Raw genomic sequence first — 144,179 nt, 5'->3', positions numbered from 1 at the left:
GGACACCGGCAGTGTGTTAAAGCTGCTGACATAACTAGTCTGCTAAGGGTGAATTTCAGGCAGTCGGTACATTTGTGAGTAAATCCACAGTCCAGGCAAAGCAGTGATTAGAGCTTTGAGAACCTCTGTTGTGACCAAGCAAAATAATTAAATTATGGGAAGTGAAAACAATTTTTCCGGGTTTATTGAAATACTGATCAAAGTACCGTGAGGCAGGGTGCTGGATCAACAAGTAACACACAGTTTAATAAATACATAAATGCAAAGGATGAGCTATGAAAGTAGAAATGTAACCGATGTATTGAAAAGGAATATGTCATATTCTGTAAATTCTGTCTAAACGTTTTAGTTATAGTAGTTACACACAAAGCAGTTGCACCTATTCAAACCCTCTGTGTTAAACCAAATGGCAATCATTCAAAAATGTCATTCATACTACTGTAGGTATAGTTTATAAATGTTAATATTCTCATTTGGCTGAAAAACTGTACATTACAGAAGGTGTCAACAATAATTTTGACATTTAAAAAAATATTATGAAAATTTAAACAAACTATAAATAGTTTAAAACTTGTGTTAGCCAAAGGGGATTCTGTAAAAGGTAGTTAGTAACTCTTGCAGATTATTTTACCCCCCCCCCCCCTTCAGTGGGTTGGCTTAATTAAGTAGAGGATTGGCCCATTGGGGAAGGTGCTGTACCACAATGCAGCTTTGATCAATACTGTATACAGGTCATTTGCATTTAATGTGTCTTGCATGCTTAGGATTAAATGTAACGGTGGTAGCCTAACCAAACAGAAAGACATATTTCTGTGGGGGCACATTCTCTTCCGTAATTTTCATTATTATTTTTAATGTATTTATTTTAAATACCTAAAACTTACAACACTTCTCCTCACGTCAATTTGCAGAAACCTCTCATAGATGGCAAAGTTGGCACTGCCACTGGCTTTCTCAAGCCTGCCAATGTCTGGCCTTGGTTAGCTGTAGCTGTAAGTGCACTGGTATCCATTCCATGAAAAAGAAAAAATGTAGGACATTTAAGCCCATACTTTTTCCACAAGTGTCCCATACAACTGTGGTTTAAAACAGAGGAACACAGTTTAATGGTAGAAACAGTTTCTCAGACTGAAACAAGAAAACAACTAAAACCTCACACAATTGGCACCGGTAAACTAGCACTTAAACAAAAAAATTAAAGAAATAGGTCTGCGGTTCCACGTAAATGGAGTACAGAGTCAATCACAGTGCTCTATATTGGCCTCCCATTCTCAAATGCGTGTCGACCCAAAGCTTGGCACTTCCAGTAAGAAGCCCTATTGCCTCTCTGCAGTCGCCCCTAGTGATACCAGGAGAGGTACATTACAGCACAGGGACTATCACCCCCTGCTTACAGTCTTCTACTTAGCTGTGCAGTAGGCTATTTGAGCATTTGTCTCCAAGCAGTTTGTCAATGTCCCCTTGCTCAGTATGCTGTCAGTGTGCAGGTCAGTCTAGGAGGCTGGCCCTCCTATCGCTGCTCCTGTTCGTTTTGGTGCGGTTGGTCTTGAGGGCGCTCCTGCCCCCCAGCATTGTCTGCCCTCTGCTCCCCCTCTTCCCCTGCACCCTCTGTGGGGCCTCCGAGCTGCTCTTCTGGGAGAGGGTTGTAGTTGGGATCCTCCTCCGGGGCATCAAAAATAGCTTTCCTAAAATACCAAGAGCAAGTGCTACATTATACAGTTGCTTATTTCATTCATTAAACTGAAACTTGAAATTACAAGGGGGGCAGGATTACAGCAGAACTTTGCAGAGAACAAAAAGGTATACAGTAATTTATACATTTAAAATTCTACCTTCAATTGAAAACAGGTGTATGCGATAGTAAAGCAAGACATTACCCAATTACATTTTATAACTATAATATTTATAGCTTATATTCCTTATGTTTTGGGGATCTCTACAGGCAAATGTTTGATTTGTGTATAAATATTTTTATTTAAAAAGTTGAGCAAAACTAAAAGTGGTATTTTTGCTTTTGTTCTCAACATCATCACTGTCATTCCTTCAGAAGAGAGCTAATAGCCTGCTAGTCAACATCCAAGAGGAATTAGGCTAGAACTCCAGTCCACCTTGTAATGAATCTGTTTGGTTAATGCAGCCATAATAATTCTTCTTTAAACTGAAGCTGACTGACTCAGTTTTCAAAAACTCACAGGATGCCTGGGGTGACCAGCAGTTTCTTCCCTCCAGGCTGGTTTGGGAACACATCTTCTAAAAAGAAGTAAATGTGGCCAACTCCAATTCCTATAAAAACAGACACATTAAACCAACTGCAGTACAATATACTTCACTGCTTCCTGGCTTTCACAGCGAGGTCTATTTGAATGATCTTAACAGTAGGATCTAAATACTGCTGCCCTTTAACTCTATAATATTAGCACTCAATTGTGAATCTATTTAAAAATAAATGAATTTGGGTCAAATCAAGGAAGATGGCTATGACACCAATGGAGATTACTGGAGCAGTGTGGAGTAGTGGTTAGGGCTCTGGACTCTTGACCAGAGGGTTATGGGTTCAATCCCAGGTGGGGTACACTGCTGCTGTACCCTTGTGCAAGGTACTTTACCTAGATTGCTACAGTAAAAACCCAACTATATAAATGGGTAATTGTATGTAAAAATAATGTGTAAAAAATAATGTAATTGCATGTAAAATTAATGTGATATCTTGTAACAATTGTAAGTCGCCCTGGATAAGGGTGTCTGCTAAGAAATAAATAAATAATAATAATAATAATAATATTTATTTATATACATTACAATAATCATAAAGAAAGACTGACATACCCAGGAGGTCAATGACGATGGAGTTACCCAGCAGCAGGGAGAAGCCCATGAGCACCCAGGGCAGGAAGGGGGCCTGGAAGTTGAGCAGCCCAAAGAAGTTCATGCGCACGTAGGGGTTCCTGCGGCTCCACACGTACACCAGCATGATGGTGAAGGCCTGGCCCAGGAAGAACAGGCTTGCAAAGAGGCCGAACAGCTGAGGGAACAGAGTCAAGGACGGGCTAACCAGCAAGCACAGTTGCTTTGTATCATCTGAATTGCAACTTTTTTGTCTGCTTCTAAAAAGATAAAGAAATGAGGAAAATATATGTCTTGAACAGCTCGAGACCAATGTTAGCCCAGCCACTTAATTACTTATGCCTTCCGATGCCCTTCTTTATTCTCTAAAAGAAAATAACCAACACATTTACAGTTGTTGTTTTTTGGTTGCACAGTCCATGTAAACACCAAAACCTTGCCAAGGAATACTAAAGTGTGAGTATTTCACAACACATCACTCCCTCTGCTTCCCTTAACAAGAAGTTTCGAAACCTAAGGGTACAGATAACAATGTTTGTAAGATAGGACACTTTTTTAAATTAAAAGATTACGGGGAATTGAAAAACATTACTTTTCTATAATTATTCAAGACAAATGCAAGCATAAAAACGACAAGTGCAAGCATAAAAAAGTATTAGTAAAGTGAGGGGCAGATTTATTCTGGATTATGCTGTGCTCACTAAAATGTGTTGGTAAGCTCTCATTGGAGCTTGCTAGCACAGTGTCAGCACAAGAAATAAATAACACACAACACTGTGCACAATGATTGGTCCCAGAATGTAGAAACGCGTTCACTCAGAATGCCCAAAAACCAAGTTGAAGTGTACAACGTCTTTAAAGGATACTGTCATGAGGACTCCACCAAACAGGAACATGAAGACGAAGTCTGCTGTTCTGCCCCTGAACGAGCCTTCCTCCAGCATTCGGCAATATCGGTATCTACACAGGGTCGGTAATAAAGAAAAAATACAGCTACAAGTGCTGAGCTGCCAGCTGGAACAGCAAGCTACTGTATGCAAATCACTCTCATAATCAAATATAGACATGAAAATGCGATGTGCACAAGCTCGATCTAGAGCTACTGCTAAATAAAATGAAACATTATCCTCATAAATTATGCTTTTTTAGTGTTTAAGGAAAGGACAAACAGATAGATCGTGAACTACATTAAATTATAAACAAAACTACTTTGTTATGCCTTAAAGGACTAAACGATAATTAATAATTGAGCACAAGTAAAACGAATCTGTCTGGCAAAAGTCCAACATATTAATGTTTGTTTCATGCAAAAGTGTTTTAAAACTTGAATTAAGGACTGATCAAATAGCAATTGATTGAACAGTATGCAAGACAGCCTACCAGCTGTGTATGAGGAGGTTGGATAGGGCACAAAACTTAAAGGGGATCTTTTTGCTCTTTGCTTGATCAATCAGTCACTAATTAGATGGAAAATAATCTTTAAAAACACTTGCATGAAATAAAACATGAATGTATTGGACTTCATGCAAGGCAGAATAGATGACAGGTAATCATCTCAATTTCTTTCAATGTATGATTGAGGCCAAATAGATCAATAAAAACACTGTTGAAGAAATCGATTAACTGCCAAGAAAAAGGATACAGAAATATCATGTTGAACAGGAAGCTGAATCCCAGGGGACCAAAAAAAAGAAAGTTGGTGATCAGCCGCCATAGCTGTAAAAAGAACAGAGGGGAAGAAGTGTGTGGTCTGGACATAGAAGCCAAGAAGACACATGACACCATTTACAAGAAGAAAACTGAGCAGCGGCCTCTGCAACCTGCACCCTTTTCAGACTTACCTGGTATCTTTTAAAAATCAGATCAGGGTTGAAGTACAGCTGAAATGGAGTGATGAATTCTAGTTGCTAAAATTTGAAAAGACAAAAGTGATAATCAGATCACAAGCATGACATGCGGAGAACGCCACGTTTACATCAGCCAATAGGACTGAGCGGATAGCGATTTGAACTCAGTCCTGTTTGTTTAAATATTTAAATATGGAAAGCATTTGGCAGCTGCACGGGGCAGCCATTCGGTACAAGTATAAAACACAGTACAAATAATAGTGTTCGAATGCTTTAGAACCCTTGGCTACGCTGGTACAATGCAATGTGAAGCCAGATTTCGGATGGCATGAATTGACAATGTTTCTTTTTGTGCGAGCAAGCCCCCCTGTCAAACGATACAGTAGCTATTGTGTAGATTTACAATAACAAACTATTTATAATTCACGCAGAAGACTCGGTCACGTAAAGACACATTTAGTCATTAATTCGTCACTTTCAGGTACAAAGAAGTCACTGTACAAGCTGTGTTTAAAGAAAACTATTTTACAGGTAAGCATTACATCGCATGAATTATGTGTTTCTATTTTTTTTTTTCATTTAGGCCTATTACCTACAACAAAGTCTGCGGCTTTTAATTATGAATACCAAATAAAGTACTTAAATTAAAGCAGCCGCCGGGGTACAGAAATCCTAATACATTGTTAACATGCAGAACACGATATTTAGCAGATATGCGCAACGCTTTATTATTTTTTATTAGTCATATTTTCCCAATATCAAAATGTCACTGCCCCGTCCCCTCACTTTCTTACCACGGCGGCTGTGGTCAGCACGCAGGCCGTTGTGTACGCCCTGGTGACCGCGGGGATTTGAAGGTATTCCTGGGTGAAGCTCTGGGCCATGGTGTTTTCTTGATAATAATATTATTTTGGTCAGTTGCCTGCTGCGGTCCCTTTAAACGGGACAGACCCCAGTACAGTGCCATTCACAACCCGACAACTTTCAGTACTTCAACCAATCAGATAACAAACTAGAAACCAAAGGGCGGGTATTATAATGAACTGCAGTCAAGCGAGCCAATTGAAAAATAAACTCGGCTCTCAGATAGCCAATCGCGTGGACAAGAAAGACAAAATATTGTGGGCGTACAATTCTTTCTCTCTAAACCAATCATGTTAGGACCTAAGTGGTGAGTGCATTGATTGATAAAAGCTTTGACCATTCAGAGTAAAGAAAAAGGGTAGGGCCTGACCAGAGATGCAGGACCAAGCTGTAAAGAGCCTCCACGTGAAGGAAATGTCAGCCATACAAAAAGCGCCGTCGTGTTCAGCGGACCGATGGGAGTAGACCACATGAGAGCTGTGGTGTTTGGCCGGGTGAATCGTCAGTTATGCAAATAAATCATGAGGGATATTTACGTTTTGAATGTGGGGAGACCAGAAGTTTTATTTGAAATGTTTTTACCTTTATTAAAATACCAGCGTTATGAGTGAGGCGCCGTTTGTGTTGTTGTGGCCCTCCATGTCTGAGATACCATCAACATCACTATACTTTGTAACCGCCTTCCGATAAGTTGTTACTTCCACAGCTGTTTATCATCAACTCGCAAGATACTGTGTGGCATTTTTTTCAGAGTTTACGCTACTCTTCATTAAATTCATGTAATAATAATAATAATAATAATACTTATAATAATAATAAAATTAATAATAATAATAATAATAATAATAATAATGTAAAAACAAGCATAATGCACCTGTCAGTTTTATTAAGCTACCACCAAAAAACGAAGTAATGTAACATTACCAAACTGAGAAACATACAACTTGTGAGCGTTTAATGTGCCTTGTATTATAGTACTTCGTTTTTTGGTTGCAGATCATTGAAGACTGAAGTAAACACTTTTTAGAGTGTTTGTTGATTTCCGTACCAGTTGCTGTATCACCTTCCAAAGTCAACTCAACCCTGTGGGTTTTTGTTCCTTTCATAAAGTTATTTGACGATGTTCTTACTTTTCTTCTTGTAGTCCTAATAAACTGTCCTCCCCCTGTGCATCTTCAGTGTAGCTTGAATTGGACAATCGTTCTATATCACAACCCCCGTAGTACTGTGACTTCAGACCTCATAAAGGTAGCCTATATGTTGTCAGTAAATGAATTATAACCCAGGGCAATACTTTACTGAACATTTAGCAAACAAAACAAGCCAATAATAATAATACAAAATCACTGAAAATCCAAATTTGTACTGGGAAAAAAGGTTTTATTGTAACAAAAATATTGTACAAAATGTATACAGAAGTATCTATTTACATAGTAAATATGATGTTCTGGTTATAAAAGAAAATCAAGGGAAAACATACCGATGATTCAGTTACAACAAAGATACATTTCTATGGAGTATCTTTGGCCACAATACCAGTGAATGAATACTACTAATGCACAGTTACTGTGTTACTATGTGCTATGGGTCTATAGGAAACTACCAGTGCTGAAAAACAAAACAAAAACAAGCGACTGTACCCCAAATATATAAGTAATGATGATATCACACCATGGACCCTTTCACAAAGTGTTAACTCAGGAGTTACTCAAATAATGGTTTAAGTCTGTTTTGACAAATCTTTTAATTATCGAAACACGTTTTTTTTTTTAAAAAAAAAGATTAGTCTTTAAATAACACACGAGATAAATGAATTGTGAATAGGGGCCCATGCCTTATGTTACAAAAACAAAAACATTTTAGAAAATAACAGACCAGTGTCCAGCACTGATATACTGTACCACTAATAATAACCTCTAGAGGTCTGAGGACAGGGGATGGTTCCATGCTGCTCTCCCCTGCACCTGGACCTCAGAGAGCTCACCTGAGTAACAATGGGTTCTGCCATGCTTGCACATGTACTGGATCAGTCACAGGAACAAGAGAAACAGACAGTCACTCTGGAGAACCTTATTAAGGAGTTCAATCACAGCAAGAGCTGCACTTACTAAACAAGAAGAATTAGACCAATGTATAATACCATTGCTACACATATTATTTGTATGATTGTAGTATCATAGCAACTTCCTCGCCTCATGATGTTGAGTTGTACTGCGTAACTATACAAGCACTACATACAGTAGGCTTGTTTAAACCCTTTCCATTTCCCTGCAGTGACAGTGTTTACATAATTCAGATGCCATTCCAGACTCTAATAACAGTGAGGGATGCTTACAAGTAAACAACCACAGTGGACTGACCAAAAGCATTGCATTGCATTGCATTTAGGCCACACGATCCAGTTCATGTTTTAAAATGTTTGCTACATTTGAAGTCCTTTGACGCCATTTAAAGACATTTGAAGTACGGCTACATGCTTGGCTATTTGAATGCAGATCACTCCTGCGCCTGATGTTGTACAGATTAAATGTGAACCCTGTTTTATTTGCGTGCCATTAAACAATTCCATTTATTTTCAAGATCATTAACTTTAATGGTTGATAACAATGTACTGTATACTGCAATACAACAGCAGCTGTCTGTCCTTCATTGCTCAACTGTATGCTGTTTAATTTAGAGTTTCTTTAAAAGAGACCCTGCATACAAAGGAGGCAATGTTTTTAAGCATTTGCCTTGGTCACAGCCTTTCTTTTCTCCATCACTGCTAATAAGGTATGTTACCGTAAAGAAAGGAACACAGAAGCACTGTGTTTGCAGTTGCCATAAAAAAGTACAGTACTGTATTATAAAATAGATATGCCATTACTAAATCACATCTGATTGCTAGAAAATATCTGTAATAACTGCATGATTTTTTCCAAATGGGTTGGCAGTTGTACTGTAGAGTAGAATAGGCCCCTAGTTAATGGCAGCAAGCCTAAAGGTAATACTGCTGTATTATACAACACTCCAGGGGTTGAGGTCTGCCATGTTATATCTAGGACCTTCCAGTCTAATTGTGGGGTCAGAGTCCTGTTTTCAGGACTATGGTACCCAGACAGTTTGTAGCCCTCTGAGTTCAATGCAGTTTTGGTTCCTGAGAGATGAAGATGAGGACAGCAGAAATCTGAGGGCTACAATCAGGTATGACTGAAAGAGAACTTGTCCCTGAGTGAACAAAGAGGCTGGAAGAGTTAATGTCCAAGCTTCAAATGAAGTTTGGGGATATGTTTTAGATGTATGTCTGTGCCTTTCTTTCTTTTTTTTCTTTCCACAAAAATGTTGTGTTTATTTTTGCCTCAAAGATTTTAAGCAGTTTTACAGATTTAAAAAAAAAAGGATGAATGTTTTTTTTCCAAATGAATTAAGCACCTTGAGTTATAGGGTATTGTTATATCAGCTTCACCCTTTTTAGAAGTACCAGTAAGGGTAACTTATTGCCAGATGTAGCAGATGAAAAGCAGTCCTTGGGTGCTGGCCTGTCACAAATAAGATGGGTCTCAATCCAGTATTGACAATGCCCCCCCCCCCCCCCCCCCCCCCCCCCCAATGAAACAGGTCACTTTAGGTCATTTAGGGAAAGATTCAAAGACTAATACCAGTACCCATTTGTTATAAAATGTCAGTCTCTCAGGACATCTCTTGAGATGTTCTTATCAGTAGTTGTTAGGTGAGCCACGGCAACTGAAGAAATCCTGTCCAATCAGGCGAGGGTATCCCTCTAGTGCCTTCACAGCCACTGGGTCAAACTTCCAGTACTGGCTGCCCTGAAGAAAGTGGGCATACCCTGTAGAGAAACAAAGGGTAATACTTTGAAACCAGTTGATAAGAACTTATCAGTGTGAAGGCACTAGCCAAAACATCTGTCTTCTGGACTTAGTTGACTCTTAACCAACATAAATGTGGTTTCTTGCTACTGAAAGCAAGCTTTTCACCATTCAGAAGCAAAATTCAAACTGGCAATGTTACAGAACTAGCAAGAAACAATTGAAGCTCTTAAATGAACCTGTGACCCTTAGAGATTTATTTGACGCTTTTAACACCAGTGGTTTGTTTTCTTTTCAGAACAACAGGTGTTAATTTAGCATGGTGGTAAATGTTTTGTGAATATGGGCCATGGTATTAACTGTGAAGCTAGATAAATGGAGGAGGGTGAAACTGAAGCTGGGAGAGAGATGTTTACCATAGCTGTCCTGGAAGGCTGCGTCGATATCCATGGGGATTCCCCTCCAGTCCAGGATGCTGCGTGGGTACACCTCGTCCACACGCTCTACGGCAGGATTGAAGCGCCAGTAGCTGCCGCTCTTGAATAAGTAAATCTTCTTGTTCTTCTCGGGGCCCCACATCAGAGCTGCCTGGATATCGGAGACCGGCAGCCCCAGGCTTTGCAACGAGTTAGGCCCTGAAACCTGCCTTTCCCCATCGTAGATCCAGTAGCTATGACCTGAGGGCAAACAAGCAACAAGAGTTAACACATGAGAACCACCCCCTTCTAAGTCTCCACTTCATTTCCAACTGTGTCCTCTGGTCCTCGTTTCTGTGCTGCCCTAAAGTATTAGCTAGGGTTGTCAAAGATTTCAAGACTACAATCAAGACTACCCCAATTCTGTGCTCCAGGCCAAATCAATTCAGTTCCCTTGACCTAATTACATATTTAAAAACTTGCTTCTAAATCTTTTTATTTTTATAAATCACACTCTTTTTGATGACCTTGGCCTCTATGCGGATGTAACAGCAAATGCTAATTTGAAAATCTGAACCTGCTGGAGGGTCCCAGACAGACTTAGAGGCTGGGAATGACAGTGTCAGGTCCAGGCATGCCTATCACTAATGAAGTGCAGCTGGCTGTCAGGGTCAGGGGAGCCCCACAGCCATTCACTGTACCTGCCCAGACAGCAGACACTTATCAGCGTGCACTGGAGAATTCAGAAAGCCACACACAGGTACAGTTTATTCCAGCTGAACAAAGCATGCACATCTCAATGGTGTGAATGCTACCAAGTTAAAAATTGGATTTTTTTTTATTTTTAACAATATGAGTTCCTACGCACTTTTAAATCTATATGCAGTTCCAATATGAGTCATGTGATATTCCATTTGAATGCATTACTTTCAAGTGTTACCTTCAAATAAAATGGTATATTTAAATATAAGGCATTTGTCTTTGAACCGTATGCTTGGTGGTTCACGTCCAGCCCTTGCCTTTTCATTCAGTTCAATGGGTGAGATGCCAAATTGCCAAACTCATTTCAAAGTATAACAGTAAACATTAAAATAGAATAGAACTGTCATACAGTATTGTACATACATGAATGACAAAATATTTCTGTAGGTTTGCATTGTAAGTTTAATTGGCCAAATTACCAAAGGCTATGTAATAGATTGTGCTCTAAAACTGAAGGAAAGTCATACTGGAAGTGTATTGAAAGAAGAAGTTCTATCTGCTAGTTACTAATTTAAAACTGCTCAACCCTGCCCTGGTATCACTTTACCTTGATCTGTTTTCCCCAGTGTACATGGCATACTTCACTTGTCCAGAAGAGGGCGACAAGCTCAGTTATTAAGCAGCACTGTGTTACTGAGGAGAATGTGTTTCAGTGCAGTTGTTGATGCCCGTGTTATTCTTTGGTTAAAGGTCAAGTGCAGTGTCAATGTTAGATCTGTCAACCCTGTATTCTTATATAAGTGATGAGAAACAAATGCTACCATTTAACCCCTTAACCCCCAATCAGTTCTGCCATGGTTGTCTGTCCTGATTTAAACAATAACATTGCCATGTCATCAATCTGCAAGGCTTCCTGCACCCAATGCAACTTTCAGATTAAAGAGGTTATGCATTAGTTACAGTGGCCAGTGTAGAGTTCTGTATTGGAACCAGATGACAGTGATCCTGGTGCAGAGGGGCACACTGAATGTATCAGATATAGAACTTCAACTCGAACAGCGTGAAGGAAGCTCCATACACTGCATGGATTTCACTTAGCATGCTTCCCCTCTAGCAGGAGAAGCTGGTACCAGAACCGATCCACAGTCTGCAAGCGAGTCAAACAGAGGCACATGTTTTATCCCCCAAATAATAATAATAATAATAATAATAATAATAATAATAATAATAATAATAATAATAATAATAATAATAATAATAATCGCAGACCATTTTAAAATGAAATGGCCTTCTCCACAGCTATGGCCAAACGTTTTGCATAGACCCTATAGAATTAACTAATTTTGCTTCATGTTGAAAGACAGGCAACACGTATGACAATAAACCATGGGAAACTGTGGAACAGTACTGTACACTCAATGCATAGCACAAGAATGGGAACATTAGTATGTCAATTTACAATGTTAAAAGTTTAACAGGTGAAGTGTTCTGATCCGATCCTGCTGGACTCTTTCTCAAAGTTACTGCATATGGAAAAACAGGAACTGAGTTTTCAGGTTGTAAAGTTCTCAAATCCCTTGTAGCAAATAAACTGACTAAAAGGGCTCAGTCTAGCTGAAAAATGGGTTCTTAATAAGGCCACCCTGGGTGAGAAGGCCTGGCACAGAGCGCAAACAGTAGGGGTTTAGAAGTGTAAAGCCTGGTTAAAAGCTGTACAATTCCCCTCCCTGTTTTTCTAATGAAAGTAAATAAGCACATATGCCACTTTAACACCCTAAACCAACCTACTATGCGTACAATTTCAAAGAAAATCACTGGCAAGGAAATTACAGTGAATCGCTGGAAGATCGACAGGTGATGTTTTGACAAAGAAGTAGAAAAACTAAATGTTTAAGAAAGTAACAAAGCCTTGGCACGCCTCCGGTTTCTTTAAGAAATAAACCAATAAGTCCTATTGTCCTGTGTGGTTTGCAGTGTTCATATAAACATAAGCAAGGTTTGTTGAAAGCTTCCCTCACTCAACAGTACCACATTTCTTAAGTGAAACAACCAGCCTGATCTTGTTCTCCTAAGACAACCTTAAACCCACTGCAAGCTCACTCCTCCTCCTCCTCCTCGCCCACCTTGAAAGAACCAGATATTCCCAGACCCGTCTTCAAAGGCAGCGTCGATGTGCTCTGGAATGCCCCTCCAGTGACGCGATGCCAGCGCAGGGTAGCCCTCCTGCAGCCGCCCGTTCCTGATGCGCCACACGTAGCGCGACCTGAAGAAGAAGAGCTCGCCCCGGATCATCGACACTGCGTCAAAGTTAGTCTCACAGGCGTCCGGCTGCAGAGAGGGCAAAAGAGCACTCTCCATATTAATGAGTTGGGTGGCAGTTTCATTAGTATTTTTATATATATATATATATATATATATATATATATATATATATATATATATATATATATATATACTGTATATATATTTTTGGAATGCAAAATTATGCCCAATCTCCAATATTAGGGGCATGCTTTCAAAGCCTTTACTCCTGTCTTTAATTAACAGCTAAGAAAGGTAAGTTACCTTTCTTATCTTAGTCACTTTCTTATCTTAGTCACTTTCCAAAAGAATGTGAGTTAATTAAATGCTTACAAACCATGCCCCTTGGGGCCAGATTTAATTAACTTTTAGCTGAGAAAAAAACATTTTAGGAAAATTGATAACAAACAAAAACATGCCTGACATCCTAATTGAATTAAGATAATAATAAGTGTAGGAACTAAAGTGTATTTTATAGAGATTATATAATGAAATACAGTCAAGGAAATAGCCACACAGCTATTTTTTCTCAGCTACAGTAAATCTCATTGGGCTTGTACAATTGACTGTGCTGATCTCCTCATTAGCTGAAGTAATAGGACTAAGCTGCTATCTCTGCTATCAACTGTTTCAAATCCTATATAGATTATATCTGAATTGTTTGTAAACTGCGTAAGAACTCATTGCCAGAAGCTGAAAGGGGACTCAATTTAATTGTACTGATCTACTGATTACCTGGTTGAAGTGTCGAGTGGGAGTGTCAGTACTCACTGCTAGGATTATCTCATTGGTCTCAGTGGTGGTTTGGGGCGGGGCCGGGTGGGGAGGCAGGCCGTATAGGTATTGGATCCCACGCTTGTCGTCCTCGCTCAGCATCAGCGGGTATGAGAAGCTGTAGAAGGGTGACATCACTGCGCCCGGCTCCAGGGAATGCTGCAGCCCCAGAACGTGGCCAAACTCGTGAGCCGCCACCTGAAGGAGGTCTGTACCTGGCACAGGAGAGAAGAAGAAGAGGTCAGTTTCACAGATCCAAAGCATTGCTCAGCAGCCCCAGACCAGGAGCTCCAGGGGCACTGTGTATTCCTGACAGGAACGGTACCAGTCACACCACATACCACATATATCTTTATAATATGTAGTAAGTTTCAAAATTAAAATATAGTTGGTGATCAAGGAATATTGTTTTGTTCAAAACCACCTACCTGGGCCCTAAGTGCCTTCCATTCTTTTACCATTAAAAGTCGGTCAGATTTCATCCAGTTCAAGATGAAAGTTAGCATTGGATTGCTTCTGGACACACTTGGGGTTTCTCTGCCACTTTCCCATGCTGTGTCATCATCTGTAATGGATTAGCCACGATTTCTGGTAACCTCCCTTTCTAGGCACCATAATGACCTGTCCTATTACAGAAGGCTCCCCCGCCCTGCACTTACCCATGTTGTTCCCAACTGTCCAGGTCTCGTCATAGTCGAAGTGGACGTCTCCTTCCCTATGCGTCCTGGGGAAGAAGGCGTGGGCCAGAATCCCACCAGGGCCATCAAAGGGGAGGTTGTCTCCATGCCAGTACCTGACAAGACAGAAGGGTTGACTCAAAGGAACGTCCCAACAGTTCTGTATTATTCTAAACTCTTTTGGGTCTATTTAACAGTGACAGATCCATATTAATCCTATACATTTTGTATGTGTTTATTGACCACCTTCTGAAAGAACTTTACATTATGGTGGATTTAGATCCACTGTTGTTAAATACAACTTGCAACGCTGGTGTTGAGGTATTCATGCTGAATCGTGGCATCTGTCATACATTTTTAAACCTGGTATATTCTTAGTGCTGCTACAGTAATTTGTTCAAAGGCTTTAGTAATTAGAGGGAGTTGTGATGTGAGTTTCGCCACAGTCGTTACAGAAACGAGTTATAAACCACAGTGCATGAGGCACGTATGATCAGATGCTGTTCCCAGTTGTTTTTAAGCTGTTTCAGTCAATGATGCATTACACGGCTTCACAAATTACAGTTTCTCTGAAAGCGTTTGGCTGCTTTTATCACAGAAAGCTCTCCAGGTGAAATTGACCATGCAGTCTCACCAAGAGCAGGCACAGGTCCAGGGGATCAGCTGAAAAACAGTGGTGGTCGTGTAAGTGACCTGCTATGAAACAGCAGTGCTGGGCAATGCATACTTTGCAGCAGTGAGTTTCTCCTTATCCACTTCTGACTCTGTTATCAACATCCTGCAGGCATGCAAGAACACGTGCGGCAGTCTTTGTCCATTTGCTGACAAAGGCAAAGGCAGCCAAACTATGTTAACGTGGAGCGGGTGGAAAGGTATTTCAGAGAAAAAAAAAACTAATAAGAAAAACACTGCTGTTTGTCGGTTTTCAGCTTGCCAGTAGTCTAGAGACATCTTCATAAAACCACACAGAAAGCTGGGCACTCTTCAGGGAGTAGGTACCAAGTGACTGAGGGATCGTAATTTGTGCATTAACTATGCATACCAATGTTTTTTGTTCCTCCCATATAAAAAATGAATTCACAAAGGATTTAGGAAAATAAGTCACACTGTAGTGGAAAATACTGAAGTCCATCATACTGCATTCAGATATGACTGTTTGGTGATTGAAAGTTGCTGCAGCCTTTTCATATACTGTACAGGGGTGAGGGCGACTGTAAGGATCTAAATAGTATTAAACCTGTTACCTCTAACGATAGAGGCGGGTTTGGATATTGAGAATGCTGACCACTGGGGAGTGCTAAGGGGGACAGAATGCCAATTATTTCCAGTTGGCAAATGAGAAATGTACAGCAAACTAGTACAGCAAGCATTGGATGACAAGAGGGTTTTTTTCAGGCTAAAGTGACAACAAGAAAATCGTAGTAGGTAATTGTGACAGGGTAGCATCACAGCCCAGGCTGGTTACCAGCAGGAATTAGACCCTGAGACAGAAAGCTGCAGTTTTAAAGTGCTGTTAAAGAAACAAAAAATTAAAATAAAAATGGAACAAACAAACAGGGCCAAAATAAAGATTGAAACAAAACAATACTAACCACAAACACTAATGCCAGGCTGGGCATTCGCCTTCACTGACCAACACACAATACAGCGCGCACGGTATGCTCGCACGCACGCACACATGCACATAAGCCAGCTCCAGGAGGTGGGTTATATTGTTTTTTTGCAATTTTATATGGTAATTTAGTGCAGAATTTGGGCTGAACTACTAGAAGGCAACAGATACAGTACAGTCCTTAATGCACATCTGTTTAAGGATTTTTTAATTTTCCAGTTTGCTGGGTGCTGGGTTTGCTTCCCATTTACAGAACCTTGTTCACTTCCAGACCTGGAGTAACAAGGAGTGGTTCTCCTCTTGAAACCGGCTTGCCACTATCTCTAGCACTGCATTTTATTCATGCCGATCCTTATCTTTTTTATCAAATAGCACAGAAAACAACTTCTATAATAAAAATCGTTGATTGTTTGGAACATTTTATGCAGTTTTAGCATTAAATATTTTCTCGCAGTTATCACATTTTATTTCTGTGTTATCATATGTTACTTGGTACTTTCTGTAAAAGGCGCTATAAAGACAGCGGCACCATAATTCAAATTGAACTGAATTGTGAAACTGAATGTGAGCCAACAAAGCAGGCTCCTTTACTACTTGCAGCTGTTAGAGGTTATAGACACCTCCAAGCTCTGTAAAGGGATCACATTCCTTAGATATTTATTTTAAGAAAGTTGTTACTTTTTTATACTATATTGGGTACTTAAACTTTAATTTAACAACATGGTTTATTGCATTGGGTGAATGTTTATGACTCAAGTCAACCGTGTCTTGACCAAAACCATTAAACCCTTGAACTCCTCAGGTGTAGCTTTATTTGCGTCTAAAACCGCCAACCACAAGCTGGAAATACCTCCGCTAGGAACCCCTGGGATCTGTTCATGTGTGCTGGCTGGACCAGGACCAGGGTGTGTCTTTATTGATGGCTGGCAATCACCGTTTCATAAAGGGAAACCAAGCCCCTCTGGACTGGTGATAACGTTCACAGCTGATTGTTAAGGGTGCATTTTTATTTGCTAGATTGCATACACACTATATTTAAACAGCTTTGAAAGCTCTGCACTTACTGTATAATAAGCAGATAAGACGGTTTTTGCAGGTTTTTTTTTTTAAAGTCAAGGAACTATATTTGGCTTAGAGTTATCTTATGAAGTTAAAACTTCAAAGCATTACATTTCTGATCCAGGACAGATTATACAGCAGCACTCCTGTAAAAATATCTGTACCATGGAACTACAATGGATGGATGTATTGTTTCTACCTTTGGGATTCCATTGCTACTGCATGTCAAAATATACAAATGTAACCAGTGTCTACCAATGGCTAATATCATAAGTTCTCTTGTGTTACCATCACCTCTTACCAAAGAACCATTGCCACTGTTCTGTATGGACACGGACGGTCATGTCAGATGGTTCAGCTCCTGTTTCATTTACAGTATTCTCCCTGCTAAGTAAAATCTAATTCCCACATGGCATCCTTCTAACCCTGCTTGGTTTTATTTTTATTTACCTTGTGAAATCGATGATAATGTCCGCCCTTCCTTCGCTAATTTCTGTGAAAGTCAGAGGCGTGACATCACTCCAAACCTTCAGGGCCTCCGTGAGAATCTGCTGCACCTTCGCTTTGCTCATCTGCCATGGAAAACGCATGATCCTAAAAAACAGAACACAGTGTGCATCTAGTGCCTGCCGAATAGGAGGTGAGAGGTAATGGGAGGTAAGAACTTTGTCCACAGCAGCACATAAAGTACATTGACACTCGGCAGGACATCCCATGCAAATACAATAGAATCGAGAAACAGACATTTCATTTTAATATGTTAGCATGGATATTGTAGGTGTAACTGATTACCAGTATCATACCAAATATATTACCACTGCTGTACCATTCTATCAATGGCAGCCTTGTATCGTTGTAGCTGTCTCTGTGTTACCATTGCCCAGCAGCGCAACGTACGCTGCCATTGTCAAGATCATTGGTTTTAACGTGTTATCCATTTCCTATTACAGACTGACAGGTGTCAAAACCCTTCAGACAAGAACAGTGTTTTGCCATTATGATACAGAGATGGGGAAGCAACACATCAAGCAAGTGTCTCTATACAGAATGGCAAGACATGGCTTCGTTTTCAGGTTATCACTGGTCCTAATACAGACATCCTGTCTTGGTTTGATTTGAGTCATTTACACACTTTTCGTACCATGAAAACAGAGAAGAATACCATTGCATAGCAGTGAAGGATTCTTCAGGCTTTACTATGAGCTTAGAGTACACAGGACCTGTATGATTTGACAGATAAGATCATGGTAGCCTGAAATGACTTAAACAGTTATCCACTGGGATTCACTCAAGAACTTGTTCTAAGGAATGCCATACCAAAATATTGCTGAAAATGTAAATGTGATATATTTGATTTGCACATGTATGTGCAGGAGTCATATATGGTACTAACTTATGGGGTCTTGTTTAATGTATAAATTATTCAATACTATAGTAATGGTGCTATTCGAAAACCTGTTTTGCCGGAGGGCAGGCTCCAAAACACGTCTGTTGAATTGCTTCACGAGGTCAAGGCTTTTTCAACTACAGTGGCAATAATAATCCGCTGTTGTGAAACCCAGGTGTACCCGCTGTTTAGTTGAGGAGCTGTTGCTTTTTCAGCAGGAACTAATCCCTCTGCCACCCAGTTAGACAGGCAGGTTACAGCAGAGAAACACTGAGACTCTCCGGGATTAAATTCAATAAGGATCAAGCACACTGAATTGAACAGCTTTAACTGATATAATACTATAATAGAACCTTTACAGAAAACAGAAGGAAACACAACCTTGCACAGTAGTGGTATTGTATTAGCAGACACAATTTAACCCAATCGGAGCCCCCAAGACTGGAAAGAAAGGTTACATTCTATGGTTTTGTTTCCTCTATGAATCTGAGCCCTTCTAGGTCCATATTCATAAAGCATTGGATAGCACTATAAGTAACATCTCAAGGTGGCAAACGTTTATACAAAACACAGTGTTTAAAGACAAGCCTATCATTTTCAAAAAGTTAAAAGCTCAAGGCTCATTAGATCCCTTGTATAATGCATGTTTGTTTAGTAAATACGAGGCAGCACTGGGTTAGTGCCGGCTATTACTCAACGAGGGTGACCATAATGATAATGATGAAAGGATTCCTGACAGATCAGCAGATACTCTGGTCTAGAGTAATGACCCTTTAGGAAGTATGTCTGTACGAATGCATTCAAGCTAAAAACACCGGGGCTAATTATTGAGGGTTAATGGTATACATTTGTAAAGAGAGTTTTTCAGCCAAGTTTGTGGGAGTATCTGGAATCGGATTGTGGGGATATGAAGATGCCTGTCTGAAAGCATGTCATTCATACTTACATGTGCACACTGCGGATTCAGATGTCATCCATACTTACATGTGCACACTGTGGATTTAGATGTAATCCATACTTACATGGACACACTGTGGATTCAGATGTATTCCATACTTACATGTACACACTGCGGATTCAGATGTCATCCATACTTACATGTACACACTGCGGATTCAGATCTCGTGATTTCTCAGATTTTCTAATTAAGACTGTGTCAGGGGATTTGTGAGTTACTGACATACTAGTTTTATAGACAGCTTTATAATTACCAAGGGGAAAAACAACAGGGACAGCTTTCCCTTCTCAAATCGCACACTGCTGTGAATCCCAGCAAGTCCAGACAAGGATGCCAGGTTGCTGAATCTGGGAGACCGCAGTGCTTTAGAGAGATACATGTAGGGACACAGTTACCACCACAATTATTAATCTCGAGAGCCTGTGGTTTAGTCGGAATTGTTTTCCACAGCCTATCTGGCACAAAGAAAGGAGCTTTCATTGACAACAGCAGAACAAAACTCACATGAAACTACTCTCCCACACAATGGTCTATTCAGAGTCGGCAGTGCCTGGCCCACACTGGTGAACTGGGCTGTTTTTACAGAGCAGACTACTTGCTAAGAAAAAGTGCAAATGCCGAAACACATATTTTAACAAAACAAATATATTTAAGAAAAGCCATTTAAGAGCACATATAAACACGAGGAAGTGTTAAGTTAAAGGATATTTTCCGGAGAAGAATAACATTGATTAAACGGTACAATAACTGCTTCTACCTGCAACTGAACTGGTTCTTTCTAGTTTTATAACATTACAAATGTTTTATTCTTTATTCAAAAAATGTGCCTGCATCTACTTCAAAATATAGTATGAAAGTAACGTGCAGGCTTTAACATTACACTCAATTTGTCACACCCAAGCCTATGGCTTCCACGATATGTCTAATTAGGCTCAGGTATGAATTATTTAAGCTTAAAGTGAAACCCGGAACAGCACAATGCTATGCAAGCAATATGAGCACAGTAGATGTTACTTTGTATTAACTGAGGGCTTCAATTGAAAATGGTTGAGGATGGAGACACAGGTAAAACAAGGATGTGTAAGTAAAATACAGGTGTCAGTACTGTAGTAAAGCAGATTACCAAGACTCTTTATGATATAGACAATTGCAACATTCCATCTCTGTATCTCCTTGCTTTTCACTCAGTTCTGACCGGAATGAGATCCTATATAAAATGCTTCTCTGAACCTTTTATCCCAAAAGCAGCCCACAAGCTCCTCAATCCACTTACCAGCCTAGACACGGCAGGAGTATGTGTTCTTATAAGTAACCATTGCAGTGTTATAACTTTTCCATGAAATAAAAGTTTCCCAGTTTTCAAATTCTGGAAACCAGGGCTAAGTTGTGAACTTTACCAGACTGATAATGTGCCAGAAGTGATAAAGCTGGACGTGAATGACTGAGTGCAATAAAAGGTATTTCCAAGCAGATGTGTCTACAGGACGAGTGGGAGGTGTGGTTGCATGTTTTGTTTTGTATACAAAAAACTCCAAGGTTAAAGCATTTGGATTTGCTTCAATTTTGTGTAAGCTTCCACCTTTATAAATATATGAAACTTAGATAATTGCATACATTAAGAATGGTATTTGTTTTTTAAAAGTTAGGTCACAGTAGAGATGCCTTTTTTGCACTGGGTTTTTGTGGAAAGGGGAAACACATAGAAACTGGGGGCGAGCTCCATTCTAGGGTTCACATCTTTATGACTCTCTGGCAGAAGAATAAAGAAAATGTCCTCTCTGTAACCAACAGTAGCCTAGGTGGTCTAAACTGTGGAATAATTAATTACATTGGCTATAAAAAGGGCTCAGCATGATGGAGCCATAATGTTTCTTTCATTTCTCTGCTTTCCTTTTTTTCTGTCTATAATCATTAGAGAGCAACCTATGTCGGCTCCTTTTGATGCCTGCATAGTGTGCAGCCCCTCTTTATATTGTCAGCAGCAGCCAAAAACATTATTATAACTTGAAGAAATGGTCTCTTTCAAGAAACTGTGCTCTCCATATTGAGTAGTTTCTTAAAGAATGAATGAAAAGCTCTATAGTGTGGTACTTACAATCTGTGATCATCTATTTCAATCTTCAGCGATGGATTGAGGTGTCCAATGACCCTATAAACTAGAACCCCACAGTTCCACTCTCTCCAGGACAGTGCGCTGTGTGTTTTAGTGTGATCTCTCCAGGGTGGGCTTTATGGTGGTAATAAACCCATACTGCTGGCTTTCCATATGCCTGGCTGGATATCCAGCACACCACAGGACAGGCAGGTAAATGTAAAGTACGCTGTGAATGAGGGCTGGGTTCCCTCCACACCAGAGGTGGCTTCACTTCAGTGGCTGCGCAATGAGTGTTTGTTAAGTGCTTTTGATATCCTTTGTGGATGAAAGGCGCTATATAAATGCTAGTTCCAGTTCCACTGATCTGGGGCAGGTGATTAATAGCATGGGAGCAGACTCAAGGACCGTGTGACCTTGTCCTTTCGCTGCAGTCCAGCTGCGCATTGTGGAAATGTTCTGCTATTGCTGCTGCTGCCCATTTCCAGACTATCCCCACATTAAAGCTGACTTGTCACCGTCATACTGATTAGCAAAAGCACAGGCTGGGAATAGCACATATGGAACGCGGACCATGAGAAGGACCAGTTGTTTTGAGAATAAACTCTCTTTGAACAGTCAAAACAGTTTTCAAGGATACCAGCCGTGTTATTATCTGTATCCTGAACAAGCAGATCAACATACGGACGGAGAGACAGGTTCCTCCATTTACCCCAGACTCTCAAAAGCTTGTGCTAAAAAAAATGACATAACCAAATCTCTAGACAATTTGATAAGAAAAAAATGTAAGTGTGACATACAGTGTAGTTAGACAGACAGGCAGACATATCATACAGCAGTTCTTTTAAACAAAAAGACTGAATGGTGTTAGATAGGGTTTTACGAATATGGCGTAACAGCGTTTCTGTAAAAGGCTGACATGTTTACTTGTAAGTCAGGTCAGTCTTCTCCCAGCGTCCTCCGAACAGCACGAATCTCTTCTGCCGGTGCAGCTTGCCATGCATGCCCTTCTGTTGGGGGTAGTCAGGAACGCCACAGCGCGGCCGCTTCCACAAGTCAGAGGCGTTCCCATGCTGGAGTAGACCAGCAAGGCTGCTGTTCCCCGTCAACACCTCCTTCACAGTGTCCTGAGTGTGGAACTGCCTGCTTCCTTTCTTCACATTGTAGAAATCAAACTTCTGCAGCCATCCCTGAGTTAAACCAAGAGAATCAAACAGAATATTCAACGCAACAATAGTCTCCTCTTATAAAAGCCCAACTCTACAGGAGCCATGGATAACTATCCTATTAGCTTCAGTATTTCAAATGCACCTGTAGGTCACATGGTCTGGTTGCATGCAGCTAGATCACTGGAGTGAGTCTGAACTACAACGTGTGATTTTTGCTATAGACTTGACTCTATAATGGATTTTAAAACATTGCTTGGCACTCCTTAAAGCTGAAAGGGAGCGGAGGACCTGGATTTTCCTTCACAAACACACAAAGAGTGCTTATACAGTTTTACTGAAAGACAATACTTTTGGCTCGCTTTCCTCTGGAATTCCTCAACAATGCTGAGCTTGCAAGGCCCTGATAACCCAGCGTTAATTATCACAGTCAATTTCCTTTGCAGAATTTTAAGGAAATACTTTTGCAAATTGACTAGGAAAGAAAACAAACCGAATAAAATCCACTTTAGCGTCCCGAGCGGGTGAAGTCAGTGTTGATTTATTGTTGTTTACTGTACAGCAGCTGTAAAGCTTCGGAAACTTTGTTGGACTTTCAAAACATATCCGCTCCCCAGTGGAAAATGTAACAGCTGTAATTTAGTATCCTCTCAGAAAAGAATGCAATTCCAGTAGCTGCGGATGAGGTTTTAAAAGCACCGGTTTAATACAGACTAGCATCGTTTCACAAAGGGAATCACTTACACAGTGGATGTAAGAGAAACAACATTACTTATCATGAAAACCTTGGCATCTTCACAAGGTTTAAAATGTCCCATTTCTTTTAGCAATAGTTAAGCCCCCCCCCCAATACATTTACCCCACTGTGAGGACCAGCCCTTCAAGTTAAACCCTAAGGTTATAAATAAATAATAAATCATTCAATCAGGGGCAGGACAAATCAAGTAGCATAAACTCTAAACAGTAATGCCCAAGCATACAGATCTATCCAATACACACATTCAATCATGCATAAAGGAGGGTAGACCTTGATGTAGAGCCCGCTCTACTGTACCTCACTCACTTGGGAGTGGGAGGTTTGGTACAGTCTTTGGGCCTCAACAGCGGTACGCACAGTAGCATAGCCAGCCGCTGAGACTGAGCGAAAGGAGAAGAGATGGGGAGGAGGAGGAGGAGCACACTAGAAAGAGCCACAGCAACAGGTACTATATGCAGCTTTAAGAAGAGAAAGAAAGAGGGGGTCAGCAAGCTTTCTTCTTTGGTTGTGACAACTCTACTGGGACAGTCCAGAGTACAGACTCTGTGGACAGTTAGCCTCTCTAAGATTTGACTTTTTATGTCAACTGGAAAGTTTCAGAGGGTCGATACATTATGGAACTGCAGACAACAGGGTTGTTCCTCGTCTGGCAGTAGACGCTATAGTCTTTACTAGTAGAGTATGAGGATTGCCACTGTATAGATCAATCAGACAGACCCCATGCCTGGCATCTACAAAACTGTCTTCCAGTAGGTCCCACGGCTCTGTGTATGGCACAGAGCCCAGGCTTGGAAAGAATTGTACAAACATGTGCTGGATCTGCCCCCTTTGTTAAGTGTTTTGACTTGCCTCACAGTTTTAATCCATGAACCTACACCCCCTGGAAGGTGTCTCAGCAATTCATCTGTACATAAAAGCTCTTTTCTTTGTTTTTTTGTAACAATCAAGTAAATATGTATCATGTGAGACACAGTAATTAGGACTGGATTTTAAAGAGGGAGGGAGTGTACTTAGGAAAAAAACCAGGAATTTTTAATTTTTATTTCGCAACAGTTTTTACATTACAGGGTCAAGGGAAAACACTATTTCTGTGAGTCATCCACAGTAATGAAAAATAAAGAGGTACAGTAGCTAATAGATAGCACGTTACACAGGTTTAAACTACAGCATGTTCCATTGCCTTCCCAAACTATCTTCAATGGCACTACAATAGTGTACTAAAGGTACACCACTGTGCAGTGATAACAGTATAACACATGTTGATATACACATGGTGTCACAATGCTATTCCAATACACACTGCAGAACTGTGCAGAAGTTCCATACAGTATGTGACAGTGTGGTCCTGATACGCTCTTTGTTTCAATTCATTGTGATGTCACAGCTGGTAATGCTGTGGTCTACACACTAAATCTACTGCATTTCAAGACTGTTCAGAACAAGGATATGCCTATTTGTGCAAACAATTACACCCGCATTTACACACTTTCTCCAAGAACAAAAAAAAGTATTTCATCGGTAGTTCTTGAAAAAAAAAGGGGATTGCTGAATTCTAAAAGAACAAAGTTGAAAAGTGCAGAAGAGAATGTGTTCTTTTTAAAACCAATCAGCTTGAGATGGTGTCTCACAAAATGTGAGTATGGAAAGTGAGTGAAACGTATAGTTCAATGAAACCACTGCTCTCAAATGGGTTTCGCCTTCAATATACCGTACTCTATTTATTTATTTGAGCTGTTTAGCAGTGACTTTAATGATCTCTAGTCGTCCCAGAGGGCACTGGCAAATTACAAACACACCATGTACATACAGGCATGACAGTCATTCCTATTGACATCATCTCAGCTCATCTACAGTGCTTAACATGCATTGCAAGTACAATGTTGTTGTAATGGAGATTTATCACTGGATTTGAGCGCAGAGCCATATTCAGCGTGCACATCTGTAAGACAGATTTTTCAGAACGTACCAGCTACTGTACAGAGCTCTTTATTTTTTTTATACCTTTCTGCATTACTCTAAACTTAACTGGACTTGATCTTTAATGATATTTGATCTTCTTACTATATTACACACCATAGAAAGTACATTGTGTTACCTGCATACTGTGATGCATATGACATTTTGATATTAGTGTCAGTGAGAAAATAGAAGGCCAAAAGAAACAAAGAAACATTTTAAACCCATAGTTCTACATCTATTTAGTAAGCAGCACCAGTACAGGCATTTCTCAGCATCTCCTATATGTTACCTGGCTTCAATGGTTGACACTACTGAACTGAACTTGAAGCTGACCCCCTGGGATCCTTCAAGAAGCTGCTTGATGAGATCCTGGGATGGCCGAATGGCCTCCTCTCGTTTGTAAACTTTCTTGTTCTTATGTTTCTTACTTGACTGAGATTCAGCAACTGTCTGTAGGTAAGCTGTGGATTCCCAGCAGTGCTGCTGATATTTCTAGCTTCTTCTTTCAGCTCTGACAGTCAGTGTCAGGTCTGCACAGCACAAATAAAGACACTGTGGCAGAACGCAAATGGTTCAAGTCTCGAGCAATAACCTGACCTTGGCATTACCCTGGAGCTAAATACTTAATTTCCCTGCAAGCTTTCAACTTCATGCAAGCAAACATTCCTGTATTACAAAAAGATAAGAAAATCAAATGCAGCTTTTCCAGAAGCAGTATAGTACGGAGATTTAAAACAATTTCTTCAAAACAGACACTCGATGAAATTGTGACCTTTAATACTAGTAACCAAGAAGTAAGTGTGAGCTTGGTTAGCTTCGACAGCTCACTCCTTCTTGTAGATTATCCTTGAAGAAGACTTTACATACAGTAACTGTGTGCATTGATTATTATTATTATTATTATTATTATTATTATTATTATTATTATTATTATTATTATTAGTCTTACTCCATCAATGTCAGATTTACACCATTAGTGAAGGGGTGAATTAGTGAATGCCACTGTATCCCTCTCTCCTACCTTCAACATGGAATATCTGAAGTCTAATTTATGACTGGATTTCTCAGCAGACACAAAAGTGCTTCAGGTCAAGGTGTCTTGGAGAGCTGCCGGAGGAGCAGCTTTTGTTCTTGCAGTAGAATTTATTACCTGACAGATGCCCCACCCCACCTGCCTCCAGGTGATAAACTCCAGGGTTTTGTAGCTTTGAGGATGCATGTTGTTACGTGAACTTTAATACACTGTGCACAGCATGCCCCTTAAGAGTTACAGACAGAATCTCATTATATTATGAGTGATACATGGACACAAAACTGGTTTCATATATCACACACAAATTGTCAGTCCCTCGAATGGCTGAATAATTTGCGATGCACCTCTATCATGTACTCTGTAACATATAAAAGATGCATGTTGCAAAACAGGTTCGGGCACAAGCAGCAAGACAGAAGATATCACAAGCTTTGATGGCTAATGGTGCGTGGTCAGGGCAATGATGTGACAACTTAAGTGTTTGATTGTTCCGGAGTGACCGTGATCTTTCCTCAATGATTAAAGACTCCAGTTCCTTTGGGGAGGTTAGGGGTGGACCTGCAGCAAAGTCTGTTCTTTTGAGACTACAGTATTCATTCATGGAACATCAATACATTATGCAGTCTTGCAGCTGGAAGCACCTGCCAACTGAGCACCCACAAACAGTCCTATAAATCAAAGTTTGTTAGGTTAGCTGTCTAGCCCATCAGGAAACCTGGATATTGTGGTTATAAAAGTATGAAAAAGCAATGTTGTGCATGTGTGAATTCAACATGCCTACACAAGGGCCCTGTATAAATACCTCTCTATTGGCAGTCCCTCACAATTCTCTCTTTGATAGATGAACAGTGGAACTTATCCTACTTTGCGTGGGTTCAGCATCCAGCCCCAACCTTTCCAAATCATTTCTTATATGAGTAGATTAAAACAATGCTCCCCTGCACTCAATTTGATTTCAATATCAGTCTGAAGTATGCTTGGCGTCTTTGAAAGAACCGAGCAGTTTGAAGATCACAGCATTTACTCAAAATGTTGGCTTAGCAAGAATGCCATACATGCATAAGGAAATGAATGCTTGACTCTTGCACCTCATTATAATATAATGGTGTAGTTTATAGTTGTGTTTTTGATTTCCAGAAATCAAACAGATGTGCAGTATTAAGTATAGTTTTTTTTTTTTTTTTAACTTTGAAAGCAAAACCTTGCATGATGAAAACTACAGCTGCAAGTCTGGGAAACTTAAAGTGGTCTCATTAAATATTTCCCAATTTATAATAATAATAATAATAATAATAATAATAATAATAACAACAGAAGATATAGTGCTTTATCTTAGGAAATAAACTCAGTTTCGCCTGTGACTGTCTTCTCTTTGTATCATCCCAAAACACCCCAAACAAAGATGTAAATCAAGGCATTTCCTCAAATCTTTCAGTCCTCTTTGTCCAGAGATGCAGCACCCCTTCCTAATGCATGAGCTCCCCTGCCAGCGCTGCCTGTTAACCTGTTAATCCTCACACAGCAAGATATCACTTCCAATGCCACTCCTCTCACCTGATCCAATCTCTCTTGAAACAGACCCCGGTGGAGAGCTGGAAAAAGGAAGATACTGGAGGCTTTGTTTACAGTTAAAACAGCATCCACAATCTGTGAATCAGCCAGATCTTAATCAGCAAAACGCTAAATTCTCCTCATTCCTGCAGAGATTGTGTTATATGCCGCTTGCATATCAGGTAAATGTAATCGAGAACACGCCCACCCCACACAGGCTATCTGCTTTGTGGCACACATTTCATGACAAGAATGCAGGATGCTGAGCAAATAATCGTGGCAAAGTGGTCCTTATTCAGTACACTGGCACATTGGTGCTACATCTATGGCCAAATGTTTTGCATCACCCTATAGAATTAACTAATTTTGCTTCATAAAGTCAAATGAAACCTGCTGAATAATGTTACATTAACATATTGAATAACATACCGCTTTGCAGTTTTCCATGAAAAAACACACAATTTAAAAAATGTGATATTTAGAAATGTAACATAAAATACTGTACTACTATTATGGCTTCCAGTAGACTTATACAATGATGTTAAATAAAATATCTAATTTATGTTCATATAATTTTTTTTTTTTTTTTTTTAAATGATGTCTCAATCCTAAAATTCTAGGTGATGCTAAACTTTTGGCCAAAGCTGTAGATATGGTACAATGGTACTGAAATGGATTACCACTTCACACAATAGCAAGGTATGAAACCAACACCATTGTGATATCACTAACCCTTGGTACAGAACCACTGCATTCCCATTGTACCTTTTACCATGCTACACTTATCTGTGCTCTAAAGTGTAATAGTTTGGCTTTTATGCACTTTAATATACTTCTGATAAGGTAATCTCAATAACATGTTCATATATTGAAAATACTGGCATTACTTAACCACTACATCATTCAATGACTGTAAATCAATTTATGACACCTGTTTTACATAACATCTTGTGGCAGGAGACATACCCTTCATGCCTTGTCAGGGTACAATTAGAATTTCTAATTACTGATGCAGTCCCTGTGTGGTTGACACGTGGTTCTCATATTACATGTGAATTACATGTGGTTTACAGACTCTTGAAAAAAGCAGGCCACAGTTTATGCGCTGGTCATGGATCAAACCCACAGTGTGGTAATACAGTTTTGTTTATCTGTTGGCCAAAACCTAAGTTAGGGGGCCATTTGTGCCCCATTTTTGAGAAAAATGCTGGTTGAGGATTATTTCCTTTCTGGATTGAATTTCATGAGAATGCAAACAAAGCTCAACAACACAAAATATCTGCTTCCCATCTTTGGTTACTTAATAACCCGAGGCACATGCGCAGGTAATAAGCAGAGAGTATCCGATGTTGCTGGAATGACAAGCTTTAACTGCAGGTATTATCCCTGGCCTGATGAGGGGCAGCAATCCCTCTGGTTCTGTTCTATATCTTTATTTCAACAGTCTTTCAATGCATCTTCCAGAAAATACCTCAGCAAACATGCCCCTGCCTGCATCCTACAGCTCCCAGGTCAGCATTCACAAACAAATCACTTGCACCACAGAATGAGGATTTAATAGCAGACTCAGCTCCAAGTAAAAAGAAAACGCTGAAGTTGCACGATTTAGTTTTGTGTTTGTTTTATTTGAAGAGAATGAACTGACATAACCCCTATTCTGCACGCTAACCTAATTACAGTACCCACTTGCCTCTATTAACGTGTACACATCAGAAGGAAATCCGTTTTAAAACACTCAAACACAAGCGTTTCAGTCTTTGTCAGAGTCTTTGTGGCAAGGTGTTAACTTTGACATCTCAGCCAGTTAGAGAACAGCAGTTACACTCTACTATAATACTGTGCTTATGTTTGTCCCGCTGTCACCCCCAACCCATTTCCAACACAGGATGAAGAAAATCACAAGATTATACACGTTAACCTGAGTGCGCACAAAATAGCAAGCTTTGTTGTAGGCATAGGCGACTTGTTGCTAGGGTTGAGGTCTGTTTGTTTTAAGAAAGCAAGTAAACATATGAATGCTTAGTACCTTTGTATTGCACAGCACTTTACTCTTTGTACAGTATAATAAGCCATTTAATCAGCGGTATAACACGTCATTAGCATTGTGCTGCACCTTTAGCTGATACCACCAGTCTTTCATACCGGTTATTTCCTCATCATTTTTACTTGTTCTGTCAGAATGTGGTATGTGTGAAATGTTTGGCATAACGATAATAATACCAATGAAAGTGGTCCATTCTTGCAAGTGGCCAATTACAGCAACTTAAATATTTTGCTTCAGTTCCCCGTTGTTGCTGCTGCGTGTGCGTGAATGAAAGCTATATATATATATATATATATATATATATATATATATATATATATAAAATAATAATAATAAAACTTTTTTTTTCACAACACCAAGTTCAATTACAGCAGGTATGTATCTGTTTAGACTGATGAATAAGTAAAACAACAAATATATTGCCCTGAAGCAACACCTGCTAGAAATATTAATACAAACGACATCAGTGCACAAAACAGTTATTCTTTTTTCCCGTAATGCTACAAAATAGATTTAAAAGGTAGAAGTAAAACACAACGCCAGTTCAAATAAGCATATTCCTATCTGAATAACTTTTTACAATGCACTTAGTGCAAAGCTATAACACTCTAGTTAGCGGCGGCATCTGGAATTGTTGGGACTGGAAAAGACTTCTGAAATACTGTCTTTCACTCACCGGCAGTGCTTTCTGCCTGCTGTTCTTCCACTCTGGGATTGGCACGGAATGAATGCAAATGAAATGCAACGCGAAAACACTTGACAGAAGCCGAGCAGAGACCTTCATCCTTTCACTCGAGTGAGCAGCGCTGCTGTGGCTGCGATCTGACTATGCGGGTGAGAAGCCTGCTTAAGAGCCACTGAGCTGAAGAGGGATGTCCTGAAGAGCCTTTTATAGCGTCTGCGATTCCTTTGTTCTCTTTCTTCAAATGACACTTTTTATGGGCTGAGTGACAACTTCGGCTGCCACGTGACTTTTTTTAAACACTTTGCTGCTCCACTAAACGGCTTATTTTTTAAAAATATTTATTATACTTTGGACATAGGTGGTTATTATTATTATTATTATTATTATTATTATTATTATTATTATTATTATTATTATTATTATTATTATGCACAAGTTCTTCGGACATTTTGGAATGATCTTTTTTCATTCTGCCTTTGTTTAATTTCAGTCTGTCTAGTCGTGGCTGTGAGTGTGAAAGTGTGAATGTGAATTAGCTTGGTTTATTTGTGACATTATTTTGCGCGTTCTTCCAACGTGTACTGTGGCATCTAACAACAATTAGAAATTGTACAACAGATCTGCTTGGTACAGTAACTTTTAATAGTTCATTGACCAGGCGATAAAAAACATGCTGGTTTTACAGAAGTATTGTAAATTAATTGTTCAATCAAAGTTATCTCTTTGTGTTGCTTCACTCTAATACCTACTGTTTTTAAGTGTGGTTTGGAATGTGTAGGTTATTGCATTCCAGCGGCTAACCTTCAATAATTACTGAGTGCAGTGATTGCATTTACTGTCTTGTGTGCTGGCACTCTTTGTCTCAAGCACCGCTGAGTAATGGAATGGGAATTGATAAGAGACGGGGGATCGGGAGTGGATGGGGTTTTCCATGGCACAGCGCACAATAGTTATGCAGGGTAGGCTACAGTTTTCTTACTTTTCTTTTTTAACGGGGTAGTCTTATCGTTGAAGCAAGACGTAGCATACAAAAACAAACCTAATGGACGTGTAAGTTACAGCAAGTGGGGCTTGCCACTCGATCACTTCCCGTGAATGAATGGGGTTCAAACCAGAACTTTCAAAGACACCAGTGACGTCAGTCATTTGTCCTGTCATGTTGTTTTTGATTATTATATATATATATATATATATATATATATATATATATATATATATATATATATATATATATATATATTATTGAAAACAGTTTCCCGAGGCCAGATTTGCAATTTTGGACCAATGTGTAAACTGTTTTTCCACTTGGCTTTTAGAAAAACAAGATCATGTTTCAAATTTCTCCCCGGAACAAAATCATTTGAAAATCTGGACCCGGGACTCGGGCAGATCTTTGCACATGTATTCTACTATACTGGACGTTCTATATAGAACCAATAGTCTATTTGGACTGGAACTGGACAACAGATTGTTATATATAATGGGTTCATATGGAATGTGTGTATACAGAGGCCACAATTTCATGCTTCATATTTAGATAAGGATGCCAAACTAAGCATGATAGGGGTTCCAAAGAAACCACATGTTTCTACAGAGACTGGGGTGTACATTAGATGAAGTTCAACCAATTTCAACCCACACACTCCTACACAGAATGTAAAATATTACTCACACATTAATATGCCTAAGTGTCAACCCATCACCCAAAACACCTAAAAGAGGCCTCATAAGAGAAAACAGTAACAGCTCATTTATTCCATTTGAGAATTTGGGCAGGATGGGTTGAACGTGATGCTGAGTGCCCTCAGATCCCCAGAATCATTGCTAACAAATGGGAGTGTTAGGTTTGACACCCATTCAGTATTAAGGCACTGTATCTAATTCCAAGAAAGCTTCTAGTCTTCGTTTTGCATTTTCAGATCTTGCCGGAGGCACTATTGTCCCTGGTAGATGTGAGTATATGTTAGTTTACAGGACAGCTGTTTGAAAGTGTGATAAGAAGATTCATATTCATCTAATTAGTGTTTGTTTCCATTAATCTGACAGCGAAGTCACTTGCCTTTAGCCTCTGAGCTCAGCTTGGCTGGGGGAGTCTCTTTGATTTTTAGCTTTCAAGTTTGTGCTGACCCATTTTTGTTTTCTATACAAAGAACACATCTTATATTCCAAACAGAGGGTTCTATAGAAGGGGTTCTATAACCAGATTCTTAATTTGAAACCTAATAAAGAGTTTTAAACATGAAGCACTACAATTGGAACCCTTATTAAGGGTTCTATTGGCTCAAATGGTTCTAGAACCCATTATATAGAAATGTGGTTCTTTATAGAATGCCCAGGGACCCTTCTGTCTCCACGATTACAGCAGTCAGTTATAAAAGATTTGCAACAATTCCCAGTCTAATCATGTGATTAGTCAGCATGCCACGGTGTTCCTTATTGGAGACTCCAAGATGTAACTCTCCCACTTTCCCAGTTTGCTGTATGTTACCGTGCTTTACCACACTTCTCTGTTCTTTGCCATACTTGCCTACACTTTTCAATGCTGTTTTTTAGAGCTAATGAATGTCGTGCTCATAAAAAGCGATGAACTGGCTCCTGTCAGACACGCTGCAGCCCCACAAGACCTCCATCCTGACCTCATCAACCCTGTCCTGACATGCAAATCTGGGCCTCTGTGAAGCACAGACCACCAATCGGGCTGAATCATGCTGTGATGTGGAATAGTGTGCAGTGTGGGCAAAAGGTATGAAAGGCTAATGGATTCTGCTGTTGCGTATGCATTTTCCTCTTGCTGTGTTAATATTTTCATTAAAAGTCAATGCATAGAAGATGAGTCTAATACTTATGACAGCTGACTTGAAAGCAAACTAAAGCATCTGTATGAATTCATGATATAGTTTCACTGGTTAATCTGAGCCAAAGGAAACAACAGATCAGACAGCGCCTATGTTGCTTTTGGCAATATACTGTATACAATCCAAGAACTAATTATACTCCAAAGAAACACTATTCATTTTTCAACGTAATGCTACATATTATAATCAAAACAGTTACAGTATACTATAGATGCACTTTTCTGCTTTATAAAAAATGTGATAACCTATCTGTTAAGAGTTCCAGCTTGTCATGTATTAAAGATATATGAGCAGGGTTTGACTTTCATCTGGCTCTTGAATAGCCCAGAGCACTGCGAAGGTTTTTATCTGATAATGCGTTTTGAGTGTAGGCATATGCTTTTTATGACACATGCCATTTATCTTTGTATTCAATGAAGTGGAATATGACCCTGCAGTACGAGTGTTGTAAAATCACTTTGACGCGTGGCAGTGTTGAATTGTGAAGGGTTAGTTTGTTGAGATTGAAAAGATGGTTGCATGCATGTAAACGCTGGTCAATTTCCTCATTCTTCATTGCAATATGATGTACCCCTTTTCGAAGTTTATTACAGAAAATCTGCATGCCGATTTTGCAGTTTACCTTTGCTTTTACCATGGTTATGCTATGCATTTACAAGGGTTTACCGTGGCTTGCCATATTTTCTATATGCTTTGCCATACCTTTCTGAGCTTTACAATGCTTATCTGGGATTTATTAGACTTTGCTATGCTTTTACTGTATAAGGGTCACATTGTTTTTTTTTACATGCAACTGACATAGTATTCCTTCATCTACATATTATTTAAACAGCAAACCCTGGTATGAAAGGTAACATTAATATAATTCCAGTACTGTGTGATAACAGCTTTCAGATCAGCTCAGAATAAACCAAATGGAATTCAAGTTTACAGTTCCACACTACAAGCAGAAAGGAATCACAATATTTACCAATAGTGCCATCAAGTGTTGAGGGGCTTCAATTTCAGCTCTAAATACTCTGTTTATGTTGTTATGGCAGGATACTTGACTGTTCCTCAGTACTTCCCATCTTCAGATCCCTCAGGGATACTTGGTTTGTAAGTCAGTTCTGCAGAATAGCTTGCCAGGTCTGTTGACTGGAACTGACTTTTATTGGAGACATGCTGCTTTTCTATATTATAGAATACATGTGAGGCATGCTGTTTAGCTTAACAAAGGATTACAATCAAGCAGGAATATTACATTGAAAAGAATGCTAGCTTCACCACTAAAAGAACACAGCGATAACTGTGAACTATTAAAAGGTTATCCATTAAATAGCTTCAAAAGTCAACCAAAACCCTTCCTCCTGGGATTTGAGTTGCCTCAACACATCCAGATAATCGAATGACTGCTTTACATGTTAACTTCAACCACTGAAATGTTTGAGTAAGTACAGTAACAATCATACCTTAGGATAATACCATCCTTGAGCACTTAACTTTAGAGCTCCCTACTTTAAATGAAAGGATCCTGGGAGGTTTGAATGGAGGCAGGATTTGTATGGCATATCTTTTAATTATTGCCTGTAGCTAAACGAAGACAACAGACACTGAACTAGTGACCCGCCACTCCTTTCTGCTTTGCCGAGTTAGCTCAACATTGAAACTACACTGGTCAGGCCAATATAGGTGCCCCATACAGTTGTGTGTTACACTCCCCCCACCCCCAATTTAAATGACACTGCTTACGGCTATAGGAAAGAGCTCTGATCAAAAAATCATGTTTATTAATACCCCTAAAAAAACATAAAACTACCATCAAATGAAACCCTTCATACTTATATAAAATATTCAAAGCTGACAACTGTTCTTTTCTCAAATTCTTCCTTTCAGATGGTCCCATCCATGATATATGCACCATACAGAGATGGCACTTACTTCTATAAAGACACTTTGGTTGTACTAACCTGGGAAATATAAGTCTGTGGCAAGTAACTAGAACTGATGGGCAGCTCCTGGACTCCACAAAGCACCTTAACACAGACACACACACACAAAAACACAATATCTGAGTAATTGCAATAAGAAGCACTCGGAATTAATGCAAACCTCATAAAAAGTTAATAGAGCAGTATACAAAGTAGGAACCAAATAATGAAATGATTTTCAGCACGTTATCAGCTATCAGCTGTACCTCATGAACGGACTCCTGCACCTTTATACAATCAGCTCACCAAGACCTCAGCAGCGAAAGCCACAACAAAGGATACTGGTGTGCAGCCAAGCCTTCTCTGAAGAGGCATTTCAGGACAATTAGCATTAGAAAATGAAAGTGAAGCGTAGGCGCTAAGAGTCCCTCTTATTAAATGGCAGATTTAAATAACCCCCCATTGCAGGGTTTCAAAAGAAACATTCCTGTTGCAGGAAAAACCACATTAAAGTTCTAACTGATGGGAAGAAGGGGATATACAGTAAATGCTCAACCAGGAAATGGGTTTTTAAAGAGCCAGGTGGGAAAAAAAAACAGACTTCTTGCCACGGAATCACCTGATGGTGCTTTGCAGGCACAAGTTCTTTAAGTAGCGTTTTCCTCTCTATATGAGATCTCACAGCAGCTCATTAAAACAAATGGATGCCCACCTGAAAGGTGCCGGATGTATCAAAGCCCAGGGAAACACCACTAACTAAGATGGTGAAGGAAACCTGGTCACTTGGTAATGTATCGGCTCCGGGAGGGATTCAGAGCTTTACCCTTACCTGTCCCTCATTGTGGCAGGGCTTGGTGGCTCAGTGGATTTAGGATAGAAAGCATTTTAGTTCACTAGTTAAAGTCCAGCCTGGCTGTGAATGAAAGTATTAATCTGGTGGCTGCTGGACGCCAGTTGACTGATGCCCACCCGTTTTAATTTCCTTATGGCAAGTGTCTGGTTACCTACGACAAGTCTGTGTGTGTTAAATGAGTCGTGGTAACTCAGCCCATTCCTGGCAGACAGGTGTCCTCATCACAAGTGCCACCAGTCTGGATTGTTTGAAACCACTAAGCTTTTGGTCAGGTTTGTAGCAACAAGGAAAGTAACAAACAAGTGGGCTAACTGACCGACCTGACCATGAAAATCAGCTTTTATCTTACAAGAATACTTAAACAGTAGAGAAGACCTTAATGTGACATCGTTACCATCTGATAGTTGTCTGATAGAAATGCATTTTAGTTTAGGCTGTATCCCATCAATATCAGTCTGCGTGAGGTAGCTCGGTAGTGTGTCACCTCAACACAGAGGGCTGCTTCCTGGTGTTTGAAGCAGGTGTGCTGACTTTCATTAGCATCTGGGGGGGGTCCACAGCTGCACAAGTTGGGGAGGTCAATAGCATAGGGGGAGGTACATTTGGTGGAATTTCCAAAGCAGACAGACTGATTGGAATGTGTTAATGGCACAGTTAAACATTTACACATGGAGCTTACAGCAGCCTACTCTGAACAGGTGCACTTGCCTGTGAATCATGCAGTAGAATTTTTACAGTATATTGAATTAAATTCACCCTGGCAGTGAATTTAATGAAGTGTCCAGCACGTCACTCTTCATCTCCTATAGACACTCCAATTCTGTTCCAGTACTCTTAATATCGCTTTCCTAATTCTTGTCCAGTCTGGTTTTGAACTTCGGCTTACAACAACTGACCTGGATGTAAAGCTTCTCATCAATGTATCAGCTGGTATATGTCAACTGCCGAAAATCGAAATCCTTGGCTTTATTGCAGCTTCTTGATAACTTGGCATAGCCCTTTACACAAATCAAGGTGATATCTAACGTTTTCCCTTTAATCCAGCAGTGTTGGACTGAAGATGATAGAGTGGGACAAGAAACGTTGATGTTTCCTCTCCGTATGAAAACGTTTAATCAAAATGTACTGTACGATGCTGCATGCTACTACTCAGGGAACTAGTATTGAAATAAATTAAATTGTGCAGACAGCTACAGTGAGGCCTGAGTAGGGGGGATGACAATTACTTTTAAGGAAGCAAGAAAGCACTTAAACCAGCTTCCCAGAAAGACGACAGTGGGGAGACGATCCACTGATAAGAAGGAGTTAAGTCTGACTCTAACCCAGCTGAGCGCATGAAGGCTTTGTTTCCATGGTGCACATAACGACTGCAGAGTGCTAGCCCTCGGGACAAACCACATCCGAGCAGGAACACGTACACACATCTCGTTCTCTTCGTGCCACTTTTAATAGCTAGATGTCGGATATTTCAGACAAGTCCGTGCCAAGAAATCATATTACATCGTTTTCCTTTCATAATGTGTTTTTCTCTTTCTAAAGGGGTGTCTGTCAGTTACATTATGTGTGGCACATGGTGATACGAAGCAGGGAGAAGAAAGTATGACCAGCTGCTTGATGCTATACAGGCTGCAGTTCCAATGACTGTCCTCCCCTCCCTCTGCAAGCCGGCTCATTGCGGTGTCAGTAAAGTGAATGGTTTGTGAAGCATTCTCTCAATGCAGATCAAATGAATTGACCAGGCTGAGAGGACCATCTCTGAAATTAGCTTGCTCATTCACATTATTAGATACACCATCTATAGCTGTTTCCTCTTTCAGGTAAACAGGAAAAGTTACAATAATATGAATTCTTTCTCCTGCCTTTTAAAACACCACAAAGCATCAATCCACCATTGGCACATACATATAAGAGAAGTAATAATGATCTGGATACGTCTGGATACGTCCAGTGACTGCTGTGAATAGTGCAGCTGGCAACAAGGGAAAGACCTTGTGACAGCCTGGAGAGACAGCTGACAGGAGGAAAGAGACCCCATTGGGGCTGGTAAGGGTTAGCTACCCTTGTCGGCAGTATCCAGCTCTGTGTTTACAGGATGCTGGAGACACCCGCCCAAGGCTTCTAAGAAATTAAAGAGAAAAATACCCCTAGAGTCTGCGAGAGCGGGGGCGGAAGATGACTCAACGTTGGACAACACGGTTAACGACTTAGGAACGGAAACGGATATGAGTATGGAGAGTACTTCACAAAAGACTAGTTCAAGATCTGCAGTTAACAAAGACATGGAACTCCAGGTTTGTGTCTGCGGCTGGAGCAAGGCGACAACGGTCAGGGGTTTGAAGATTCATCAAGGGAGAATGAAATGCTTGAGGGAGAAGGGACAAGGGCCTCGCATTGATCAGTACTTCTTACGAAGTCAGTCAAGTCAGTCGAATGAAATCCAGCGACAGGAAGCAAACCACAGTTCGCAGGATATCAGCACCCCTGTCATAGATGTGAGGAGGACTTGCATGGACACAGTTAGTGATGAACCTAATGATCCTTGTGAACCCGGTCAGACAAACCAGCATAAGAGAGAAAAGAACCTCAACGGGCACAAGCCTGGAGTTAAATGGCCAAGAGCTTGTGAGCACATTAGTTTACTGTAAAGCTACGTCTTAGTTGGTGCTTATCTTGGCGAGAGCCGAGTTCAAATCAGCATGAAGTTTTAACATCTACTCTCGTGTAATGGAAATCATGAAGATCTGGATACGTCCAGTGACTGCTGTGAATAGTGCAGCTGGCAACAAGGGAAAGACCTTGTGACAGCCTGGAGAGACAGCTGACAGGAGGAAAGAGACCCCATTGGGGCTGGTAAGGGTTAGCTACCCTTGTCGGCAGTATCCAGCTCTGTGTTTACAGGATGCTGGAGACACCCGCCCAAGGCTTCTAAGAAATTAAAGAGAAAAATACCCCTAGAGTCTGCGAGAGCGGGGGCGGAAGATGACTCAACGTTGGACAACACGGTTAACGACTTAGGAACGGAAACGGATATGAGTATGGAGAGTACTTCACAAAAGACTAGTTCAAGATCTGCAGTTAACAAAGACATGGAACTCCAGGTTTGTGTCTGCGGCTGGAGCAAGGCGACAACGGTCAGGGGTTTGAAGATTCATCAAGGGAGAATGAAATGCTTGAGGGAGAAGGGACAAGGGCCTTGCATTGATCAGTACTTCTTACGAAGTCAGTCAAGTCAGTCGAATGAAATCCAGCGACAGGAAGCAAACCACAGTTCGCAGGATATCAGCACCCCTGTCATAGATGTGAGGAGGACTTGCATGGACACAGTTAGTGATGAACCTAATGATCCTTGTGAACCCGGTCAGACAAACCAGCATAAGAGAGAAAAGAACCTCAACGGGCACAAGCCTGGAGTTAAATGGCCAAGAGCTTGTGAGCACATTAGTTTACTGTAAAGCTACGTCTTAGTTGGTGCTTATCTTGGCGAGAGCCGAGTTCAAATCAGCATGAAGTTTTAACATCTACTCTCGTGTAATGGAAATCATGACCTATTGTTATGTCTGACCTCGGTTTGTTTCGTAATTTAAACAGGCAATTCAGGTGGGCTTACCTGGAAGCTTGATGAGATGCATTTGGTTGCCTATGACAACAGGCAACCATTAAACAATAAACAAACCCCCAGTGTTGGCTTACATAAGAATTGGATAGATTTACTAAAAGAAAAACGTGTGCAGAGGCCTAAAATAACATTCTGCCTTGTTTAACATGAGGAAACAAACTTTCATTCGTAGTACTTATCTCCAGCGTTCAGAAAATGAAAGACTGTTTAAACCATTTGATTCTAATTAATGTTGTGAAATATTCGTACAGACCCACTGAAAGACAAACATGTCCTTCAAAATTAGCCTCATCCTGTATTATATTTGTAAACATTGCATGTGAAGAAAACTTCTGAACTGCTGTGTTGAATATTACAAAACTTGAGCTTTTGAAATGACCCCTCTCTCATTTAATAAAACATTCGCTCTCTGAGTCATGGTTGTTTTTGAATCTCACATGTCTTGCACATGTCACTGACTCAAAGAGACTAATTCAATTTGTTTCATGTTGTTACAGAAAGTATGCAACAAGCACTTTGAATCAACCCAGCTCTGCAGTACACACGTTTTCAAATAGAGAGAGAAGAAGGAGAGCTGTCAACATTACTCTTCCCTAGGATATAGAGAAGCCATGAGATAATTAAAGAGCAGATCACATTTAAGCTTTGAAAGAAAAGTTGCCTTTATAACTAAGACTGACATGATGAAAACTGTCTGCACAGCTTTGCTTTGTGTAAATGAAGAATGTCAGCTGAACACTAAACACTGATACTCTCTCATCTTTCTTGTCATAGTTTTTTTTGTTATCTTTTAAATGTATTAGAAATAATTCATTGTAATGTGGCCAGTACAGTACATAACGTAAAAAAATCTCATAATTAATATTTGGATATTATTACATGATTCACAAGTACAGCTATGGCCAAAAGTTTTGTATCACCTGGTATTTTATGGTTTGAAAAAGAAAAAAAAAACTATATGAACATAATTTAGATAGTTTATTTGTAATCAAAGAAACCACAAAATTATATTGCAGAAGTCTACCCAAAGACATAACAGTAGTACAATATTCATGCTAGATTTTGAAATGTCCCTTTTTTCAATTTTTGTCAGTCTTTCCTTAAGTACAGTATATGTAAAACTACAGCGGTGTGTAATTCAATATGTTAACAGAACATTATTCAGCAGGTTTCATTTACTTTATGAAGCAAAATAAGTTAATTCTATAGGTTGATGCAAAATGTTATAGTATATATTATATATATAGTTGCAATGGATAAAACAATATCAGCCCTAGTGAAAAATCCAAGATATGTAAATGACAGTTCCATTATTTTCTTGTTACTGAACCATCACATGCGGAACCTTAAAAAAGAAATAAAAATTATTCATTTTATTATTAGTACTACATATTCTGCCATTGAGTGTTTTATGGAAAAATGTATTGCAAATGAAGGTGTTTCCTCAATAACTTGAAATGCTCAATTTAATTACTGAATGAGGAACGACTATGAGGAAAGTTCCTGCAACATTGCAGTAGAGGTGGTGTAATGTGAAATTGCCTTTAACTTTGATAGAATATTTGTACTGCTTTCTTTCTGGGTTACCTCCATGGCATGACATATGCCTCTGATCTTGTATTTTCATTAATTCCCCAACTACATTTTACTTTTGATATGTCAGTGACATGTTAAAAGAAGTTCCTATTTTGTTCCTTTGTTCTCCTTCTAGTGCGCAAGGATATCAGTTTAGAGTGATGAGGCTGGTTGCCGCATATTACAGGCAGGGTTTTTAGCCAATCAGCTTGCAAGCTTCCCTAGACATTAATGTAGCATTTAGAATGTTGTAATAAATCATATATCCTGCTTTGAAAACACATTTGTCTCCTTTTTAATGCTAACCAGACACACTGCCGCTCTGTTGAGTGTAGCAAGTCTCTCTCCGAAGACTGCAGCTTTATAAAAAGGGATTGAACAGGGACATGAAAGGGAGTCATTATCCCCAAGCCTCTTCAAGGGACCCGTTCCTAGTCTAGCCCAAAATAACCCCAGTGAACTCTGACCACAAGAAAGGGCCATGGCAAAGCTCGGGAGAGTCATTCTGGGGCTTGAGTTAAAGCAAACTGCTGCATGACAAAGAAAAACTGTTTATTATAGGTCCCTGTGTGTACCCTATGAGTGAACACAGCACTCATAATCCTGCTAGGAGAATGCACAGACCCACAGAAGTATGTATATGAACACATTCACCTATGTAATTCATTGAATAAATCTTTCAATCTGAGCTCTTAACTCTCCAAAAACACTATTAAAGCCACATTGCATGACGTTTTAAAAACAAAGCTATAGACAAGCATTAACCAATTATTGTCAACTGCTTAATAATATTTATTCTTTTCCAGGACTAATTCTTCACCTAAATCAAAGGCCAAAAAGAAAGCTGCTCATATTTGCTGTAGGTACTGGGTGCATCGAATAAAAGCTGTGTTCAGACCCTCTGCTTCTGAGCTGCTCTGAGCACTAAGAGCAGTTCTCATCAGTGATCCGAGTGCTTGCTGAGAATTCTCGCTCTGTTACTTTACACGCTCACTGTTAAGACGAATGACCTCTGACCCCTGTGTCTTGAGCTGACATGTCCCATCTGTCCCAGGGTTCCCTCATCTGCAGTGTCCACAGCTGTGAAATCTGATCGCCTGGACACACATCACTACTCTCGCTTCCAAGTTGAAACTGCTTTGGAATCAGTCCAGTTCCCTTGCAGCAGTCTGAGATCATACCGACTTGACTCTCTGTCAGCCCCAGTGCGGACTGTGAGTGGCTGGCAGAATTCAATTTGATGGTAGAAGTTATCTAATGAACAGTCTTGCAGAACTACGGGAAAAAAAAGAATGATGGGCAATGAGAGAAATACTGGAGGTAGATTAAGACATTTTCAAATGGAGTTTAGAGAGAAAATGGAACCGGTGGTAGGCAGCCCTTGTTTGATATTGAGTATCAGAGATTTCACTGATTGGTTTCATGATTTCATGAAAAGCCTAACGATCGCTGTTTTAGCCTCCTTCAGCCTTTAGGACCGGTGAGCTGGTCAGTTCACTACATACAGCTGCTCTACTCTCTGCTGTCACAGTCCTTGTCGTTTTCCACCATCAATCACCAGCTGCTTCCGACTGCAGGCAGACTGCTCAGTAATTACCATTCCTGTAGGACATGACATTGCGGTACTCCGCGTCCTGTCTGCAGATACAGGTTGAAGTTGACGTCCTCTAACTTGACCCCTTGAAGCTTCTAGTAATCTTTGCTTCTGTTTTTGAGTAAACATACTCACTTTTATCAGTTTCAAAAGCATAAATGAGCTTGGCCATTCAACTTAAATGTAATGTCATTGCTTCATGACGTGCATTATCTATTTCCCAATAGTTCTTAACAAAGTAGCCACAGTCTCTATAGCATGTATACATACAGATGGATATAATTTGCCTTTGCACTTTAAAATAGGGCCCTGGATTGTTTAGTAAATCATCATATTAATTAACGATGATAAAATCAACTTTGTTATTCACGCCTACAGTAAAAACTATATAACAGATTCTTGTATTGTTGCCCCTTTGCCAGTGACACTGGAGTGTGTCCCAACTGGCTCCACCTCAATCTCACAAGCAAGAGCACAAATTCAGTGCCAGGATGCCAGACAACAGACCCGCTGAGCTGCATTGTAGCTGAAATTATGCTAATTAAGCACTTTTAAATAAGCAGTTATTTTATAACCTGCAAGAGTAAAAAAAAAAAAGTATTTTTTTACTGTTTTTTGTTTTGATCCCGGAAGCAAATGAAATTTCAAAGAGGGTAGAATCTCCTGACCGTGAAGGGCAAGACCTCAATAAAACCCCCTGCTTCCTTTCAAATCATAAACCTTTGCCTTCCTGAAGGGGCTTACCTCAAGCCGCATTCACAGACTGTAAGACTGGAGCCAGATGAAGGCTGCTTTGTCAGCTCAGTTCTCTTTGTGAGCAGCGCTTCGGGAATGCAGAGGTGGGGATGATTTGAGAGGAGATGGGGAGGTTCTAACCCCAGACCCCCTTCCCCCCTTCAACACCAAAGCAGTGAGTATAAAGAAAAGACATTAGACCTGGCCTGCTTTGGGGCCATTGTATTTAGATAACAAGTACAAAAAATGAAGGATCTTGTGATTGGTATGCAAGTGAAGTATGACAGCCTTCAGAGAATCAAAATTGGCAAGATTACTAGACAAGAACCGACAATATGTTGATAAATTCAGCTGTGACATCCAGGTGCTTTGGCCCCCCTCCCCCCTCAGGCTTGTCCACACTGGTCTGCAGTTACTTCCTCCCCTCTGATGAGATCAAAACAATGACTATTCTCCCCTGAATGAAAACCAGAAGACACAGGGGGGTCCCCAGGACCAGGGTTGGGAAGCCTTGCCTTGGAGTATAAATGCATTATTTTTACTGGACAGCTTTCTGAGCATGCAAACCACAACCTCAGAGTCATTTCGACACAAAAGCAGAAAGGCGGTGACTTGCTTGGCCATGCAGAATGTCTCTGGTAAGTTTTCACATTAGACTGTGTTTCACTATAATTGCTGTCTTATTTCAGCATTACAGACAGAAGAGGAGGATTAGTGTCTTGGTTTCAGATTCTCCCTGAACGTTACCTAAAGTAAAGTCTACCTGTTGGGACTAAACAAGAGCCCCAGGGGGGCTGACAGGAAGAATGGGAAGAGATGAAACATCACAAACCCATCAATCGACAGACTGAATGCATCTGGGCTCTGTGAAACAGGCACGCAGCACCACAGATCCACACAGTCCTCCCTCCCATGGTACCTGACCCAAGCACTCCCTCTTCTGCAGGCCACAGCCGTACAGTATCTGAGCTATTGTATAGTAGCCCATGTTCTCTGTGTTCGCTATCATTTAGATGCTTAGATCATTTCTTACCAGGGTTACTGTATTGCGTATTGTTAAAACCACTTCACATACATACCAGAGTTAGCAGAACCATTAGTTTGAATTGAATTTGAATTAAATATTTTACATCTTGTTAAATTTGTACCACTGTGATATGATTTGTATCTCAAAATTTGAATTTGTTGTCAAGTTACGTCATACCAGTGGTTCATCCTATTGTAGCTGCCTTTTCACTTGCTAGTCCATCATCTGGTAAGAGATGCTATCTGGAAGACACAGGGCTGGTTCCATTATACCACAGAAAGGAAGAACAGTAGGGACATTAAACTAGGTACATAGTATAGATACATTAAAACCAGGTTAAAGCAATGTTTTTAACAAGGATGCGATCCACTCACACACAATGTAACAGGAACAGACCCGCTATTCAAAAATGTTTATAAATATAAAGAACGGACACTAGATATTCCTAACGTTCTCTGAGCTACAACCAAATCAAATAAGTGCTTTTCCTGTTCCTCTTCGGTCTCAATCTAAATGTTTGTAAACCTCAGTGGAACACAACACATTCTGCCATTTTTCTTTTTAAAGTAAACCCAGCGCATCTGTCCTTGAGAAAACACGGGTTAAAGTAGGTCATTGACATTGCATTCTCCATGTCTTCGTTTACTCCAGATAAGCACGGAAAACTATTTTGTTTACAAAAACAAGATTTTTTTTTTTACCGCAATCACACATCATACCAGTGATCGACTGGACTAATTGTTTCCGATATATAAATATCCTCAGAAGAAACGTTCCTGGGAAATGGTGAACAATTCTTTAAATAAAACAACAACAGTTATTTTGACACAGTGCCCAGCATGACTATCACACTCGCCTTGGGCTAAGGACACTGAACTGTCGCCACTGTCAATTATCAAGCCTAATAATGGAGAGTAGAGATATTTAAATATTGTTTAAAGGCAATAAACAGATTAACTGGTTTCCAAGCGCCATCTGGTGGATATACATGTGTATGATTTCATGATTCCACAGCCTATATGCACCAAGCCTGTCGGTCGGTTGTCACATAAGCCACTCCAGGTGGTGGTAAAGTTCTTTTGCTAATATTATCTGGAAACTTCTCGAAATCATTTCAACCGGCATTAGAAGAAATCGAGTCGTTTTACATTTTAACGACGCCACAAAGTCCCAGTCTGTATTATTGAATCTGCTTCAGACGATATACAAAACTGAAAAAAAAATATTTAAATAAAATAGAACCATCGAGAAAGTGGACTAAGGTTCATGTAACATGCAAAAACCCTTTTTTTACGCGCCTGCGCGAAGAAGGTTAGTTAGACAAGGTCGTTCATGTGTGACTTTAGTTTGAGCCGTTTAGTGTACAGAGAGACGGACAGCGTACAATATTCATACTTATTAATATTATAAACAAAACAAAACAAAAAAAAATCAGATTTTTGAATATCAAGATGCACAGAGGAAGCCGTAGTAGACCATCTCCAGCTGCAAGGTAAAAATATATTAAAAGTCTAATGTTAAGTTTGTTTTTTGTTTTCACGATTCGTGGAAGGTACTGTACGCAAAAAGGCACTGATACCGACACCAGGCATTTAAATACCGGTACCCGCGTTATGTCAGAAATCTTTACATTGATGCATATAGTGTCAGTGAAATAAATGGTGTTGGGAAAGTAATTTTAATAATAATTTTAAATAGATTGTTTTACAATGAAGGACACGAGTAAGACAAAAGGTCATCGTGACACGTGAATGCGGTCTACCAAAATGTTAATGACAGTCTAGTTTGTAAATTGTAGAACGTAATTCTGTGGTACAATATATACTTGCATTCTAGAGTGCGGTACAGTAGTGGAACAGATCTGTATAGTGACGTGGTTTTAACACTGTACCCTATTTTCTCCAATATATATATATGTAACAGATATTTTAAATGAACTTTGTTTGGCATAACTACATTTTACAACTTCAAAAGCAACAGGGGCGATAGTTTTCAAACTCTATTAACATCCCCAAAAGTCGGGGAGATAGGTATAGGTATAGTCAAGTGATGGGAGATAGGTATAGTCAAGTGATGGGTATTGATACATGTATCAGATTACTTGTTTTCCATTTTAAAACGTTTACCCTTTTGGGCTGGTACTGGCAGCTGGCAGCTTACTTAACCAGACCACTCTGACACAACATTTATAAATAAAATTACTAAGCACATTATTAGCATAATCTGTGTCTGAAGGGCACACGTATTAAGACATCTGGATTTATGTTTTCCACTGTGGGCAACCTGCCACAGGACTCAGATTAACAAAGCAGGGTGCAGGATTCTAAACTATCGTAGGCTACGTTTGTACCTAGATGTTCAGCCATCCTAATTCTACAATAGCATAATACTTTATAAAGTAATTTCTCGTTTAATTCAATTGAGGTTGTATTTGTGCCGCGTGTTTAAATGGTTGATTTGTAATGCACAAAGTTAATATTTTTGACTTCTTTATTTCAGCCACCCGGCTCCGTCTCACGCTGGCCCCCCTGCACATGCTCCCCCCTTGGCGGTGGCTCCAGCCCCTCCTCAGCCGCAGCAGCCCGGGCTCATGGCACAAATGGCCACGACAGCGGCGGGTGTGGCAGTGGGGTCAGCTGTGGGGCACGTCGTGGGCAGTGCACTCACTGGGGCATTCAGCGGAGGCAGCAGCAGCGAGCCTGCAAAACCAGCCAGCACGCCCCAGGTACTGCAGCACGTCAGCCACCCAGTACCAGGAACAGCACTTTTTTTGTCTTTTTTTTTTTTGCAGACAGTCAATGAAAAGCACAGATTTTGGACTGGAACAAAACTGGACTAGTTACAAGTGGGAACAAAAACCTACAGCTATGGCCAAAAGTTTTGCATCAGCCTATAGAATTAACATGAAACTTGTTGAATAATGTTACGTTAAAATATTGAATTACATACCGCTTTGTAGTTTTCCATATAATTAATGAAAAACTGACAAATTGAAAAATGTGACATTACCGACAGTACCATACTACTATTATGGCTTCCAGTAATCATTTTGATTACATGATGTTAAATAAAATATCAAAATTATGTTCATATAGTTTTTCATTTTTATTTTCAAAGGACCAAGTCTGAGTAAAGTCAACAAAACACTCTGGGAAAGTCTGAAATAATTGACCATGTCCTCTTTCATTTATTTGGCTAAATAGGATAAGCCCTCTCGGCTCCTCATCCAATTGGACATATCGCATTGTGCAGTGTGGCTTCAGAATGAGTCCTTGGTTCCAGTGGCAATAACAAGGTCAAGCTTTTAGACTGTTGAGTGATAATTCACACAGTGTTTTTCTCCCTAGGAGCCAGCTAGACAGCCTGCCTACCAGCAGCCGGGCCCCTGTCACTTCGAGGTGAAACAGTTCTTAGACTGCGCCACCAACCAGTATGACCTGCACCTGTGTGAGGGGTTCAGCGAGGCGCTCAAACAGTGCAAGCTCTCTCATGGTAAACGCTGTGTGTCAAGTTGCTTTTTCAATCATTCACATTGTAATGGTTTAAGAGTGTTTGTGCCTGTTAGGGATACTGTCAGTCAGTCGGGACGGTTCCTTGTATAAATGTTTGGACAAACTATTGGAGGATTGCAAAATGGTCACTAGCAGCTGCATCAGTTTGCTGTTCATCTGGCAGTTACTTGACTGTGCTCTTGTAGGCATTTGGTTAACTGCCTGGAGTGTGGATCAGGTATAACAAAACTATTGGGAGACCAGACCCCCTCATAGACGCTCACACATTGTTTCTGCTTTAGTTCGCAATTCAAGCAGATGATGAACGGGGATGGAAACATGAGGCGCAATCAGTCTCCTCTGTTCCGAATCCCAGCAGGCACTGCTGAGTGGAGCTCTGATGGAACGTCACCAGCCTTCAAGTGTAAAACAGATCAGTCGGGATTCAAGCAGTCCCAAAAGGCTTGTACGTACTGTACTAAATGCAAAGGAAAGTGTGGGTTAGAGTTCATATTCAAATCAAAGATTTGACTGTTCTTTGTTGACGTGAATGGAAGTGAGGATAGTGCAGTTCATGCTGGTAACTCCCTTACTCTTTTTCTTGATCTCCTAGGTGTGTCATCGCTGGTTTAATGTGAAGTGCTTTAGAAGCTGCTTCAGGAGAAATGAAGGAAACACATATCACAAGAAACTGACAACTAGAAAACTGGACCGGAATGTCGCCATAGAGGAGGAAAAAAATGCATTATTTAAATACCAAATACTGTAATCATAGTCTTTAAATCAATGTCTTTTTTTTTGTTCAGACACAGTGCTTTTTGTGGGATTTGTATAAACAGGTTGTAAATGAAAGAGATTTTTATCCAATGAGGTCTGCAGATACATTGTGTTGTTACCTTTTCTTTTGCATCTAACTATTTCTTAGTTTAGCCGTGTTTTCTAAATCTAGGTATGATTACTTAACTATTTAAAGGCATACATTTACATTTACCAAAATAAGAACATCTTCTGTAGTAGCTATTTAAATCGACAGAAATGATTAACATTGGTTTTAATAAATGATGCTAATCCACATACAGCTACTTGTGATTTACAATTTCATTAACATATCAGTTCTTGTCCTAACATCAATTCACTATAAACAAGCAAGCATGATCCAGGGCGTTGTCCAGCTAAACACGCGCATCAGCACCTGTTTACAAGCCATGACTTCAAGTGAAAAGACAGACCTCATAATGTTGAGTCACACACACTATCCACAGCCTATGGTGATTCAGGTCAAGTCAAATATTTGTATTGCTATCTATTTGACTGATCTGTTGCATTGCAGTTTGATCCATTCCTGATTTTGCAATGAGTTTAATCAGACACCTGAGCGTGTTACCTATGCACTATGGCTAATCAAGAATGTGTTAAAACCTGGAATGGGTGAAACGGCTATGCAAAAGGAATCGTATTCCCATCACAGAGGTGAGTCTAAGTACTGGCACCCTTAATTATATCAATTCTTCTACTGTTTTCAGCAGAACTGATGCATCTAACCCCTATTAAAAGCTCTAAATATAATGGAAAGATTTCCACAATAGAGCAGGATTCAAGGTTTTAGGCTGGTGATGTAAAGACCTGACACTGGTTAGTTTATTAATAGACCCGTCTTGTGTTAAAACTCCATCTGTAGCCTAATTGTCCATTGTAGGATAAACTGCGCAACCTCCTCAGTCAGTATATAGGTATGTACTATTATTCTGCACAATTACAACTTATATGGTTCCACAATCTATATAATGCAAAAACATTTATTCACTGTTGGGAGCTAAAGTCCATATTAAGTGTGTGTGCGCTGTGCCTGTGTGTTCTTAAAGGTGTACTTGCTACCTTTCATGGCCTTTAAAACAGTCTTACACATCAAATACACACTAAAAATAGAGACTTCTTTTGGTGTGGGGTAACTCAAATAAAATGTGTTTACAATACAGCCAACAAGCCTCTGCATTTAATTAGTATACCGGTGATATAAAAAGGTCTAATGATCTGTATCCTACAATACGTCGTGTAGAGTCCCACCCCTTTAGAACGGGCGTTTTTCTTCCAGCCAATGAGCTGTTCGAAGATTTCAATAAAAATCCAACAACTTCTTTGTGTACAGTTTTCTTGTCTTTAAAACTCTGGGTGACTGTTTCTATCTTGCACATTACAATACTGTACGGACAAAACATGCCTTTTATCGATGTGGAGACCAACCTTCCTGCCAGTCAGTTTCCCGACGAGGTTGTGAAAAAGCTTTGCTCTACAGCGGCTTCAATATTAGGAAAACCCGAGGACGTGAGTACATTGAAATGCATTGAGCGCCCTTGAACTTGAATCGGATACAATTCAGTGCATGGCAAAGGGGCAGAGTTCAGTAAGATGGTCGCGTTAATGTGTTTTTCAGTGCTCACGTGTTTATACCGCTGTACACGCTTTCACTGACAGAGAGTTAACGTGACGGTGAAGGCCGGGTTGCCGATGCTGATGTCAGGGTCCATGGCTCCCTGTGTCCAGCTGGTCATTTCTTCCATCGGAGTGGTCGGGACCGCGGAGCAGAACAAGGAACACAGCGCCAAGCTCTTCCAGTTTCTCACCAAGGAGCTGGGGCTGAGTGAAGACAGGTCAGTGCGTTTAAACAGTCATGTACTCTCCTATGTATTAGTGACAGTACTTGGTGAATCCCTGTAGGACTCCCTGTGTAGTTGCGCTGCCCATCATCAGCCTGATTACTTTGGTATACAATTACAAGGAGTATTCAGTCTGTTCCATCTCAAGTTTGAAGTCAGATTCAGCATATCCGACTGATCGCTGACAGTGAAAAGTTCAAATCAGCAAAGGTAAGGGTATCAATTATCAGAGGTGTTCGGAGAAATATATATACACTCCCAGTGCGAGTCTCCATTCTAGACTTCACTTTATGATTGCTTAGAACTGCATTTAAACTGTAGCGGGGTCTGGATTAAGTTTGAATGGCAACATCCTAAAAAGCCTTTCACCTACCACAGGATTGTTTTTTTCTGCAAAAACAAAAGCGAGGAGCCCATGCTGATTGACAGCTGCTATTGAATTAAACACATTGTTTTTCTGTTTTTGCATGTTCAACAGGATTCTTCTCCGTTTCTATCCTCTGGAGGCCTGGCAGATTGGGAAGAAAGGGACTGTCATGACCTTCCTCTAGACGCTCATTTATATTGAGAAAACAACATTTATTACACAGCACCGAAATGTAGAGAACAACACGATCTGGGTACTTTCAATCACGTTACAGAATCTGTGCCTTACATGTGTTTAATAATAAAATACTGACACCTACGCTGAGATTCTGACCTTGGGAAAGTCATTTGACGGCACTGTGCTGCAGGGCACCCGATCTGTGCAATTGGCTGCCAGCAGGAGTCTGAGTCTGTATTAAAATGCAGGTGTGCACCACATTGCTGATGGAAGTGATGGCTTTGATTTGTGGCTTCAATGTAAATTGTGTTCAATCAGAACAAGGATGTGTGGAAACACAGCTGCCACAGAGAGAGTATCTACCCTGAGCCAAAAAAACCCAATCCCCTGTGTGTGTTTGATACAGCAATATGTTACACCGGATAATGTCATTTGGTGTTGTAGTTTAAACAGTTGTATTTTCATAACCCAAACCTGTATGATCGCTGTAGTGAAATCATGGTACTGTGTCTCACTATAAACCTTAAGACATGAAAATTGCGTAGTAGCTTTTTTTTTGGTACTATTTTGTGTAGTTTGTTTTAAATTGCTGACCTGCTTAGGATTTTATGATGATCACATTTTCTTAACAAGTCTTTTAAGGACACCAGAAGCATTGCATACTGGGTAATATATAACATGCACTTTCAAGTAATAGTATTTTTATTGCTGATCACAGTTCTGATCATAAATATTATTAATCAAACCAAAACACGCTGTGTCAGGGAAAAGTAGGTGTGACCCAAACTGTCTTATTCCTGGATGTTCATGTAGTTATAGATAGCAAAAAAGATAATTTCCTCTAACAATTTTCTTTGCCAAAATTGGCATCGTTGTAAAGTATAGTAGCTAGAATGGTACAACAGTATACATGCAAGCAATGTGAAATATATTCCGAACTGTTAGCTTTCAACACCACAAGAACAAAAAAAACTACATTAAAGAAACAATTGCATCTTACAAATCATTGCCAATGTTATACTTGCTTACGATTGTAAGTCGCCCTGGATAAGGGCGTCTGCTAAGAAATAAATAGTAATAATAATAATAATAATAATCAGGGGTGTAGTGGAGCCGGAGCGGGGCGGAGCGGCGCTCCGGCACTTTTTCAATCCATGTTTTTCAATTGCAAATGTTCACATTTATAAATACATATATTTAAAATATTTTCGTGTTCGAATTTTGTCTAAACACTTGTAGTAAGCATTGCCTGCGGCTCTGTGCCAGCTGTGCGAATTTGCGACAGACAGACAGCTAGCTATACGTTTAATAAAGACAAGCTGTCGGCTAAAACATCAAGTAATCTGAAAAACGATGTCACCACAATAAGCAGCACAGTTGCTGCTTTTGATTGGTCCATTATTATGCCATTAAAATATGCTGTCGTTCCAGTTTTTTTTTTTTAGCAAATCAATTTTGAAAGTGATGTTGCTGACAACCAATCAGAGAAGGAGGCGGTTCGTTCCTTGGCCGTAACTGAGGTGATGATATTAGTAACGGTATTAATAATAATAAAAAACAACTCGCAAATCAAAAATGTCTGGTCTCGGAGGTAGTAAACGAACTCGTCAAGAGACTTTGATACAATATTTTGGCAATAGTAGTAAAAAACAGAAGATCGTTTGTTGTACGGCAGAAGCAGAACCTACAGTGGAACCAGAACCTACAGCAGTTGAAGAAAAAAGCGCGGAGAAACAGCCATGGCCAAACATCTGGAGTTCTGAGGTATGGGAAGAAAAGAAACAACTTTACACTTTCCTTGACTGTGCGGATGGTAATCTGGGCTGTCGTGTTTGTAGACGTGTTTCTGCGCTGTCAGTTTTGAAAAGTCAGGGTGTTTCTCTGTCTTCTGAGTGGAAAAATTACAGTGTTGGGTACAATGGAAAAACTCGAGAGCAACAGCTACGATCTTTGAGAAAAAAGATAGCTGAACACAAGAAATCCAGCGCTCATAACAAGGCCACTGCATTGTTACAGCAGAACACAGAGGACATTATTGGGAAATGTGTTGACAGTGCAAAAAGGCGAGATCACGAAACTACCTGTAAAATATTTTCTACTGCTTACTACCTTGCAAAACAAAATCGACCCTATTCTGATCATCAGGCCTTACTGGAACTGCAAGAAATAAATGGTGTTAATGTGGGAACTGGTCTTCATTCCAGATACAGCGCCACTCAAATTATCAACCACGTTTCTGATGAAATGGTCAAAAAGGCCTGTGAGAGAATAATACACATCGATGGAAAAATTGCTGTGTTAATTGATGAATCAACAGCTCTGAATGGTTCCCCAGCACTTATTGTGCATCTCAAATGCGAGACAGACAAGACACGTGACCCTCACTTCATGTTTTTGGAGTTAGTTGAACTTTTTGATCAGTCAGCTGAGTCCATAGTGTTAGCGCTTACTAAGTGTCTTCAAAAACACGGGGTTGACCATGCATACTTACAGAAGAATCTTGTTGCATTTGCAAGTGACGGTGCAAGTGTAATGCTTGGGAAAAAATCTGGTGTGGCAAAACGAATTTCAGACATGTACCCCAACATTGTTGTCTGGCACTGTCTAAATCACAGACTCGAACTTGCAGTTGCCGATAGTGTTTCTGAGACTACTGGCATGAACCATTTTCATTCTTTCATGGACAAGCTATACTCAGTCTACAGTAGATCAGCACTAAATCAGCAAGAACTCCGAAATTGTGCGAAGGAACTGGATGCTGTCTTGAGGAAAATTGGTCGTGTACTGGATGTGAGATGGGTTTCCAGTTCGTTCAGGACTGTCTCCGCTGTGTGGGAAAGTTTTGAAGTTCTGTCGACTCATTTTAAAGCTGCCGTAAGCTCTAAGCGGACTTCTGCTGAAAGAGCGACATACAGCGGTCTACTGAAAAGGCTGTGCTCGCCAGAATTTCTCATTGACCTCGGAGTTATGTACGATGCCTTATACGAACTTTCACTGCTGTCAGAGATTCTCCAGAAACGGACTACTACATTGGTTTATGCAGATAAAATGGCACGTAGAACAGTAAGGATTTTTGAATCCATGAATGAGAATGTAGGTACAAAGACTCTTGAAGCGCAGATAGCTGCCATGGAAGGAACATTTAAATCTACAGTGCTGACGTCGAATCCCAAACATGTAAAAATAAATCATAAACAATTCCTTACCAAACTCGCCAATCATATGAAAGAACGACTTTTTACAACCACTGCATCAAATGAGAAGGTATGTTCATAAACCTTGTACAGATTTTTTTAATTTTAATAGCTAGCCTAATTGTTTGCAATTAACGAGCAGAGGGGGGCGTTAATTTCAGTTTCATGTGTAGTATAAAACTGCAACTGAGAAGTATATACAAATAAATTATAAACATCTGCACTCCTGTCAGTCTCATCGCAGGTGCATAGACTAATGTAAATATAAGAATAGAAAAACACTCCCGCACAGTATATGTATTCTGCAAAATCTCACTTTTATTATTTACTTTATTTAATCCTACTCAAAACTACAAAACGCATATATATATATATATATATATATATATATATATATATATATATATATATATATATATACACAGTTAAGGTTTCGAAAATACATTTTAGAAATGCTACCATTAATTTCAAATAGCTTATTCTTTCAGGCTTCTTCCGAGGTGAATTGCCAAAAATATGAAAGTCTTCTTTCTGAGCTCTTGGTCCTGGATCCACACCACTGGCCTGCAGAACTACCCCAGGGTTATGGCGAAAATGAAGTTGAAAGATTGTGTCGGCGCTTTCAGCTAAATGAACGTATTATCAAAAATGCATTTCGAGATTTTAAGGAGAACAACGGAAGAATTCCAGATGATTTAGCTCCACTTATTAACTGCACACGTGTGATCCCGTGCAGTACTGCTGAATGTGAAAGGGGATTCAGCCAAATGAACTTAATTATAACTGATCAGCGTTCCAAAATTTTAATCAAACATGCTTCAGCCTTAATGTTTATCAAGCTTCATGGACCCCCTTTGAGACAGTGGAATCCAAGCCCTTATGTGACCACTTGGTTGCGACACAATCATCGATCCGCAGATGACAGCCGTACACGGGTGGCAGCTCCAATTTCCAGCGACTCCCCTGACGCTCTGTGGCAGTTCCTATAGTTGACTAAAAACAACCTGTGATTGGTAAGTGCAACTTTTAATTTTCTATAGAGAGGGGAGATTTTACAGAAATTTGTTAAGTAAAATATGTGTTATATTATTATTAAAAAAACCCCGATTAAATCGCGTTAAATGGAAAGTGGGCGTAACTGTTAATACCTCGTTAACTATTTAATTGATTCTCATTGGGACCGCTCCGCTACTTTTTTTTTTACCACTACACCACTGATAATAATACTTCAGAGCTGGAGCATAAATTTCACGTTTCAAGGTATTTGACTGCAGGGCAATCTAGACTTGCATTACCTCTATAAAAAGACACACCTTGAGCACGGTAGTTGGGTTTACAGTTTTGTCAGGCAATGGCCTGGTTGAAGCAAAAGCTCAGAAAAACAACTTCCTTATTCTATTAAATCATGTTCAATAAAATACTAAATATACCCCTAAATGTCTGCGGGTTCCTCCTTACTTCACCGCTATGTGCACTTAAACCAGTTGTATTATGTGCTCAGTTTGTTAACATTCACTCTGCTGGGTACATGCGACAAGCTCTTGTGTAACTAATACACAGATTATTGACCCTGGAAAGGGTTCACATTAATTATTCACACTCCTACACTGAAGTCTGCTTCTTGCTGCATCATTTCTGTTATACCTGCAGCACAAGATTATGAAAGCAAGCTCCTGTTAACACGGGCCAGTTCGAAGCGCAACTTATCCTGGGCGCTGATTGGACAATATCCTTCGCTTCATTTTTTATTGGCTTTGAATATGTGAGTGCGTGATTGGCTGTTTTCTACCGGCGCTGTATCCATTAGAGTCTTGTGTTGTTGGAAAACCAGACTCACAACAGACGGACAAAGTGAAGAAGCAGCAAATTAGTACAGCAGGTGACAAATATATTTTGGAGTTGCATGCAGCAGGTTCTCATAATTTAAATACACACGATTACAAGGGAAACTGATACATGCAAAATTGTGCATTTTGGAGTAGAACTATGGTAGCGGGTCATGACTTATTTACATTCCCTGTCGCACATCCATCGTGATGATATATTGTGACTGACGAGTAAGTTACTGTATTGGGTTTTTATATGTATATATATATAAAAAAAGAATCGTAGTTAGTAAACTGGATACGTCGATCTAGTTGTATGTTAGATGGTGCATTGATCATGCAGGCGATTACATTTAAATCGCTGCAAATTAATATAGCTATGTTGTTATTATTATTATTATTATTATTATTATTATTATTATTATTATTATTAATATGAATGGTGATCATCTGTTCTGCGGTTATATTTCTGTTTTAAATGTGATAGACTCGTGTTGTGGCTTCACTGACCAGTACCCGGGGCTAGTAAAGTTAGACTAGTCTACAGCGTGGACCCCACAGCTGCTGTTGTATTACAGTACATTTAGGGTGTTGGTTATTTTTCCGTCAGTGAAATACAGTCGTACCCTAATCCAAACCTACGCATTAACCGTAGCCTCCTACACATCAGGATTTTATTAAAACATCCAGCTGCCAGTAGCAGAAATAGACTGTATTGTATGTTTATTAAAATGTTTCTGAATCTAAATATGTGTGGGTTTCTGTTACACTTGGGGTACCAGCACTTGGTATTTATACAATGTTATAGGGTCACTCCAGCTCAAGTGGATGCTGTTTATTGGTTATTAATTGTTGTGCTGTTTTCATGATGATAGTATTTTTTACAGAAATGTTTATTCTTTCAGCTCATACGTGCTGACATGCACTTGCACAAGACTTTTATAGGAAACTGACCTTGAAGGAAAAATGGTACGTATTTATTTTCTAATTAAATTAGCAGTTACTGACCTTTGGTAGACAGTGATACACACCCTTTGCTAAATTGTAATCTCTGTTTGGGGAAATGGCCAGGATTGGCTGGAAAATATAATGCATTATACTTCATGTTAAAAAAACAATAATGAGATTCTCATGTTGTTTTTTCAGATACGTATCGCAGCCCTTAATGCTGCCTCAGCAACTAGCGATGAACATGAGGATTCCCTGAAGAGCCATAAGTCTCAGACCAAGGAGGCCCAGGTTAGTAGATATCAGAGGTATTCAACCAACCAGATTAGTGCTATGAACTCGTATGTGTACATTAGGTGACATGTTCTTACATTGATCTCTCCAGTTGTCTTTTGTGTTTGCCTGAACGTGGGTGCAGCTACTGTACTACTGTGAATTTCATTTTATGATCCAAATTCTTCTTCTGATTAGGAAGCTGAAGCATTTTCTTTGTACCACAAAGCCTTGGACCTGCAGAAGCATGATCAGTTTGAGGAGTCTGCGAAGGCTTACCACATGCTACTGGAGACCCCACTGCTCAAAGAGGTATGTAATAATGGCAGCAGGAGCAACAGGCCTTGGGTTCCTTTCTCTTTTGTAGCCTAATGTAGTTTCCCATTTCGCACTGTGTACTTGTGTTGATCAAGTAATTTTTGTTTCAGAAAAGTTGAATGCCATGTCTTTCAGAAATGAAGGCCAAGCCATACTGATGTAAAGTGTAGTATACAGTAAAGCACAATTAGCAACCATCTGAGTTAGTGTTTAATTAGAAATTGTGAAGATAGCTAAAATTAGTGGCATGCTAATAAAAGGGGGTATACAGTATCTGAATGATTTTATTTTGACTTTATTTCCCAGGCTATTCCTTCTGAAGACGAGAAGGTGGGACTGAAGCACCCAGGGCTGATGCTGAAATACTCCACGTACAAAAACCTAGCCAGCCTAGCAGCACTCCGAGATGACTTGGAGACAGCCATGGAGTTCTATCTAGAGGTAAACAAGCTCTAAGGGTTTGCCATATCATATTTTGCCTTCAGATTTGTTTGGAGTCTTTGATAACATTTAGTTATCAAAGACATCAAATTGTAATGTGATTACTGTTGTTTAGTAACATGGGGAGACATCTCTAGAGATGTTGGGGGGGAACAAATCTGAGTGATCACTTGACCTTTAACACTTTTGTCCATTAACTTTGTTTTAATATGTTATTTATAAAATGCAGTGCCGCTTGTTGGAAATATGTAGTATTTGCAGATTCTGTAAATTAAAATAACAAAACTTTTATTTTTTATTTTATACACCATATAATTAAAAAAAAAAAGTGAAGTTCATGTTTAGTCCTGTAAAGTCCTATTTCTTGCTTATGAATAGAGATTTATAACCAGTCATACATGTTTCTGTTATTTAGGCTGTCTTGCTGGACTCTACGGACGTGAACATGTGGTATAAGATTGGTCAGGTGGCCCTGCGTCTGATTCGAATCCCGCTGGCCCGACACGCCTTCGAGGAGGGACTGCGGTGTAACCCTGACCACTGGCCGTGCCTGGACAACCTCATCACAGTGCTCTACACGCTCAGCGACTACAGCTGTGAGTAACCACTCAGTGGACTTCATCACTTGAAGATTATTCTCACTGCTCCCCCTTTTTTCTTCTGTGGATTATGTTTTTTTTTATTCTTTGCTTGTGTTTTATCCTTTAGTTTGCAGCTCTGTAGATGCAACACAATGTAGAAAGGTATTTCCTAGCACTTTGGTTTTGTTGTGGTAAAAATAAGGACATTAAAATAAGGGGATAACGACAATTGAAACATATTCAAGTTAGTTACGGTAATATTTTGTTTAACCCTGAAAGAAAGCCACTTGTCAGTGGGTCTAAGTATCTTAAACCTTTCTATACTAGTGACCTGAAAAAGGATCACGTTTTGCATATTGTGCAAGGCCTTTCCTTTTTTTTCTGGACTCTTTTCAGAGGTGGCATTGTTACGCACAGTAGAAATCTGTGTGTTTGAAAGGGTAGTGTTCGTTGTTTGTTTTTTTTCTTCCCGCAAACCACGTAATCATGTTATAGTTTGGACACAAACACTTCATAATTTGGTGTGTACAGGCGTCTCCAGTTGCTGTATTGGAAGGACACTGTGCCCACAATTGCCGTGATAGGCATTTGAAGGGCATTGCAGCAATTGAAAAGGGCATCCACGGCCATTGCCGCATGGCCACTGTTAATTTCGAGCCCTGCTTTAGCTATGTTTATCATGCTCGACAACAGGATGGGCCATATTATATTTTAGCTTCAACTGTCTTGCCTGAAATTAGTTGCAACTGCTGTGAATGACAAGACAATTAAAGCTATTAATATTTACCAACCATTCTAAACAAGCCCTGAATTAATCTGTTGGCAGAGGTGTGGGTGGTAATCAGAATGCTCCATGCTGCAATATATTCCACACCAAGCACAGCTTTAGTATGTGTATTATTAAAATAAGATTGAAAGTTGAGAGCAGTGTGGTAGGTGAGAACACACGGTGGTGTTCTGTGCAGTGTAAAGCTTTCTATTTCAGTGTTCAAGCCCGCCCTCCCTGGTTCTTTCCACCTCACTGGGAATTCAGGAGGCAGTAGCTGTCGTCAAGGGCTCTGATCTATTATACATCACAGCACCTACAGGGAACCGCTTTTATCACCTGTAGATGTATAACTGCAACTGCAAAATACAGGATTGAGTGGCAGGAAATAATGCGCTAATCCCAGGAACGATACAATAAAACCCAATCCAGTTTCTGTTCTCTGCAATTTTGTGGAATTAAACTTATCCTGCACGAGACGTGGTGGTAAGACACCCTTTGTTGTGGAGCCAAGCTGTTAACACCACGGTACACAGTGATGCAAATCAAACCGTGAATTAAAAGAGACTGAATAATGAGTAACAGTACACTATTGGAGGCTTAGCCAGGTAAGGTCGGTTTTTATCTATAAAAAAAAGTACAAATGTGTTACATTTTTTTAGCACATGGAAGTTGATGATAATTGAATATATAATTAAAGAGCTGTGTCTCTTTGTTTTTAAATTTGCCGTTTCTGAAGCTTGCACTCATCCTGACACCATGGTTCTTGAGCTGTAGAAAAAGGGAATGTTCTGCTAATGAATGAATAGTAAGATTGTTTTGTATCTCAGTTAGTGTGATTGTCAAAATGTCTAATATATATGTTATGCTTTTTTGTGTTCTACACAAATGGATGTAAAACCTTTGTTTTGTTAAGCAAACTTAACATTTACTTATATGCAGATTGTTTGTTCTTTATCCAGTATACCAGACCAAAACATTTATTGAGAAAGTATTACAATGAAAATAAGGTGGTGCATCTTTCCATAAACACTGAGTCACTTGTTCTGATTTTCTCATTAGAAATAAATCATCTGGTCCATTTAATTCAAAGTCCTGTATATGGCAACATACAGCAACAACATAAACCCTCTATCATTGTGGGATTACCATTAATCTGGATTGATTAATGTACCAGACTTCCCATTTTCATGGAGTGGATTGGCCCAGTAGGGTTATTTGTGCACAATGTAAAAGACTATATTCATTAGGCTGGTTTTAAGTGAGCTGTTGCTCTGTCTTGTTGTTGTGTCCAGGCTGCCTGTATTTTATCTGTAAAGCCCTGGAGAAGGACCGCTGCTACACCAAAGGTCTGGTTTTGAAGGAGAGGATCTTCGAAGAGCAGCCCTGCCTCAGAAAGGATTCCTTCCGCATGTTCATGACATGGTGAGTGGGACATAGTAATAGTTCTGCAGCAGCTTTATTCTTAGCTTTCTGTACTGCCATCAAACTGCTTGGGTGGGTTTGACGTAAAACTGATGCTTGGAGTGTTCGATATATTATTTAGAGTCCTCAAATAAAAAAAATAATTTGTTAGGCTTTTCAAATATTCCGTCTTGTCTGCAGCATGTCAAAAAAGTATTACATTAGCCTATATAATCATATTATCTGAACTAGGGAATAAGATAGTTATCTTGAATAGTGTTTAAACTAAAACACAAAGTAATGTGATTATCCTTTTTCTGGCCACTATGTGTCACAGTTGCTCATTGTCAGTGTCTGGTTTAAGAGATTCTTCTGTTGCAGATTTGTAGAGTTGACGTTGATCTGTATGTACAAATGACATGAACACAGAGTGACAGTTCCTCAGTGTGTGTCAGAGCAGTGGTCTCATTCCCTGTGCTGTGTGTTCCTGGGCAGTGACATGTCTGTCCACGCGGTGGAGGTGGATGAAGGGGAGGCGGCGGCCGTGCTCCAGGAAGCTCTGGATCTGCGCAGGAGGAGGCAGGCCCTGGACACCCGAGAGCCACAGCCCGACCTCAAACTCGTCCAGCCCATCGCTTGCTACACGTACGCTGTTTATTCATTTTACAACTTCTCTCTGCAGTCCTAATGAACAGCTCAATCAGTGTATAGTGACCACCCTCTGCTCTTCTGTTTGTGTTCAAGTGAAACCACATTGGCTTCAGTGTTACTGTAGCTGAAAAAGCCTGGCTGACCCAATATTAGGTGGGGAGCTCTATTAAAGTGGCCAGTGTTACACTCCTGGCTGTCTCTGATTAGTCTGTATTATTCTCAGTTCAGTCAGTCTGCACCTTGGCTGTTGCTACAGAACTATATCTATAAAATCAGGACATTTTAATCTGTGTTGGGATTCTGCCAGGGCTTTCGCTTGATGCTTTAGCTGCATCGACACCCCGTCAAACGCAGCAACACCTGATTTTTCCATGAAGGTCACCCATCGAAGTGCTGATCCGTCCTATCCTGAGACAAGATTAGAACCCCCAGGGTGTATGCAAAAACCTGGCAAATATTGTTTTAGGTCAATGAAGTGTTAAAGTAACTTCTGTTGTCTGATGATGCTGCTTGCTGTACCCCCAGATGGAAATGCCTGGGAGAGAGCCTGCTGGCCATGTACAGGCACCAGACCACCTGTGAACCACCTCGGCCAAGCCTGGGCAAGAGGATCGACCTGTCTGAATACCAGGACCCCGACCGGCTCCACACCTCCCCCCTGTCCTTCACTCCAGTCAGTGTGATCCAAATCGTCTCCAGCAACAACAGCACCTCACTGCCCGCTACAGAGCTGATCCCAACCAGCCAGCCCCCTGCCCAGCCCCCAGCCCAGACCACCGTGCTCCAGCTAGCACAGAGCCAGAACGTTGTGGAAGTGACCACGACCGTAGGTGTGTGTGGTAAGATGTGTATAGCGGGTAACATGGCGTACAAGACTCCCTTTTTCTTTAGATGAATTGTGAACGTGTATGGATTGGCAATGGCATATTCATATTTTCTGATTCCAACCAAGAAGCTATGTGAAGTGATTTCTCAGTCGAGTTTGTGACCTTGTGTAGGGTAGTCGAGTCACATCGTGTGGGGTTGCTCCTGCCAGCTTTGTAATAAATTAAATCATTTCTGTTTCTATTGCTGCCAGTCTAGCACCAGTCAAAAGCAAAATTAAAAAGAACAAGACAGGAGGAAAAAATGGCTGACAAAACTACAGTACTCTAGGCACTGTAAAGCTGCAGGCTGGGTTAGGACTTGTCTAGTTTTGTAAGGGAAAAATGCCTTTTGTGACAGACATGCCTCTCGGCAGTAGAACTCCAGATCAGCTGGTCTGCTGTCAGTACTGACAGGCTGCTCTCTCTGTGTTGCAGCTGACGCGTCCCTCGCTGACAAGGCGAAGAAGCCCCCCAAGCGGAAGCGTGCTGCGGAGGAGAGTGGAGAGACAGCCAAGCGACGCTCAGCCAGGGTCCGAAACACCAAGTGCAAGAAGGAGGAGAAGATCGACTTCCAGGAGCTGCTGGTCAAGTTCCTTCCCTCCAGGTACAGTGAATACTCACCTGAGCAGAATGTGTGCCAGATATGCCAAGTATCCAAAATATGAAACAGGCAGATTAATTAGATGGGTGAGCAAACTAACCCACCTATTACTATGAAGAATGACGAATAATACAAATAAACAGTTTGATCTAATTGTGACCATGGGGGTTTGTTCATGCATGTATTCATATTTAGTTTATAAAGGTAGTATACAAAAATAGCAAATGCCAGAAGTTGAACGTCTCCCTCGCAGGCTGAAGAAGCTGGACCCGGAGGATGAGGATGAAAGCTTAAACAGCTATGAGATCCTCTCCGAGGTGAAGCAAGACAGCGCGCAGCTTGTCGGCTCACATTGCATGTCTTTCGACTCCACGCCCTTCATGGAATCTGGTAGGTTTTCATTCACTTACACAATATCTGTATGATAATGTAGTAAAAGAGTAGATTGCAGTCGTAATCCACATTGCAAAAAACTACTGTTTCATCTGGAATAGCGTGTTTGTCTACTGCACCTTGTTCTGGCGTTTGATTTTCTTTGTCAGTTTCTATAAATGTTAACTCTAGAACTTGGGTATTGTAGCATCAAAGGGATGACATATTGCTAGTCTTTCAGTCACTTTATTTCTAAGCCAATAGGTATAAGGTAATGTAAATTCAGATAGTAGAGAATTAAGTTTGCATGAGATCTGGCAAAGTGAATCTTCAGAACCACTTGCGCGAGTTTGATAAAGCTTTCACCATAGTTCAGTGAGCTGTTAAAAGCTGTATCTTTGGAACCACTATGCTCATGCCGTGAATGCAGGAACCTGTAATGTGTCAGATTATACACTTGTGATTCATTTATTTTTTTTTTTATATAGAAAGGCTAGGTGTCCACACCTTCCTGCTGAATAACATGACTAACGGTGGGATCCTGGAGCTGATGATGCGTTACCTGAAGGTGATCGGTCAGCAGTTCCTGGCGGAGTGGCCTGCAGGCCTGGCAGCAGTGGTCTTGGAGATCTACACCAGCTGGAGGCAACACAGCAGCAGCCTGCCCAACCCCCTGCTCCGGGACTGCAGCAACCAGCACATCAAGGTACAGGGCGGACTGAGGACAGGGAACAGCAAGAGAGGGAGTGCGCAGTCCTGAAGGCTTTGCCAGCCTATTACTAATTGTGTTTTCTGATAATGCTGACCTCTGCTGGTGAAGTAATATAAGTTAATAGGATATAAACTGTAAAGCTATGATCCAGATAGATTTCCCTAGTTTAATTGTAAAGTGTGTGTTCCCTGAAAAATCCTTGTGATAATGCAGCTTGCTGGAAAGGTTCTTAGGATTGTTCGGTTTCTCCATGAAAATCGCACCCTGGACAACTCATGAACTGAAGTTTAGGAAACATTGCTGTCACGATGTTAGATTCAAATACTTTGTTCCCACTGCCAGATGGTTTTATTGGTTTCATAAGTTGGAGTCTGGTTATTGAGAACTAGCCTCCTTGTGTTACATAGGTTTGTAAAAATGAATGTGATTTAGTTTTTTCCTTGTTTCTTGTTTCCCTTGTAGGATATGATGGTGATGAGCCTGTCGTGCATGGAGCTCCAGCTTGAGCAGTGGTTACTGACAAAGGGCAAAAACAGCATAAGTAAGAGCTACAGGTCTTTTTTTAATTACTGTAGTTTGAAATAGAGATGCAATCAGATTTGTAAATGGTAAATGGTGACCAACACCAGTCTCGGTGTCTCTTGTCTGTGTTCTCAGTCTCTCCACGGAAGTGCCAGTCGGGTTCAGTCTCGAATCAGTTCGGCTCCAATTTGCCCGGCCAGCATTTCCAGGGTGACCTGGTGCAGCTGGCCTTTGCCTCCTCGCAGAGGGACCTGTTTGAAGACAGCTGGCTGTCCTTCGTGGTCCGGGTCTACTGGCTCAAAGCTCGCTTCCTAGCACTGCAGGTACTGACAAGGGACAAAGAATCCACATCATTATCTTCCTCCAATGAAAGATCATTTTCTCTTGATTTGTATTTAACATATTTGATCACAAAATAGCAAAAAGCCCGATATATCAAAAAAGGCTCCAATCATCATACAGCATCTAATCAGACACGCTATAGTAAAAGAGCACTTCAGTTAGTAAGATATGGGGCTGTCAGAAAGCAACAGCTGGAGCAATCTGCTTCTCTCTGTGGAGAATCCATGGAATTCACTGTGAGGGACTTTTTATTATATGAATGTATTATGTGTTGGCAGCCCTAATGTAATAGGGGCTTTTATCTTTAAAATGGGCACTTCACAATAAAACCCTGCCACTGCTGTTGCTGCTTATTCCAGGGTGACATGGAGCAGGCTCTGGAGAGCTATGATATCTGCACAGGGATGCTCCAGGGCCCCACTGCGGTACAGTCTGGAGGTGAAAGCGGGGAGAAGTTAACCATCCGCCTGCCCAACCTGTGCATGGACTCAGCCATCTCCGTGGAAGAGGTGAGACTGCCGGCCCTCCAACACCTCAACATCGGATCCGAGAACAATGTGTTTGGTTCATGGCTTGTGAATTTCATCTGCTGGAGACTTTGTTCTGACCATGTCTTTAATTATTGGGTTGAGCAATCCAGAACATTGATCTAAACAGGTCTTCAGTTGTTTCATTGGACCTACAGTTATGGCCATGTTTTGCATCACTCTATAAAATTACTTATTTTGAATTAAACCTGCTGAATAATGTTACATTAACATATTGAATTACATACCACTTTGTAGTTTTCCATATACTTAACAAAAAACTGACAATTCTTTTGGCAAGATTCTGTTACAATCCTAAAATTCTAGATGATGCAAAACTTTTGGCCATATATGTAGGTATTCAATTAAGTACATCTTGAAATGGTATGAACCACACTGAAAGAGCCCTAATTGAGCACTTTATGTTATTTACTTAACCTGTAGTGTCACTGGATGCTGCATGTCAGAATTACATTTTTAATCTGGATTATTTCCTTATGCAAATGTGCCGATTCAGATGTTCTGCTCTGGCCCCCCTCGCAGGTTGACAAGAAGCTGAAGTCCCTGGAGCGCTGCCAGTCCCTGGAAGAGCTGCAGTGTCTCTTCGAGTCGGGGGATTGCCAGGCGGTGGTGCAGCTCCTCCGCCCCACTCTGAGCACAGAGGGATCGGGCCGGGCCAGGCAGGTCGAGTTCAGCACCTCCATCCCAGAGAGACCTGCTCAGCTGCTGCTGCTCCAGGTCAGGACCCCTTCACAGAACACAATGCACTGTGTGTGATGTACAGATGCACTCGCTATCGATCATATCTGCTACTAGACTAATGATTTGTGCAAGGCATTTGGAAAGGCTTGTTAGGGTGCTAGTGACTTAATCTAACACAAAAGAAAAATCTTAGGAATTCTAAGGCAATATTTTTATAAGAAAGGAACACAAAAAATAGCCAAAACGTACTTGACTTAAGGGTTGATTTGATCAAACTATACCCCGCTGGGATAAACCACAGATTTTTTTTTTTTTTTTACACTACCAGGGAATCCACCTTTATGCAATCCACATAGGCTTACCCTGGCAGGTTACTGGATGATAAAACTGACCCCTTAGTTTCTTATGAATCGTGCCATCCAATTTATGCTTGAGTGCGTGTAGTTGTAAGTGTGTTCTCCCTGTGTGCCCTGCTCCAGAACTCGCTGCTGAAGCTGAAGGATTTCCGACAGTGTCTGGAGTGCTCCGAGGTGTCTCTGAACGAAGCTATCCAGCAGATGAACAGCGTGACCGCGTCCTCCGCTAAAGAGGAGTGGGTCGCCACGGTGACACAGCTGCTGACTGGCATCAACCTCTGCCTCTCCCAGGACCCCAGCATCTTGAAGAGCTGCCTCCGGACCGCCAGCCTGGTGTGCTTCACCAGCAACCTCATACAGGTGCCACCCTGCCGCTCTGCTTGGATCCCTTCAATTAGTGTTTCTAAATCATTTGCATTGCTCAGTGGCCAGTAAAACATGTACCTGTACTAGGTTTAGCTATATATACATATTCATCTACATCCCAAGCCAGCCAACTACTGGTTTGTGAGGCGTGTGAGTAATAATGGAATTTCCAGACAGTAATTTATGTGTAAAATAAATTTTTTACTTTATTAATAATTACACGCAAAAATAAACAAACAAAAGAAGGATGTGAGGGAGGGAGTGCTGGAGAAACCAAACGAAAGGAACGGAAGCTTCTTAGTCCTCTTCTTGATATGCTGAACAAAAAAAAAGGGATCAGAACAAAAAGAACAACGTTAGTAAAGCTTCCGTCCGTGATAATAAAAACAAAGAGAACCCGGCACTGCTTCTCTCCCTCCAGCCTTTCCTCCGCCTATACTTTGTGGGACCAACCCCGAACACAGTAGCACGTTCCCTTTAGTATGCAAAGCCCCGCCCCGGTAGTCAGTGGAACACCAATTCTAAACTAACAAGTGTCCTTGAACCTCACTTGACTCCAGTGGCTGGAATTTACATACTCGTACTTCCACCCCTCACCAAGGTGCCGCCCCTCATAAAGATGACTTTTGTCATGGTCACGAGATCTTGGTAAGGGAAGTCCCGAGCTGGTTTGATGCCTTCTACTGTCGGGAGGCTGAATTACAGACCGAAACCCCTTTGACTCATCACATGGTTGCTGAAGGAAATAACCGTAGAATGGTCATTCACTGTTTTTCACTTATTCACATTCTGACATTTTACAGCTATGGTCAAAGGTTTTGCATCACCCTATAGAATTAACTAGTTTTGCTTCATAAAGTCTAATGAAACCTGCTGAATAATGTTACTCTCGCATAGTGAATTACATAACGCTTTGTAGTTTTCTCCATATACTTAACGAAAAACTGAAAAATTTTGAAATCTAGCATGAAATAGTGTACTACTATTATGGCTTCCGGTAGACACTTGCAATATCATTTTGTAGTTTTTATGACGTTCAATAAAAGATCGAAATTATGTTCGTATAGTTGTTTTTTTTCTTTTAAATTGTTTCAATCCTAAAATTCTAGATGATGCGAAACCTTTAGCCATAGCTGTACATGTGCATGCACTTGAATATGGATCCACATTTCGATGAACTGCGTTCCCCTCTCTCTCTCTCTCTCTCTCTCTCTCTCTCTCTCTCTCTCTCTCTCTCTCTCTCTCTCTCTCTCTCTCTGTATGTGTGCACTGCAGCTCATCGACTGCAGCATGGCGATCCCGGAGGACCCCAAGGAGCCGTACATGTCGTCCGTGCTGCCCTGGATCTTGCTGTACCACGTCATCAAGCAGGAGGAGGAGACCTTCCACTCCCTGCGCAGGCAGCACCGGCAGGGGAACAGCCACGAAGAGGGTGGGGGTCCTCTGTAGAAACTAATGTGTGTATCCACAGGTCAGAGGAGGTACCCCCCAGACAGTGGCAATGCGGGATCCCGACACTGGAATATTGTATGGTTTAAAACTAACAAGATATGAGTCAGAACAAAAATCCAACTGCTCCTTCTGCAACAACATGTTTCTTGCCAGTTTGATACATTTTATAAGAATGATTTTATTAGTCTCAGAAAGTGTGTTCTTCCCTTTGCCTTTGCCTTTGTAGATCAAGATATTGAAAAAGATATTGGAAAAAGTGCTTCTAGTCAAAACATTGTTTTTTGTAGTATTTATTTCTGAATTCGGCACGATTTGAATGTTGGATAGTTATGAATGAGAACTGTCATCCATGGGGGGGGGAGTTAAAGCTCAGTGTTCAGATCTGCCTCTGTTTAGATAATTGAAATAGACCTTGTTAAGTTAACAACCCAAGATCAGGAAATGCTTAACTATATAATATATCAGTTTTGTTTTAAACTAACAGTGTTCTTGAATCTGATCTGACGGTAGTGTTGTGACGTCCTACTGATTTGTTTGAATGTATTCCTCAGATGATGCCGACGCCCCAATGCTGCCCTCCTCCCTGATGCTGCTGAACACAGCTCACGAGTACCTGGGCAGGAGGGCTTGGTGCTGCAGCTCGGACGGGGCTCTCCTAAAGTTTTATGTAGGTCTTGCTGTACTGCACAACACGGTCCCACAGTCCACGATCATGTGAATAGTACTATATCATTCAATGGTATCTTAACTATATAAGTGTTTGTGTTTTTAGTTTTTCTGCTTTTTTTTATAATCTTTATATGTGTGTGTCTTTAATTTTTTTTTTTTTTAATTTTTTTTTTTTTTTTAGTCGTTGCCAATTAGTTTTTATTATTTTCTCCCCAATTTGAAATGCCCATTTATTTTTAGGCTCAGCTCACCGCTACCACCCCTGCGCTGACTCGGGAGGGGCGAAGATGAACACACGCTGTCCTCCGAAGCTGTGTGCCGTCAGCCGCCCGCTTCTTTACACTCTGCAGACTCACCGTGCAGCCGCCTCAGAGCTACAGTGTCGGAGGACAACGCAGCTCTGGGCAGCTTACAGCCAAGCCCGCAGGCGCCCGGCCAGACTACAGGGGTCGCTGGTGCACGGTGAGCCGAGGACACCCTGGCCGACCTAACCCTCCCTCCCCCCGGACGACGCTCAGCCAATTGAGCGCCGCCCCCTGGGAGCTTCCGTCCACGGTCGGCTGTGGAATAGCCTGGACTCGAACCGGCGACGTCCAGGCTATAGAGCGCATCCTGCACTCTAGCAAGTGCTTTTACTGGATGCACCACTCGGGAGCCCCCTTGTGTGTCTTTATTTTATATATATATATATATATATATATATATATATAATATATATATATATATATATATATATATATATATATATATATATATATATATATATATATATATATATATATATATATACTTTGCAGTATAAAATGGTGAAACTATTTAATTAGTTACCCTTGGGCAGTGTTTCTGTTCCTTTTGTTCTAGTGGTAGTTTTGTTTAGTAATGCCTTTTAATAGAATCAGCTTAATATGCATATAAAATACAGCTAAATGTAACCATACTTGACGCTGAAAGAGTTTTTAGCATTTTATACACTTCTTTATTGAAAAGCAGATCATGCTGACTGGCCAGTTTGTTTACACTGTAGGGACTCAAGGTGCCTCCCACTTTTTTTTTTTTATACCTTCTGTTTCAGCTCATTTTAGACACATGCTTTTGACTAAATGTAAGTAGCCCATTCCATGTTATGTGTTTTACAGCAACATTAAGCACTCTGGAAATCATTCCTTATGAGTTTAAAATAAATAAAATTAAGAAAATGTTCCTTTAGGAGTCTTGGCTACATAACTTAAAAAATATGTGTTACACCAAGTGTTCGGCCTCCGTTACAGTGCGGGAGGATGTGCTCCAAACTGGAACACACATAACATGGAATGAGCCAGGTTTGGTGTTTCATTGAAAGCGTGCCCCTCTGTGTCTGTCAGGTGCGTGTGCTGCAGAAGGAGCTGGCTGCCTCCACCTCGGAGGATGCTCACCCCTACAAAGAGGAGCTGGAGACTGCTCTGGAGCAGTGTTTCTACTGCCTGTACTCCTACCCCAGCAAGAAGAACAAGGCGCGCTACCTCGAGGAGCACTCCGCACAGCAGGTCAGGAGGGAATCCTCATAGAGCCTCACTCGCTGTTCTCTCCCACAATACCACGGGATCGAAATGAAAGCCATTACCCAACTAAGTTTAATTACACCGAGCACACTCTCTGTATGGGACAGCTGACAAAACAGTCCTCTAGAGGGAGGAAGAGGAACAAAATATTCAGTAGCAATGGTGTTTTTAGCTTTAATTGACTCTCAGAAACATGCTTATTTTTTAGTGCAGTAAATAATCAAGATTGAACAAATGATTGATTTGATATTCTGCTCATGGGTGATTGTTCTAACCCTAATGAGCCGTGCATTCCCATTGCGAGCAGTGCTTCTGCTGCCTGCATGAAGAGCAGTGCCCAGAACGTGAAGGAGAACCTAGTGCGTTAATGAGCATTGTTGGTGTTTTAGTCACAGAGCATTGCTTCAGCTGCACTCTAGATACTGAGCATTAGGAAGTGAGATACCCTCAACAGCAGGCACTCTTGACAGATGCAGTCAGTGTGTTTACATTTGCTTAGCCTGATGTAAAAACCATCAATATATGTTATGTTTTATGGGGATTGCTTATTACATATTAACAATCCGCCTGATCAAACCCTTTTCATATACAAAGCAAGGTAGAGAAGCAATACCATAGCAGACCACCAGGGGGCATGTTGTACTGGAAAGTTTAGCTTCACAGCGGGTTTTGTTTTGGTCTGCTTTTGTATTTATCAATTGGAAGATAATAATTAAAGCATGCAGTCTTTCAAGCATGAGTGCTCATTTTGAAAGAGGCCCTATCCTGAAATGGGGGTGAGAAGAAGCAGGTTTTAAGAGACGTTATTCCAGGTCACCGGGGTCAGTGTGTCTGGTATTTCACAAAGCAGGCTGGGGGTGTTTACTCCGTCATTAGTAACGAATAAAGACATATGCACGCAAACACTTGAAGTATTCCAGATTTAAACCCCTTAAATATATTTACACCCACAAAGTCTCTAAAGATCGAAAAGGTTAAGGTTGACCGCCCCACTGAACCCACATAAAGAGTTTCTATAGCAACCCCACACTGCCATTGAGACAGCTTCTAAGTGCATTTAAAAAAAAAAAAAAAAATTATGCACATATTTACACAGTCCTTACTTATCTATGGCACTATACTCAGGGGGAAGCGAGCAAGGCATGTGTTGAATATGTGGTGCTTGCACATGTGTTTTCAATGAGCAATGAGGAGATTCTTTCCCAGCTCCCTCCTGAAACGCAGCCAGTTCAGACCTCATGCAGGCGCCCTAAATAAAATAATAAAACTCATGTTTGTTTGGCTTGTGTATGAGTCAGACAGCTTGGAATCTGGTTTTATTCACCCAGCTTTTACCGCAGTTTGAAATCCCATGTATTAGCCTGTGGCTGTCATCCGAATATCCTAACTTTTGCATTTTCTGTTTTTTGATGCAAGGTTTAAAGGGGCAATGTGCTATTAGCACTGGAGGCCTGGAGTGGTTGATAAGCAAACTGGGATTCTTCCTGTTTGTAGTGTTAAGCACTGGCCCACATTCATTTGTAAGGCGCGGTGTATGAGGGGTTTTGAATTGCCAAAATAATGCCAAACTAGCTCCACGCTTTATTAAAATGTAAACCTATTTAACCTTTGGTTGTACTTCAGTGTTGATGCTATTCTGATTTATTTTTTAATTGTTTAAATTATCATTTAGAAATGTATTTATTTTTATAACACAGACATGAATCACCAACCACATAATAGACCGTTTCGTCCCCCTCCCCTTTTTTAATTGGATCTTTTGTTAGCACAGTGTCTGAGAGCCTTCCTTCTTTCTCACTGTGTGCAGGTGGACCTGATGTGGAGTGAAGCCTTGTTCCTGTTCGAGTATGTCAAGCCCAAGACTCTGCCAGAGTTTGACAGCTACAAGGCGAGCACGGTGTCTGCAGACCTGGCCAACCTGCTGAGGAAGATCTCCTTCATCGTCCCTCGCAGCGAGACCCCCAAACTCTCAATGGAGGAGGTGTCTGCCTTCATCGAGGGGACCTCCGACAAGGTAAACCACAGCAGGCCAGAAGAGACTATATGAGCAAAATCATATGGTCTGCAAATGTATCACTTGAATTGTTCTTTCTGGTGGTGGCTTTCTACAAACGTTGCCATTCCAGTATCATGCATGAGAAGAAAATTGTCTCGATTGGATAGTATCAGAAATAAGAGTCCGGGAAAGCTGCAGTTCAAGCACGTATGTGCACTTTTAATACACAAGCAACAAAACACACAGACAAATAAACAGGCACAAGGGCCAAAACAAAAGGTTAAACAAAACAATTCTGCTGTCAGGCTGGGCATGCACCTTCACTGACCAAGTTCTCCAAAAACACAGTACATACACTCACCTGAACACCACTTACTCCCTCTCCCAGACAAAGGATGTCTCCTTCCTTATATACATGTGGCCCTCAATTACCAATATTAGCACTCAATTAGCTAATTGGGGAATGGCCAACCCTGTGATTGCTGACGGACAGATTTAACCCCATCCCTGCCAACCTTATATTACCACACACACACTATTTACATGAAGGGCTTCCGTCCTACTGCATGTACATTGTCTCATATGAGCTGAGTGAGAGTTGAGATCAACTATTCAGCAACAATCATGGGAACTTCCCTAGGGATTCCTCCGTGAGCACAGTGGATGCATTGGCCAGCATGCCCATCAATACAGTATCATCTGGGAGCTACAGATTGTGAGCTTGTGCAGCAGGTCACGTTATCTTCTTGAGCAGTCAATTTAGACTAGTAGAATGCTTAGTTTTCTTTGCATGTATACAGCAGCCAAGAGACACCAGATAGTTTGGTTAGTAACATATTTACAGTGTTCTTTATAAATGCAAAATTAGCTTCTTTTTTTTTTTCACCAGTTGGATAGGTAAAAACAGACTCATCATCTCGATGAAATCTTCCTGTCCACGGCATCTTCCTGTATATCTCTGTGTCTGTGCATTTGTATTTTCATAGTATCTGTTTGTACCTACACTTTTTGTGTGTAGCTGGCAGTCTGTAGGTAAAAACAATTATTAAAGCAAAACCAGCAACACTGATTGAAATGGCAGACCCCGATTTATGGAATAATAGAACAAACAGTGCCTAGCATAGTGGAGTCATCATTCACAATGTGACCACACTCTCAGACAGTGTTGTCAAAGCTTGGTAGCCTGTGTTAAGTAGTTCCTGGAACCAAAAAGACCAATTTCATTTTCTGCGTTCAGTATTATTACTTTAATAATGTAACACGCCGGTAATGGGCAGAACAGAATAATCATGTAATATGAAATGCAGAAGAAAAAGGCGAGTACATATATTTAAATCCTCTTTGTGATGAAAATCCTACAGAGAAGTGCTTTAACTGACCTTGCTGTAGAAGGTGAGCAGGAAAGGGTTCCAGACTCTGGAAGCTGGAAATGTTCTTGTTGATGATTTGTGTCTGTTGGAAATGGATTGTGCCAAGCACTCATTGATATTGCCCTGTTTACATGGGGGCTGTTCCAAAGACAACACAGTGGCGACACTGGAATAAAACAGTTGGATTTTTTCCCTCCTTTTCTCTTGGCAGTTGCATTTTATTTAGCTGTTAAGACAGTTGGCTGAGTCATTTAAAGCACAAACAGCGTTTGTGGTTAGAGCAGGAAAATTGGAACATATTCATTCCTGCTACCATTTCTGACTAAATTTGTCTCTTCCAAGCTGCTAACCTGTGTTTTTTGTTTTTGTATTTCTGCTGTACTGTATTTTATGATTCAAGTTTGCTTCATGGGTACTATCTTTTCATTCTTGTCCAGGTGCCAGTTCTCCCCGAAGGAGCTAGTCCAGCGTCCCCTCTGGTGTGTGAGCTGTATTACCTCCTGGCTGATTATCACTTCAAAAACAAGGAGCAGTCGAAAGCCATTAAATTCTACATGCATGACATCTGCATATCTCCAGACAGGTCAGTACTGGAGAATTCTGCAGCTGTGGCGGAGGATGTGTGTCATTGCTGATTTTATGTGCAGGGTTGGAGTCGATTCCTGTTTTTCAATTCCAATTCCTTTTTAAAATCAAATTCTTTCGAAGGAATTGGAATTGATATTTTAGACATAATAATTGCTGGGATTACTCGACTACTTTTCATTTGAAACCGATTGAATTGACAGTGATTTCAATTTAAGTAATGTGTTGCCATTGTGAGAAGCTTGTTTTAACGGAATACTGCGAACTGCAATTTTGATCAGTGATGTGTTGGAATTGATGTAAAAGGGAATGAGAGTTGGAACTGGTTTTAAAAAGGAATTAGAACTGACCCCAGCCCTGTTTGTGTGTTGGTTACGGTGCAGGTTTGATTCGTGGGCCGGTATGGCGCTGGCCAGAGCCAGCCGCATTCAGGACAAGCTGAACTCTAACGAGCTGAAGAGTGACGGGCCGATCTGGAAGCACTCCCTGTCGGTTCTGAACTGCTTCAAGCGGGCCGTGGAGGTGGACTTCTCCAACCTGTCCCTGTGGATCGAGTACGGCACAATATCCTACGCTCTGCATTCCTTCGCCTCGCGGCTGGTCAAGCAGTACAGGAGTGACCTGCCTGCGGAATTCATCAAGCAGGTAGAGATGAGACTGACCTAGCGAGTCATTGAGCACAGGGCTGTGACCAAGGGCCATGGAAACAAGGACAAAAAATAAAATAATTATGCACCAATTAAAAAGCTAACGTGAAACCTTGTGGTAATGTTGTGGTTTAGTTTGAGTTTGCGAGCAATTGGATTGTAAACATTCACACATTTTTGTTTTTCTTTTCAAATCATATCTTAGGGTGCAAAAAATGTAAAAAAAATAAAATAAAAAATCAGACAGACTGAGCTCTTCAGAAGACTGCACTAATTGGAGCCTTAGCTGTCTGCTGATGCTGCTGTGTGACAGTGATGTGTGTACGCTGCCTCTTTGTCATGCTGATTGCTCTTGTAGAGGGTCCCCGGGGGGCTGTGCTGGTGTTCCCAGGGGTGCTCCTCTGATGAAGCCCTGTGTGTTGCAGATGGAGGAGCGCAGGGACAGCATGCTGGAGACGGCCTCGCGCTGCTTCCAGGCAGCCTCTCAGTGCGAAGGGGACGGGGACGAGGAGGAGTGGCTGATCCACTACATGCTGGGGAAGATCGCAGAGAAACGCAAGCAGCCCCCAAAAGACTATCTGCTGCTCTATAAACAGGTCTGGATCGGGGTGCTTGCATTCTAACTACTTCAAAAGCGTCACTCGCAGTAAAACCTGCTGCAAAGTGTTATGCAGTTGAGGTTAGAATAACCAAGACACACAACCAGCTTGCATTGCCCATCTTGGCTGACGGCCCTTGTGCTCCCTGGGGTTAAGGAAGAAAGTTGGCTAGGGAGGGTTACAATTTTAGGAGTAATCCCGAATTATTTTTATTTATTTATTTATTTTTAAATCATTGTTGTAAAAAGTAAATGACAAAAGTCTGCTCGTCTCTCATAAGATATAATTACCAGTAAGAAAACCTGGAGGTGTCATGTAGCTTTGGCCCTGAGGACTAGCCTTGAAGTCACACAGGAAGGAGTTGCCGTTACTCTGCATGTTATGCTGGAGCTGTGCACCTTTTGAAGCAGGCAGATCTGGAATGTGTGTTTACAGCACGGTGGCTCACACTGAATGGTGTGATTACAATGTTCTGTAATGCTTTATTGTACAGTTAATATATACCATGACCAAGAAGACTCAAAACAGTTTACTGTAAATTCCCTCCCCCGTTCTTCTGTCTTCTTCAGGCGGCTCATTACTTGCATGAGGAGGCTGCCCGATACCCACGAAAGATTCACTACCATAACCCACCTGGTCTAGCCATGGAAGCTCTGGAGGTACAGTTTTATTGTATTATGACTAGGAAAAGAGGAGTTTATTCCAAAACTAAAAAAGTATAATCGATGTTTTGTTCCGCCTGTCGTGCCCTATATGTGGCCTGTGTGTCTTGCACAGACCACGTCCTCAACACTAGGATAGCCTGTGTCCCCGGCAATGCTTTTTAACTGTGTTCACCTGTTCAGCTGCACTTCCGGCTCAGTGCATCCATCCTGAAGTTGCTGGAGGCAGGGGAGGGGGAGCAGGCGCAGGACCGGGAGATGATGTTTAACATCCTGAAGGAAGCAGCTGAGGGGGCTTTCGCCCGGGGGGAGGAGAAGAACACTCCCAAAGCCAGTGAGAAGTGAGTAGTGGAGGCTCCCGGTCAGGCCTGCATTCACTTCTGTGTTTTCTTGTACAATGCCTTTGTGACTGGATGGAACACCTAACCACAAGAGAAAAGGTTGGGGAAAAATATTACTAGTGAATTTAGTACAGGAATTCCCCAGTCCTGAATTCTTTCACCAATACAAAGCCAGTTTTATTAGGCTTATTTTTTCCATGTAGTTATTGACATTACAGCTGGAATGAAACTTGGTAGGCTGTTCCAGATGACCAGTCCATGACTACAGTGTATAATCAGTCCTCTTAAAAACATATCAACTTTCAAGAAGACGTCCTAATTCGTTGACTCACGAAGGGATTTGAAAACTTATCTTCCTTCTATTGTAGGCAAGCATTTCGTTTCTGTTTTATTCCAGAAATTTAATTAATGTACTGTGATGGATGTTTTCTTGAACCATGGGATGTCCTTAAATGAAAGGATTGGCAACAATGGTGTCCCTTTTGGAAATACTTTATGATGACTTTGTAATAAAGTGAAGTAAATGTAATTTGTGCTGCGTATTGTGTTACATGCACAACGCTTGCTTCCTTGGAAGTCTGGTTGGGGAACGGGAAATGTAATCCTTTTGGCCGTGCAGGAAGGGGGCTGATTAGTGCATTGCTGGCATTGGGGCTGAGCAGATAAAAAGCAGTTTAACTCAGATAGATCGCACCCGAGTCTGGCTTGTTCTGCTGCATGGGCAGTGATAGTTCTTTGCCGATTGTGGAGTCTGTTTCCTGGGCGGTCATGAACCTCCGCTTGTCACAGGAAGATTAGGGTTATTATCCACCGCTGGGAGATGGACTCTGGACTAGTTACGAGAGTATCGGAATCTGGTGGTATATGGAGTTGCCCTTTCCCTCTGTTTTTCTGAATGTCTTGCTTTCATTTTTACACCGGCATACCCTGGATTTAGGTCATGGTTCTCCCTGTTTTTATGATTGACAGTTCTATTTTTCTATCATTTTCTAAATATATTATCCACAGTGGGGAGTGCAAATCCTAGACAATAGGGGAAGTAGTGGAGGCACACGTCAGTATATTTGTCATCCTTACATTGTGAATTCTGTCTGTGTTCTTTGCAGTGCTGTGTGTGTGTGTGTGTGTGCCTTGTCCAGGTGTATGTCTGTCTGTTCTTGATCCACCTTGTTTTCATCACTCTCCAGGGAGAAGTCCTTTTCAGTGAACGAGGACGACTCGCACTCCTCAACAGGAACGGCACAGGGTCCCGGGACGTACCTCCCGTCCACCGGTCCAGGTCTGACATCACCACCTTACACAGCCACTCCGGTGGACCACGATTACGTGAAACGTAAAACCCTTCGTCAGCAGCAGCAGAAGCAGGAGCAGGCCCTGGCTGATGGTACAGTCCCTGTTCTAGATACTGCCACTCCAGGGAGGTGCTTTTAAATCACGGGGCGGGGACTACTGTAATAATCACTACACTGGGTAGAAATTGAATGATGACCCAGCCTGTACGGGGTGATAGGGAAGTGGTAAGATGGGCAATATGGCTGCAGGTCAACCTCTTGATTTAATACTACCGTTCTTCCTCTCGTTCAAATTGAGATTACCCTTGTTTTAACTTAGACTTGATGGCGTGTTCACTAGGCTGGCTGTCAGGAAATTTACCATCTGTAACTAAATACTTTTTTTTTATTTAGCATCTATGGCTTTTGCAGTAGGATATTGACATCCAGCAAAGTTTGTTTTGTTTTTACTCTTTCAACACTGCAGACTTGCAAAGAGGTCTGGAGAAAAATAACTCCATTCAACACAGCAAACAAGGTAAACCGGTACCAGTTTTGGGTATGGCACTAAATCATTTTCACTGATTTCCATTTAAGTGACTAAAACTTTATTTTTGTTAGCTATAGTGGGTTTGTCTTCTTGAAAAGTTGTTTATTGCTGAAAGACTTACGAACAATGACTATAGCAAAGGATTGCGAATGAAAGAAAAGCATTGATCACTTTTTTAGTGTCAGTTAAACAGGACTGCCCTTTGCCAGCTGAAAGCAGGTTTTCCGTCTGTACCATGAAGCCCATCCTGTAAGACTCAATCTCATCTTGTTCCAATATCGAACTGGGGCTGCCTGCTAAATTCATTTCCCTCTTTTGCCAACATGTTTGTTGCGGCAGTCCGAGATTTAAAACCCTCCTCGCGTTCTCCCATTAGACGCTCATTACCTAGATTTTTTTCTAAAAGCAAGTTGGAGAGAATGGTTTATAACGGCATGCTGCAGTCCTCACTGGGGCTGACACAGTCCCAATTCAGACCGGTTTCATCTCAGACTGCTGCAGATGCAAATACAAAACGAGACCTCCTCATGGTTACACAACAAACGAACAAGGCATTGTTGAGGATGAATTTCTTTCTTTATTTATTAAGGCTTTTCTTCTTTTGCTTGTCTCCCATCCCTCCGAGCTTTGTTTTTCCTTCCGCTTCTGATCCACCTGTTAGTGTTTCCTACTGTAGCATGTACACTTTTGCTGTGTCCAGTTTCCCATTGACTTCTTAAGATTTCACAAGAAGATACAGTCTCTGGGATGTTGCATGGGTCCCCTTTTAAAATCAGTACTGCAGAGGATCTCATGAAGTAAAGAACATTCTGCTTTTCAAATTAAGGAAGATGCTGAACAACACAGAAAACCTAAGAAGCATCAAACAGTTAATCGTGAGACAACAGTGACGAGAACAATATGTGGGATCTATCTAACAGAAACCTAAAGTGTAACGGTGATACAGTGTTGTTTATAGCCTTCTATAAACATCTTGATGAGGGTTAAAGGTGAGAATCTGACTGAGGACACTCACGAGGACTTTGCATCAACACTAGGTAATAGCAATGGGAAAGACTTAACATATATTGTGATGTCTTTTATATTTGATAAACTGTATGTAATATACCTATTGGAAGCATAATCAATTTCATATAAAATAGGTTCTCCAGTAACACAATACATTTAGATAGTTGTATAATTTCAAACAAACACAGAAATCTGTACATTTTATAGTGAGGCATTTGGAAGGTTGTTTTTGTTTTGTGAGATTCTGCTTGTATTTATAGCATGAGTGTGAGGGATTAATGTATGATGCACTGTGAGCGGGTAGAACAGACGGGACTCCGCGGGGGGTGAGAATATCCAAATACTGAGCTTGGGCGTGAATTGCCAAATTTAAAGGCAGTTTCAAACAGTGGGTGTGTTTATAGGGGGGGGGGGGGGGGGGGGGGGGGGAAAGAAAAACGAAACATCTCCAAAAAGATACTAACTATTATCCCTACTTAGACAAATAATTGTTCAAGTCTTTTCCCCTCCTTTTTTATTTTATTTTGTCCTTTGGGGAGGCATGGATTCATAAATGACTGTGATGGGAGTCAACAGAATGGTGCAATACAAGTGTGTGTGTGTGTCTGATTGCACTCGTATTTTTGATTGATTTATTTTTAATCTGAAGTACACTGTTTATTGTCTGTGTTTCCATAGAGATTATCTGACGACCTTTCAGAATGTTTTTTAATTAGTTGTACCTCTTGGAGGAGGGTTGATATTGTGGTACTGATGATGCCTCTCAGTGTATTGTAGTTAAAAATCAAATGCGGGTCTGTACACATTAAGATGTAATAAGGAATGTTTTATTTGGGGACGGCTCTCATTACATTGAGTCAGTCTATCTAACTGTATTGGATTCACAGGTTCAGTGCTGCCCTAGCGTGCTGTCCTGTGAAGGGATCTTGCCCTCTCCCTCTCCCTCTCCAGTGCTGGAGTTCACTACTGTGAGGGGTTATTTATGTGTCCACCGCCTGTGTTTGTTGTAGGCAGCTGTGTGTCTCTGAATGTACGTGTTTATATTCAGCAGCTACAGCAATCCCTTGGCCAGCACTTGCCAGTGAGCTACCTGTCATCATTCACTTCACCTTGATTTAATTAGGCTAGGCTGACAGCTAGACAGCTCGTCGGTTCCCTTTGACAAGATTATTATACATCTGTGATACAGGGGAGTGGGGGGAAAAAGCCCAATCCTTAATTTATACAGTACAATAAACTCCTGCACAGAAGAATAACATGTCCTAATAAAGTCTGCAGTAGATGACAGCCTGGGCTATCCTAGACGATGGGCAAGTCGCACACATTTGTAACGTGCTTCTTGTATATAATTAAAGGTTTTATGTGACCAAATATTCAGTTCGTGTTTATCAAAAGAAGAGTCAAATCTGATCTAATGATGATAAATAAGAATGAAAAGATAGCAATCAGCAAATTCATTTCGAATCCAAGTCAGACGGCATAATGAGAAATTTTAGCTCATTCTGTTTTCTGATGCATTTTCTTTTATATTTTTTGCTTCGTATCCCTTTGCCCTCTTCTTTTTGTTCTGTTCCATTCTTTCATTGGAATATTAAAAGCAATGCTGCAGATCTCCCTCTTTATTAAAGAATTAGACTTGTGCAGTAGTTCTGCATGCCACTTTACACTACTTTCAGATCTCGTTTTAAGACACAGGTCCAAATAGAGTACCCTTTGTAAAAAAAAAAAAAAAAAAAAAAATGCTTGATTAGTTAAGTACAACTGCATCTTTTTTTAAAGTTACTAAATAATGAAATCCTCACTCCGCTTGCTACTGCTGCTCTCTTGATGTTTTCTCTGGGCTAAACAGATTGGTAGTCCTTCGCCGGGCTGAAAATTATACCCACAGGGCCACTCTAATTCAGCATTAGAACGAGGCCATTAGACTGCAGCCGCATGCATCCTGTAAATAATTGATTTACTTCCAGCAATATCAGTTATCAGTATACAGCTTTCAATGCCACCCGGGTTTGGGTGGTCAAAACTGGATAATATATTGCCTTAGCAGGGATTATATTAGTGGACACTACCGGGTTAACAATTGTAATTGATTCTAACAATGATGTAGCTAGACCCTAATCCTCAGAACTTTCCTCCTTAAATCAGGAAGTTCAACGGAAGTCACTGGAACAGTCAGATTAGAATGTTTTTACTTTTACAGTTGATTAAAATTTGCGTATGGGAAATCAACCAAACATCGTTCAGGCTTTTTCAAAATTTCAATACATCTTGTCTTGGGTACAGAAGTCATCTTGTGCTCCTGTGCATAGAACATACAGCACAAAGGTTGTTAAAATAGCAGCATTTTTTATGTTTAATAGTGGTTCCTGGGTGCAATATGCTTGTTTGCGTTCTGTAGACATTTTGGATTGCATTTGACAATAAATTGATAAACCTTTTTAAATAGATACTGTTCGATATGTCTGTAATTTTTAATGGTAGTAAGTTAGTTTTGGCGTGTATCTTGTTATAAGAGACATCATGCTGCACAGTTTGATTGCCAGAACCTTATACAATATGAGACCCCACCCTACACATGATGTATTAACCCCTTTAGTAAAGCACATTGAGGTATGGCTAATTGACACCCATGTGTTAAGGTACTTGTTGTGGTGCTCCATCAACTCATTGTGGTCATACATTACATGAGAGGCTGTAGTTTACATGATTTTATACAAGAGCGTTATTTGATTACATTATCAGCCTCAGTATTGGTCCTCTATTGTGTAATTAAGTGAAGTCCCTGCTCCACTTCTGTTGGACTTTACTCGATTTCTAGTTATTGCTTCGTATTGCCGACCTGTTGAGATTGCACATTTATGTTACTGTGAAGAGACTGGTGTTCAATTTTTATTTTATCATGATGGTCATTCCAGTGATTTCTCCGTTTTGGTATTCTAAGCAGATCCTTAAAGTATACTAATAGGTAAACCAAAATACTGTCTTTTATTATATTCAAAAGGAGTGCATTGTATTCTCTGTTCCCACAAGAGCTGACCATACCTGGCCACAAGGATATAGTGTGGCACTCGCAGAATCCACACTTGCAGGAGAGTTTGATCAGAATCTTGATCTTGTGGTCTGGTCTTTTCATGGACCTGGAGTTTACTAAAACCTGCTGTTACGAATACCTGACTTATTCAGCTTTGACGAAACTATGCACAGACATTTTTAGTCGATGTTCTACATGATGACCTATTGTTTTTATGGTTACTGACAACTGTAATGTTTTCCATGGGACAGCGGTATGCCTTCTGTTGGGCACTATTCTGTTATTGGAAAATTACCCTTGATCCATAATGAAGCGTTACCTGGGGTTTTGTTCTTACCCTGTACAGTCTGTCTGTATTGCAGCCATATTGCCTATATTCCTCTGAGCCTTTCCAGACTCCTACCTGCCTGCCTGCCTACCTGCCTGCTTATTCTCTGCCTGCTTGCTTCTGACACAACTTCTGCTTTTTCATTTTGTATGCATGCTGAACCCATGGGGCGAATGCCTGCTGAACACATGCAATGTCCTACAACCCTCCTTGTGTTCTGTCGTTTGTCTTTCTCCAATGATAAAGAGTTGATCTTCGGAATCAAAGAACAGTGACAGGTTAAAGATGGTTATGTTGTTTGTGCATCTAGGGAATACCACAAGGGGTTAGTAGCAGTCACCCCACAGTTGAGTAGTTAGAAGTGCCCTCTGATGCCAGCCACAAGAAATACAATAGTGGACCAGCCACAGCATCACATTTATCTGGGTGAAACATTTTTATTAATAAAAAAGGGGTTTAATTAAAACACTATAATCCTCCAGTCAATATTTGTGTATTAATGTGTTTATTTAAATCACGAGTAAAAACATATATGTTTTTAATTTTTCAAAATGACAATCACGGTGCATGTTCAGTACAGTCTATCTAGGCAGTGTTTATTGTGTAATTATCCAATAGGGCTGGTCAAACTCAGTCCTGTGGGCAAAATGTGGTCCTTTCAGCTTTCTGAATCTAGCCTTTGACCTCTGATCCTATGTAGAATCATCATCGTCATCATCTTCTTTATAGTGGCAGAATCATGCAGAGCCATACCCCTACAGAGTTTGATTTATATAGACTGAAATTCAGAACCAGACAGCCACAGCATCTGTGTAATCTCTTTTGTATGTAACTTTGTATTGATTGGCCAGATCGATCATTCCATTACATGGATAAACACAAACAGCTAAAGCTCAGATTTTTTTTTTTTTTTTTTTTTTTTTTTTTCATTCACCATTATTACAGTTGTGCCAGTTGTAAGCTCCAGCATATTCTCATTTTTGTAATTTCAACATCATTGAGTAGGTGTCAAAAGATGCCCTGGCCTTTTATTTTCCAACTGCAAATCTTAAAGGTTTACTAAACAACAAACATGTTGTTCCTCCGCTACTACCAAGTAAAACTGTCTACAAAAGCACTCTTTAGCTAAATACTAAGGGACTTCTGAGAAAGCTGTTCTGCTATAAATACCTTAATTGTACCTTATAACCTGTTTTATAAGAAATTATATTTGTCAAAGATGAACCCTCCCCCCCCCCCCCCCCCCCCCCAAACTACAAACTAAAAAAGTTGTTTAGTCATAATCCAGCCCTGTATCATTTACAGCAGCCCCAGCGTTTGACCATGATTACTCCCTGCCCAGCATTTCAAAATGGCAGACATCAGTGAATGGTATTGGTATTATTTATTTATGTATTTACTTGTCTATCTGTCTATGTTATTTTACATAAATACATTTCTTACTAGAGAGAGAGTGTTTATCCTTTAAAGTCAAGTAAGGATTTGCAGTAAGAACTGAAAATTCAAGTTGTTCTTTAAACACTGCGGCAGCATTCCTTTTGCTTTGGCAAAAGTTGAAAAAAATAAACAACAAAAAAACAAGAACAATTATGTTGTAAGGAAATTCAGAACAGTGCTTACTTTAATAATTTAGGAAGGTTTTTTATTTATTTATTTATTTATTTATTTTATTTCCCATTTGATGTGAATTTTAATTATTATTTTTTTTATTTAGCAGTAGTCTGCAGAACAGTGTACTCTAGGACTAACTGGCGTTGCATTGCTGAGCTGAATGAACATTTTGCCACTGAAAAGGAATTCTACCTCAAAAGTTGGGATGGATGGATGGGAGTTCTGGTTTACAGTCCTAGATCACTCAAGGGCTTGTGTGGGTGATGCAGGGGTATAAAAGGGTTCACTCACAGCTAACCGTTCTCCCGCAACTCAGCAGCCACCTTAAGTGTGGTGTAGTACTGTCCAGGTGCAATGTAACAGATGCAGACACCTGAAATACCATATTCAGAGTTGTTTCTTCACCAGAAGGCACAGTCAATTCTCAGCGGGCCGTTGAGCATTTTGAGAGGGTTCGCAGTGAACTTTGTTTATTGTGTACATATATTGTTTGCATACTTTAGCCAGCCTGCCTTGTAATACCCATTGTGGGTTGATTCATAGGCTGCCCTGAAGTCGTATGCATTGCTGTCATGTGACATTACCATTACACAGTAAGGGGTAAATCGTGGGTACACTTTGGTTGACTGGTGCTTATGATTCCTCCAGAGGAGATGGTTTTCTTGGTGGTGGTTTGCACTCTCTTTTTTTTTCTTTTTTTTTTTTTTCAGGACCTTGTGTACTGTACTGTACCTTATTTTATTAACATGGGAATTTTCTGCCACAATTTTCTTCTGTTGAATATCAAGCTTTACTGTGAGTTAGACATAACCCAACAGGTCCCAAGCTTAGGTGTGACTAATTCAGCTCATTATAGTCCTGAAGTGGTGCTGGTTCTGGGGGGTACAGGCCCATTCCCAGCACTGCCGCTCTGAAGTACTGTTTTCTCCAGTGGTCTATATCGTGTGTGTCTCTCTGTGTTTGCTCTGTCAGAGCGTAGTCAGGACAGTGTGGTGGTGATGCTCTCCGACTCCAACTCCACACAGGACCTCTTCACCGACCCCACCAGCTCCCAGGACAGCAGCCGCAAGGTGCACTCTGGGAAGGGTAGCGCCTCCTCGTCTGAGAACACCACCCCATCGAAGGAGGGGCAAAGCAGGGCAGAGGAAGCGGGTAAGAGGCCGGGAGCTTTGATCCTCTATACAGTGTCAAGGTGTAGCACATCCCACATTTAATATAACATTATTGTATTGGTGCTGCATGAAAAGTTGTGACTTCAGTCATGTGAAACTAAAACTAAAATGTTCAATATGTTTGTGGTGATAATAATTAGACAGTTGTAACACCTGTAATAAAACCTATATCATATTGAAACTATTGCACAGTATTAAGTGAAAGATTAGAAGAGAATGTGAAACACCTGCAGGAACATTGTCACGTCTCAACGCCTGTAAGGTAAATAAATTGTTCTGGTAGTTCAGGTCACCGTTTGGTTTTAAAGTTAGATCTGTTTTTACGCAGGTGAACATGTAACATTTTTAATGGCTTTTTAGTATTTTTTAAAGGGGGATTGGAAGAGAAAAGTGAAGACAGACCTACAGATCTCCTTCAGCAGAACACAGTTGATATATTGGACGTGTTGGATGCCCTCTCTCAAGAGTTGGGAGAAATGCCGACCCACAAACTCCCAGCTGAGCCGGCACTGCCTGCTGTACCAGCCACCCCCACCAAGACCCCTGCCCTGGCCAGCATGACCGGTGTGACCCCGGGCAGCGAGGCCAGGAAGAAGCTGGACCTGTCGGGTGACGTGACCGATGTGCCGCAGAGCCTGCCGGAGGAGCGGGGGGAGCAGCGGCGCCTCCTCACTGACATGTGCACCGGAGCCCTGTTCCTGTGCCTCAGCCGCTTCCCACAGCACTACAAGAGCCTGTACCGCCTGGCTTACCTCTACGCCAACCGCAAGACCTGCCAGGTACATTTTTAAAAAGACGCTTAGAGTAGGTAAGATCTGTGATACTCGCAAGGGAGTCTGTTGTCTCCAAGTACAAAGGATGCATCCTTGCGTTCTAGCTATTGTGATAAGTGTTTTTGTCATTCTTCGTTTTAAGGTCCTGTTTTTTCTAATAAAAGCTAGTCGGTGACGTACCCTCTCCCGCTCCGAGTTTGACAACCAGATCACTCATTCGACGACAGATTGCTATGCAGTCCATACTCTCTCTATGATAGCTTATCACAACTGTACCATTTCATTTATTTTTTTTTTTAATTTCTTTTATAATCCCAATGAAAGTGAATGCCAGAGAAATTCCACAGATAATATAATAATCCATACAATATGGTAATCTTTGTTTAAAAATAAATTATACATTTCTGCTAATGCATAATCTGACATATGTTCTGAAGTGTGTTTTGTAGTATTGCTTTTTGCAGATTCTGTTCATGATTTAAGTGTTAAGAGCTGTGGATGCTGTAAAAGCAGTGCCGTGCACAGAGCAGCCAGAAGCACAGCTTGGTGGGGTTGTGTTATTGACGAGTGCGTGGGTGTCTGATCTGCCTCGTCATCCTGCTCTCTGTGTTTGCTACAGCCAACCCTGCATCTGCATGTTATATTGTGCTCCAATACTGATGATTTTGGAGAACAAACCCCCTTAAGGCAGACAGACGTGCATCACTAAATCCAGTTCTGATTGTATGGCAACGTTAATGTGTGATTCTCGTAATTACATAGGATTACATTTTTCACCGTCTGTTATCCACGAGGTATGCCAGGCATAACACATATTCATACACTTGGCATCATGACCTCTTTAGGTTAGTGCTACGGATGAAGAATGATAGGAATCTATGCAATGTTTTAAAATGTAAGCTTCATTAAAACTACAAAAGCTGAAGATTCTTTTTTTTTTTTTTTTTAATGGGGCATTTCTATTCTCTGTGTTCCAGGAATGAAAACCCCAGCTTGTTATTGTCCTGTATTGTATTGTTTGAGGCTGATATATAATTTATATGGATAAATTGTCTTCATGTCTATACTGCAAAGGCGGCGGAGAGAAACATTTTAGAATTGTAAAAACTGAGAAGTCTTTTTAGCTGCATTTTAGCACACAGAGTACCTGAGAGCTTCAATCAAATCGGTATGTGTTTAAATAGACGCTATTACATCAAGCCCCTATATTTCTGTTTCCCCATCAAATCCAAATCTACATGGATTGCGCTATATGTGGAGCGGTAAAGCATCCATTCGGTTTTTAGGGATCTCAATATATCTGCTGTCCCATTTATTAGTTGGAGGGTTTTCAATGTTGAACAGACTATACCAAGAGGTTTCAAGCCACGCTGCATTTTAATATGCTGAACATATCAAATGTGTACCTTGTTAAACTGAAGCAGTGCAGCAGTGTCCTTATTAAGACGTGTGAAGTTGAGAATGTAATCTTGTGTAACTGGGACGTCTGTTATAAACCAGGGAATGAAACTGGTCCTGTATAGTCTATGCTGATAAACAGTGTTTACATGTCACTGAGAATGTTGGTTCTGCATTCGATTTGCATGGGAATCTTGTGTGTAATTAGTTAAAGCACTGGCAAACAGCTGGCTTCTGTCACAGTCTGATCTGTGCTTTACTTCTCGCTCCAATTAAAAGGATCTCGGCTTTGCTGCCTGTCAATTACATGTCTAAAGTGCTAGTTCACAAAAAAAAAAGTGTGTTTTTAATGCGTTGGACTTCTTTTCCTTGTAGCACAGGTGTTGCATACCAGGGCATGTATTTATAGCTGTAGTGAAACCAGGCTTACAAAACATTCAAGGTTATTATACAATGCTCGAATGTATAGGATTTGACAACCTCACTCAACCAACACATGTTTTGAAATACATTTTGTATTCTAAACCGTTTAATCAGCATTGCGGTTAACTAAACACACACACACACACACACACACACACACACACACACACTAAACCTCATGCATATAAAATACATTTGCTTCCATTTATGCAAAACTTGATATCATATGCAAATAAATAATCCTTTGAAACTGAAGCAATTGGGGCATGTTTATGTGGTTTGAATGTTGTGTGTGTGTCAGGCTAAAGAACCTCAAAGCTGCACTCGTATGAATAGGTCTCTCTTACTGGAAATGTAAAGCATGCAATTACCCCATAGAACAAAAGTGTGCTGAAGCCATGTATTGTAACCCTTGTCATTGTGTGCTGAAGCAATGTATTGTAACCCTTGTCATTGTGTGCTGAAGCAATGTATTGTAACCCTTGTCATTGTGTGTCGCATTGTGATTCATATTGTGTCATGTACACACAAGTGACAATATGGTCTAAACAGTATTCAGCTTTTCTCAGTGTGTGTGATTATCTCAAATCTATTCATAGTTGTCTCACAGGGTGTGATTTTAATTATGAGCTGATAACATGTTCTACAAAATACAGTTACTGTACAAAGCCATGAAAGACAGAAAGGGGGTTTCATAGCTATTATGAAATAATTTCATAAATCTTACCTGTCCTGCATCTCCGTTCTCTATCTAAAATGTGCAGTTTTGAAAGAAGCACGTGTTTTTATACAGCATTTTAGCATTTTTAAAAAAAAAAAAATTTTAAGTTTAAAATGTATATATTTGAAGAGCTCAGTATGCGTGCCTTACATTCTGGTAGTCTGTTTACCCTTGTACTTCCTAGGTCACTGCAGCAGTACAAAGTGTATTGGGGTCGACTCGCAAAACAATAAACAGCAATAAACTTTTGAACTTCTAAAATACCAGTTCTACAGCCTTTCTACTCCTGAGGTTGCATTTAGAAAGAATGCAGTTCACTCAACTACTGCCAAGCCTGAAGCAGGATTCCTTTGCACGAAACAACTGTTACAGAGCAACTGGCTGCCTTTTCTTCTTCTTAGTGTGTTTTTCTTTGTTTGGTGGTATCAAAGTTATTTTGATCCAATAAGCATCTCCTATTCAGCAGTTTCATTTCACCGCTGCTGTACAACTGGATTAGCTATAGGTAGAACCCATTGAGTTCACAACCTTCACACTTGGCATTCCACAGTGAATTTGACTGTCAAAAAAAAGACTTCTTCATCCATCAGACAGGTATTTGAGATGCTGTCATCAGTACTGGACTTGCTGGTTGTGTTCTTAGAGTTGTGGGTTGATTTAGTAGGAGACAGCTTTAGGTAGCAATTTAATTAGAACAAATACACTAGCAACATCTTTGAAAATGCCTATAATGAAAAACTTAAATATGTGATGATAAAAAGGTTTTACAAAACACACAGTCACCTGTTTTTTATACCTTCTTCAAGCACTCTGCTGTGTATCTGGTCAAGTAAACAGGTTGTTTTGTATTTAGAAAAATCAGTAGATTCCTTAACCTCTCAAACAGAGCTGCTACGTCCACTCTCCATCGCCCCCAAGTCATCTTAATTGAGATCCCGAAACCTGCTGCGTTATCACAACAAGTTTGTTATCTGTTCCTTCCAGGCGCGCATCTTGTACCCTGAAGGTTATAATACAGACACACAATGAAATATGAGGAAGCTCGCATCAAAGCTAGGGGTAACAGGATGGCAGTGTTTATTCTTCACAGCTGGCAGCTAGGCTTTGTTTGATCAATAATATTTTTCCAGGTGGGTTCTGCTTTTAATATTTAAAAATAAAATATCCGGATGGGGGATAATTAAAAAAAAAAAAACATCTGGTTATTCTTAGTTCTGGCTATGGCAACCAAATCTAAACTTGGCAACAGAGCCTAAACAAGTGTGTCTGCCTGTGTGTGATTGTTCAGGGGTGTTTAAAGAGAAGGCCATCGGCACGCAACAATACATGAAGTGAGGAAACGCTGGCACTGCCTCTTAAGTGTTGCTGGAATTCCCTTTTTAAACAAACCTAATCTGATGACATGTCCATCAAAACTGCCAGAGAGGCAACACTCGGAAGTCAATGAGGGGCCCCGATGCAGCTTTGCAAACTGCGTATGGCATGGCTGTTTTATAGAACTCCATTATTTATAACAGAGCAATAGCAGGTAAACCGTTCTATCCAAGGTAATGCCAGCCTTCTGGTAAAGTGGTCCACATGGTTTTGGAAGTTGGCTTAAAGGCACACTTGAGACATGGTCCTATATTAAAATACAGCTTGCGTGTTGTGATGAAATGTGGTCTGTGATGAAAAGCAACTGTACAGAAAGTTGCCCCTAGGGAAACTATAAAATATTCTAATTATACAGAAAAATAAATAAATACAAGAAATGTGTGTGTATTGTATACAGACGTGCTCAAATTTGTTGGTACCCCTCCACAAAAAACGAAGAATGCACAATTTTCTCTGAAATAACTTGAAACTGACAAAAGTAATTGGCATCCACCATTGTTTATTCCATATTTAATAGAAATCAGACTTTGCTTTTGATTTTTTATTCAACATAATATTGTAAATAAGAAAACAAATGAAAATGGCATGGACAAAAATGATGGGACCGCTAACCTAATATTTTGTTGCACAACCTTTAGAGGCAATCACTGCAATCAAACGTTTTCTGTAGCTCTCAATGAGACTTCTGCACCTGTTAACAGGTAGTTTGGCCCACTCTTCCTGTGCAAACTACTCCAGCTGTCTGAGGTTTGATGGGTGCCTTCTCCATACTGCAAGTTTCAGCTCTTTCCATAGATGTTCGATAGGATTCAGATCAGGACTCATAGAAGGCCACTTCAGAATAGTCCAATGTTTTGTTCTTATCCATTCTTGGGTGCTTTTAGCTGTGTGTTTTGGGTCATTATCCTGTTGGAGGACCCATGACCTGCAACTGAGACAGAGCTTTCTGACACTGGCAGTACTTTTCGCTCCAGAATGCCTTGATTGTCTTGAGATTTCATTGTGCCCTGCACAGATTCAAGGCACCCTGTGCCAGGCGCAGCAAAGCAGCCCCAATTTCTTTGAAAGCTTCATTTTTTCGTCTGTGAACATAGAGCTGATGTGACTTGCCAAAAAGCTCCAGTTTTGACTCATCTGTCCAAAGGACATTCTCCCAGAAGGATTGTGGCTTGTCAATATGCATTTTAGCAAATTCCAGTCTGGCTTTTTTATGTTTTTCTTTCAAAAGTGGAGTCCTCCTGGGTCTTCTTCCATGGAGCCCACTTTCGCTCAAAAAGCGACGGATGATGCGATCAGAAACTGACGTACCTTCACCTTGGAGGTTCAGCTTGTATCTCTTTGGCAGTTATCCTTGGTTCTTTTTCTACCATTCGCACTATCCTTCTGTTCACTTTGGAGTCGATTTTCCTCTTGCGGCCATGCCCAGGGAGGTTGGCTACAGTTCCATGGACCTTAAACTTCTTAATAATATTTGCAACTTTTGTCACAGGAACATCAAGCTGCTTGGAGATGGTCGTGTAGCCTTTACCTTTACCATGCTTGTCTATTATTTTCTTTCTGATCTCCTCAGACAACTCTCTCCTTTGATTTCTCTGGTCCATGTTCAGTGTGGCGCACACAATGATACCAAACAGCACAGTGACTACTTTTCTCCATTTAAATAGGCTGAATGACTGATTACAAGATTGGAGACATGTGTGATACTAATTAAAGAAACTAAATAGTTTGAAATATCACTATAATCCAATTATTTATTATCTTTTCTAAGGGGTACCAACAAATGTGTCCAGGCCATTTTAGAATATCTTTGTAGAATAAGCAATAATTCATCTCTTTTCACAGCTTCTTTGCTTTATTCTATGACACAGGCATGCAAGTATATATGATAAAATAGCTTTTAATTTCATCACTTTTCAGGAGGAATGAAGCATTATTTCAATGAGCTATAAGGGTACCAACAAATTTGAGCATGTCTATATATATATATATATATATATATATATATATATATATATATATATATATATATATATATATATATATATATTAGTTTAGTTAGTAGTTATCTTTGACAGTACTTGAGCAGTCTGCAGTTGTGAGTGGAGTTATCTCTCCTAGTCCTGTATTAAAGTCTTTACAAACTGGATTAAATAAATTGACCATCAGTTTACTTATATTTAATGTTTACACAAAATTCTTTAGATCTCACCCACTAAATGAATACAGTGTGTTATTGATTTGCTTTATTGTGACTTGGGACAGTTTGTTTTAGTACATTCTGTATTGCATACCAAGTGGGGAACACTATTAGCAGTGCTGAGTTTAATTACTCTGTTTCTGAATGTTTGTTTTACTTTTATGATTGTGTTTTTGGTTGGTCCTGTAGATAGTGATTCTGCCAAATTCACAAAAGCACAAAGTGTAAATCAGGACTCTCCAACCCTGGTCCTGGAGAGCCTCAATCCTGCAGGTTTTATAGATGCCTTTACATCATCAATGGCTAAAGATCTGGAGCACCTGTTAATCTTGACTAATTAAGACAAACATTGGCGCAATTAATTTAGAGCTCAGATTAAAGGAAAACCAGAAAACCATTTAGCTCTCTAGGACCAGGGTTGGAACCCCCTGATGTAAACAGTAACTTTTAGTTAATGCACTCAGTGGACATATATACGGAAACACAAAAGCACCCCTTTTAAACTATTTTTTGAACTCCTACCACGGGAGATAAAGTGGCACATATTTCTTATTAGATAATCGATTGTTCTCAGATAAGTCTCTTTTTTAAATTGTGGTACCGTTTCCATTTAAAAGTTGCAGCCTGCACCCATGCACATGTTGTTTTTTTTCTTACCAGTACTTCTCAGTTTCTATCACTGTGGTGTTGGGGCTGTTGTACACCTGCAGTGTTTTTTGAACCAGGCAATTTTAACTCCCACGGAGTGTCTCTGCACAGTAGACGCTGCTAACAGCGTGGATCACAAATCCTCAGGTTAACAAGAAGCTTGCAGTGTATGCAACAGTCAAAGATGCTGGGTTCCATTTTGAAACTATGTGTTTGTTTACAAACAGAAAGCACATTCTAGAACAAACAAGAAATCCCAGTGGCTTACAGTACCTGCACTTTGATAGCATGGATAAGTACATGAGCCTACCAGTAAATACCCATTTCAAAAGGGGATTATAATAATCTTGCTGAAACGAATTGCACACTGTGCAGTCTGTGCTACATGCAGCTTGCTAACTGTCTGATTTTCCTTTTTTTGTGATTGAATCTATAAATTTGTGGCATAACACAGTACATGGTGTTTAGTGCCCCCTTGGACAGCCAGGGTCATACCGATTTAACATTTTTCTAGAGGCAACTTTAATTCAGAAGTAGAAGACCATGTTTTTTTGTTTTTTTTTTAATTCTGTATTTATATTTGAATGAATGCAAGATAGATTCCAAAACAAAGTTACTCAATGCTAGATTTCTTATCACTTGGTGTTTGTGTGTGTGAGGGTGTGTTTAGCCCTACTTCATTCAAGTTTCTGCTGCAGTAGTTTGGAAGGAAAATGGACAGTTTGCCAAAATGTATTCCAAACACAATGAAATGTATCATTATTCACTTACATTATGGCTCTGTTGTATTATCTATGCTACATGCTACTCAATCATTCAAGTAATTTACACGTTTGTCACAATGTAACTGTAGCTTTAAACAACGTCTTTTCTTTTTCATATTTTGTTCTAGGCGAAACGCTATTCACTACTCCCATGGGTCTCTCTCCGCACACGCTCCCTGATTTATATTTTGTGTTTCCACAGAACCTGCAGTGGGCCCGAGACGTGTTGCTAGGAAGCAGTGTTCCATGGCAACAGCTGAAGCACATGCCAGCGCAAGGACTTTTCTGTGAGAGAAATAAGACTAATTTGTTCAATGTAAGTGACATTATTACATATATATGAGTATAATACTAAACAATTTTGTTTACCTGGTCCACATTATCTGTATAATGGAAAACCACTGATGGGATTCAGTGACTGGCGATTTTGATACTGCACAGTACTCCCCTCTGTTATGAAGTCTGTCAGTTTTTGGAATTGGAGTGGAAAGAACCATTAACCTGCTTGCTCCTTCATAACACAAGCCCCCCTTCCCTCCTCCCCTCTCCCTTTTGGATACCCTGTTTACACATGCTTGCAGGTCTCAAGTGTAGGCCTGTCAGATGTCATTACTGGAACCTGATTGTTAGTTATTCAGAAATGACCCCAGTCAGGCAGGCTTATCTTTAGCAGTAGAGTTCCTGGTTTTTAGTTACAAAGTAGGGACCTGTTTTAATTTCTGGCGCTTGTTTAACACTTTTTCATACTGTACACAAGTGTATATTTTACCATCAACTACAACTGCAATATTGACTTTGCACTTTGAAACGTCACTGCTACACACAGCTGACTGACACACACACAGCCCGTCTCTCTTAAAGGGGAACGCACCAAAAGGCTGATTGCTATAACGCTGTCTTTCTGTTTCCATCACGGACGCTGCACTAGCTACCAGTACCATTACTCTTGTAGCCTAATTAATATTTTATTTATTTATTTATTTATTTATTTATTTATTTATTTATTTATTTAGCAAGGCGGTTAATTGATCAGGGCAGTTATGTGACGGTTGGTCTGATGTGCGACGTTCCACTGTGTAGTCAGCCTTGCCTTACTAAAGCGAGGACTTTTGTCCCGTTTTAGCACTGAAATTCACGTAAAGACAAAAACAAAGCAGTGGTAAAGATGATGCTAAACCTTTAAAGTGAGAGCAGTTGCTATGATTGTGGCTACTCTGTGTTCCCAAGTTATTCCTGTGTTTTGACTAGTGCAGAACCTATATATGCTTTTAGCCAGTCCGTAGCTTCTGAAGTGGGCGGGGCAGGAATCTGACTTGTAAATGAGAGGTGGTGTTTAGTCTGTGGAGAGATCAGAAGCTTGATTGATCTCAAACTTGGTTACAAGAAGAAGAAAAAAAAAAAAGGATGGGTCTAAAATCGAACGGGGGGGGGGGGGAGAAACTGGTGAATGCCATCAATACCTTCTCAGGTAATTTGAATGCTGCGTGTTAATGGAAATCCCTTTTTGAGATGATTACAGGAAAGGAGAGCACAGCAGTTCTTCACAGAGTGATCGCTCATTGTACAGCACAGCTCATGCGTGAAACAGGAACTGTTTCTGATTAGTCAGAAAAACTAAATCAAGGTTTGCATTAGACCACATTAGCAACCGTTTAAAGAGGCACTGCTGGGTGTCTGCTGGAGGCTGTCGTTCTTTTAACAATTTGACAGAGATGATTAGCCCTTTCTGTACGGCATGTTGTACCGAAAAGACTACTTGCTGATGGTAAACATTTTAAACCCTTGTGCAAAGAGTACAGAGTCAGTGTAAAATAAGACTTGCCTATTTGCTTATGATAGGCATCTACACAGTACAACAGATAGAACAAACTGAAATACTGTGTGTAATAAATACTGTTTGCAGTATATTCTGTGTATTTTAATAAAAACAAGTTTAATAAAAAATACAATTGAGCATCAGAAGACAGTGTAGCAATATGATGTTAGAAATCAGAGGGCGAATGGTGAGCAAGAACAAATTAAAGTAGGAGAGAAAACGAGCAAATGAAAGAAACAGAAGGCATGGCTGTGGTTTCACTTTGGGAATATGGCAGCCTCCTTTGGAAAGCGCACAGCGTTACTGGAGTGTGACAGCAGACCCACTTTTAAAATGAGACATTTGAATGTTTTCTGACACTTAAGCCTAATATCTTTCAAGGAGCGCAAACAAACTGTTATGTAGTTTATTTTCTGGTCTTTTTTTTCTCCTAATTTTTGTTTTTAATAAGGCTCATTAACTCTTTTAGCACTAAGTGACTTTTCAAAAATACAATCCTATTATAACCGATAAAATAGTTTGTGTCTTGTATTGAAATAGGTCATTCAAAACGCATGCTTTTAAAGTGCCATACTCACCACCGTGTCCTCTTTACTCCACAACTATCATGACTACTGCTAACAAATTATAAATAATCATAAATATTATTCTAGTTTTGTTTTTACCTAGTGCAGTATTAAGGTGGTACACATCTTTAAGATATATCTTGCTGCTCATCCAATTTTGAAACTTGGTTCGTGCATTTCATTACAATGTAGCCCTTGCAGGAGGCTGTATCTTGGGAATTGCTTGACCAAACTGTATTAAACCTTTCATGGCCATGCATTTGTTACAAAAAGTGATTCCACATACTGGTTGCTTTCTGTATCTATAGGCAACAGTTTCCTGCTGTACCATTTTAATATAAAACCGCAATGTTATAACGATTCTTGTGTGTTTTGTTGAAACGTATGTCCTCCAGGATTCTTCTTCTTCTCCTCCTTCTCCTTCTTCTTCTTCTTCTTCTCCTTCTCCTTCTTCTTCTTCTCCTTCTCCTTCTCCTAAAATTCCAGGTGATGCAAAATTTTTGGCCATAGCTGTACAGCTAATGTATGTGATGTTTATGTGTTCAATCCCAAAGTTGAAACAGTTAAGAAATTAAACAGAATCTACTTCTGTAGTGCTGTGGTTGTCATTAGAAATGTTGTCTGTTAACTAGGGATTTCCGATAGTGGTGGCAGCCACACAACATTATTAAACCGGCTGTTCTAGCAAGTGCTTAAAGCAAAACCAGGAGGGTTTGTCGAGCAAAATTGATTTCATATAGCTGTCCTGTAATCATGCAGCCGTCTTATTTCAATTGCATGCCTGACAAATGTTCATTCGTAATTGGTATTATAGAGATCAGCACTGTGTGCTTCTATCACACTAGCGACTAGAAGACTTTTTTTTAGCTGGAGGTGTGCGCTTCATTGTCACTGCGCACTGAAGCGAGAGTAATATCTTGAATTCTTCCTTACTTGCAGGACTTTGCAAGAGCAAACAGCTGAATATGTAAGAAGCTTAATAAGATTAGTGTCATCTTAGCCTAGTCAGTTTAAAACTGTGCGTTCTTAAGTGTCTTCTGCCATGTCTTTTCAGCTTACCACAATCGCAGGTCAAATGAATGACAAATCCTTGTGATGTTAACAAATGTCTAATTGTTCCAAGCACACTGTGGCTCAGTTACATATGTGTGTGTGCATACATATGAACACCCACACTGGCACTTTTTCATGTGCTGTTCACACATAGAGCATTGACACGCCTAACATACAGCAAGATTTCTCAAGAGGGTCTTGTAATAGAAACAAACACAAGTTCAAACAAATGAGGGAATGAGGTCACGGAAACGATGTCTCAGTAACAGATAGTAGGTGTTGATTGATTCTGATGTGGACAGGTATATGGAGAATAATGGATGACAGATTGTAAGCACATCCAAGTTTGCAGGCCCCAGACCCAGGGTTGCTGCGCACTTCCATGTGTGGTTCAAGCTATGCTGAACAGCCTATAAAGGTAACAGAAGGCAGGGAGAGGTTTTGAAAGGCTAGCCTGTGAAGGGCCATGCATCAGCAGGCAGGACCAGACGCGGTGCTGGTGATGCTGCAGCTCCTGATTGCATCATTTGATTTGCCACATGAGTGTGAATGCATTCATCAGTCACTTGTGAGATTCCCATACTGGGTGAATAAAAAGAAAATTAATTAAAATTAAAAAAAAGAGTACACTTCAGCAGTTCAGAATTTGGAAGCTTTTTTGGTAGGGTAAATTCACTAGGCTCTTTTGAGAGAAAGCTTTTCAGCACAAAACTATTTATAAAACTTTTGAGCGTGACCAGATGGGAGGGAGCTGACCTGTCTGTGAAGATCAAAGGAAGTCTGCACAATATTTAATCATTTTCCGTCTGGCATTGGAGGAAACTGTGGTACAAAATGATGATTCTTAAAATAAGAAATGATGTTACAGCGGAGCCCTTCTGAAATAAGTCCGATTTAGTGATGCAATCCTTTTTTCTTGCTAGCGCTGGTTTACATCTGTATTGTTTTAATGATTTCAGTCATGGTGTTATTTCAGTTCACAGCCATTAAAATCAATTGAATAGATCCAAAGATCTTCCAAATCGCAATCTACAGGATTACATAAAACAAATAATTATAAGCCACTTAGAAAGTACATTAAGCGATAGTAAAATTTGAGGCTACATTGTTTGTTACTGCCATAAGTTTAAAATGTTTTTGAGCTGATTTCAGACCATTTTTGGTTTTTGTTTCAATTTGGTTTTGATTTAAAAGCGAGCTAACCGTGCTGTAAAAACTAAGACATGATCAGCTTTATTACAGTATTACTGGCCCCCACATCCTAATATGCAGACGTATGAAATGCAAGCAAAGAACCAAAAGATCTGTGAGATGAATTAATTTAAGGTATATTAAACAAATCCACTACATGCCAAGTATAAACTAAATCCCTTAGCCTCCCCTTTTTTGTGTTGGCCAAACTATACTGTATCCTCCAAGTCACAGAGTTAAGCTGCTATCTGCTTTGTGTAAACGAAGCTGGAATCTCAAAACAGACTTTACTGGAGAAGTTAATCAATTTAATAGAACCCTGAATTATTCTTCTGGTCATTACTAGTCATTATGTAATGTAGAATGACCAGTGTCAATTAAATCACTCACTAAATTCATCAACCTTTTGCTGGGTCCCTCTCGCTCGCTCTCTCTCTCTCTCTCGCTCTCTGTTTCTCTGTTTCTCTCTGTCTGTGTCTCTCTCTCTCTCTGTTTCTCTGTCTGTCTGTCTCTCTGCAGAGTACTGTTAATACAGTAGGTGCTCTTGAAGTTGGTAGTTTGTGGGTGAGTGTAGACTGGTCCTTTGTTTACAGAATTGCGAAGTATTTAGACTATGCACTCAAATAAGGGGGTGTCAGCAGATTTTTCTTTTTTCTACAACATAACAGGAAATAAAAAGGTGTGTGTGGTTACTGGGGCAGTTCAGTAGAACAGAAAAAAAGATAGTGTAAAAAGGAAGGAAGTGGAGACTTCAATAAGGCTATGAGCCTAGCAGAAATTGTGGGTGTAGGTGTCTCTCTCTCTCTCTCTCTCTCTCTGTAGGAATACTTGCATTCTTTCTTTTTTGTTGCAGTCAATTATTTCCTCTCTCACGTCTCTCTCACACACACACACACACACACACTCTCTCTTTCTCTTTCACGCTGTCTGTGCAGTTGTCACTCAGTCCATGCTACAGGAGAGTCAGGTGGGTTTAGCTCTGCTCTTGTGTTTGTGTATGTTTGCGTGGGGGTAGGCTGGTGGGCGGATTTCAGCTCCTTTTCGATTGGATGCCTTAAGCCTGGGGGCCGGCGTTCGTGGTATAAAAAAAAAAAAAAACAAGCAAGCTGGGGGAAGCGAGAGCGCGTGGGCGTGCAATGGATAGGTTTGAAAGGGAAAGAAGAGAAAGCAAAGCAGTCTGTCAGTGGCATGCTGTTTCTATCAGCCAAGACGCCAACGCTGTTTTTGCTGCTGCTTCTGCCTCTGCTGTTGCTGCTGTTTTCTGTGGCTTTCGCGCCTCTGTGCCTCCTTAACCCACACCAATCTAAACCCAGGGCAGAGACAAAGATTGGACGGGGAATTTAATGAGAGTTTACTGTCGTACTAATTTGATAGAAAGTCTAATAAAGGCTTGAGTGGAGTTGCTTTGCTTTGTAATGGTGAGTTGTACTTTGGTTGTTGTTTTCTGATTTTTATAAAAAAAAAAATATATAGGTTGGATTTTTTATTTTATTTGTATTTTCTTTAAACAAATTCCTTCTGTGATATTTTAACCCCTATTTAAACCTCTGTGTGCATGCAAGGATTAACGAAGTACTGCTGTAGTGTACATAATATTTGTTTGTTTGCATTGCTGTGTTCTCAAACCTGAAAGATACTTAGCTATACTATTCCTTGTTTAACTAGGTACCTGTGGTGCAATTATCATTGAAACTCTAAAAATGTGCGATTTGTTAAGATTGCAATGCTCATCCTCTGGGAGTAGTGTGATCAACCAGTGGGACAGCGATCACAGCTGAGGGGTTTGAAACTTGATTGCTTATGACATCTGGGTCAGTGTTAAGACTGAAGTGCTTTGTTCAGTTGTATTTCTGGGTTGCAGAATAAATTGTGTGTGCTCGAACCCAGGGCTGCCACAGCGCTAACAGATTAACCTGCCATTTCCATTTTGCCTAACAGAATATTACAGTGTGTCGGTAGAATAGAATGCCATAGGCATAAGGCTGGATTAGCTGCATAGGTGCAGAAAGACGGGCCACGCTGTTTACGTGGTGCAGAAAGACGGGCCAGTGTAAAACTGTACTGTATTCTTTCACATGAATTGTTCTCTTTGAGCCATTGCCCTTAACCTTTAAGAACTGATTTCAGTCTTAAACTCTGTATTCAAGTTCTCTCCGCTGGCCTGTCGCTGAAAAGCCTGGCATGTCATCATGCACTCTATGCTAGATTAGCTGTGTGTCTGAGTATAGAGGCTGTAAAAATAATGAACTGTTGCTGTTGGGTGGTTTCAAGGGATTCCTGGCCGTTCACAATATAAAGTGCAGTCCTGTAGATGGATTAGTACAGCATTTTCCCTCCAGCTTAATTCTCAGAAACATGCATCATTAAAACCAAATTCTTTTTTGGGGGGGAGGGGGTGCATTTAAAAGTAAATCATAAATAAAATGCATGTGAAATTAGTTTGGGTCAGCATTAGTGGTGGTGGCCTTACTCACCATAAATATCTTGACCTGTGCAATATCCCAAACGTGTACCATTTTGTGTTTTAGAAATAACATTTTGTATGTTTTCAAAGGATAGATCAGCTTTATTAATGCTTTTGGGTGTGGGGTGGTATAATACCTGAAGTGTGCTTCTCATAGATTTTACTGTTTTCTGCAATTGAGAGATTTCAGATTGTGTTCTGTGTGTTGTTTTTTTCCTGACAATATTAAACAACTAGTGTGAGTTTTGAGCGCTGCTCCTTTAAGACCCTATCAATAGTCAGCCCTGCACCTGGGGGGCTGCCCTGTGTGTGCTGATCTAGCCTCTCTTTGTGAATCTCTGTCACGTTTTGTCATTAGCTGTGGTTATGGAGGGGAATCCCTCTCTGACTGGGGCACCTTCTGTCTGTGCCGCTTGCCGATGGTTTATTCATAGCCAGGAGCCAGGAAGCTCTCGCTGGTGAAGCGTGATCTGATGACAAATGATTTTACCTCTGCCTGAATTATTCATTTAAATGTTGTATTTGATGCCCTGTTCCATTTTATATCACTTCTCCTGTGTGTTGCTTTACTTTGTGTAATAACGCAGTAATTCCAAATTCATGTACTTTTCCTTGAAGGTAATTAAAAGATTTTAAATAGAAATATATTCTACAGTAAAACAACGCTATATTTTGATACAAAACCATTCAGTGCAAATTAATGATGGGGAAACCTTGAATAAGCAGTCACACGTTTTCTGTCGTTCAGTGTTCAATGTGTATGTTTTACAAGACTTGAATCCTAATGTCTCTCATAAATCCCGACAGCTTCATTGTCTCTGTACATGCACAGCTATGGACTCCTGAGAGTCCTTGCAAACCAAAGTGGTTGGATTACGTTTTGTTTAGTTTTTTAGATGTTTTAAATGTTGACATTTAGGGAAAAAACTGAACGACTGAAAACATGTGACTGCTTATTCAAGGTTTCCCCTGTAGAGTGATGTTACTTTCTTGAACCATACCTGTTTTTAACTTTTCTTGGTGTTTTGTTTTTTTTTTTCATGGGAAGATTAGGCAGGATTATTTGTACAGTTGTAGGTTGGCGCTACAGGGTGGTCTTGGCCAAAGTGTTTGTGTAATGCCTCAAAAAATATAGGGTAACGCACCGTTTTTGTAATTGACTTTCAGTTTCAAAGAAACCTTGAATTTAGATGGCAGTGGCTGCTGTGGATTTGTTTACTGTAGTTTCTTCTTTTATAAATCCACAATTTTCAGTTTGCTTAATTGAACTGGAAGATTGAAAGGGTGGTGTCCCAAGAGGTGTAGCCCACTTCCCCTGCTCGTTCTCTGGTACAGCTGGGCTAGAGCGTGGGGGAGGCAGTAGATTGGTTAAAGATGCTTTCCAGTTTCTCAACTGCACCTGACCTGTTGCAGGCTTCTAGAACCTTGTGCTGTACTTTTATAAAAATGACCAACCATACCCAGCAATGATCTTGCATGGCGCTGTTTGAAAACTGAATAAGGTCATGGGTACACGCCCAGCACTTAAGTGATAAGGTGTTTCCAAACCTGTCTCACAGGTTCCTGGATCATGCAGTCGATTTACTGCACTGCTCCAATTAAGTGGCATTCATAGATGTGTACAAAAATGCTGTTTAGGAGTGCCCCAGTTGTATACCCTGCATACCGGCTGTATTGTCCACCCTCCAAACAGACACACATACAGGACTGACATCATTTATGCATAATGGAAATGAGTGCTGATGAGTTCCTATGGAAACATGTGCTTAATTTAATGAATGCAATGTCTTTTGTTTGAAGCAGTGCAGACTAATTCAGATGGGTGTAGCATAAGTGTAGCTGAGTATCAGGGACTGGGCTGCACTGCACTGCCTCTAAGCCATCCAGCTTCCAGAAGCCACTCATTAAAAAAACGTTTTTCTTCATTTGATGAATTCGCTACAGGCAGCAGAGTGATCTCTGACTTTTATATTTGTTCATTAGCACTGCTGCAGTGTGATATTTGGGGAAGGAAGAACATACAGTATCTATCCCAGTTATCAAACTCATTTCTTTTATTCTAATTCTACATTGTGGGATTGTGTCACTTTACTGTTACATTTCGGATTTAACAGATGCATAAACTGTAGTTTGGTGGTAAATGAACAATCTGTGACTTCTGCATTTGCATTTGAAGGTTAAAAACGTGTTGAAATATGAGGTATATATCACCCACAGGGTTTCACGCTGTGTTCCTGAGGGTTGTGTGCATTGGACGTTCCCTGGTTTTTAGGGAATGCGGACCATTATACACTGATCGTGTCTGTCTGTCTGTCTGTCTGTCTGTCTCACACTACACAGTAAACACGATAATTGCCTTGAATTCTCACAAATATTGTCTCCTGTCATGGACTTCTAGCCTGCTGTAGACATTTGGATGTATTATTTAAACAGAATTTAAAAGTATCTTCCAGCAGAGGCATCCCTTCCTGAACCCTACTGGAAAACCTTTTCCACCTCCCCTAGCTCATACATTAAACCAGTAGTGTCAGCCCTTTCCCAGGGCACCTGGGTGTTGAAGAAAAGTACCAGCATTGGACCAGAAATATTGAGATGTCTACTGCAAACTATAGAAATACCAGTACTTTTAGATGTTGTTGACTGTTTAGTGCAGCTAACGTACTTTATGTATAAAGCAAAATGGAGCTTTTGAGACAATTTAGGTCAAACTGAATTCTAATTCAAAGGTTTATCATTCATGATCCTCTTTGTCCAGTTTGTTCTCCAGCTTTCCAATCAACCCATTTTTATAATCTTCTAATGGGTTTTAGGATTTAAAAACTGTATACAGGATTGAAAAACAGGTCTCTAGGGAGGAAGATGAGAGCTCACTTTCTTCATCTTCATCTTCATCATCATGGTAGAGAATTGGAATGAACAGCAAGTGATTTTCAGAACTTGCCTCTGTGCCAAAGTTCCATGTCTTTATCAAGCATTAGAATTAACAAACACCAACATTTTAAAATTAATATTAAAAAAAAAATGTGTGCTAACAATAGTGTTTTGAGTGATTCTCTGTGTCCGCAGCAATAGGAAACAGCTGTGCAGGTGTAGGAGGAAAATAAACACTAGAAGCTAGAAGCAATAAAGCATAGCAAATGGAGCCCGGAGAGACCAGCTTGGTGGCTGACGATGGCAAAGTATAAGCATGCTCTGACCAGGGATGGAAATAAGACTCCCATTGCATAGCAGTCTGATCCATTCCTGGTTTTACTAGGAGTTTTTAATAAGACATACCTGTGCTTGTTACCTGTACACTGGAGCTAATCAGGCTCAAACCTGGCATGGGTGAAACTGCTGTGCAGTAGGAATCTTATTTCCATCCCTGGCTCTGACCAGGTTTGCGGTTTCAGAAAACTCTGTGGAATGTTAGATGTGCCAGGACTCAAACGCAGGGCTGTTTTTGAAAAGCTTTTGGTTTTGAACAGAGGACGATTGTTTATCCTTTACCTTGGGTGCAGTAAAGAAATGGCCATGTGCAGCAGGGCCCAGTCCAAATCAGCATGGTGTGTGCTCCACTATAAACCAAAGTGAGTGCTTAAATACTTCCATGAAAACCTAGCCTAGAAAAGCAACCAAGAAACCTGGCATTCATAGTTTTAATGGATTTTTAAAATGTTTTTTTAAATAAGTGAGTTTAGTAGCCGTACTTCAGAATAATCAACAAACAGCTCGCGATGGTAGTCTTATAGAGCTTGCTATGTGTTTTTTTTTTAATTGGTTTTAACAACACCAATACAGATAATATTTCAGCATGGTATTTTAAGCCATCAGTCTGGCGTGGATACCATTTTAGGAATACTAGTATAGCTTTTGTAGTTGTGTTGGAGTCTTTAAAGAAGTTCTGTGGCAGCTTGCGGAGGGGCCTCGCAGGGTCAGTTTCTGGGCTTCACAACGCATCTGTTTAAGCTCCAGGGAAGGGAAAGCTTGCACCATTTGGATTGCGACAAGTCATTCCTTCATGTAAATACAGAGCTGGCTGGAAATGCATTTGAGTTGGCAATGGGGAAAGCTACAGCTCTTTTCCAAGCCTCGGAATGGAAAGCCAGCAGCATTGCAGTGCAGTTGCTGGGTTTAGTCAAAAACAGGGCGGAATGTGTAGCACTTCCCTTTCCCCAATGGAAACTGAAATGTACAACATGGTTCATCACTTGCTTTGCATAAGTAACCTTCATTTGCAACATTAGCTTAGCAAATAGCATGTGCTGTAAGCCAGCTATCGCGTTAAAACATTTACATTTACCGGATGAGACTGTGTGTAAAAATGTTGTTGAATTTTAATATGATGTAATGTATCACATTTGGTTTAAGCACGTCCCTAGTCTGCTAATACAAGGTAGGCTACAGGGTGAGAACATATTTTGACTGTTTAAGTGGATCTGTGTGTCCTCATTATAACATTGTAGTCAGGAGCCATAGTGGGAGACTGCTTTATACAGTATGTGTTCAGCCTTATGATGAGAACTGGCACTGGGGGAAATGGGGGCCACTGCCATACACTCGGAGCTACAGGTCGGACCAAGTGGTTTACAAAATCGGGTTGAGTGAAATGGTCTCCTAAAACAGGAGTCACAGTCTTGGAAGCTACTGTGGGTTTTAGTAATCCTGAGACTAAACTGAAGGGCCATTTATTTGGAACAGTTTATCTCTTAACAGTGAAACTAAGCAGATTATTTTGCAGTTGCTCAATCTGGTGCATGGCTTTGATCTAATAAAAAAAACTGGAAGGGTTAGGGCATTCCCTGTGGAATGGCTCTGCCATCTAGGACCAGCCCAGCCTTTCCTTCCCAAGATTATGAGGAAACACATCATGGTTAATCTTCTCTCTCTGTCTCTGGACACTGCATTCATTGTAATTGATTCGGCTGGGGCTTTCCCACGTCTGTTCAGCACTGCGCTCCAGCATTGCCTTCGTGGTGCATGACAATAACGTGCTTGACATTTGGATATTCACTTTCCTTTTTTTTTCTTTACACAATTTGAGTATACAAATGCTGCATAATTCATCTTGTTAACTGTTGCATTTTATGCAGTTCTTTTTGTTTTTTCTGTTAACTGAATACTTTAAATGTATTCACACAAAGCATGTTTTGCAGCCTGTGTACATTTGTATAAATTATAGAATCATCACCTTTTGAGACAGTAGCATCCTGTCCTCTATATCAAAGTTTGTCAAATGTGCTCTGTTGCTCATAAGAAAAAACTGACTTGCAGGCGTTTCTTATGTATTGCCCTGCCCATGTAGTGTGCGTGTTTTAATACATAAGTGTACTAATGAATATAGATGTCAGTGTGGGTCAAAGAGCTCTTTAGCTGCTATAGATGGAGTGACCCACTTAGAAATGTATGTATTGTATACTGAATGGTAAATCCACATATTTATTGTTTGTTTGTTTGTTTGTTTGTTTGTTTGTTTGTTTGTTTGTTTGTTTGTTTAGGGAATCTGGCGAATTCCAGTAGATGAAATCGATCGGCCAGGTAGCTTTGCGTCTCATATGAACCGCTCCATTGTTCTCCTATTAGAGGTTCTGTCTCAGCTCAAGGACCACAACACACTGCTCAAAGTCTCGTTAATGCTCCAGAGGACGCCGGACCAGGGAAAGTGAGTACTTCCTCATGGAAATGTACAGCGCAGGCTGGTTCCATAACAATGATTACATAGAAAGGTGTAAGAAGGTACTTTCCCTCAGGATACCCCCAGTGAAATCCTGCTTTCCATCTATTGTACAGCTAGGAGGGATGTCATCCAGTGAGTGGCTGAGCTGAGCTGGGCTGGGAACTATGATCTGTGCTTACAAGAGAAAAATAATGCTGGTGCTGATAGTTAAAGAAGTGAATTCGCTGGCCCTAAATGCATTCATCCTCCAGGGCCTGGGTTCAGTTCTGCCCTAGGGCCTAGATTTTGGTACGTCACAAGCCGTCACTCAATTCAGCCAAACAGCTTTGTTTAAGACAAGGCCTGTGTGAAGCAGGGCCTTGTTACAGGCAGGCAAGATCACAAGAGTAGGGAACACATCAGACTAAATATGCCTTTGATTCAGTGTACCGGCAGTGGAGACTGTGTTGCCTGAAACAACTCCCTTTCCAAGACTGCAAAGATGACGGCTCTGTGATGTCTCGCCTATGATACCTGCCCCAGTATTGATCTGCTATTGTCCATCTGTCTGTCTGTCTTGTAGAAAATATTTGAGGGATGTGGATCGCCAGCTTCTTGCCAGGAGAGCTTTTTTCCTCAATGTGAAAGTACTGGAGGACACTCTGAACAAACTAACTGGGGTAAAGAACAAGTTCCATGGTGTTAAAGCGATACAAATGCAATGCAGAAGTGCCTACACACAATGCTGTCATGATGAGAGAATTATTAATAACATAGAAACAGAGTTCTCCATGAACATCATATCCACTTTACAGCCACTATTGTTCTCACAGATCCATTTTATTTCATGTTTACGAACCATTCTCATGCTTTGTCTTTGTTCAATGCTCATGTCTAGTTACAATTAATAATGTGACTTGAGTATGTTTTAGCTGCTCGGACTTCTTTTGCTGTAAAGTGTTTTCTTCTAAGAACTGAAGCCACTTTGGAAGTGTACAGTAATATAGTTATTTCACTAGATGTATTTTCTTTTATAATATATATATTTTTTTACAGGTGTCAGAACAGCCCATTTCTACCTTGTCACAGTCTTTGATGGGGGAGATGACGACGGACGTCTCTAACAAACCCAGCCCGGCCAAGCAGCAGACCGACAAGCTGGAGAAACCAGAGAAAGCAGAGAAAGCGGACGCCACGGGAGAACCAGCAAGACCGGGCTCTGAGGAGCCCATGGAGATGGAGGCTGGCCGCTGGCCGGAATCCAGCAAGGCAGACTCTGCTTGTAAATCTTTGGATGCAGACTTTTCAAAAGCTGAGGAGAAGCTCCCAGAGGGCAGCAAGACCCCAGAACTCTCCCTGGAGGACTTGAGCATCAGCTCCAAGCAGCAGGCAGCAGCTAAGGGACTGTCCCACGTAAGCGCTGGCGGGATGGAGTCTGGCATCGTGAGGAGACCCAGCCGCAAGAGGAAGCTGCTGGAGGACACAGACTCAGGGAAGACGCTGCTATTGGATGCCTACAGGGTGTGGCAGCAGGGACAGAAAATCATGACGTACGACCTGGGCAGGATTGAGACGATCATGTCGGAGACCTACATGTTAATCAAACAGGTAACAAGATTTATTTTGGTAACTGGTCTTTGGGGGCTATAAAGCAGGTAAAAAGATGCAGTCGCAGGTTTAAAGAGCTTGACTAGAATAGCCTTTTGAGGGCCTGAGCCGCATTTTTTAAATCTAAATTTAAAAGGATGTTATGTCCCAATTAAATGTATGGACAGAATATGCAATATCTTTAAATAACTTTTATGGTGACACATTGACATATGATGCCAGACTGAGACCAGATTAAGCATTGTGTTTATTTCTAATTACTGTAAGTTGTAATTTGGTGACAAATGATACGACTAAAATGAGTGTTCTACATTGAGAATGGTGTGTGGTATATTAAAGAACCTGTGATTCATGAAGCACTTATAGGGACACACAGCAAGTCTATTGTTGATCTGGGCTCTTTTAGCTTCCTGTTATAATCGCTCATCGCACCCCTGACCCTTAGACAGTCTTGTAAACAAGCATAGATATGCCAGTATGTCCTTAGGTAGGCACACAGGTTTTAATGCATTTCCACCACCCTAGACTCACAGAAGCCTATTGTTAATAACAGTACGTCATTTGAATACAGTAGTTGCAGTGTTTGAATTTAGCATTTTTCTGTTACATGGTATATCTCTTTTGTTGATGGTATTCAAGCTTTGTTTGCTGAGCAGTACACTATATAGGGTAACCTGTCTCCGTGGTGTTCATCAAAGATCATTTCAACTCGCAAATAAATATTTAAACATCATGTTGAAAAAGATGTTGTGGGGATATCCACAGAGCAGGGGGAAGTGTGTAGAGCTTATGACAAACTCATTATCTTTGTTCTGTAACAAGACAACATGTTACTTCCCCATTTCTGCACGAAATATGGCAAGATACTGTAAAAGCTTCAATTGAGACCACAGAAATGAAGCAGGTCTGTTACTTGAAATTGCTCCTGCACCAGCTATCCTCTGGCAGTGTTTCTCTGGTTCTGAATCTGCCCAGTTCAGGCTTCTCTTAATGTTTTGCAGGCTCCTGTGGTGAAGCCCAGGGCATTCTGCCTCTTCATCTTTGATCTTGCGATTGACAAACTGCCCAGTGGAACCATAGGTGGCCAATTTATTTCAGTGGTAATAAACTTCATTACAGCCTACCCTGCTGATCCTGAAACATTCGCCACGATAAGCGGGATAAACAGGCCAAAATTTTATAAGACATTTATTTATAGATACAGTAATGACTGAGTGTTGCAATTAGCACAGTGTTGCTGCAGCTTCATTGTATGCATTACCTCGTACAAAGTATGGAAACAATGATCACCTGGATTTTTCTTCAGATAACTCTTGAACTTTTTTCGATGGTATGCTCTTTTTTTAAAAACTGTGTAATTATATATATATATATATATATATATATATATATATATATATATATATATATATATATTATATAATAACCATGTTGCTTTTGCACTTGCTTCGAAATAGTATGCATAGACTCAATGAAAAGGAAGCTTTGGGTCACTCTATTGTACCTCCTGTTACTTTTTCAATGCAAAGTATTCAGCTGAAGGGCACTTCCTTTTGTACCACACATTGTTTGTTTGCACAAGGATTAGAACCCTTTATCTCTGTGGAGCTGCTGTTGAAAGAAAACCTTGACCTTAGAAGCACCAAGTGTTTATTGTTGCTTATCTAGGAAGCTTAGAGCAGTTCGATATTGTCCTGTCTGTGTAAACGGGGAAATTGCAAAAACTTTTATGAACTTGCCTGAACCATTTCAGGTTATAGCTTAGCCACAGATGGTGTTGCGTGTGATCTGTAAAGTACGGCTGATTGACGTAGCTGTCCTGGGAAATGTTAATGAGTGAAATCCATTAGGTTTATTGTTTTGTAGTGAGTAAACTTGCATTGAACTTGCTTACAAGTTTAATTTTAATGGTGAATGTATATGTTTAGTAGTAAACTAAACTGATTCGTGTGCACGTTTAAACTTGACACCCCTGCTTTGAAATCAGACCTATTGTACTTTGAGAAAAACTGTTTCCAAGTCTGCTTGTTACAGTCTGTGTCTCCAAATGGGTTTACAGAATTATTTTGTACAAACCCTGGTGTGACAGGGTGTCTAGTAGGGTTAAGCAAGATAACCATTTATTATAATAGCATTGATCTCTTTAAAATGTATCATATGTGATTTAATACATTAGGTAAAATAGTGTAGAACTGCAACAGATCAGTAAGTTTAAGTCAGAGTTAAATGATGTGATGTTTCAGTTCTTTGTTCACAATAAAAGGCTTTTTATTGTTAGTGTTGAGTAAGTCAGTGCAGTGTAGCCCTGCGATCAGTTTCCTTGGATCTTTTTCAAATGCCATCCAACACTGATTACTTAAAGATTCCTGTGCTGTTGAAACCTGTGAAATATAAATCTGGTGATGAATCAGGATCATTTTTATGTGATTACTGTCTCACGCCTCAACTGGAGGGCCTTCTCGGTGTGCTCAGTTAAAGACCGTGAGAAAAGACTTGTAGTGACACGTTAGTCAGAGGTTCTCTTGGTGGATGGTGTCTCGTTTGCCCCCCGGATCGCCTGGCAGATTAATGTTGTCTGATAGGTCCTGGGGTCCAGAGCCTCTGTTGGTTCTCGGGTCAGCCAGCATATGGAGAAAATGCTCACAAGAACTGCTCACTGACCCCTTCCTTCTAAAGCTGTGCATTTTGAAGCAATTGGCTTGTAAACTTTAAATTAACTAGTAATTACAGATGTGATCAAAAGTTTAATTATTGAAAACTTCAGTCATAAAATATCATTAATTGGTGTGTGTTTACTGCATTCATCAGTAGATTAACCTCCTGTCCACACTTGTTCACCTTCCAGTTTGTTTAAACTCTTGCCATTAAAACCTGCCTGTTATGTTGTCATTCTATAAACCAAACTGTTGCACTGGCTGCTACTACCCAAGTAGATAGTTGTTTGTGTCATCTACAAGTTTAATCTCAAAGTAAAACAGAAACAGTTTTGGTTTGTATGCAAACAAAGTCTTAGTTATTACAGTCCATTACTTAATGTTCTTTTTAGCTTCCTTCAGCATTCATCAGCATACTGACAGTCATTCTCTGAATGAATAGTTTCAGACTTCATAGTATTGTTCCCAAGCCGTTTCTGTCTGACCCAGATGTCTGTTTTCATCATGTTTTGAAAAACTCACGGCCACAAACACTGAAAGATAACTTCCTGGTTAACCTCTCCAAGTCAGAAATCTGAGATATGTACAAAGCATTGAACGATCGGATAGAAACATCAACTCAAAATTGAGAGGATTGTATTTTTTGTATGGATGCAGGCTACCTAAATTTGCAGAAGATTTGAACTGGAAAGGATAGTAGATTTAAAATGAATACAGTATGTTGGCGAAAGCCTGAGCTGATGTAAATGCAGTGGTCGTGATGTGCAGTGCATAAGAGGTGCAGCTATGCAGTTGTGGGAGGAAGGGAGGAAGGCTCACAGTAGGAAACCATACTCAGAGGTCCTGTACTGCAGACCTGCAGACACTGAATGAATGGTAGTGTGTTAGTCTGTTCTCTATCTCTCTCTCTCTCTCTCCATGGAGTATACTAATGAGAAAAGATGGGTTTTCCCTATGCAGAAGGGGCAGCTACTGTGCAGGAGAACAGCACTGGAATCTCCCCTACACTCTGTACAACAGTGGCTCTATTCAATTAATCTAAACCATCTTTGTCATTATTAAGACAAGAGCAAATGTTTAAGGACAAATGTATTGTTAGGGCTGGTGGTACACAAAGTATCTGGCTAATTGCAGTGGATGTCAGAGGGAGGGGGGCTGTATCTCAAATTTACACATTCCAGGTGGTACAATGTCTGAACTTAAATGTGTTCTATAGTACTTCCCAGCACCAAAAAAACTGATTTATAATGAAAAACCCAGAGAACAAAGGGATTGAGGAGGTTCCTGTAGGAATGCTTGTTTAACTACATATGCAACAGAAATCTAAATTGTGTTGAAAATCCATTGACATGCATCCTATACCTTGGATGCTTGCAGGTTAGACTCCCACAGTTTATTATTCTTAGATCGCCATGCAGTGTAGTGAGAACGACAAGGCAAGATGCAGGGAATTGCTTCACTGTACAGGGAACACATTTTGTTCAACTGGGGGTTGTGTTTGTCAATGAGATCCCAGGGAAAGTAGCAACAAGCTACAACACAGAACAAATAAATACAATAAGAATAGTGGAAATTAAAATATACGTACAGGATACCCCTTTATTTCTCGTTATTTTTGGGATAGACATGGTCAGAGGTGGAATTCTGCCGGTACTCTCCGGTACTTTGTACCGGGTCTTATTTTGATGCCGGTACTGGGTACCAGGATTTATTTAATCTGCTTTTCATCCAACGCAGATGCATTCCATCCACTCACACAGTCCACTAGTACAGCGTTTCTCAAATACGCTTTCGTTCAGCACAGTTCGTTCTGTTTGCATTTTGTTTCCCCATACTGCTTCTGTTTCAGTTGGCTGCTATTGGCCACCATTAATGTCAGTATAATCACTGCATGTTGATTGGTCAGAATGAAAGCTCGATCAGATTTCATTTTGGCACAAATCTCCGCCCATTACGCTTTGTGTCACTGCTCATTCGTGGACCAACGAGAGAAGACTAGCAGTGCAGCGTGAAAACAGCAATATGGCGTAATTATCATTATTAGTCATAATTATTTTCTTTAGTGTGGCGGAGAAACTATCTGAAATATTCGAAACGAACATTGAAGCACATGAATTTGAAGGCAAAAATCCACGTCAGTGTTCGCCATAAATTATAGTTGTGAAATATTACAAATAATTATAAAAACGTGTTTTGCCTTGCACCGATTTACCACATTGGCAAGATTTGCGCAAAATTTTCTAAAATGGCAAGTGATGTGTGGGACAGTAGGGATTAACAATAACATAAATAAACAGGATCAAAGTGCAGCTTCAGATTTGGTAAGCGAGTCAGAATCGGGATACAGATGGAGGTGTGCTTCACGCTTTTCAAACATGGGCCCAACTAGCAAGGTACATGTTAAGCATAGTGATCAACGTTTTGTTTTGTTGTGATCCTAGTATTTTCTGTTATGAGGACTGTAGAAAACCAAAACGGTGAGGTATTTTTTCTTTGTACAATGCCCCCTTTTCTGAAACATTTTGAAGAGTTTAAGTTAAACGTGAGTTTTCATCTAAAAAAAAAAAAAAAAAAGAAATAAACCATAGTAATGATATTATTTTATGAAAATGTGTCTTTTGCCACTTTGTTTCTTGTGCAGAAAGCACAATACTAAGGATAAAATAACATAAACTATCTAAAAATAAAAACATTTACACTGTTTCTGCCTGAAATCTTTTTCTGGAATATAGATTGTGGTAATTAATCTACACAGAAACCAACAGAGAAGCACACAGAACATAATATTGGAAGATAAGTAATAAGTACAAAATAAATAAAAGAAACCGGGATATATGTTCTAATCCAAGGCTATTATTGTAGCATGGCCAGGTCCTGTTGTAGGTGAGTACCCAGGGTCTGGAAAGTATGGGGATGATTTCAGAGAATACTATGGAGATTAAAATGGCCAAGTACATTAGTAGTAGTAGTGCCTGTTACATAATACATTGAGAGGTATTTAGCCCCTATTGTGCATTGTTTGACCTTAGGCCTTTTTGTATCTTTTTTTCATAGCATTTGTGTTTTTTTTTTGTTTTTTTTTTATAAATTAAATAGCATTTTTTAGGATAAACTCCTGCTCTATAGCAGTTACTGCATAGTGTAATATTTCTTAATGCTTGTCATTCAAGGTTTAACTTAAGTGTTACCTTACAGTACATGACTGAGTGATACAAGCGGAGGGTATAAAGCTGTCAGTTTTTAACTTCATTGTTTATGGTGAATTGGTTATAATTGATCAGTTAATTTTTAAGGCTTATTTTGTATGTATAAATGTATAGTGTACCTATATATATATATATATATATATATATATATATATATATATATATATATATATATATAATATATATATATTGTTAAAGTATTTATGCATTGGCACTCATTGTCTCAATTATTAAAATGTTTACACCCGGCTGTGCATACAAGTAGCTGCACTTTTTTGTTGAGAATTTCACCCCTGGACATCATGGTCAACCATTTATTAGCACCAAGGAAATCTGTATCTATCGTAGGAGACCGAATAATTGGCATTGAAAATAATAGCCCTGTGCTCACTGCAAGAGGCCATATTTAATTCATCCAGTACAGTGCTTTTCATATTTAATTTATCTTTCTCTTCAGGTTGACGAAGATGCGGCTCTGGATCAAGCAGTGAAATTCTGTCAGATACAAATGGCCACGTCTACACAGAAACAGGTAGGATGCCTTAAACTTGAACGTGTTGCAGAACCTTTTATTACCTTGTGACAGTATGATACCTCTGCCTGTATGTAAGCATGTCAGGCTTTTTAGATAGAACAGCCAATCCAATTGTGGTGTAGACGTTCCGTACGCTCTGATTGGATGGGGTAACGAAGCGAAACCTTCACAACCACTCGACCAGATTTGATTAAACCTTGCTACTCGACCTGCTGTGATTTATAGCTGATGTTTTCATGGTGCTGATCTCTACAATGGGGTGTTTCTAACCCTGCTAGGTGAGATGCGTGTCCATACATATTTATTTTTGTGCCGATGGGTGATATCAGTCCATCTAGTTGCATGCAAGCCTCTTGTTTCTAGGCAGACAGGTAATCATCCCTGAACTTGCCATGATCTCCAATACCTACTCTGCTCAATCTCGAAGCGACCGGAAGGTATATCCCCAGAGGAACCTGCTTGTAGCTGTGATGGGTATTGCTACAGAATCTCGCCACATAGAGATATATAGATTTGATTGCAGGTTTATTTAATGCAGACCTGCAGTGCAACGATAAGTAAGACAGCTCAAGGGTGTAACATGAAGTAATGAGTTTTGTAATAATGAAAAAAAAGTCTGCCACCGTGTTCATTAAAGATTTAACGGCAGTGCTGCAGTGTTGTGGAGTCTGCCTCTGGCATGAGCAGCGTTGTTGTTGTTGTTTTGTTTCTCCAGCCTGCGCAGCCCTCCTTGATTTTTTATTATTGTTGTCAGTCCGCTGCAGTGCCCTGTACTTCAGGATTGAATTTGAACGTTTCCAAGGCAATCAGTCAGCCGCTCTGCATTGCTTTCAATTGCCAGAGCTCAGATCTTACTAAAGAAAAATCTAAAAAATAGAGTATATGATTCAATCAGCCCAGGCGCTGCCTCACAGTAGGCTGTTGCTGGGGTGAAGGGGTTCAGACAGCAGATTAGAAAAAAAAATACGGAGCCACTGATTTCGAAGGAAACATAAATCTGCCACATTGTTTTCTAACACAAAACCTTGCAGTAATGAGTTTATTATTATTATTTTCTTATTTATTTATTTTTTTTGTAGCTACTTGTTATCCTGTGTTGAGAGATGCTGTATGGTGGTACCACGTAGAACTAACAAAAGAATTGCAGTAAATCTTTTCCAGTATGCCATATAAATCCCACTTTAATATATTGGATTGATATTGTATTCTGGATTTTGTAACACTTTATATTGTCTCTGTAACCTTAACTCTAAACCTAACCCTTTTCTGATACAATTGTGTACTTGCATATATCATGCAAAAAGATTTACGCATGAAGAATCCTGTAAATATGCATGATAACATTGTAAGTATGTGTAAGTACACATGTATTTCCTACTGTAAGTAACTACTATGTAAATACACAGTAATTAGAGACACTTAATGAAAAGTGTTCTTAGGGTTTTATTTTTCAGAAGTGGTATCCTTCATGTCCTGAATCTATAGTAACTTTCTTTTTTTTCCCCAAAAAATTTATAAGAAGGTGCCAAAGCCAAGTAACTTACAAACCATCTCTTCCGTTAATTAAAATAATAATTCAGCAACTCTAAGGGTTGGTTCATACTTCTGTCGCAGATGAATGCGATACGTCCAGCGCAGACAGCTCTAAAGCTGTGCAGCTTCACTCCCACCATGCAGCAGATGTTGACATTTTTCAACATTATCCGACCCTGTGCGGTTTCAGATCGCAGACGCATGAGAAAATGCTGTACGACTTTCCAAAAAAAGAGGCAAGTCGCAAGAGTGTGGCTGACGTAATTCTGACCTGTGGCACACGGTCAGAGACCCTCGACTCCGACCAGAAATGAGGTGGGAGTCTGAAGTATGAAGCAACCTTAACACAATCATGACGTGGGAGTTGGTTTGCTTTGGGCATGTGGAACACCACTCTTAGCTGGTGCTGCTCCTGAACGCAGGACCCAGTTGTTGTTTTTTTTTTTTATTATTATTCTTTTGAAGCGATTTGACTTTTGACCTGTGGTGCTTAACTGTAAGTGTGCAGTGGGAGCAGCGAGTACCTTCAAGTGGTAAACCATGCAGCGTTTGATCTTGTAATTTACATGAAGCTGCTGTCGACTGAGCTAACCTCAGACACAAGTCCCCCGGATCAAGGGGTTTTCCATTCCCTTCGCAGGGCTTCCCCTTATCTTGCTCAAATTGGCATACAGTTACACTCCTTCTGTGTAACAGTTCAGGTGGCACCTTGCAATGTATTATGCCAATAATTTATATTTAAAGAAGTTGTCCTAGTATTAAGGGATTACATTTTCCTAGTATCGAATCTCTTACCTCTTTGATAGCCTACTATGTGTGTTCTGTATGGTTCTCTGTAGTACTTTTTGCATGGATTGTTATTCATCCTGCTTACTAACTATTCCAGCTAAAAACTGCTTCTGAAAAGGCTCGTCAAGACTGATTGTGGGGAAGCATGTTAGCCTTGTGCATTGAAGCCTGTCGGTTTATTAGTTCTCCAAAAGCCTTAGCAAAGCTCATTATTCATCATTCAATATAAAAACTATGTATAGATGACCTTTTTAAAATATACTCGCAGTGGAAAATATAAAATAACACCAGAAGAAATATTTATCTACCGCAATGACTTTTATAACCCACTTATTTCATTAGTCAGTGCAACAATGGGGCAAAACTAGTTGCGCAATTAACAAAGACAGACAACAGGAATTCCCCAGTATGGGACTGAATTCTTTGTTGACGTTCAAATCTGTCGACTCATTTTTAATTTGTAGCAGGTATTGATGTCTGGTTATGTTAATATAGAATCATTCAACAAGGAAAGGTAAAACTGGACTCTACTGGGTTAAGGCTAAACAGGTGAAAGTAGTGCTGTGTGGTTCCCTGGGTCTTGAAGGCTTGCAGCATTATTTTCTCTGGATCTCAAAGATCTCATCAGGCAGCAGTGTGTTCATTTCCTCAGAGACATAGTGAGGCTTTCCTCTAGATCTGAAGTTTGATACGATTGGGTTGAATCTGTAATGTACAGTCTTCAGATTTCATTATTATTAGTAGCATTTGAAAACCATAGGGAGTGAACAAGTTTGATAAAACAAAAATTGACACTAAAAATGAACATAAAGTTCTCTAGTTGATCAAAAAGTTCCCCTCAACAGTAGGATGGCTGTTTCCCTTAAACGATTCGTCACTGTGGTGTTATTGGTGGCGCGCAGTGAAAACAGGACTGCTCTCTTACATTACATTGAGTTTGTAGTTTTAACAGTTGGGAGGTGAGTCATGTTCCTGGTACAGTACCTCGTGGGGATGTGGTTTCTCGTAGAGTTAGTAAGGCCTGGTTACCGTATCGCACTCTCCAAGTTACTGGCAGGTTGTTGTGGCAACCAAACGGGTTTGGGGAGGGGGTGAAACTTGCTGATGTGTGTTATCAAATCAAGAATATTAATTCTCTCATCTGCTGAAATCTAAGAAATGACTCAACACAATAATTGTGACGCACCAGTCGTAAGACACACTTTTATGGTTTTCAGTCGGAGTAACGGTGGCGTTGCTAGAATTGTAGTACCCCAAGTTGATAATTGTTTTTAATATGTGATAGTTAAATACAATGTAATTGTATTTATCTTCAGGTATCTCTACATGTAGTAGTATACTTATAGGAGGCTGTGTGGTCCAGTGGTTAAAGAAAAGGGCTTGTAACCAGGAGGTCCCCGGTTCAAATCCCACCTCAGCCACTGACTCATTGTGTGACCCTGTGCAAGTCACTTAACCTCCTTGTGCTCCGTCTTTCGGGTGAGACGTAATTGTAAGTGACTCTGCAGCTGATGCATAGTTCACATACCCTAGTCTCTGTAAGTCGCCTTGGATAAAGGCGTCTGCTAAATAAACAAATAATAATAATAATGGCATGTATTTACATATGTCACATGAGTTAAATTGTGCATTTAGAGAACTCCTTACCAAATTGTGATCAAGACTATAACATTCTTTCGCACTTGATATTGAGAGAGTCGCAGTCTGGGGTTATGCCTGTCTATGTGTGTCACACTTGCTTTTATTACAGACACTGAATGTAGATCATGGGAATCTACAGCACTTTCTCTTGGTACCGATAGCTCTGGTTTTGTATTTAGAGTCGTGGAGGAGGGTGTGTGTTCCTAACATACAAGTTGTAATAAAAAAGGGCTTCTCATTTTCTTTTAAAGCTGTGCGGGACTAGTATTGTAAAATGAATTAACGAGCAGAGCCGCTGCAATGCTCTGTAGAATAGCTGGACTGCATTAGTAGCTCTCAAGGGATTCGGCATCCTCATTCTGTCTTTTAAAGCTCTGGATATCATAATAAACCCAGCCTGTGAAAACAAGTTTCAGGTCTGCAGTGTTGGAAGAATCACGTTTTTTGACTTGGTTGTTGTCTGTCCAGAACCAAGCAACCACAATAAAATAGCACTGGGCTACCTTTTCATTACACGTTTTTACATAATTCTTATTCTTGACAAGTACGTACGGTTGTTTTTAATAAGTACCCATGCCATGTAGGACTGGAAACAGTTTAGTGTGTTACAGACCTGGGGTCAGTTACAATTTCAATTACAGCAGAATTATTTGCTGAAATTGTAATTTTAATGCTATTTTGTTTAATACATGGTTACAATTATGCTGCAGCAATTGCAGTTCTAATTAGAATTACACTAAAAAGCAACATGAACAGCTCCACACATTAGCATGTTTACTCTGTTTATTTTACTAAGCAGTGATGCCAGGTACAAATACAGAAACACAATACAGTATATAATGCTTTTTCAAACAAATGGGGTCACTAAAAGTGGTTGAAAAAAAAGAAGAATGTTTGCTCAGTGTGAAACACAACATGAAACTGTGAATGATTAAGCTTGGAGAGGTGTGTAATTGAACTGTAATTGATTAGTTCTATGGTAATTACAAATACAACTACGCAGGTGTGCCAAGGTTCAATTAAATAAGAACCTTGTTGGAACAAGGCCCTGGACTGGATTCAAAGAGCCGCAACTGAGGACCACTGGTTTAAAGCAAACGGTGATTGTTATTTAATGCACATTTCTCGTACTTAACAATATCATTTACTGTACAAACACAGGGCCCTCCATTCTACCAGAGCATAGGGGGGTAAATGCTGACAGCAGTGTATATTGTACTGTATATTGTTTATATTTTACACTCTGGCATGGTTGGGGCGTATCAGGGTTACAAAAAAGGAAGCATTTGTTTGTCTGGTTATTGCCATAGAATTCAACTAGAGTGGCGGTTTTAACCCCACCTCTCTCTGCTGGGAGTGTGACATGTTCCATCAGTTTCGAATTGGGCAGGATTGTGGGTTGTTGTGATATTTAGAAATCCAGGGAAACCGTCTGTTTTGGGGACTTTGGTAGGCACCTGAAAGTTCTGCAGGACCTCCTACTACACTTTTGCTTTGTTTTTTGGGCTGCCTGCCCTGTTCTGAACTCATAGGGCACCTTCATAAAGCTCCAGATTAGTGAGAAAGTGTTCATCATTCATGGCCAGAGTGTCCTGATGTGGGTGGGGTTTTTCTTATTGTATTTTTGTAGACCTTTTCGCACTGAATTCCCACACCTTTTTAATTTTAATATTATGGCTATCTCTGTACCCTCACAAATCCCAAACGCTTTGCCACATTTGTAAAAGCACTCGGAGCATCTTTTTAAAGGTGAATGCATATGCAATAAAAACAAACAAAAAAAACCCTCTTGCTTTGTGATCTGTTAGATTAGACTTGGAGTGCATCCATTTTGCTTGTTCCGTCGTTTCATTTTCCTGGTTGCTATGGCACCCCATCGCTGTGCTCTCAGTCCATGGTTACAGGTTTTACTCGTAGCCCTTGTCCTTGTGAGTGATCCTTTAAAACGGGGGGGAGGGATGGAGGCACCCTGCGTCGTGTTCATTCTGGGGCTCAACAATACCACGACTCCTGGCAGAACACTGGATTCTTTCTCAATAGCTGGAATACCTGGCTTTAAAGGAGGACTGAAGTGGGTAAGCTTTGTTTTTCCAAGCTTGGTGGATCAGACTTTTATAATTTTTATACGGCAGTAGTGTTGTAGATGTTTTATGGGTGCTGCTGTTTTGTTGTGCTATGAAAATAAAATAGTGAGACTGAATTGTATATTTTATGAAATCTAAAATGTTGAATTTTTTTTTTTTTTTGTCTGGCGTATGATTCTGTTTGGCTCATAAATTGGTACAAGCATTTTCACTAAAATACAAGGAAGCAGTAAACAAACTACTGCCTCCGATAATTCCATTATGCTTTTTATTTTTTAACCTACAACGAAAAATGATAACTTCATAACCTGCAGGTCCTGCCTACTCTTGGCACTCGAATAAGAGCAGATGTCCCTGGCCGGAATAAACATAATTCACCCATTTGCTGGCTATTCAATTCCACTAGGGTGTCCCTTCAAACAAGATCTCAGACACGTATCCTCTTTTAATATCCCAGAGTATTGATTTTGTATTGTTTTTTTTTTTTTTCAGTCAACAGGCGACACCCCCACTACTCCCAAGCACAAGGAGCACAGGGATCTCTTCTTCCCCGTGACCCCCACCACCGCGTCCTCCTGTCCCTTGCAGTCCGCGGCAGGAACGCCTGACCACACTCCTTCATCGGACAGCACGGCCAGGCTGAGCGGGGACCTGCAGGCCAAACAAGACCGGCAGCAGCAGCAGCAGCAGCAGCACCCGACTTCCTCCTACTGCTCCCAGGCCAGTGGCCAGGCGGAGCTGCAGGACGGGGCTCGGATCAGGGGGGCACAGGTCGACACCGCCTCCACCATGGCCTATCTAACACAGGGGGGTGAGTAGCGTGTGTGAGGGCCATCCCGTCCCCATAAAAGACCAAAGCCTACCTAATCATGTACAGGTCACTTTGTTTATTCAGTTGGGATTATATGAAAAGCACTTTTTTGTAGCACTGTAGAATCTGATATGTGGTCCAATGCTCACCAGTTCAATAAATGAAGATTCTAGGAGTCATGTGCAACACTTAATGTGTGTGTAGAAGATCAAGAAGTCATAAAGTGGAGAATAAAGAAATTAAAGCAATAAAGAATATGGCTATGGTGGCAAGTAGAAACGGGGGTTCCATCGGATGGGACATTGTCAGAAGACTGCTACACATCTTACACAGTATTCGTGATTAGGGGCCCAGTATTGGAAGGAAAGCATTTGCTTTAGCTGGTCTCTATGGGAACGAGGATAAACAACATCACTTTGAGACAGTTAGTTAATTGATCACTTGACCCTGCCTTGTGGTTGCACATAATATGCAGTTAATACAATAATGCATGACTTTTTTTTCCTGGTGAAATATGTTTAAAAATAAATACAATTTTTGAAAACCGTGTTAGACAAGAGATTAAATGAATTTTTAGTGTTGACGTTCAGTGGGTCATTTACTGCACTTTCAGCATTGATAGGAATCTTTCATATAGAGAGAGAGATGCTTTTGAAGTGGTAGAGAGTTGTTAAAACAAGGTAAGGTTTTACATAAACAGGCATGCAGCGGTGATAATGTTATATGGACATGCAGCATTAACAGCTTTGAAGGTGGGCAGCTTACTCTGTTGTGTTTCACTTGAGTTTGAAGTAGGCATAAGTACATCTAAAAAAAAAAAAAAAAAAAAAAAATTCACATGGTTTGTAAAATAAGCCTTCCTTGCTAATGACACACAATCTTCTGAATGCATCATGTAGCTTGAGTTGTAATAATGGGTGGGTTTGGGAGCGGAGGGAGTCATTTTCATATGGAGATAATCCACTCTGTAGCGTGATTTACTGCAAATGTAACATCCTAATAGATGAGGGAGTTCTAATCATGTTCCAGGGAGGTTTGCTGTGCACAGAGCAGGATTGCAGGGTCTGCTGAACCCTGGGTATTATACAGATGCATTATCCCTTTTACCAGTAAAGTCTTTGTATTGAGTTTATAATATCTCTGTCTATCTATCTATCTATCTATCTATCTATCTATCTATCTATCTATCTATACACATACACAGTAGGTGGTACTGGTTTCGTCTCTTATAGGGGGGTCTGTCAGCCCTGTTGGTATTTGCTCGGGGTTGAAGAGAGAGCTAATTGTTTGGGTCTGGATCAAGGTGGTAAAGACCACAAAGCACCTGCCTTCACTGAGCCTAGCTGTAGCCAATGCCAGTTTCTATACTGTACAGAGGGATGTTATTCCTATTCCTGCACTGCATATACCTGTAACAATAACTGCATAGCACAGTTCTATCCTTAGCAGTGTTTTGTGTGGCTCAAGCCCCTGCTTGGCAAGTGGCACTGGGATAGTTGTTAAATCAAAGAAAATGACATCACGGGCACAGGCAACCATGTGGATTGATCACGTTACAAAGCCTGGTGTGAAGGTGCCCCCTGTAGGCCATGTGAAGAAAAACACTGTGGAAGATTTATTTTTGTTGCGTAGGGTTTTCTCATGCCTGACCTGGTTAGTGTTTAGCATGGGAATGTTTCAAAAGCAAAGTAGTACAGAGCTCACGGTTTCAACAGGAGAATGAGCAACTCCACAGACACACTAAAAAAAAAAAAAACATGAATTCACTGAATTCAAAATATGTGATAGACCGCCTTTTAAATAATATTGATTTAAATGTGTCCAATAGCAATGGGCTAATTGTTTAGCAAGTGGCAGTATTTTTTTTTTTTTTACCGATTTTTAATACAATATTTAGCAATTAGCTTCTCCACTTAGCACCCTTTTCTCAACAATTGAAAATCTATGCAAATCAAGGTGTGCATGTAATTCAGACATTAAAATCCTCTCTGTGTATTTAGCAGCCTTTTGACGGTGTTGTAATATTGCAGCAGTCTTGGTATCCAGGTGTAGAGATCTGGGAAAGTATTAGCAACAATGTTAATGCTGTTGGGTATTGTAAAAGGCATGTGTGACTGGATGGCACACATGCCTATTGTAAAAGGCATGTGTGACTGGATGGCAAAACAATGCTATAGATTATATCAAAATAGGAACCAGTATAGGCCAAAACACTTGACACTGTTACAAAGTAAACAGGTTCAATCCATTATTTTAATCAATAATTTATTTTTTATAAATACATAATTGAGTTCAAATACAAGCTTTAAAAGGGCTCTGTACGGTATGGGTACCGGTGCTTCTCTACTGGCACATCCGACCCGTGAGAGCTTGGTACGGTACGGGTACGGGTTGTTCTCTACTGGCACACCCGACCCGTGAGAGCTCGGTACAGTACGGGTACGGGTGCTTCTCCACTGGCACACCCGACCCGTGAGGGCTCGGTACGGTACGGGTACGGGTGCTTCTCCACTGGCACACCCGACCCGTGAGGGCTCGGTACGGTACGGGTACGGGTGCTTCTCCACTTGCTATTTGGCGAGCTGAGCGAGAACCAAACCGTGAAACTTCGGCCTCACAAGACATCTGAACACCCAAGGGAGTGGTTCATGTGTTTTAAAAGCAAGTTGAAGTGCAGGTGGAGGTCGCACTCTCTTTCTTTGTCTCTCACTCACACACGTATTATCGCACCTGCAGACATAGCCCTGGAGAGAAAGGGAGCTGTGCATTTGGGTACTTGTTAGAGAAATCTACAAAGAGTGGTAACCCTGGCAACATGGTTAAAGAGGTTTGCAATACTGTCTTATTACATTCACTGTCAATGCTTTGAGAACAGCATGTGGGAGCTTATCCAGAGGTCCAGTATCCCTTTCTATCTTCTAGTCCAGTGGTTTTCAACCTTTTCATCTCAAGCACCAGTGTCTCCAGCAGGGACCACCAGGTGTACCAGTAACTATGTGCAATCTTAAACTGCTGTTGTAAAGCCGAGACCTACCCCATTACAAGCAGGTTTGTTGTGTCTGTACTCACCTGTTTGTTGCCTCATTCTGCTGAATGGTTATGTTATGCAGCTGAAGACTGCAATGAACTCCATGTTTATATGTTTAATATTTTTATTAATAATTAAATTGCTGCAGCTCCCATGCTCAGTGTTAGTGAATCCTGATCTGACAGCATGTAACACAGATAGCTCTTATGATTTACATACTGTTTATTCTACAGTAAATACAAGTTAAATTGCAGTGAGTTCGTTCTGCTATGTTTATGATATTAAATACACCACAGCAAGCACATTGTCATATTTTCTTTCACACAATCTGAGCGCTAAATTTAGTTTGTTTTTTAGTCGCAGTCTGGAGCCCTGCATCATAATTTCTAGTTTCTCTGTGATTCAGTGGTACAAACAGATTGATACATTTCGATGATGAGATTGAGGGAGAATTGTGTTTTGACGAATCAAGAGGGGAGCAGTTTGAGAGAATCTTTCCTGATTTACTGTTTAATTGGAGAGCTGGAAATTACTTTAGATGTCCTACATGTTTTATCAAATTGTAATGCGAGACCTCTCATTGGGTTGCATTCGTTAACTTAGCCATGGGGGTATTGTTAATTATGTGATTAACAATGCCTGTGTATTTTCAAATTAGATTCAGCGTCCTCCGAGTACAATATGCATATTCATCTTCAAACGGAAACTGCTGTGACTCTTCAACAAATTCTTAAGGTAACTAACTGTCTGGTAAACAGTCATTGTTGTGCACACAGTGGATGGAGGTCACTGACATAATCCTGTCTATAGCCACCTGCATTCAATATGACCAGAGCATCCAGTTTGGCACGCATTGCCCAGACACAGTGCAGCAGCCACACAGAAAACCTGTCCTTTTCTACTATGTTGTATACTAAACACTGTTTACCATGTGCTGTGTATTTCTGTGAATAAGCCCCTGTCATTTGACCATTTATTTGTTTGCTTTACCACAGTATGGTGGTCTCTATGTTGTGGTTAACCTAGACAGGACAAGGTGATATCTGGAGATTTCATGCTGGTTCTTGTTTATCTTGGCGAGGTTTGCTTTCCTTTTGTAGTGCGTGCACTAGTTTTATCTCTCCCCGAGGTTACAAAGGAACCCCCCCGCACAACCAGGTTTGGGCCACTTAAGTAGTCTCTCTGCTTTCGCCTTGACAAAAGGTTGTAGGATTAACTGAAATAACAATACATGGAAATTAGGCATTTCAAAACCGTTTGTTAGTGTTGTGTGTCAAAGCAGAGCTGAATGATCCTCCGGCTCACGGTGCTTCTCTGTGTCTCTCAGACGAGTCTCTGGAGGGGCTGGGCTATCGGCAGCAGGAGTCACACCTCTGCCAGCAGATGAAGATGGCAACTGTGAACCCGGGCCAGGAGGCCCCTGGCTGGCTGATGGAGAACCCCTTCGGAGAGCTGGAGGCCAGCGGGAACCCCCCTCACTCCTCCAGCCATGGTAGGGACACAAGGACTGAGCAGCCACAATTTCATTCAATCACTGTTTTGAACTTTGATTTTACCGCCAATTTTAAGTGGACAGGGCACTTGAGCAATAGGAACTGAACTGCTATGTTTAGGAATAGTACCACCAGCCATGTGTGAAAGGCCAAGGACAAAACTCTTTGGGCCAAAGCTGTTAATGTTGCAACAGCTTACGGATAAGAAGTTGTGCAGTGTGTTTTAATAGGTTTCCCTTGTGTTTTTTTGTCAAGCAGCAGACCCCTCCAGCTCGTCTCAGGACCAGCTCTCTCCTGGAAGCCAGCAGTCCAAGCAGCAGCCGGAGAGCAGTCGGGTACGATCCCGTATCCCACCCAACATGCCAAAGCTCGTCATCCCGTCAGCGGTGACCAAGTTCCCCCCGGAAATCACCGTCACCCCCCCGACTCCGACCCTGCTCTCCCCGAAAGGGAGCATCTCTGAAGAAACCAAGCAAAAACTAAAGGTATCTCACTTTGTTTGAAATGTGGCAGAACTAACAGCCTGTCACTCTTTAGTCTATTCCCCAGGGCCTCACTACAGTATGATGTTCCAAAATGTTTAGTGAAAGTGTGAAGTAATTATTCTGGATGCTTCAGATATTTTGGATGTTATGACACTTTCAGAAACTGGTACTTTTTCTTTAATAAGGATTGGCTCTTTTTATAGTTATTAGTTAGGCATGCCATCAGTATTTGGTACCAAAAATGAATAAGTAAAAAAAATTCACAAGTTGTAATTTACAGTTGTAGAGCTTGCAACCTCATCTCAGAGATGAGACTCCACAATGAAAGATACCTTATGATGGTATTCAATCCTAGAGCACTTGAAGGCAATGTGCAATGGACAGATAAAGGAAGGACCTGGTTAAAGAAACACTGCCAAGATACCTTATAGTTTCTTTGTTAACCAGGTCATTCCTTTATCTGTTCATTGCACATTGCCTTCAAGTGCTCTAGAATTGAATACCATCATGGTAGTGCCTTGAAGCATGCTCTCTGGGCAATGTGGGGAAGTGACATTGCTGCTTTGTGGATAGAGAGAGGACTATTCTCAACTCTCCAGTGCTGTCAATGAGCCCTTAAATTCAAACACAAGTACTCATTCCAATGAGGCTTCATATAAAATAAGCTGTAATTCGTCTGTCTGTCTGTTTAGAGTGCCATCCTGTCATCTCAGTCAGCAGCCAATGTAAAGAAGGAGACTCTGTGTCAGCCAGCATTGGAGGTGCAGGAGACCTCGAGCCAGGAGTCCTCCCTGGAGAGTGACACCGATGAGGAGGATGACTACATGGACATCTGAGCCTGTGCTGGAGCCTGGCACCTGCCAAGCACGCCGTGCAACCTGGCTCTGCCACGGAGGAAAGACAATGCTGATCATCTGCAAAAAATGGAATTTAAAATAAAGCCTGTAACAAACAAACTTGCAGAAACCAGCAGTAAACCACCCCTCTGCCCATCATGATGACCCTGGAATGACTCAACACCAGCTAAACAGCTTCAGCTTCTGTGTTAAATCTTCAAGCCCGGCTGTGGCTTTCTATTTTTCCAGCCATCATTGTCATGTGGTCCTGTTGATTTCATTGATCACTGCAGCCCTCCAGTTCTACCTTCACATTGTCTCGGTCACAGTGGCTAACAAGTTGATCTGCTCTGTGTAACAGCAGCACACAAGCTCTCCCATGTAAAGCTCACATTTGTGAATTTTTGAGGCCATGCTTTTGTATTGCACAGACTGTAAAGACAGTGACCATGGGTTTATTACAGGAATCGTGTAGGAAGCTACCATGCCATTTGATAGTCCTACATGTCCATTTTACCTTTGTTTTGAAAGGTCTAGCAAAAAAAAAGCTTAAACCTGCAATTACAATTGGCTAGAATGAATTGCAGACTAACTCAGAGTCCTGAGAGGGCCCACGTTGAACTCCCATCCTCCTGGCTCTAACCAATGAGCTACCTGTGTTCCAGCAACATCTGGAACCTTGGTGTATCCTATGTTGATAATATTGTATACTATTAAGTGCCAAAAAAATCCACTTAGTATTGAAAGGTTTTGTTTTGGTTTTTACTTTGACTTCATAGCAAACACATGGCCCTGGAACATCCAAGCACTGATGAAAGTAGGAAGTGGATATTACTGAAGTGTCCTCTTGTATCAATCCATTGAAGCAGTGAAGAATAGCTAGTTAACATCTTTTTGTGAGTAAAAAAGGTGGAGGAATGTTTTATACAGATTTTTTTTCTATATGAATACAGATCTTTGCAGTATTTTTATGGAATACTGGAAATGCAGCATTCTTTTTAAAAAGAATTCTTTGTAAATAATGAATGAGATGTCTGGGGAAACAAAAAGACAAACTCTTGATTAACTATACCTGTATGTAATGTATGTATTTTTGTGTTTAAAAGAAGAAAAAAAAGGTTTTGTATTTTGCTGAGCTGCTTTTGAAAACGCGTTATGAATTGAGCATTAAACTGGGTTTAGTGTTTTTACTGTCTTGGACTAACCGTTGCCACTTTTGACCACCAGGGGGTGCTGTTATTCTCTGAACGGAGGAATCTGACTGATTTAGCTGCAAACCAAAAATGTAGTTCATGTCAGGCCATGCCATTGTCATTGTAAAGGTTGTGGAAATTGCCTGTTGCATTAAGGTGTAGCATGACAGCAACTGAGTTGACAGAATTTGTATTGGAAACTGAACCAAACAAAAAATTACAGCGTGTAAAATAATGTGTAAAAGATTTAATCTCAGTGCCAAAGTAATTTCAATGCAGAAATCTGAAAAGAGGAGAAAAAGTGTGTCACAGTGTAGAAACCTTTTTAAGTTTTTGAGACCAAGGCATTTTGGAAATCGGTCAATTCCATCTGTTTGTGTGCAGGTAATAGAAGTGAAGTTAATGTAACCGCATTGTACACAAGCACAATACCTTGAAGCATGACTGTTTGTATTGCTTTGCTAATGGTTTATATCAGGGCTGTCCAACAGAAGGCTCTTGAGCCATATATGGCTCATTAACATCTAAAGTATGGCTCTCTTAATTGTGCAGGTCAGTATCCCATTGAAGGATGTTAATATGTCCAGAGAAAACGAGAGAAGGACAGGTTTCTTTGGTAGAAGGTACAGATTATGACTGGTTTGACCATGAATGACAAGGTGATTCGGAGATGAAGGGTATTCGTACAATTACTCATACAAATCCCACTCAAGAAGAATGGGGCTTAGGGAGAGGATAAGGATCCTGGCTTAAAGCTTGACCTGTCATTTCTCGTCTCATCTCTGAGATTCCCCACTGAATCCTAAACAGGTTATCCGATACATATTCAGTCTTATAATGGATTGTTATATTTATTTTAAAAATGGACCAGGTCGACAGAAAAAAAAAAAAACACTCAATTAGGGAAACCAGCAACATCATCTTGCATGTAGAAGAAAGTGGGTGTACAGTTATGTAAAAAAAACTTACATTACTTAGTAACAAATGCAGCTTTTTCTTTTTGGAATGTTGTCTCTAAGAACTAATGGAAGACTGTTCTGAACTACAGTATTGGTTTCTCATTATTGTATCAATAATACAGCTGTTTCTTTCCATCTTATCTGCAATTTAAATATTATATTTTCCAGTTCATACAAGTAGCAGTACTATTCTTAATTTGACCAGTTCTTTAACATTTTTTGTGAGAGACAGCACTCCACAGGAAATTGCCATTTTTGTCTCTCAAATAATTTAACTATTTTTATATGTTCTGATTTTCAAAAAGGGAAAAGTTGAATTGTCAATACAGCCCTGACAGCTCAGTATATTGGTCATCATGCCCTGGCTAAAATCCCTGCTAGAAGCACAATTTACCCACTCTGCATGGAGACAAGTCTGCTGATTCAAGTGAATGGATGAACCTGCAGCAGAAAGGGCTGCCCTGGTTTTATCTGCAGACAGCTCTGTTCAATTGATCTAAACAGTGGCGAATTTAAGTACTGCCACGGTTTAGATTAAAATAGGGCTCTTTGTGTACCAAAGGTTATTAAAAAAAATTAAAATAAAACAGTGCATAATGGAAGCCTCTTGGGTGTATTTCCGTCAGGAAATATATGTAAAACGCTGGAAAATGTCCTGTATTTAGATCGGCCACTGCTGTTTACATCAATTGAATAGAGCGCAGTATCTTTAAAGCAACACGCTTGGGTTTACTTATCAAACAGGGCCGTGTGATCCTATAACTTCAGGCAGAAACATACTTTAATTTAAACTTAGGCTCCAACTCCCTCGCTGTAGGTCTTATAAGGTTTCTGATGTGCACACTGTATGAAGTACATACCCTAACCATTCCACATCACACTGGGAACCTTATTCTCTGTTTCTGCATGGTCTGGTACGTTAGTAGTTAAGTCTTCTATTTACTACTTTTTTATTTCGTAAAATTATCTACTTTTTTAAAACTACTGTTTTGAAGGGCTTTTTGATCTAAACAACTCTGACAAAAGGAAAAACAAAAAGATTGTTTTTCTTTTGTCTCGATGTAAACTGACAGCTTGTATCTATGCTGCTGAAAGCTTTTTATATGCAAGTGTGTGTTTGAAATATTGAAGAAAATAAAAACATTTTGGAAGCTTTATTTTAAAACTGTGTGATTATTTTACCTGGATGCGGATTATCTAAAAACAGGTCCAATTACAGAAATGGTCAAATTAGTCAAACATGTTGGCCACATTTGTGCTTTTCAAGCTCTTTTTAAAACCTTTCGTTCTACAGATATAAAATCAGCCAAGGTTGTAAACAAAATCCATCAATAACAATTGCATTGAAGATCTATGCAATGCACATCACTTCTTCTGGTGCCAGCTGCTGACGAGCGATACGAATTACAGCAGCTGCAATGTGCATTAAATAGCCTTTACCATGCAATCAGTGAAGGCTGCAGTTTACTTTTCAATATTATTCTTTATTACTGGATATAAATTAGATTGCATAATCAACCTTATACAGTGTAATGTTAAAGCACCTGGAATGATGCACCATGCAAATCTGTTAAATATATGAACAAAGCATGACAGCAAACAACAAGGGACATGCAAATAATGCCTGAAGGAAGCATTCCTCAGCACTGTAATATTAGAAAGCCTGGACCTGGGAGCACAGGATCGACTCAGGTTTGCATGCAGCTGATTCAGCCAGAGTTCCCAGGCAACCTGCACAGACTAAACCCCCTGGAATGCGATCAACTGAGGATGGCAAACTTGCCATTGCCTGTTTGCAATGCAGTAGGCATTCAATTGTATAAGCTTTAGAAACCAGGAATTGATGGAGTACTGCAGAGGTTGTAACGCATCTCATTCATGTATTACACTACACTATTTGAAACACACAGTATTTTGTGCTAAACAAAAAAAAAACCTTATAGACGTAAATGCGTTTGAACAAACAAATAAAAGGGATACATTTCACATGTTCTACTATTATGTGTTATATAATACAGTACAACATGTGTTCCAAGCTGCATTACAAATAAAGTAATAAACAGAAACAGTAAAATCAAACAAACTTTGCAACAGTAAGTCTCGTTTCTCAGCGAAACGCTCTTGAAAGACTGAGTGATGAAAGTTATGTCTGAATTATAAAGATAAAAGCAACTTATTTAACAAAATGAATGTTCCTAAGCTGACCTTGAAAAACACGTTGCTACACAGATTTGATATAATAACACATTTGATGTCTTTAGCCTTTTTTCCCTTGTGAATAACGAATGCAACACAAACCATCATGTAACACACTTTAACTGGGGCACTAAACTTCAATAGCTCTGCAGTTAATCAGCCAATTCACACTTCATTCTGTTGCACAATTTAGCCTTGTGGTGCTGGTTTTACTAGTACGTGTGCCATTTGCCATGCATTAAACCTGCAGAGACAGCACATATTAGTAGGAGACATGAACAAACTGTTACAGAGAATCGTTTACCATTGTATAGGCATTAACTGTCTTTTCAGCACTGAGTAGTATTGGAAATATAGGCAGTCAATCAGCTAATGATATAGACCCCTACAATAACAGCGCTTTTGCTGTACATTCTGAAACCAAATTATTTAAGAGCTCATTCTCTCTAAAATATTTATGAAAAAGTCCTAGAGAGATCCATTTGGTTCTCACTGAAAAATGCCTTTCTATTCATTATCAGACCCTAAAACATGCTTAGTTGAAGAAGAGAATCGAATGTTGCTGTCCCATGCACAGCGCTGTGTAAGCAATTGAAAACATTACATTAACAGCTGTATAAACTACAGGAGTCTACAGCCTCATTATGTGCCTCCTGTAGTTGATAAAAACAACCGTCTTCAGCTCTATTATCTTGCATGCCTCGAGCTTCACTCCAGTGGTTTACAGTGTCGCCAGGACCCCTCGATACAATTACAATTTTATTCTGTACAGTTGGGTGTACATGATTATTACTTTCATTTCAGGAACAAGACTGGATGAATAAGAAGCAGTAATGGTTTCTTCCGCTCTGGTAAATGTAATTGTTATTGAAATTAGGATATTGTGTCAAGGACACCCTGGTACAGGGCAAGACTAAAAACAGGCTCCTGTGTGTCTAGTCATCAGTGCTACTCAACCTGCCATTGGAACCATTTCTACAATGACAGCCAGTTATTTATTCTACATGTTATAATGACATAACTTTGTAAACATCCAATACGGCTAATATTGAGGACTGACTGCAAATTAATTTGCTTGACAGTACGATTTTACCTACAGGAGAAGATAAACCCTTAAAAGGACATTCATATTATTATTATTATTATTATTATTATTATTATTATTATTATTATTATTATTATTAAAGAGTCATTTATCAGATGCTTTTATCCAAAGCGACTCAGAGACTAGGGGGTGAACTATGCTCCATCAACAACTGCTGCTGCTGTAGAGTCACTTCCAATAGTACCTCGGTTTCCAAAGGATGTTTAACTCTGAATACTGCTATGGAAAACCCCATTGGGGCAAGCATACTGACACTTCTTTGCAGGTCTCCCTTTTCTCTAGTTAAATATCTATTCATCTTTTCATCCATTGTTACAGCAATGGTCTTCAACCGTCACTGTTATATAGAGCTTGTCATGCCAGACCCAGGTAAACAATGTAATAGGTGGCTCGGTGCATTCCGACTAACCACGGGGCTCCTCATAGGCTTTGATCTGAAATGTCACTTTTTTGAAACAAGTCAAATTCATAGCAGCCTGGAGCTGGTGCTGCGAGTGTCTATGGAAGTATATTTCCCTCTCTGGAATAGGGGTGCTACCTCTTAGTCGGTTATTGTGACCAATTAAGGCATCAAAAGGAGCACGCTGCATGGTTAATGTCAGTGAAAGGTGTGGAATCTCTCATCTGAGCACTCCAGTCCTGTTTACGAGCCCAGGGCTACGCGTCTCATCTTTGATTGGCTGTGTATTGGCAGCTGTTAACTAGCTGCTATTGAGCACAAGAACGTTGCAGTTAAAGCAAATGGTCTGAGACCGACACCTCAGAGCCGGAGCAGGAACGGTGAAAGGGATCCATACAGAGATCAGGGAATCAGACAGACCGCTGGCGGACAGGCTGCTGCTGTTAGAGACGTCAGAGCAGAGAGACCCCAGGGCAGCGGCAATACTGGCTGCATGGCACCTGTTACTGATACAAGTAAAAAAGGCCCTTGAAGTACTAAGAAGTTAAACCAAAGACAGAGGCAACACTTGAATATTGTCCTTCTGGCAAATCCATGTGAATGCTGGTAGAACAGCCATTCCAGGATGAGTTTGCTGACATCACAGTTACCAGTTCGACTTGCAAATCCACATACAGTAGCATATAAAATCCACTGCAGCATTTTAGAATGTGAATTCCTGTATTACAGAACAACTTGCAAACATTAGCCCTCCTCTGAAGGATAAGTTGGTACATACAACCGACGCATTTCTGAAATGTTTGATATTAAATTCTGACAGACAGTTCCACTTCCTGACAAAAAAATAAGTAGTTTTTTCTAACCTGCTAAACCAGGTATTTTAAATCAACTGCCCACAGCATGCAACCCTCGAGCCGCTGAGCTCCGCTTCATTTACACTGTTGGCTCTTATTCTCTAGGGCGAGATGCAATGTGTGGAGGTCTTCTGTTGGGTTAATATTAGTGCCCTTTGTAACAGTTGTCTGCAGCAGCTGTTTTCTAACCCCTGTGTAAATAAGATGGGAATGTCAATGGGTGGGGATCCTGGTAGAGCACAGCTACCATGTTAGTGCATTCACCCTCCTACCATCACTACTGTGAATTCAAAATTAGAGCTATTCACGTGTACACATGTAAAAACAAGACAGATCGACAACTTAAATATGCAAGTGTGACATGCAAACAGTTCTCTAGATGTATACAGATCCCCTGCAGGAGATAAGAAGCATGATCAGTTGGTTTCACAGACCTAAGCGAGTGCTAAGCGGGGCCTGTGAAACTAGCCGAGAACGCTTCAGTAACTGACCTTCAGTGTACGTTGTCATTCAGATTTTAAAGCATGGTCACGCTAGCTTGGATTCAGACTCTGTGTGCCCTGCTTATGAATAGAACACATCGTGTCCAGTTGCTTTGGTTGTTTGATAAGCATGGGAAAAGTCCTGAATCCAAAGATCCATAAGAAATGTTGACCAGGGTGCAAGATGATCAGTTTAGGAAGCTTCCATGATGAGATTCTGAGCACTGTTACAGCCCGACTCACCCTGACCACTGATGAGGAGTGAATCGGCTCACTGCGTACTGAAGTGTCACCACGACACCAGAAGAGATTCCCTCACAGCAATGACCTGTGAGTCACAGCAAAAACACCTTGGATTCTCTAGCATTTATAGTGTGCATTCTCTCTCTCCCTTCGGTAGTTTAAGAGGATGTCCTCTGTTGTCAAGTCCGTCATCCACAGGGGATTATACCTCGTTAAGGACCTTTGGAACAAATCCTTCAAAATGTAACGCTGTAGACAATCGAATTGTCAAGTTTTGTTTTTTATGTATGTCGATGCTACGGTCTTCCAGGACTCCGTTGAAAAGAGGTGCTGACCTCAATGGGCTGTTCTTCTAGGTTTATAAGTAATCGATTGAATTTACTGCTGGAAACAAGGCTACCTTCCCCCTGTTTTAAACTTTAACATAGTATAAATGACAACAGATGCTAAGAAAGGATAGTTAGATTCACAGAGTGAATGTGTCATGAAAAGCTCTTTACTTTTGTGTTCTGCAAAGACTGCAATGAGAGGTCATGTCACACCACCTGACTAATTAGAAACTTAGAGCAGAAGTGCAAACAGTCACGCACAAACAAACTCTGAGCATCCATCAGAGTGAGAACCTTTCAAACATGTTAAAAGAATTCCCGGCAATATGAAAGCTTCAGCTTCTCAGTGGGAGATGTTTGTCTACCAGGTTTTCTTCAATAATCCATGCAGATACAGGAATTAGATACAAAGGGTTAAATTCACAAAGAATTTACCACTGCCCCAAAGGCAACACTCTTAAACACAGTCAAGCACGGTGGCAAATTTGTGAATAAGGAGACACATCCTGAAGTCAGTAAAACTAATGAAACTTCTTAATCTGTTTCCATTTCATTTGGGGTTTTTTTTTCTACTTTAAGACATGTATTTCTGGTCCACTTTCTGACGCTATTGTGTAGTTGAGAGGGTCACCCACAACATCCCCAGCTGTCAAATTCAACAACAGAACTGCGACACTAAACAGCACATAATGAGCCGGTCCTATCCCTGCGTCAGGAGTGTCATACACTCTCTACTGTTCACTTTGTCAAGTATTCAGTCTCTCCTTTCACCTCCATCTCACCTTCACTAACATGATAACTGCAGTACTGTACATATTACCAAGGCGGGGGCTACTGTGAACTGAAGCAACATCATTCTGCTCTGGAGTTCAACCGGTCCTTTACAGCCACATGAGAGTTCCACAGTTATGTTTTTTTTTTAACAAAAAGGCTGTGTGCCCACCCTGTCCCGATCAATTATTTTTTTTAAATGTATGATCCAGTAAGTTAAGTGCTTCAGTTTGTTAAAAATAGCTGCAGCTGAGTTACAAAAAAAGAAAGTGATACTCGGCTTGACCCCCTATGGTGGATGGAGGGGATCCCCTGCGGCTGCTGGAATGATGGGGTGTGTATGCATTCTGTTTAATTGCACACTTTTGGCTCAGCAGTCAATAATACGCCAGGACTGGCTTTCAAGACCTACATGGATCGCCATAAACAAGACAGAGGGACTTCTTAACAGGCTCTGTTTCCCTAGTGGGTTGGTCATTTTCTTTCTCTGCTAGAAGAGATAAGGTGTGAAAAAATAAAATGGGGGTAATCAAGTTATTTGCCTACCATTGCAAAGACTGGAGGGACCATCAACCAATGCGATTCTTCCATAGGCAAATGTTCCAACTACAGATTCCAGGACTGGGTTTTCACATCGCAGACAGTGCCACTAGGTGGTCAAAATGATGTACTGTGTAGCTTGGGAATTAACAGGAAAGGTCAAACCTGAATGTTAGTTTGGTATTTTCAATGCTTGAGGTGCCCCTAGATAAGTATTTATTTCATAAGTCATCACAGACATTGCACCTAGTAATAAAACATGGAATGGCTGACTGTGTGGATTAATGGAACTGGGAAACAACTGGATACAGTTTGCTCTACCAGTTGTAGAATTGAATATGAACTCTAGGGGGTGCCAGAGCTGCTGTTCAAAGGACTGCCTCAAAGGGGAATGGAATGTAAAGGGTCCTGACAGCTGCAGCTCTCTCAGTACAGCGAGCCCGTGCCAAGGCGAGGCTTCCTGTACAATATGAAAACACAAGCACTTAGAACTCACAGAAAAAGACACGATACAAAACTGAAATGGAAAGTCAGCTTTTGCGACGAGCGATCAAATCACTTCTCTGTGTATCGGATCTGACCAACCAGTACTGCAGAAACGAAGCAATCAAAGGGACTGCATCTGTTCACTATGAAATTCAGTCTTGTTTTTTGTATTATACATTATAACCAATCGACACTGTAGGAAAAAGTCATTTTTATTTCGTTTTTATGTCATTTTATTTCTGCTTTGAGCTAATCATTTTGCACACCTAAAATCTCAGCCAAAAGGTACAAACCCTTTAAATTTCTCCCAACTCAAACCATGTATGACTTCTGATTCTTACACCAATGTTTCAGTAATTCATATTGTATATGCTGATTAGATGCAGGCTTACCCTATTATAAATCTGAATGAACTGTATTGTTAGTGATGTATGTGTTTGCTGTCTATGTTCATGACTCATTGAAATAAAGATTTAGAGTCTCAATGTGCGTTTATTTTTCTTGTTAAATAAATAAAGTTATGCTTTAATGATCACAGTTTCTACACAACAGACCATAAAGCTGTCTTCTGTCTGATTTGTGGAAAGTCTTTTTTTATATTTACAGAAGATTAAAGGAGAAGTGGTTTTGGTTCCTATATCTTTTCTTTTTTTTTTGTACTTACAGGAACTTATTTGCATATGAATATGAATTTCTAAATGTAACACTCGGACGCCTGGTATTTTGGTCTTCCTCTCTTCCTGGTGTATTTGCATGTGCATGTTTAAATCTTGAAATGTTGTTTTGTAGCTGGGTATGTAACTCATTTACCCTGACCATGTTATTGTGTGGACTCAGATGTCAGTGTGGGGGATTTACTGCAGGATTATCACTGAAACAGACTCCTAACCACTGAAATCTGACACCATGACATTCAAGCACTCGATTAAAAATTAACTTGGGCTCTAATGGGTATTACACATTTAGATAAAAAAAAACAAAGGATTTTATTGCAACCATAATGGAAGACTGAGGTGGATACAATAAAAAAAAAAAACTAAATAATAACTATAAAGGGTGAATTATTATGGGGACACCCCATGTAAATAGTAACATATGCATATATATATATATATATATTATATATACACAGTTAAAGAGAAAAACCACAAAGAAAATGATTTCTATAAAATTGTTCTATTAGATATAAATTAAGTAGAGATTCAGCTTTATAATAAAGCAACAAATTATTACAGAACATGCATAAAATGAAAAATAACATGCAAAAACTAAATTTCATAATTTGATAATACAGACAGGTAACTAAATGCATTTACAATTGCAGAAAAAATCCTGCATAGCTGAACAAACAAAAGCCTAACTGAATACAGCAAATGTGTGTATCTACCGTTACTGCGGTGCTTTGCATGTGCATGGAGGAGGAGGAGAGGCCCTTGATAAACGGGGGCTGAGCTGGGGGGCAGGTTTCAAAGTGGGCCCGCGTGTGGATTTGAGCAGCACAGGATGAGGAGCCCTGCTGCTTTTCAAAAGGCTGCCAGGGATGAGGATGGCTGGAGAGGCTGCTGGACTTGTCTCATGTGAAATTCAAGCCCAGGGCCCTGCCTTTGAGACTGGACTTGGCCCTCTAGTAAGTGTGAAGTACCCTCTCCTTGTCCCAGCTCAAACGAGCCCATCCAGGGGACCATGAATATTTCAAGTATAGACCTTTTGGGGGGGAAGCTGGTCTAATGAGATTACAAACACGCCATTCTCATGTCTAGACACCCCAATACACAACCCCAGGATCATTCAGGGAACCAAGCCCCCACAGTATAGCACTGCATGCAGCAGCATCATGTATTAGGACTGGTCAGAACTATCCATTTCAACTGAATTGCAATGTATTGTATTTATATAGTGCCTTTCAAACCACAGTATCTCAAAGCACTTTCCATGTCAGTTAAAACAGAGCAGAAGCATGAAGTATCAAGAAGTAGTGAAACATTTCAAAATACTACGCTACTACTACTACTACTACTACTAAATAATAATAATAATAATAATAATAATAATAATAATAATAATAATAATTTAAAACAATTGAAAATAAGATTAAGAATGATAGATAAAATGTCTACCACTCATACTGGACTACACATGCCATGTATCCACATCCATCTATATTTGAATGGCTTTACAGAAAATTCCCAACTAGATATATTATGTAGTACAATCAGCAATTTGTAATGCTCACATAGTTATGAGCCTGCTCAGTTTTGTATTTAGCATCAGAATTGGAATAAAAGCTGTTTGGATACAATAACATGTATTTACAGGATTTCACAGGGCTGTTGATTTAAGAATACTATTACTAACCATTAATGGGGGAAATATTTTACAAGATTAAAAAATAAATAAAAAAAAGTATTTATATGTAAACTATGTCAAAAACACCACAGAAATATATTCTAGTTTTAGGCTGGACTTGTATTACTATGGTATATGTACTTTTGTATGTGTGATATACAAATAATAATTAGTGTGGAAATATAACACCAGTAATTGCTTATACATTTAGGGTAACACGTGTTTACATGCTCCATCATGCTCCATCTCACTTGGCATGTCTTATGCCTATACGAAAATGAAAAAATAAATGTCTTGTTTACTTGTATGCCACTTTTTCTCTACTTAAAGGGATTATCTGGATATTTACAGGGATTTTAGCACGGAAAGGCTGTTCCTTTCTCAAGAGGGACCTCCTATCAGTATTTGTTTTAAAGTCTGTTAGCAGTTAATAAAAATGCATTTCCTCCATGGTGCTTCCTGTGGGGACTGTATCAATACTCTGTTAAGTTTCTTTGATTTCTTTCTCCACCAATCAGGGCAGGGGATTCACCTCTTATTGTGTCACTTCAAAGGAACAGAATGGGTCCCTTGGCCCCGCCCACTGCGGGACTCTCTTAAAAAGAGGGGCACCTGACCGTAGAACTCAGAACCCTCACTCCCTCGCCATTCCTCAGGGCAGCCTGGATTATCCACTAAACCTCCAGCCTTCTCATTAGACATTACAGGAGCAACCAAACGGAAATACCTACAAAGATTTGAAAACACTACTTTGCTTCATTTTAACTTTATGAACCACACTGGATTGTTTTAAAATCTGAATTCAAATCTCTTGGCCCTTGCCTTGCATAATGCAGCCTTCACGTGGTGAGTATTAAAACCTTTCTTTAAAGGAAGTATCAGATACTTAAAAAAACCATCCGCTTCACTCTAATCCCAGTCTGCATGTTGTGCATTTGAGATCTCACTTGTGTGGTGCAAGGAAAATGTGAAGATGACATCTTTTTATATTGGATGCTTATCAGCCATTGTAAAGTCTTTGGTAAATTATATATCGTAGTGAGATTTTTAACTTAGCGATGCAAACGCAAAATAGCTGCTGTTTATTTCTGACAACGATTACAGCAATCAAATTCACCGATTTTATTCGTTGGTCATTACAAGTTACTACTAGAGTGAGATGCTAAAGAAACGCCACCTGATATTATTTGTTACATTGTGTTATGATGCATTTTAATCTTAAAATGGGTTTACCATTAACAAGCCAGAGGGTACTAATCAAAGCTGCAAAGCTCGATTATTTCAATAAAATAAATTGTCTCCCTTTTCCTCCCCCCTCCCCGCGACTCCAGATATAAAAACAAACTTCGGCATCCCTCCCCCTTCCACAGCAGCCTCTGGCTCAGACTCGTTCCTCCAGAGCAGTGTCAGGATGACCCTGGAGGACTCCGACCTCTGGAAATCCTTCCATGAAATCGGAACCGAGATGATCATCACCAAACCTGGCAGGTAAGAGCTTCCAGCCGTCCCTTTATTCAGTGACTCTCCCTTCAGTCTGCATGACGAAAAACCAACCATCTACAATTGATGTGTGAATTAAACTACTTCTTATTGTTCATCTTCCAGGCGGATGTTTCCACATTGTAAAATAAACCTCTCTGGGCTGCTGCCTTATGCCAAGTACATCATGCTGGTGGACCTGGTTCCTGTAGATGGATTCAGATACAAGGTAAGACCTTTTCCTACACACCACACTTATGTGAAATCATTCAAGCGCCTTGGATCCCAGCTCAACGCTGGTCCGCTGCCACCTACTGAAGCAAAGACCAGATAAACCAGCAATCACCCAGCTGCCATCCAAAATATATCAGAGTCTTATCATTTGTTGTGTTTAAACTCCATGGAGGGCAGTCTCTCTGACCACCTACCATGCTCCATCTCAAAGCTTTCAACTTGGACCCTCATCTGTGTTTCAATTAAAAATAAGAGATGGATTTGATCAGCTGAACAACTTTTCAGTGTAACACCCACAACATCTTCCTGACCAAACGTTTCTCTGTTTCTCTCCACAGTGGAACAAGCATAAGTGGGAGGTGGCCGGTAAAGCGGAGCCTCAGCCCCCCTGCAGGACGTACCTCCACCCAGACTCCCCGGCCCCCGGCAGCCACTGGATGAAGCAGCCCGTGTCCTTCCTGAAACTCAAACTGACCAACAACACCCTGGACCAGCACGGACACGTAAGAACTCCACACCTCAATGGGAAATGAAAAGCTCATGCATCACATCATATATAACCCGGATTAAAAACTGCACATGTCAATAATATGAATAATGATAGTTCATGTGCTCTTTCCATTTAGATTATTCTGCACTCCATGCATTGCTACCAGCCTCGTTTTCACATTGTGCAAGCCGATGATCTCTTCAGTGTCCGCTGGAGCGTCTTCCAGACCTTCAGTTTCTCCGAGACAACTTTCACTGCTGTCACAGCCTACCAGAACGGAAAGGTAAGAGCCACGGAAATACTGGGATGTACACACAGTGACCACAATAATGCATTTTCATTACAGCAAGTTTATCTTTAAAATAATTCTACTTTGAAATTAAAATCTAATGACATGTTGCTAAAAAATGATGTTTTACCTTTCAGATAACCAAACTCAAGATTGACAATAACCCTTTCGCTAAAGGATTCAGGGAGCAAGGAACCAACATGAAGAGGTAATGGGTTTCTCTGGATCTTAAATCAGGGATAGGAGTAAGACGCCCGATGCATACAGCAACTTGATCCATTCCTGGTTTTACTATGAGTTTAATAAGACACACCTGAGCTTACCTCTACACTGGGGCTAATCAAGCTTGTAATAAACTCTGGAATGGGTTACACTGCAGTGCAATAGGAATCTCATTTCCATCCCTGTTTTTTTTTTTCAACAGACAACGTACACTTAGAACTCAGGTGTGCCCTGAAAAGGTGCAGAAGAAGCTAAACAAAGATGACGAAGAGGCAGAACAGCTCCACCCAGGTATACTTCGACATGCAATTTCACATGCTTTATTAATTCCTAATTGTACAATTTAATTAGTATTAATAGTATTCCAAGAAGCAGTCCTAACAATTCTTCTATTTGTGTACAGCAGAGTTCAGGAGGCCTTACTATGAGGGCTATGAGGATGATGAAGTAGGAGAGCCCAAGACCAAGGAGGGCTGCCCAGTGAAAGAAGAGAGCTATTCCCCATGGGGGGCTGGGCAGGACCACTCTCACAACATCCGCACAGAGTCCCCTCTCAGCACAGAGACAAGGGAGATCTACAACACAGAGCAGCTGGTGCCAGGCCCTGCCTCCTACCAGCCTTACAGGTTAGCATACCACCCACTAGGAAAGCACCATCTCACCTAGTTCAGTACATCAATATCACCTGCTAAGAAATAAATAATAAAATAATAATATGTATATGTGCATATCAGCATTGTTAAACGTTTATTAAATTTGAATCAATTTTATACAGTATTATTATTATTATTATTATAAATAAGTATTGCTAACCATACCAAGTCTAGGAGAGACCATTACTTATAATTTGACAATCATAAACAAAAAAAAGATGCTGTAGTTCTAAGTTGCTGTCCAATGGTGCTGTTCTACTGGATTTAAATATAAACAGCCACTTCTTAAACAACTGTAATATCTCTCGACAGATTCCACGATTTCAGTAAGTCTCCCTCCCCTCCCTCCCCTCCTTCCAGTGGCTCTCAAAGCAGTGGCCAGCCCAGCTTCGAATCCCAGCCCTTGGATGTGGCTACAGTGCCAGACCAAGATGCCAAGCCTGCTCCCCTGGAACCCCTGTCATCCTCCTGCCCTCCCTCGCTGCCTTTGGCGCACCACGCCCCCCAGGACTACGCAGGAGTGCTCAACGTGGCCATGGCGCCACCAGCCACCAAACCTGGAGTCATCAGCCACCTCTACAATCCCTACACCGCCGAGCAGGGGCTCGGGCAGTGGAATGGACCACCCCACAGCCAGTATGGGTCCTCGGGTTACCCCGCCCACCACCTCCACTCAGAGTACAGCGCACAGAGCATGCACCACGGGTATCACCATGGCAACGTGGCTGACTGGAGCCAGTACCCCCTCTTCTCTTACTCCTGCTGGTAACCCTAAATAAAGGGACATGCTCTTCAGGACAATAACCAATGAGGAAAGACTCAATAAAAGAGACACTGCTCCCACTGGATGGCCAAAGACCCGTGGATTTGGGAGAAATGATTTACTACTGTTTTGCCAGTACTGCTGAAGTTGCCACTATTTGTCTACTGCTGCTGATATTGACTTTAAAAAAGGCATAATTGTGTTGTTAAATTGCATTATATAGTAATATAATTTAATTATTGGCTTGATGAAAAACATTTGGGCAAACTATTGTTACGCAACACAGGAAGTAGTTTGCTAAATCAAGCGGCGTGCCGTTGGTGTCAATGAAATATGTTTCCAGACCTGCTAGATTTTAAACAGCCGTTGCATGTGCACTGGTTTTAACTTTGTGTTTTTGTTATTATTATTATTATTATTATTATTTATTTGC

General features: G+C 40.4%; 6 protein-coding genes across 15 annotated transcripts in view; 5 read left to right on the top strand and 1 right to left on the bottom strand.

Moving 5' to 3' along the window:
• LOC117428057 (stromelysin-3-like) overlaps positions 1-30,730 on the bottom strand; it is a 31,764-nt gene extending 1,034 nt beyond the window's left edge. The window contains exons 1-15 of the mRNA XM_058995630.1: positions 30,526-30,730; positions 22,267-22,529; positions 17,353-17,496; positions 14,214-14,347; positions 13,552-13,769; positions 12,603-12,807; positions 9,778-10,038; positions 9,254-9,381; positions 5,486-5,593; positions 4,686-4,751; positions 4,487-4,560; positions 3,711-3,804; positions 2,827-3,022; positions 2,193-2,283; positions 1-1,685 (exon numbers count right to left, since the gene is read on the bottom strand). The exon at positions 1-1,685 is cut by the window's left edge and continues 1,034 nt beyond it. Coding sequence (XP_058851613.1) covers positions 1,511-1,685; positions 2,193-2,283; positions 2,827-3,022; positions 3,711-3,804; positions 4,487-4,560; positions 4,686-4,751; positions 5,486-5,593; positions 9,254-9,381; positions 9,778-10,038; positions 12,603-12,807; positions 13,552-13,769; positions 14,214-14,347; positions 17,353-17,496; positions 22,267-22,529; positions 30,526-30,633 — 2,265 coding nt within the window. The 5' untranslated portion in view covers positions 30,634-30,730 and the 3' untranslated portion in view covers positions 1-1,510. The remainder of the gene's footprint in view (positions 1,686-2,192; positions 2,284-2,826; positions 3,023-3,710; positions 3,805-4,486; positions 4,561-4,685; positions 4,752-5,485; positions 5,594-9,253; positions 9,382-9,777; positions 10,039-12,602; positions 12,808-13,551; positions 13,770-14,213; positions 14,348-17,352; positions 17,497-22,266; positions 22,530-30,525) is intronic.
• Positions 30,731-45,779: 15,049 nt separating this feature from the next.
• Positions 45,780-49,268, top strand: LOC117427994 (coiled-coil-helix-coiled-coil-helix domain-containing protein 10, mitochondrial-like). Its single transcript, XM_034901781.2, has 4 exons — positions 45,780-46,191; positions 47,199-47,424; positions 48,047-48,191; positions 48,804-49,268. The coding sequence occupies exons 1-4, from the start codon at positions 46,151-46,153 to the stop codon at positions 48,821-48,823; spliced, it is 432 nt and encodes a 143-aa protein (XP_034757672.2). The 5' UTR covers positions 45,780-46,150; the 3' UTR covers positions 48,824-49,268.
• Positions 49,269-50,291: 1,023 nt separating this feature from the next.
• LOC117428481 (D-dopachrome decarboxylase-A-like) lies at positions 50,292-51,925 on the top strand. Its single transcript, XM_034047540.3, has 3 exons — positions 50,292-50,512; positions 50,663-50,838; positions 51,323-51,925. Exons 1-3 carry the CDS (start codon positions 50,405-50,407, stop codon positions 51,393-51,395), a joined length of 357 nt encoding a protein of 118 aa, XP_033903431.2. The 5' UTR covers positions 50,292-50,404; the 3' UTR covers positions 51,396-51,925.
• A 1,929-nt stretch (positions 51,926-53,854) lies between these two features.
• On the top strand, positions 53,855-55,787 carry LOC131699054 (E3 SUMO-protein ligase KIAA1586-like). The gene is made up of 2 exons (XM_058994640.1): positions 53,855-54,652; positions 55,071-55,787. Exons 1-2 carry the CDS (start codon positions 53,921-53,923, stop codon positions 55,569-55,571), a joined length of 1,233 nt encoding a protein of 410 aa, XP_058850623.1. The 5' UTR covers positions 53,855-53,920; the 3' UTR covers positions 55,572-55,787.
• A 589-nt stretch (positions 55,788-56,376) lies between these two features.
• On the top strand, positions 56,377-131,021 carry LOC117428033 (calcineurin-binding protein cabin-1-like). Of its 10 annotated transcripts, none has more exons than XM_058994630.1 (40): positions 56,377-56,461; positions 57,314-57,377; positions 57,555-57,647; positions 57,828-57,941; positions 58,254-58,388; positions 58,804-58,984; positions 61,031-61,160; positions 61,635-61,784; positions 62,316-62,629; positions 63,092-63,260; positions 63,511-63,647; positions 64,118-64,335; positions 64,804-64,882; positions 64,999-65,186; positions 65,565-65,714; positions 66,276-66,470; positions 66,914-67,150; positions 68,432-68,588; positions 69,160-69,275; positions 70,639-70,800; positions 72,623-72,829; positions 74,619-74,764; positions 75,150-75,411; positions 75,839-76,009; positions 76,582-76,671; positions 76,858-77,015; positions 78,203-78,399; positions 78,774-78,824; positions 84,509-84,574; positions 85,787-85,966; positions 86,347-86,765; positions 94,487-94,600; positions 106,852-107,015; positions 107,593-107,689; positions 108,066-108,617; positions 114,935-115,009; positions 121,552-121,870; positions 126,226-126,390; positions 126,647-126,876; positions 127,569-131,021. In XM_058994630.1, exons 2-40 carry the CDS (start codon positions 57,375-57,377, stop codon positions 127,710-127,712), a joined length of 6,735 nt encoding a protein of 2,244 aa, XP_058850613.1. In that variant the 5' UTR covers positions 56,377-56,461; positions 57,314-57,374; the 3' UTR covers positions 127,713-131,021. The 10 variants fall into 10 exon arrangements, with proteins under 10 accessions (XP_058850613.1, XP_058850615.1, XP_058850612.1 ...); XM_058994632.1 differs by having other exon boundaries at positions 56,387-56,639; positions 62,316-62,620; XM_058994629.1 differs by having other exon boundaries at positions 56,387-56,639.
• A 7,795-nt stretch (positions 131,022-138,816) lies between these two features.
• Positions 138,817-143,758, top strand: LOC117427060 (T-box-containing protein TBX6L-like). Its single transcript, XM_058995629.1, has 9 exons — positions 138,817-138,897; positions 140,935-141,104; positions 141,222-141,324; positions 141,668-141,832; positions 141,956-142,102; positions 142,246-142,316; positions 142,533-142,621; positions 142,737-142,956; positions 143,296-143,758. The coding sequence occupies exons 1-9, from the start codon at positions 138,817-138,819 to the stop codon at positions 143,750-143,752; spliced, it is 1,503 nt and encodes a 500-aa protein (XP_058851612.1). The 3' UTR covers positions 143,753-143,758.
• The last annotated feature ends 421 nt before the right edge of the window (positions 143,759-144,179 follow it).

The sequence above is a fragment of the Acipenser ruthenus genome, chromosome 21, assembly GCF_902713425.1.
Source record: "Acipenser ruthenus chromosome 21, fAciRut3.2 maternal haplotype, whole genome shotgun sequence".
In the NCBI taxonomy this organism is placed as follows: Eukaryota; Metazoa; Chordata; class Actinopteri; order Acipenseriformes; family Acipenseridae; genus Acipenser; species Acipenser ruthenus.
Note: the sequence above shows the minus strand (reverse complement) of the source record. Positions and strands in the feature narration are given on the sequence as shown.

Coding starts and splice junctions, on each gene's coding strand:
- LOC117427994 (XM_034901781.2), top strand. CDS start 46,151: ATGCACAGAGGAAGCCGTAGTAGACCATCTCCAGCTGCAAG. Junction 46,192..47,198: donor AGACCATCTCCAGCTGCAAG/GTAAAAATATAT, acceptor TCTTTATTTCAG/CCACCCGGCTCCGTCTCACG. Junction 47,425..48,046: donor AACCAGCCAGCACGCCCCAG/GTACTGCAGCAC, acceptor TTTTCTCCCTAG/GAGCCAGCTAGACAGCCTGC.
- LOC117428481 (XM_034047540.3), top strand. CDS start 50,405: ATGCCTTTTATCGATGTGGAGACCAACCTTCCTGCCAGTCAGTTTCCC. Junction 50,513..50,662: donor TATTAGGAAAACCCGAGGAC/GTGAGTACATTG, acceptor TTTCACTGACAG/AGAGTTAACGTGACGGTGAA. Junction 50,839..51,322: donor CTGGGGCTGAGTGAAGACAG/GTCAGTGCGTTT, acceptor CATGTTCAACAG/GATTCTTCTCCGTTTCTATC.
- LOC131699054 (XM_058994640.1), top strand. CDS start 53,921: ATGCTTGGGAAAAAATCTGGTGTGGCAAAACGAATTTCAGACATGTAC. Junction 54,653..55,070: donor CCACTGCATCAAATGAGAAG/GTATGTTCATAA, acceptor TTATTCTTTCAG/GCTTCTTCCGAGGTGAATTG.
- LOC117428033 (XM_058994630.1), top strand. Junction 62,630..63,091: donor CACGACCGTAGGTGTGTGTG/GTAAGATGTGTA, acceptor TCTGTGTTGCAG/CTGACGCGTCCCTCGCTGAC. Junction 63,648..64,117: donor CACGCCCTTCATGGAATCTG/GTAGGTTTTCAT, acceptor TTTTTTATATAG/AAAGGCTAGGTGTCCACACC.
- LOC117427060 (XM_058995629.1), top strand. CDS start 138,817: ATGGCTGGAGAGGCTGCTGGACTTGTCTCATGTGAAATTCAAGCCCAG. Junction 138,898..140,934: donor AGACTGGACTTGGCCCTCTA/GTAAGTGTGAAG, acceptor TCCTCCCCCCTC/CCCGCGACTCCAGATATAAA. Junction 142,103..142,245: donor CAGCCTACCAGAACGGAAAG/GTAAGAGCCACG, acceptor TTTACCTTTCAG/ATAACCAAACTCAAGATTGA.